The 144,179-nt window shown below is 44.0% G+C and overlaps 2 protein-coding genes and 1 long non-coding RNA gene across 4 annotated transcripts in view; 1 reads left to right on the plus strand and 2 right to left on the minus strand.

The window, feature by feature from the left end:
• The window catches only part of LOC117505095 (peroxisome proliferator-activated receptor gamma coactivator 1-alpha-like), a 10,301-nt gene extending 7,957 nt beyond the window's left edge, over positions 1-2,344 (minus strand). The window contains exon 1 of the mRNA XM_034164624.1: positions 2,076-2,344. Within this exon, the coding sequence (XP_034020515.1) occupies positions 2,076-2,329 (254 nt within the window). The 5' untranslated portion in view covers positions 2,330-2,344. The remainder of the gene's footprint in view (positions 1-2,075) is intronic.
• Positions 1-5,301, plus strand: part of LOC117505096 — an 18,563-nt gene extending 13,262 nt beyond the window's left edge. Inside the window, exon 3 of the long non-coding RNA XR_004559028.1 lies at positions 5,208-5,301. This is a non-coding gene — a long non-coding RNA (uncharacterized LOC117505096). The remainder of the gene's footprint in view (positions 1-5,207) is intronic.
• An 11,559-nt stretch (positions 5,302-16,860) lies between these two features.
• Positions 16,861-71,565, minus strand: ppargc1a (peroxisome proliferator-activated receptor gamma, coactivator 1 alpha). 2 transcript variants are annotated; one of them, XM_034164168.1, is made up of 13 exons: positions 71,493-71,565; positions 69,508-69,686; positions 45,150-45,344; positions 43,675-43,800; positions 42,290-42,632; positions 40,374-40,419; positions 40,106-40,179; positions 35,189-36,440; positions 32,619-32,711; positions 27,319-27,439; positions 24,208-24,329; positions 21,766-21,917; positions 16,861-17,028 (listed from the first exon to the last, which is right to left on the minus strand). In XM_034164168.1, the coding sequence occupies exons 1-13, from the start codon at positions 71,548-71,550 to the stop codon at positions 16,925-16,927; spliced, it is 2,865 nt and encodes a 954-aa protein (XP_034020059.1). In that variant the 5' UTR covers positions 71,551-71,565; the 3' UTR covers positions 16,861-16,924. The 2 variants fall into 2 exon arrangements, with proteins under 2 accessions (XP_034020059.1, XP_034020058.1); XM_034164167.1 differs by lacking the exons at positions 45,150-45,344; positions 69,508-69,686; positions 71,493-71,565 and having other exon boundaries at positions 42,061-42,632.
• Positions 71,566-144,179: the final 72,614 nt, after the last annotated feature.

Here is a 144,179-nt window from a genome sequence, read left to right on the forward strand (position 1 = left end):
GCACCTTTGGCAGCAATTATGGCCTCAAGTCTTCTTGAATATGATGCCACAAGCTTGGTGCATCTATCTTTGGTTAGGTCTGTCCTTCCTCTTGCAGCACCTCTCAAGCTCCATCAGGTTGGATGTGGAGTGTCGGTGCACAGTCATTTTCAGATCGTTCCAGAGATGTTCAATCAGATTCAGGTCTGGGCTCTGGCTGGGCTACTCAAGGACATTCACAGAGTTGACCTAAAGCCACTCATTTGATATCTTGGCTGTCTGCTTTGGGTCACTGTCCTGCTGAAAGATCCAGGATGTCTCTGTACATTGCTGCATTCCTCTTTCCTCAATCCTGACTAGTCTCTCAGTTTCTGCTGCTGAAAAACATCCCCACAGCATGATGCTACCACCACCATGCTTCACTGCAGGGATGGTGCATGGTTCCTCCAAACACGACACCTGGCATTCATGGCAAAATGTTCAACATGTCTCAGCAGACCAGAGAATTTTGTTTATCATGGTCTGAGAGTCCTTCAGGTGGCATCTGGCAAACTCCAGACGGGCTGCCATGTGCCTTTTACTTATGAGTGGCTTCCGTCTGGCCACTCTACCACACAGGCCTGATTGGTGGATGGATGCAGAGATAGTTGTCCTTCTGGAAGGTTCTCATCTCTCCACAGAGGAATGCTGGAGCTCTGACAGAGTGACCATCGAATTCTTGGTCACATCCCTGATGAAGACCCTTCTCCCCCAATTGCTCAGTTTAAACAGGCAGCCAGCTCTAGAAGAGTCCTTGTGGATCCAAACGTCTTCCATTTACAGATGATGGAGCCCACTGTGCTCTTTGGGACCTTCAAAGCAGCAGAAATGTTTCTGTACCCTTCCCCAGATTTGTGCCTCATGACAATCCTGTCTCAGAAGTCTACAGACAATTCCTTTGACTTCATGCTTGGTTTGTACCCTGACATTCACTGTCAACTGTGGGACCTTATATGTAGACAGGTGTGTGCCTTTCCAAATCATATCCAATCAAATGAATTTACCCCAGGTGGACTGCAATTAAGCTGTAGAAACATCTCAAGGATGATCAGTGGAAAAATGTGATGCACCTGAGCTCAGTTTTGAGCTTCATGGCAAAGGCTGGGAATACTTATGTACATGTAATTTATTAGGTTTGTTTATTTTTAATAAATTTGTAAAAACTTCCAAAAAACCTTTTCGCATAGTCATTATGGGGTATTGTGTGTAGACGTCTGAGGAAATAAATGAATTTCATCCATTTTGGAATAAGGCTGTAAAACGTGGAAAAAGTGAAATGCTGTGAATACTTTCCAGATGCACTGTATATAGGGGCAGCTTTAAATGTGGACATTTGGAGATGTGTAGATACAAAAACTAACAAACTGAGAGCAAACAAAAAGTTTTCTTGGGATTGCCAAATTTAACAGATAGGAAAATGTTTCATATTTATCCAGACAATCTGCAGGCTCAAATAAATGTCCAAGGTAAACTATACAGTGCTGAAGGGATCGTGGTGCTGATTTTGGGGAGGTATAGGAGCATGCATTGGTGTTGTGCATTTCTTCCTCCACCATCCTACAAGACTATGTTGGGTTCCAATTCTCAATAACCCAGCCAGTAGAGTGGTCCATCCATGGATCACCTCACCCAGTTGATCCATGTGAATGCCTTTGGCCTTGTCCAGTTGGTAAGGTCCTTACTACTGAGGAGTCTGCACGCTGGATCATGGTCAGTAACATGCACCACATGGCAATGTTGTAACTGATGTCCCCTCAAAATGCAAAAAGTACAGTAGTCCCCTTTATCTGGATCCCCCTATGTAACCAGTCATTTGACCTACAGCCATTACTCAAGTGTTCCCCAGAGAGACCTGCTCCCAAAGACAACCAGTCATTCCCTTAAGTTACTGGTTAGTGTGCAAGTCTCACAACTATATACACACTGTACAAAGACTCTCAACAGTTTGGCAATTATTGCCCTGTGATGTACAAAAAGGGCCAAGCAACGGGGGAAAAAAAAAAATCAGATCCCCTTACTCTAGTATGTAACTATGGTTCGGAGTGGTGCGGTCTTACCCGTCGTCCCTTAAGTTCACTGCACATTCTTCAATCTCGCCAAAGACTTCAAAGCGGCGCTTCAACTCTGTCCGGGTGCAGTCGGACCTCAGTCGCCCCACGTACACCACCCGCCTCTCCTCCTGATTGTTACGAAGAAAAACAGAGCAGGAGAAGTAGATAATAAGCCTGATTTTACTTTCCTCTTCACAGAGGACTAATGAATTACTCTTGATCACTCCTGTGTGACTCAGTGCCCCCGCCCCCCTTTTCATCTTTTGTCCCTCTTATGTTCCTCTGTGATTGGTTCAGTTTGCTTCTTCTTATCTGATAGAGTTTCAGTTTGGAAGTGCCTTCAGTCTACTTTGGCACTACAATTCCTCTTTCTCCCTGTGCCGGCGGCAGAGTGATTTTTATCAAATGATGCCATTTCTTAAGTTGGGGGCTGGTGCTTCTTTTATGGGGTCTAAAAATAAAGTTTGGAGTGACTCAGCTTTGCACACTTAACATTAATGCCTTTTTCTTGTTTTCCCAAACTTAAAAAACAGACAAGGCTGCTATCTGAGTCCTGTTGATTATTTAAAGGTCTTCTTATCTAAGACAGATGGAACGGTAGGAGCAGCTGATCCATAGGGTAAAAAATATAGATTTCCTTGAAGCTTGGAGGATGTGGGGTTATAGCAGAATAACTTCAGAGTAAACTGCACCATGCCGCAACTAATATAACTTTTGTGTCATTTAATTGCCTCTGCTAATCACATTATACAGCAAAAGCCTGGGGCTACACAGAGTACCGTGAGTATTATTTATTTAGTCATTCATTTACTTGCCATTACCGGGGCAAATCCACCGAGACGTGAAACTTTGAAAGGTCTTGAGGGTACAGCTAACACATGTAAATCAGTTGCCTGGTGCCAAACTTGTAGTTCACTTTTGGTTCTTTAACATTTGATTGAATAGTCGAGAAAATACTACAAAGATTAACTACAGACACTGTTATGCTTTTTGGGTTGCCTTTAAATCTTCTGCACTGTTTGCGAGGCAAAAAATATTTGCTGAATTAGGCGTTGACTTGCTGACAACTGATAAATAGGCTGTGTTTTCTTGATGGCACCCCAAGGGCGGCACCAATGCAGATGTGTGAGGGTACGAGGCACCGACAAGGAGCAAAGAGAAACACTCAGACTGAAGGAGACGCTTTCCCATCCCAAACCTTGTTTGACAGCTTTAGCTTCACTGCTCGTAATTGTTTGTCTCGCTAGCTCCAAGAATGTATGCATGCCAAGCTGCGCTTGCATTATTGCATCATTTAATGTGCGCTATCAACAGGAGGTAGCGGCGTTACCCTGCTGGAAACCTGAGTAATTTCACACTGAGACAAGGGGAATCCAAATGGGGGAGAACTGGCATTTCAGATGTAATTATGCCTACAAAACAAGGATTAAAAGGATATGCAACAATAATGACTAAATCATCTGACAAGATAAAGCAATGGTTTGATAGTAGAGAGAGAATAAAGAGAGGGAAATATACTTTCCCCCGTTTCTAGGGTGTACCGTATGTCAGTGTCAAAACCTGTGCTCCAAATAAAAATTCAGAATGTTTCAAATTGAGCTCAGCCGCCTCAATGCAGGTGACATCACAAACTAGAACAGGGCATTGCTGGATGACACAAACACTTGTCTACATCTGCGCTCTGCTCCCTCAGCTGCATAAATAAACCCGAGTTTGACGGGCTGTTTCCAGAGAAGCTGAAGACTTTTCAATGGGGGCGGTAATGTCACTGAAGGTGTATCTGCACCGCAAAATGATGAGGAGCAGGAACAAGGCTGAGCCCCATCTTTTCATCCTAAATCGATTACTTGCAGCTAATGGCTGGCAAGATCACGACAACAGCCACAACAACCCCATTTAAACTTCTGGGGTGATATCTCGTGCAAGATGCTTTGACGGGTTTATCACAGACACGCCAATTAAACCAGGGGCCCCTTTCTTACTTCTCACGTTCACTATTTCAACAGCCAGGAAGCTCAGGACAGTCACAGAGCACCATTAGCCTAATGGAAGGGAGTCCAAGATCGTAGCAAAGAATGATTGCATTATGGAGCCATTTGTTGCAGACTGTACATTGACAGAAATAGCACAAACAAACAATAACTGTCCATGAGTCTGCTTTACTGTGTTGTGATGGCTGGCTGCATGATACATGGGCTCAGGCTTGGGGCTTGTAGAAAGCAAGAGAGTTGTTTCGTGACTGTGTATTGAGTGAGTAGCTGTGCAGGCTAAGTAGCTGGGAACCGGATTTAGAGTCAACTGTAAGAGGCAGAGGGAAACAGAGAGAAAGAGCACTCAGCATTTCTCTTTTTTCCCCCAAGAATGCTTGAATTGAGCCATTGTATGAGACATTTTAAACCTCAAGACAAAAAGTACAGCCCGCATTACATTCATGTCAGCTGGAGACCTGCGCCAATGGTACATTGTTGGACCCGTCATGGGGCCAGATACATAAGGCATGTGTATGAATAATCAGTGATGATGTGCCACTTATGCAAAGGTGGGACATGGTGTAGCTCAAAAAAGCCAATCAAATCAAATTCCAGAAAGTGAAAATTTTTTATTTTCATTTTGATAATTGCAGCCTACAACTAAAAAAAAAAAAAAAGAGGAAAAAAGTATCTTAAATATTAACATATTCACAAGATCAATTAAAAAAAAGATTTATAATACAGACATGTTGAACTCCTCAAAAGTATGTTAATTTATGCACTCCAGTTGATTGGGGTTCCTTTTGCGCAAATCTTTGACATGGAGGTGGTCACCTTCTGGCACTGCTCAGGATGTTTTAGCCCAGCTTTCTTTGATTACAGCCTTCAATTCATCTCTTGTTGTTTTGCTGTCTCTCATCTTAATCTTGAGGACACCTCGTAGATTCTCTTTGGAGTCCAAATCAGGTAACATTGACTGGCCAATCAAGTATGGCAATGTCATGGTCACCAAACCAATTACTAGTAGTTTGGCACTCTGGGCAGGTGCCCAGTCCTGCTGGAAAAGGAAATCAGCATCTTCCTAAAACCTGTGTGCAGATGGAAGCATGAAGTGCTTTACAATCTCCTGGTAGAGGGATGCACTGACTTTGGATTTGATGAAACACAGTGGACCAACACCAGCAGATGTCTGACTGTGGAAACCTCACACCAGACCTCAAGCAACGTGGGTTCTGTGCCTCTCCACTCTTCTTCCAGACTCTGGAACCTTGATTTCAAATGAAATGCAAGATTGACTTTTTGACAACCAACAGCCCATTCTTCATGTTGACTTGAGACATCTCACATCTCACATGATGCTTGTGTCTGGTGAATGTATAGTAGTGTTCACAATAATAGCAGTGCTATGTGACTAAAAAGATTAATGGCGCTTAATTTTGGTTCATGTGTTGTGCATCATATGGACAAAGTGAGGAGTCTTGGAGTACGTTTCGATCCTACATTGTCTTTTGGCCCCCACATTAGAGACATTACGAGGACTGCCTTCTTTCATCTGCGAAATGTGGCAAGGATTCGTCCCATCCTGTCTATGGCTGATACTGAGACTTTGTTAAATGCATTTATTTCTTCCAGACTGGATTATTGTAATGCTTTATTTTCTGGCCTGGCGCAGTCTAGCATTCGAGGACTTCAGTGGGTACAGCATGCTGCTGCCAGAGTTTTGACACAAAGTAGAAGGTTTGACCATATTACTCCCATTCTGGCATCCCTTCATTGGCTACCGGTTTCTGCCAGATCGGATTTTAAAGTTTTATTGTTGGTTTATAAAATTGTTCATAGACTGACACCTTCCTACATGGCGGACTTGGTTAAGCCCTACATACCTGTGAGGCTCTTGCGTTAGCAGGGCACAGGGCTTCTGTGTGTTCTGAGGATGAACAAGAAGTCTGTGGGGTATAGAGCCTTCTCCTACCGTGGTCCAAATCTTTGGAACGATCTACCTGCTGTTATTCGGCAGTCTGACACGGTGGAGACTTTTAAATCAAGACTGAAGACCCACTTTTTTAGACTGTCTTATCATTAATTTAATCTGTTTGTGTTTGCTTTGTTTCTTTTATTCTACTGTGTTTTATCTCTTTATTGTGGTTTCTTGCTTTTAATTTTGATTTTAGATTAATTTGTGTTGTTGTGAATTGTGTGACGCACCCTAGGGCGACTTTGTCGTGAGTTGGCGCTATATAAATTAATAAATTGAAATTAATAAATTAAATTGAATTAATCCAGGTTTTTGAGTATATTTCTTATGTTACATGGGAAAAAGGTACCAGTAGATTCTCACATATCCAACAAGACCAAGCATTTATGATATGCACACTCTTAAGGCTATGAAATTAGGCTATAGTAAAAAAGTAGAAAAGGGGTGTTCACAATAATAGTAGTGTGGCATTCAGTCAATGAGTTCGTCAATTTTGTGGAACAAACTTGTGAATCAGGTGTCCCCTATTTAAGGATGAAGCCAGCACCTGTTGAACATGCTTTTTCTTTGAAAGCCTGAGGAAAATGGGACGTTCAAGACATTGTTCAGAAGAACAGCGTAGTTGGAATAAAAAGTTGATTGGAGAGGGGAAAACGTATACGCAGATGCAAAAAATTATAGGCTGTTCATCTACAATGATCTCCAATGCTTTAAAATGGACAAAAAAAAAACAAAAAAAAACTGAGATGTGTGGAAGAAAACGGAAAACAACCATCAAAATGGATAGAAGAATAACCAGAATGGCAAAGGCTCACCCATTGATCAGCTCCAGGATGATCAAAGACAGTCTGGAGTTACCTGTAAGTGCTGTGACAGTTAGAAGACACCTGTGTGAAGCTAATTTATTTGCACGAATCCCCCGCAAAGTCCCTCTGTTAAATAAAAGACGTGCAGAAGAGGTTACAATTTGCCAAAGAACACATCAACTGGCCTAAAGAGAAATGGAGGAATATTTTGTGAGTAAAATTGTTCTTTTTGGGTCCAAGGGCCGCAGACAGTTTGTGAGACGACCCCCAAACTCTGAATTTAAGCCACAGTTCACAGTGAAGACAGTGAAGCATGGTGGTGCAAGCATCATGATATGGGCATGTTTCTTCTACTATGGTGTTGGGCCTATATATCGCATACCAGGTATCATGGATCAGTTTGGATATGTCAAAATACTTGAATAGGTCATGTTGCCTTATGCTGAAGAGGACATGCCCTTGAAATGGGTGTTTCAACAAGACAATGACCCCAAGCACACTAGTAAACGAGCAAAATCTTGGTTCCAAACCAACAAAATTAATGCCTCGCAGATGTGAAGAAATCATGAAAAACTGTTATACAACTAAATACTAGTTTAGTGATTCACAGGATTGCTAAAAAAGCAGTTTGAACATAATAGTTTTGAGTTGTGGCGTCAACAGCAGATGCTACTATTATTGTGAACACCCCCTTTTCTACTTTTTTTTTTTTACTAATAGCCCAATTTCATAGCCTTAAGAGTGTGCATATCATGAATGCTTCGTCTTGTTGGATTGTGAGAATACTGAATCTACTGGTACCTTGTTTCCCATGTAACAATAAGAAATATACTCAAAACCTGGATTAATCTTTTTAGTCACATAGCACTACTTATTATTCTGAACACTACTGTATGAACGTAAGAATTAATAATGCTTGGACTCAACCAGCCCCTAACCAGGGCCTCAAATGTCTGCCAGAACTTGCCCAAAGGGTCAGGTACTATGGTGTCAAATACCTTTTGCACATTTTCATCTATACACGTACTGCTGACATCTACAAACTGAGAATTTATGGATGCCTTGCATCTCCTATGAATGCTAGCACATCGGTGTACCTACATAGAGGGCCATTTTGGGGTTGGAGTGGTTTGTTTGGTGAATACAGTCATGACACGAAATTGCAATAGATCTTACGCACTATTGTATTGACATAAATCTGCCTCTGGGTGTAAAAATAGTTTGAGTTTGAAGAGGTTTATGCATCGGGCCGGGATGTTTACCACTACAGTTACCCAGAGTCATTTTGTCACTCATGTTTGACTTTTTATTGGCTCTGCTTGATGTACAGCCAGCAACAGACTGTAAATGTCCTACTTACCCAGAGAAAATAAGCATGTTTGATTTGTCATCATTTTAGAAGAAGCCATTCAGTTCTGAAGTCCAGGAAATCACGCTAATTATTACTGATGCTACTCGATGATTGCTAAATAATTAGCGATGATATCCCACTCTTATCGCCACATTTGCATGTTGCTGTCGACATTGGCTAGTTAGCAATGGCGGAGATGCTGGGATACTTTCTGAGCACCTGCCAGCGGTGCCTTGTCACATCGAGTCAGTCCTGCTTCATCTCAACACCCTCGCTTCGCCACTCCTTTTTTCGGTTGCACAGAAAAAGCTTGGACGTCGGCTCCCAGTGCTCTAATGCTCTCTGTCAGCTGGCTGTCTCTGCGGTCACACTGGAGAGTCATCTCTCTGCTGATGCGCGGCGCAGAGTTGCCAGCTCGAACATTCTTAAAGGCCCGTCATGGCCTGGAGGCAGAGGAAGCAGGTAAAGGTAAGGCAAGGTGCAACAAAAGTGCCTCAAAGCAACACTGCTCTGTTCGTAAACGATCAAAAAGGCTGAATATGAGTCGAATGCAAATTAAAACATCTTTAATAACACACACATTAGGGATAGAGACATTTTCAGCTTCCTTGATTTGTTGTTCTAATTAATACGCCACATCTCGGGCACACTCGAGGTAAAACATTGTTTTTCCCAGCAACACACAGCAGATGGTGATTGAAAATAGAGGGATGAGTCGCTCAATCAACCACCATTTGTCTATAGCCATTAATTATCTTGCAAAGAATACATTCAGTCCCCAAAGTTGATAGTTTAGGGGGAAGAAGAATACTGTCCTTCTGTTCCTCATTACTCTTTAAAACAGCAGAAACTGCTGAAACTAGAATGCTGGATAGGGAGATTAGGATTTAATAGCACTGCCATTATCTTTCCCATAAGGAGGGACACAATGGAAGGCTTGTTGGCGGGGGGGCAAGTATGGTGCTAACAAAGTAGTGTTCCAAGAAACATCTTGTGGGCCATTCTGTTTTGAATCTACAAAGACTACTTTGAGAGACAAAATGCATGACGGCGGTGAACATGATGGGTCCAGAAATGGCTACTTCCAAAACCATCAGTAAATCTGACCGTCGCAACCGATGCTATGTGACTTGAGGAACTGTTTGCACGTACAACCCAAATGGCTCTTGATTACAGTTACGCAATCAAGATGATGATCGAACAAGCTTCCTCCGCTTTGGGCGTAATGCTTTTTGATTCACTAAAGCACTCCGCAAGCACCAAGATCTGCCTGGCAACAGATTAATATAACATCTTGAGCTGATGTGAAATCCTCTAAAAATAAAAGGAGGCAGGGGGAGGACAAGAGAGACAAAGAGAGGAGTTTAGGGGATTGAGTCAATAGAAACCTCGAAGAGACACCAGAGGGAAGAACTCTGCAACACATCTTGGCATTATTTCTTTGACGTTGTTGTTGTTGTTGGCAATGGCTTCCAAACCCACCTTCTGGCACACAATGATCTTGTTTTGATTCTATCCACCAGACTTCTCACCAGTGGTAATCAGTATCAAATAACTAATCACCTCTGCCAATGAGGTAGCTAATAAAAAGGCGTATAGTGATATACATGAAGTTAAACACTAAGGAAGGAGAAAAAGACCTATCGATTGGCTAGACGTAGAGACTGCGATGAAGGTGAGGGCGATAAAGGATACAGATGGAAATGTGCTGACAAGCAAGGAGAATGTGTTGAGAAGGTGAAGTAAATGGACAAAAAACTGGGGGAGTGAAGGTTGGACTATGTACTGGATGAGTAAGAAAGTGCAATAAATTAGCAAGAATGACGTGAAGACAGCACCTATGAAGAGGATCAGAAGATATACCAATGGAAGCATGGAGATGTTTAGGTGGCATGGCACCCAGAACGTTTCATGAAATCTTGGAAAGTGAGACTTATTTTCATCAAAGTCTGCACCGTGCCCCTGTATATTCCATCAGTATGGACATCGATAGACAAATGCATGCTCTCAGGAACTGTAGTGTGATTATAGAATTTAGAACAGTAACACATTACATTACTGAAAAACAGACAAATGTAGTGTGATTACAGTCATGTGTTTCACCCAGTTATGTAGAGACGTATGTGAGAGTGGTACAGAATATAGAGAAAGACAGTTTGATAGTGGTGAGATGTGTTGTATGAATGACACATTTAACCTCTAGGAATTACGCAACCCAGACTCACATTTTTTTTTTTTTTTTGTCCTTCCGTCACGAAATTATTCAAATTTTCGTGACAGGGGTTTTTTTTAACTCAATATTACTAACCCTATTGCAGGGGTGGTGGCCAAGTGGTTAATGCGCTTGGTTTCAGTGCAGAAGGTTCCGGGTTCAAATACCACCCCTGCTACATTTCTCCATGTAATGTGGAGTTGCGTCAGGAAGGGCATCCGGCGTAAAACCTATGCCAATTCAACATGCAGATCCACCTTGGATTTGCTGTGGCGACCCCGAGTGCAAACAAGGGAGCAGCCGAAGGGACTTACCTATTACTAACCCTACTCCTTCTCCCAACCCTAACCATAACCACCCCCCCTCCCCATTCATGTTTAATTTCATGTAGCCGTCACGGAATGTATTAGAAAGAATTCGTGCTCCCGTCATGAAAATGTGGCGCTTTTCGTGACAATATCACGAACCAATAGATTAATGTATATTTCATGCTGCTGAATCACGACATGCTGTAAGATATGGTAGGAATTACAAAGCCCTTTCCTGTATGCAATAATGATGGGCAGACTGATAGATGAAGCCAGGCATGCATCAGATGACACTGATCTATAGTGAGAGAGGAGACTAGATTAAGGTGAGCAATGGAGTGGTGAAGGTATGCTCTGAAGAGGGGAATGAAAGTCAGCAGCAGCAAGACAGAATACATGTGTAAATGAGATGGAGCACGGTGGATGTTTAAGTTGCAAAGAGCAGAAGTGGTGAAGGTAGAGGGGTTTATATTCTAGATTCTAGTTCCAGGGATATTTCCAAAAGTGAAATTGAAAGTGTACAGGTCGGGCGTGAGAAAGCAGAGGAGGTTTATGGAGTTAGTGCAGGACATGTGGTTCGAGTAACAGATGAAGATGCACAGGACAGTGTGAGACTATCTGCTCTTGCAACCCCTAACCGGAGCAACTAAGAGTTTTTGCATATGGTTCATACCTCATTTGTTCCACCATGGTGAAGATTCGTGGTCTCAAGGTACCTCTTTTTTAACTTCAAAGTGATGGAATTAGATGTGTTTTGCTTCAGTGTCCGTTGCGCTTCATTAACACAGGAAGGGAATTACACACGTTTTGTCACAAGTTCATGGGGAAAGAAAGAGCTCTTGATATAAATTACCAGTGCTTGCTCATGTTCCACTTCACAAGCTTTAATTAACTAATCCGAGGGAGTCTAATCTTATAGATGCCTCTTATACGGCAATGAGAGACAAGATCATGAAAGAAACATGAGAATATCACAGGAGTTGCATTTTCATGTTGTTCTGCACCATTTCTGCAAAAGTCATGAAATTCTATTTGCCGAAATGTTCTTGCCACATTGCTGAAAATACAGACTCCAAATCCAGATGTCAACTAAAACAGATGTCTGTCCACTAGCGAGCATTTGTCCCACTCAGCCCAACCCCACTGAAGGCCATTATCTCCAAGACTACCACTTACAACCAAGTGGAGCAGAAATAGCTGCTAATCCGCTGGTAAATAATGAAAAATGATGTGCGACCGATATAAAAAAGGGAGGAGGGAGCTGTGGTATTGTGATTGAAAGAAAGAAGTGGGGGGGAGGAGCGACGGAGATTTCCAGGGACTGTTTCATTCTGTTGAGAGGGCAACCAGGAGAAGACCTTCTGCTGTAACGCGGCGGCGGAGCCGAAATGAAAGGCAGCCGCTCTCTTCTCCAGGGCTAAACAGTGGCCTTAATCAAAAAAGACACAATCAGACCCCCAACATGAAAATTTAATGTGCATTCTCCGCTTTTTTTTTTTCGGACAAAGTGGGGGGGACAGCTTCATGAAGAGATCCCAGCCCACCGATGACAGCATGTGGAAGCAGTGAAAGCAATGAAACCTCGCTTAATATCAAGCACGCCATCAACTCACTCTAGCTCGCCATCGTGTTAATGAAAATGTCCCCCCACCCAAGTTTTTAATTAAGCTGTGAGCTCACGGTGCAGAGTGGCATCATGGACACAGACAAAGACTACAGTCTCTTCTCCCAGGTGAGATTAATATCAAGGAGAGAGGTTGCTCTGAATTAAGTTTCTTTATTCGGCGAGAAACTTCAGAGAGAGAGAGACAGATGTGTTCGGGATGCGCCAGGACAGCTTTCAGTCAACACTTTGATGAATAAGCTCAAGAGAAATTAGGAGAAATTTCCACACTTAAAACCAGCGCTTTAACTTTTCAGATCTTCCATTCAAGAAGGAAAAAAAAAAAAAAAAAACACTTCAAGGATGTCTCCTTGATCGCAATCAGAAGGAACACAAATCACAATGATTGCACGGCACGGATGAAAGGACATTCATCAGAGAAACTACTAAAAGAAAAGGTTTTTGTTTTTTTTAAACACATTTCCATTTATTGGCATGGTGAGGCTGATGAGAATTGCACATAAAAAATAAAATTCACAAGAAAGTCGTACAATAGGTAGAACCACAAAGGCATTGGTAAGGACTTGGCAGAAGGCAACGTGGATAGGACACGAACAGGTAACAACCCACAGTGACCCCCGCCCCCCCTTCTCCCCACCCCCATCCCAATCCCACAACACACACACACACACACCCACCAACACACACACCACACACACACACACACACACACACACACACACACACACACACACACACACAGGCTTAAAATCACACGCACACACATTGTCCTTCCAACACAAACATGATTACCGAACAAACGTTTAAGCAGTGGCAAAGTCCTCCATAAGTCACATTATTATTAAAAAGTCCGCCACAAATTTCAACCGTAAGGTGTTATAATATATTGCTACTTTAAGCAATTTACAAAGCATTTTTTTATTACAGTGATTAAAGCCACATCTATCAAATGGGACACGACACCATTACCCAAATGCTTTACAAAGAGGAAAAAATTAAAAACAAGGAGAAAAACAAAAAGCATTAATCAGAGAAGAAAGGTTTCCGGTGGTTACCTTTTTTGTGGGTTTGAAGCATTCCTCTACTACTTTTTAATTATTGATTATAGCTGGGTTTCCGTTACAGAGTTGCACAAAAGGTAAGCAATATTTTCAAAATGTTGACCAAAAGAAAACAAAAAAGACTAAATGATAGCTTCCATTGAGTGATGGAATGTAACTGCTGGGTTTTGTCCTCTGGTGGGAAACGGAATTCCAGCAAGGTCCTTGCGAGAACTGCAATTCCAATAGTCATTGCGAAGGAAGGCAAAGTCCACACCGATCCATCAAAATTCAAAAACAGAATGAAACGGCCGCACAAAATTCACGAGGGCCAGTGAGCTTCAGATTTTTACCCCAGTGGAGCACGATCAAACAAGTTTCAAGATGTAGTCATTACAAACATCCAGTTTACAGAAGTTCAAACATGATAGAAGCTCTTCAGACTACAAATACCTGGAAGTTACCGTGTACTATCAATGATTTTGAGACTCCGAATCAATTGTTTGAACAGGTCAAAAATTTGATGCTTGTGCCAATAATGGCCATAACGACTACGTATACAATGTTTGTTCAGGATTGACAAAGATGGATCAAGAAGTTACTATGATGCCTCAAAATGTGCCCTGGTTTGCTACTCGGGACTAAACCCGAGCCCCAATTAAAATGTCTTTTTTTTTTATTTAATATTGCAATATATATTTGCAAAATATATCTTTTGCTCTGTATCTTTTTCTCTGTCCACAATTCAAATTCCATTGTAATTTTGCAAAATAAGTTTCCAAATCCAGCCTTTTGCGATATTTCATTTCGCTACTTCACAGTGTTGAGGTAATGGAACCCACCTTCTCTTATGCCTTTGTGGTGTGTCTGATTACTGGTGGAACTTATTAAAAAATGCAAATTTTAGTTATTGTTATCCAGGGATAGCAACATCGGTAGTTGACACAGTTTGCATTTACCGCTGTAATGCTACATTCACTTATTGGTGTTGCGCTGTCGACTGTAAACCAGATGATGGAAAGTTCAGCTGCCGTGGCTGTCGCTACTATTCAAGACTGTTACAGTGACAGATTTCTTTTGCTTTTTTCCTAATTGGAATATAATGCCCAGATCTTTTTTTCCCCATCAACACGTTCGTTTTTTTTGTTAGTGTCATCCGCCATTTGTATGAGCATCATTTACGATTTCTTAATGCAGTCTGTTCATATTACGATGCACCACATAAAATTCAAAAAATGTGGGGTATAAACTGCTGTATGCTCCAAACCTGGAAATCTGGGAACTTTCGGAAGACTTTCATCTCTGAGATTTTGCCACTTTCCATCGTAAAAAAATGACCCGTTTGCGGTAAAAATTCCATGAGGGACAGCCTGTAGTCAGCAAAAGTTACAATGTAGACTTTTTCTTCCCCTTCCTCTGGTTTTCTCCATACTCAAAATGGGATATTAATTACAAGAAACCAAAAGGTTAAGTCACACCACTGTGAAATCTACTGGAAAAAAAAAACCCAGATGGCTGATGGGAAACAGTGCGGCATGCGATACGTCAGGAAGTCACTTTTCTCCAGGCTTATCATTTAAATCTGAATGGCGCTGGTATACACTGTACAGATTGTAGCCATGCACGACACGACAAACCACCACGCATTACACACACGGTGGCGCTAGAGTCACTTACACAGGTGTCACGAGGTAATGCATTACAGTTACGTCGACTCGATTACATCTGAAAGGGGATAGCAGATGGAAGCTGAGATTTTCCAAGTGGTTACAACACTCGGTAACGCCACGATGACGGAATGACGTCATTGTAGCTACCAGCGACCTGGGTAATGGGTCAAGTCCGAAAAATCACACAACAATAGGAGCTAAAATACAACTCTGAAAAATAATTTATTGCTTTTTATATAGTTTTTCTTTATTTATATTATCATCATTATTATTAATCATCTTGTGAATAATATTAGTAGTATTTATACATATATATATACATATATATATATATATATATATATATATATAGACATACATTGTACATCAAAACGTCTTTAAAAAATCCAGGAGACAAAAACAAATTGTAAACTTTTGTTTGGCGTTCACATAATCAAGCGCGATCGGAGCGATGACAAGTGTGGTACAACACAACCAAATAGTTTTATTGCTTCATGTTCTTGCGTGTGTGTGTGGAAAGAGAAGCGGGGATGCACCGCGGGTCGGAACGAGCCGCCGTGCTGGAGGCAGAAATCATTAAAATGATGAGCAGCGCGTCTGAAGAGGGGCTGCCTGCTGGAGTGATTAGCTGAATGTTTTGATTGTTTCTGAAAGGCATAGAAGGTAATATTATCCCCACCAAACCTTTTATCGTACACCCTGTCTCGTGATTGTAAGTTAAATAACACAAATCAGAGAACAACATAAATAGCAAATAAAATCAATTTGATACGCCACATGAACTGGAGACCATAAATATTTGATTCAAATATTAAATAAATAAATATGCACGCGTAGTGATTCGAAAGATCTGAATGAAGTAATTTTTTTTTCCCTTCACACCGTGAATAAACCAAAAAGAAAAACTAATAAAGCAATGAAATCAAACCGAGTGTGTAGATACTGATTGCTTCAGAAACCACATAATTAACAATTTAAAAAATGGGGCACCATTTTTTACAATCATGAAAAACACGTTAAAAATGCATTTTACACTGGTTGTATAAGCAAAAACACTGATTGAGAAACTTTATAAACAGAGAAAACTATACATGGTTGACTTTTTTCTACAACAAAAAAACTTAAAAAAGGATGTTTCTTCACATGCTCCCCCAAAATGAGCAATCTTACACTTTTTTTAAACAATCACATCTAGGTGTACAATATGCTTTACAGTATTGTAATCACTACAGATCGACATTCTGAATTAAGAAATTTTTCTCCACTTAATATTTTTGTTAAGAAAAAGGCTGCGTTTTACAGTGCATAGCTGTAACAAATAAAGAACTTTATCAGATATGTACAGAAAATAAAAATATTCCTTTTTATAGTATTGTAAATATGCGGCTACAGTGTTGTCGTAAAACGCAGACAACACATTACGTCAAGAATTTCCACCTTCCTGTAATGTAACCACCAGATCCAAACACCGGATTTAAAAAATAAAGCAGAAAAGTCATCAGCAAAAGAAAACAAGTCGGCTAAAAAGCTTGCATGTTTCCACCCCATAGAATTGTGGGTATTGTAGTGCTGAGAGAATAAAATCATTTAAAGTATTTTTTTTTGTTGTTGTTCTCCTTTCACTGATCCTTGTACAGCAGTGGGGTGCACCAACGTGCACGTGTACTGAGGGTTCACTGGCTTTTCCCCACAAGTCTCTTCCAGCTTTCAGCAGCTATGTTGTGTAAACTTTATTTTGATATATATCATTATATGACATATGTCTAAAGATTTTTTCTTCCTCTATACTCTACAACAGAGTGTAAATGTCTAGTAGTCTCGTTGTCGAGAGCAGCGACAAACAACAGTGAGGTATCAGAAGTTCCTCTTTGTGACAGACAGCAGGCGCCACTGAACTGGTTACCTACTCAGGCTGCGCTGAGCCTCCCTCAGCAAGCTGTCAAAATCCATCGAGTCGTACTTGCTTTTTGTGGAGGCAGGATCGAAGTCATCAGAATGGGAGTCTGAAAAGGGGCGAATATGGTCAGAGTTCAAGAAAGGCAAGAATTATTGAAACATTTAAAAATTTCTTTAGTATTCCCAGTGCACAGAACATCTGGGACCACGCCTTCCACCAATGCAAACTAGCGCACACTGCAGCACAACTGTCCCACAGTTGTCTTTTCCCCACCCAGCACAAGCATTCTTGACATAAGTCCACTCAGGCTCATCTGTGTGCCCATATGTGTGTGTCGGTCTTAAAATGAGGCAGCCGAAAGCGAAAGCACCAGAGACCAACAAGAACCTGGTCTTAAGTCCAGTGCAGTTTGTCTCCTATTAATATGGTGCAATATTCAAATCTACCTTACACCATCGTTCAATCAAACAGCCCATACTTGTCGCGCAAGCCGGCATCTTGGCTGAGGAATGAAATTGAATTGACGTCATTCAATGTAAACAAAGCAACATCATTGTGGTTTATGCCACAAAAATAGCATAAATGTGTATGGAGAAGGATCCTGTATATGAACTGCTGTTGCTGTTTCATATGTGGATCTTTTTTTATGTTAATAGAACAGAATTACATGAACAAAAAATATAATTATTGGAGCTTAACAGCAGCTGGCACAAAGTCAACCTGGTGTCAGTTCTGTCAGTGATAGCACATCTGTGACAGAAAACAATTCTGTTTTTAAATTAGATTAGATGAGATTAGACAGAACTTTACTGATCCCTTGGGAAGACTCCCTCAGGGAAATTGAGGTTCCAGAAGCATTGTAAAGGCTGTCAAAAAATATCATCCAATCTTGGAATGTATTGTTACTAAAATTGTAGAATTGTGTGGATAAAAATGGAAAATGTATATTGATATACCGCTTTCCAACAATATATATCGTGTTTCCCAAAATAAAATGCAATGAGGAGTTTCAAATCTATGCTCGCCACCATCCCCGACTCTGCTTGTCCACTCATTAGCGCAACTACAAAAAAAATAGGTGTACTGAGCAGAACACACAAAAAAGATCAACATTTCAAATGAGCTTTTCAGTAAACGCAACCTGTTGACAGCAAATCATTTAAGACAAGAGTTTCCGCAAAATTCGAGGGTACCACAATCATATATAGAAGCTAGCCTTGACACAATTTCATTTTTATACAATTCTGCTCTACTTGAGTATAACCAGCACCCCCCCAAAACAAACAAACATTAAAATAATTTGTATTCATGTTTCACAATGACTAAAACAGCACAAACATTTCCTTAATGTAGCAAGTAACTTATTATTCAAGTAGATACCTAGCCAAACATCAAGCTAACAACCCTAGCTCAGTTAGTACAATGGCTCACCAAGCTAGTTAGCTGGCTTGAAAATAAGCTTGAGCAAGTTTTTGTTTGTTTTTACACAAATATGTATTCTATTAGCATGTTCATTTCATCACATTTGACTGCTATCCACTTTATGGTTTTGTGAAATAACATATAATTTCAGCTATGGCATTTTGTATCTGACTATTGCCTCACTACTGGTGGGGAGGGTCTACCAGTTCTAGGGTCCATTGGTCCAAGGGTCCACCCATCCTAACCTCTTTATATTATTTGATGGTGTACATTACAACCTCAAACTGATTTTAAAGTTCAATACTTTCAAATAGCTAACAAATCAGATCCAGTTTTGTTCAATTTACAAATATAAAACAATTATTCTGTTGACATAGACCATTAATCACCTTTTATTGTACTACTGTCTATAAATCTGTTGAATTGAAAATCACACAATAATGGTAATTCACCATAACTTTTTTAATTGTCACACTTTTGTAACATTACTTAACCTACTTTAGTGCAACATATAGCGTACCATAAATGTAAGAACAACTACAAAAGGCTCTGCTTAGAACTAGAGTGGACCATAGGGACTAGTGGGAAGTTCCCCTACTGGCAATAGCCCCTCAGGATGAGCAAGAAATCACTGTCACCAAATTTTGCCAATTCTTCAGGTGACTGCTACACTAACTTGAAATTTTATATTGTGCTTAGTACTTGAAAGACAATGAGAAACATAAATATATTTTTAAAAATGGGTAACAGTATGAAAAAATAAGGGGGGAAAAAATAAAATAAAATCACATCTTAGCAAGAATGTCCAAACATGCCAATAGTGAGGGGGTTAAAAAAATGCATGGGGACGGTGGCCATGGATGTGTCTGTCTCCATATCCTATTTTTAGTGATAGATGTGATCGTATCTTATCTCTGACAACAGTCAGATTCACAAATGGCGCTCCCGGAGGGCCCAGCAGCATGCTCCAAAGGCTTTGAGAAATGGAAATGACCACAGCAGCTTGGAGACGCCAGTCATGATCTAATGCAATGGCCGAAGGGTGGATTGTGTCACGTTGCGCACCTTGAGGGATAAAAAATATCTCTGTGTTCCATTTTAAACTAATGGACAGTATCTCCAAAAAAGGAAGAAAAAAAATAAAATAAAAAAGGACTAGAGCCGCACAAGACAGACTAATGAGAAAGATGACTAGCATTGGACAGAATGCTTTTTTTTATAATTGTCTATGCTATACGCTATCAGAATAAGCAAAAGCAAAATAGCTGGTTTCTGACAGAGAGCCAGTCAAATGGAAGACTTTCCATTTCAGTAGACTGATTTGTCAATCTCAGTATAATGTGCATCCTTAAGGCTTTAGTTTTAGCAACTGTTACTCTGTATGCCAATTTCTCATCCTGTCCTCTCTTTCAAACCTGATGGCTTTGAGCATTTCCTTTGAAAACGTATCGTGACTGCTTCATTTATTGAAGAAGGTGCTCTCTTGCTTTCCAGTGACCCTTTGACCCACCTGCATTATACATTGCTGACCTCGCATGCAGCTGCTGGATCCATGTAGGAAGAAAATTCGGTGCAGATACAAAGTCAATACCCATCTTAGTGATTCACCTTCTGAGATTGTGCATAATTTGACATAATAGAGCACTTTCCCTTTAATTTTCTGTATGCCTGCTCAATTATTGCCATTTTCATCACTATGCTATAAATACAGAGGAAGAAAAAATTATTCACCTATCCAAAACAGAGCATCTTTTCACAGGCAGGATGCTGCATTTTACTGACACATTGGATATTAATCAAATGGATCAGCTGACCTATACCTGCATCAGTGACTAAAATGATGCATTCAGGAACTCACTTTCAGTCAATGATTGTGGAACAACTGCCCCAGTTAAACACAAATGTGGAGAATGCTTGTAAATGTGAATATGTTACTCATTTCCACAATATTGAGATGTAGTAACAAACATAGAAGACGCAGTATTTTGCTTTACGACCAGGACAAGCCAGTACAAATCTGCCCCCTAGTGGTTTTGGCAGTGTTGAACATACTTTTGCAGTCTGGATGCTTATTTAAATTTAACAGTTTGATTTAAAGTACGTTTCTGCATATGTTACATGTCACAGAAATGTTCAAAGTACATCCACTAGGGGGCAGATTTGCCCTGACACATACTAGTCCAAAAGAAACAGTCAATAAGAGGCGAAACCTGACTTTCTCCAGTCATCTCCTCCCTAAATTCTTGTCCCAATCATATCTTGACTGGCTGTTTGAGGCTGGCCCCCAAAGGGAGCAGACTGCCATAGAAGCACATGTTAAAATCCCCTGCTTTACAGCCCAAATGAACTTTTTTATAGCCAAGTGTTTAAAAAAAGCTTTTTTGTCACTAGGGTTAGTTTCCCTCTCCATGACAACTGCACAGGGTGATTTTTTTTAAAATAACTCCTTAGTTTAAGACATTTAAGGTTTAAAGTTATGCATAATTAGGGATTGGTCACTTTGACTATTACTGTGTGACGCTGTGAACCAAGGTCACAGTTCTAGTAGCACAGAGGCCGGTATGTGTGGCTCATTATTGTGCAAGGATTCGTCTTTTCTTTCATAACATTTTATTACAAATATCTGTAATAATATGGCTTGTTGTGTGTTTAATTCCCCTAATGGATCATTTGTGCCAGTATTACATAAAGAGAAATGTAAATATTTAATTTTCTATGCTAATAACGCCACTACTTTTAGCAGCTATCAGAAGCTTGATGATGTCGGTTCCAGTTAATCCACAATTACATGAATTTTAATGCCCACACCAAAGCTACGTATTCTGAAAATCATCCACCCAGTCAGCAAAATATGATTTGAGAAACAGCTGAACCAAGGTTAGCCTGTTTGGTGCATTTGGTGACTGAGATGGGAGATGAGTGTTCATGAGTCTTCATTGCCACGCAGGCTTTTGCCAACACTCGACGACTTTATTCATTTATGGGTTAGCAAGGATGCAGGGTAAGAACTGGCAACATGGCAACAACCAGGGCAGCACTTTTTGAGCTTCAAAACGGCTTTTCCAGCTTTCTACAGAAAACCGATGGGAGAGGTGTATATATAATCTGTATATATATAGTCTGTGGTAAAGAAGTCCTTTTTTCAGCATGTTCACAGACTGAACCCTGAACTCTTGTTGCCCTACTGAGCTATGGAAGCCCAGTTGTCACATTCAGGAATTGTTCATATTGTTACCACTGCAGAGATGTTCTATTTTACTCAAAAAGCATCACTCAAGCTATGTTTTATTTATTTATCTATTTATTTTGACATCTTGTTCCCAACCCTCATTCTCCTGTTTTCACTGACAATCCCCCGCTACACAAATACAACATGACCACGGGGGGCTGATAGATTGAACAACAAAAGAGCTGCACTTACCCAAGTCTGTGTAATGTGATTTGCAGAACTGCTTTTGTCCGCCAAAGCACAGCTCGAACTGAGGCTCATTTGATCTCCGTAAGGTGTGTCCGTTCTCAAGGGCGGCAAAGGCATCACAAGGGTACCGGTACATGATGAAGCCAAAATTGTCCCTGGCCAAGAATAGGAAATGATACGTCAGAGTGTTGCTGTGGGGCAACAACAACTACAGTGCATCCAGAATGTTTTCACCGCGCTTCACTCTTTCCACATTTTGTTATGTTACAGCTTTATTCCAAAATGGATGAAATTCATTTTTTTTTCCTCAAAACTGTAATCACAACACCCCATAATGACACACTTTGCTCAGTACTTTGTTGATGCACCTTTGGCAGCAATTATGGCCTCAAGTCTTCTTGAATATGATGCCACAAGCTTGGTGCATCTATCTTTGGTTAGGTCTGTCCTTCCTCTTTGCAGCACCTCTCAAGCTCCATCAGGTTGGATGTGGAGTGTCGGTGCACAGTCATTTTCAGATCGTTCCAGAGATGTTCAATCAGATTCAGGTCTGGGCTCTGGCTGGGCTACTCAAGGACATTCACAGAGTTGACCTAAAGCCACTCATTGATATCTTGGCTGTCTGCTTTGGGTCACTGTCCTGCTGAAAGATCCAGGATGTCTCTGTACATTGCTGCATTCCTCTTTCCCTCAATCCTGACTAGTCTCTCAGTTTCTGCTGCTGAAAAACATCCCCACAGCATGATGCTACCACCACCATGCTTCACTGCAGGGATGGTGCATGGTTCCTCCAAACACGACACCTGGCATTCATGGCAAAATGTTCAACATGTCTCAGCAGACCAGAGAATTTTGTTTATCATGGTCTGAGAGTCCTTCAGGTGGCATCTGGCAAACTCCAGACGGGCTGCCATGTGCCTTTTACTTATGAGTGGCTTCCGTCTGGCCACTCTACCACACAGGCCTGATTGGTGGATGGATGCAGAGATAGTTGTCCTTCTGGAAGGTTCTCATCTCTCCACAGAGGAATGCTGGAGCTCTGACAGAGTGACCATCGAATTCTTGGTCACATCCCTGATGAAGACCCTTCTCCCCCAATTGCTCAGTTTAAACAGGCAGCCAGCTCTAGAAGAGTCCTTGTGGATCCAAACGTCTTCCATTTACAGATGATGGAGCCCACTGTGCTCTTTGGGACCTTCAAAGCAGCAGAAATGTTTCTGTACCCTTCTCCAGATTTGTGCCTCATGACAATCCTGTCTCAGAAGTCTACAGACAATTCCTTTGACTTCATGCTTGGTTTGTACCCTGACATTCACTGTCAACTGTGGGACCTTATATGTAGACAGGTGTGTGCCTTTCCAAATCATATCCAATCAAATGAATTTACCCCAGGTGGACTGCAATTAAGCTGTAGAAACATCTCAAGGATGATCAGTGGAAAAATGTGATGCACCTGAGCTCAGTTTTGAGCTTCATGGCAAAGGCTGGGAATACTTATGTACATGTAATTTATTAGGTTTGTTTATTTTTTAATAAATTTGTAAAAACTTCCAAAAAACCTTTTCGCATAGTCATTATGGGGTATTGTGTGTAGACGTCTGAGGAAATAAATGAATTTCATCCATTTTGGAATAAGGCTGTAAAACGTGGAAAAAGTGAAATGCTGTGAATACTTTCCAGATGCACTGTATATAGGGGCAGCTTTAAATGTGGACATTTGGAGATGTGTAGATACAAAAACTAACAAACTGAGAGCAAACAAAAAGTTTTCTTGGGATTGCCAAATTTAACAGATAGGAAAATGTTTCATATTTATCCAGACAATCTGCAGGCTCAAATAAATGTCCAAGGTAAACTATACAGTGCTGAAGGGATCGTGGTGCTGATTTTGGGGAGGTATAGGAGCATGCATTGGTGTTGTGCATTTCTTCCTCCACCATCCTACAAGACTATGTTGGGTTCCAATTCTCAATAACCCAGCCAGTAGAGTGGTCCATCCATGGATCACCTCACCCAGTTGATCCATGTGAATGCCTTTGGCCTTGTCCAGTTGGTAAGGTCCTTACTACTGAGGAGTCTGCACGCTGGATCATGGTCAGTAACATGCACCACATGGCAATGTTGTAACTGATGTCCCCTCAAAATGCAAAAAGTACAGTAGTCCCCTTTATCTGGATCCCCCTATGTAACCAGTCATTTGACCTACAGCCATTACTCAAGTGTTCCCCAGAGAGACCTGCTCCCAAAGACAACCAGTCATTCCCTTAAGTTACTGGTTAGTGTGCAAGTCTCACAACTATATACACACACTGTACAAAGACTCTCAACAGATTGGCAATTATTGCCCTGTGATGTACAAAAAGGGCCAAGCAATAACGGGGGGAAAAAAAAATCAGATCCCCTTACTCTAGTATGTAACTATGGTTCGGAGTGGTGCGGTCTTACCCGTCGTCCCTTAAGTTCACTGCACATTCTTCAATCTCGCCAAAGACTTCAAAGCGGCGCTTCAACTCTGTCCGGGTGCAGTCGGACCTCAGTCGCCCCACGTACACCACCCGCCTCTCCTCCTGATTGTTACGAAGAAAAACAGAGCAGGAGAAGTAGATAATAAGCCTGATTTTACTTTCCTCTTCACAGAGGACTAATGAATTACTCTTGATCACTCCTGTGTGACTCAGTGCTCCCCCCGCCCCCCCTTTTCATCTTTTGTCCCTCTTATGTTCCTCTGTGATTGGTTCAGTTTGCTTCTTCTTATCTGATAGAGTTTCAGTTTGGAAGTGCCTTCAGTCTACTTTGGCACTACAATTCCTCTTTCTCCCTGTGCCGGCGGCAGAGTGATTTTTATCAAATGATGCCATTTCTTAAGTTGGGGGCTGGTGCTTCTTTTATGGGGTCTAAAAATAAAGTTTGGAGTGACTCAGCTTTGCACACTTAACATTAATGCCTTTTTCTTGTTTTCCCAAACTTAAAAAACAGACAAGGCTGCTATCTGAGTCCTGTTGATTATTTAAAGGTCTTCTTATCTAAGACAGATGGAACGGTAGGAGCAGCTGATCCATAGGGTAAAAAATATAGATTTCCTTGAAGCTTGGAGGATGTGGGGTTATAGCAGAATAACTTCAGAGTAAACTGCACCATGCCGCAACTAATATAACTTTTGTGTCATTTAATTGCCTCTGCTAATCACATTATACAGCAAAAGCCTGGGGCTACACAGAGTACCGTGAGTATTATTTATTTAGTCATTCATTTACTTGCCATTACCGGGGCAAATCCACCGAGACGTGAAACTTTGAAAGGTCTTGAGGGTACAGCTAACACATGTAAATCAGTTGCCTGGTGCCAAACTTGTAGTTCACTTTTGGTTCTTTAACATTTGATTGAATAGTCGAGAAAATACTACAAAGATTAACTACAGACACTGTTATGCTTTTTGGGTTGCCTTTAAATCTTCTGCACTGTTTGCAAGGCAAAAAATATTTGCTGAATTAGGCGTTGACTTGCTGACAACTGATAAATAGGCTGTGTTTTCTTGATGGCACCCCAAGGGCGGCACCAATGCAGATGTGTGAGGGTACGAGGCACCGACAAGGAGCAAGAGAAACACTCAGACTGAAGGAGACGCTTTCCCATCCCAAACCTTGTTTGACAGCTTTAGCTTCACTGCTCGTAATTGTTTGTCTCGCTAGCTCCAAGAATGTATGCATGCCAAGCTGCGCTTGCATTATTGCATCATTTAATGTGCGCTATCAACAGGAGGTAGCGGCGTTACCCTGCTGGAAACCTGAGTAATTTCACACTGAGACAAGGGGAATCCAAATGGGGGAGAAATGTGATATTCACCGCATCAGGCTGAATTCCGAAATAGATACAGATAAAAGGATCAGTGGCCATTTCGTCTTTCCCCAGCGTCCCATCTTGGGCTTATAGTTTCAGTTTGCCACTATTTTAACATTTATCGCCTGTGGCGTGATTAATAAGAGTCAACAGTGTTTCCACATGACGGAGACGTTAAAAATACACAACCCGGAGATAAAGAGAAAGGGCCTGTCGCCTGAATCTTTCAGGAATTCACTTTGCATGCATTCTTCCAGGTGAAACATTGTGGCACGTGCCGCTGGGCAGGAGGCTGCCTCATTCTAAGTCATGTGTATGTGAGAGTTTGTGTGCACGGTGGAAACTGTGCATGTGCAAACAGGATCTGACATAAATTGCTAAAACAAAAATGAAGAAAACGAGAGGCTATCTTGAATCTCCAACACCTGCCTCATGTTCATTCATTCAGTCATTCCTTCATTCTCTTTTATCTGGCTCGGAGTCGCAGTGGCCAAAGATGAACTAGCTCATTCCACTTTTTCCTATCCTCGGCCAGGCCCTCTCTCCTAGGAGATCCCTAGGTGTTCCCAGTCCTGTTGGGAGATGTAATCCCTCCAGCGCGTCCTGGGTCTTCCCCAGGTCCTCCTCCCAGTTGGATGGTTCGACACCAAGTCCCTCCTGGATATGCATACTTCTAGCCTTGTACCTGAGTGTAAGCCCGGATACTCAAGAAAAGAATGTAGGGTATCAAGGATTGCAGTAACCACCCAAAGAACATGGCCACAGGTGAGGATAGGAGCATAAATAAACTGATGACAAACATTTTTTACCCTCCCTTACTCATTAAGCAAAGGACTTCAAACTTGTAAATGGTTGCTTGATAGGTGCCCAAATCAGAAATCCGGGTCGAGACCACACAGTATCAAACTTTTCCCAGTCCTTTTGCTCGATTTGATGTGTTGACAATATGATAATTGCATCCACATGTAAGTGACATTCAACGATTAATGGTTTACTGCCATTTGTTTAAAATTTTAAACTTGCAAAAGCAGGATAACAGCAACAGTTAATTAGTTACAACAATCAGCACTGTCCAAGTGCAGGCAGACAAACAGCAAAGCCTTCAAAAGGTAATATGTCCATTTATCCAGTTAGAAAGGACATTCATAGCTATTCATGCCTTATCATAGTCACCAGTACAAAAGTACACAGTAGAGTGGCAATAAAAGCAAAAAAGATACTCTATTGTTGAAGTGATTATCAGCTGCGCCAAGTAAGAAAAGAGAGTGAAGGTTACTGAGGTTGACCAAATCATTCAGATGGCAAAAACTTGTCAAGTGGGTTCCGGATTATGTTAAAATTTTAATGAAAGAGTGAGATGCTGAGTCGGGAAAGAGTTTGAGCAACTTGGGTGGTGATCCATTGGTGTTTCTTTTTGTCATCAATTTATTTAACATTGTAAGGAATTGCATTCTTGCTTTATGATGTCACAAAGATGTTACAGGGATAACTGATAATATTTCAGTTGGTAGAGGTTGGGCGCACTTTGTAGGATTTTTTTGATTTCACAAGGGTATGTTTGCGTGACCAATGTAATGCCAGTTCTTGGAATACCTTGAGTGAGCTGTCTCACGATGAGAAGCAAAACTCAAGGTTCGCGTTCTCTCAATCACATATAGCCACGCAGAGAAAAGTCGGTGAAAGCATTATCACTGGAGAGACGTAGGCGGTTTCACTTACTACTGCTTTTTGTCTTTGCCTTTCTCTCTGCTCGGCCTTTTCAAACTCCCGCTTCTCGTAGTCCTGCCGGTATTCCTCCCTCTTCAGCCTTTCATGCTGGTACTCCTCGTAGCTGTCATACCTGTGGTGAAAAAGAAGCATGTGACATCAATGTCCTTGCTCGCCTTCTACAGTCGCCCTTTCCGTTGATGCCTATTAAAAACAACAGCCACTAATCACCAAGGAGTTGTCCCCGCCATTTTCTCACCACTGACGGCTGAGAAGGCGAGGTTGCCAAAAGAAATGGACATGTTAATAAGATGCCTCTTCGTCATCGTTATGATTACAGTGCCCGCTGGATAGGCCCGCAGGAGTGCCGGCGAGCAGCGCGGTCGGGGAGCCAGGCAGCTGCAACTGTCAGCACAACTTCACATGTCATTACTTTCTGCTTAGTTAGGGCTTCATCAAGAAGGAAAGTGCAACTTTCTCCCCCACCCCAGACATGTCCGTTAAGTTTTCGACTGATGAGCGACTCTGGCTTGTCGGGTGTCATTAAGCACGTGGGTGCCAAATCAGCTTGGAGCAGTGAAATGGTGTCATTCTCTCTCTCTCTCGGTGGACTGTGCCAGCACTCCTCTGCACCAGCAGCTCAAAGAAACTTCAGAGGCACAATGTTGAATGTCATTCTGCAGCCAAGAGCATCATCAGTAAGCTAAGAATGCGCACCAGCAATTAAACATATCTGCCCTGAATGTCATAGGGCCCTTGACTGACTAAAACAATCTATAAAAAGGCACACATCTATATGTAAAAAAGAAGTTAGAAAAACAATGGTAACGTGGCCATCACTGCATTTCTACAACATCTTCTTTTTGTCAATTTTGATTATTATATATTATTTTTCAGTCAACACCAGGTGATTCAGTACTGTTAACCGTCTTGGGTCATTATATGGCTGGCAACTGCAGGTCATTTTACCATACCTTCAGTATTTCCCCTTTTAAGTTAATTTGCATGTACCTGCCCTTGTGTTGCACATCAACATGTTCAGAACAATCACAGCATTATGAATACAAGGCATATATTTTTCGCAATAATTGTGTCAAAGTTAGAATTTGGCTCCAGTTCTAAAAATATAGAACGTGTTTTTAAAAATTCTTCAAACATTTTCTGAAAATACACCTTCATACATGTGGACAAACCGTTAGAAATGGGTCTTTGGGTCACATACGTCATGTAATACATGAAAAAGACTTTAGATCAATGTATACGAGGTCTCTTAGATAATAAACCGACCCTTTTATTTTTTTTTTAACTATATGGATTTGAATGACATGCGATTACACCAATCATGCTTGAACCCTCGTGCGCATGCGTGAGTTTTTTCACGCATGTCGGTGACGTCATTTCCCTGTGGGCAGGCCTTGAGTGAGATGTGGTCCCGCCCTCTCGGCTGAATTCCTTTGTTTCACATGCTGCTCGAGACGGCGCGCGTTGCTTTATCAAAATTTTTTCTGGACCTGTGAGGAATATCCGAGTGGACACTATTCGAGAAATTAAGCTGGTTTTCTGTGAAAAGTTTAACGGCTGATGAGAGATTATGGGGTGTTTCTGTCGGTGTAAGGACTTCCCACGGAGCGGGACGTCCTGCAGCGCTTCCAGGCGATGTCGTCGGCCTGTTTCGAGCTGAAAACATCCTAATTTAAGGCTTAATTCACCCAGGACATCGTGAGAGAACAGAGAAGATTCAGAAGAGGCTGGCATGAGGAATTTATGCGGACATTCCACTGTTTAAGGACATTTTTTTAATGAAAGACGTGCGCGCAAATTCGCGGAGTCGTTTCCGTGACGACTCGGCAAATCTGTGTGCGCCGCGACAGGAAAAACACCTCCGTGTTGAAAACCATTTGTAAAATTCAGGCGGCTTTTAATGGCTTTCAACAAGTGAGTAACTGAGAAATTGTTTAACAGCTTGGGCATGTTCCAACTTGCCCGTTAAGATTTCCAACGGAGGTGTTTTTCCTGCCGCGACCCCCCGCGGTCGGGTCCAGCACGACATGCGACTCTGCCCGCACGTTCTTTCATTACAAAATGACCGTTAACAATGGAATGTCCGAATAAACTCCTCATGCCGACTTCTTCTGAAAGTTCTCTGTTCTCTGACGACTTACTGCGTCAACAGAGCCTGAAATGTGGAAGTTTTCAACTTGAAACGGCGAGACGCTGCCGCCTTGAAGCGCAGATCGCCGTCAGGCGCTGTGGACCGTCCTTAAAGCGACACTACCAGACCAAAATCTCTCATCAGCCGTTAAAATTTTTACCGAAAACCAGCTGAATTTATTGAATGGTGTCCACTCAGTTGTGCCTTACAGTTTTGAAAAATTTTTTATCAAACAAAGCAACAGTCTCTGAGCCATTCCTAAACAATGAAAAAAATCGACGAGCGGGTGGACGACTCCTCACTCAAAGACTGCCCACAGGTGAATGACGTAACCGACAGGCGTGAAAAAACTCTCGCATGCCCACGAGGGTTCAAGCATGTCTGATGTAATCACACGTGATTCAAATCCATATGGTTTTGGAAAAAATAATAAGGTCGGATACTTTTCTAATAGACCTCGTAATAAATGTCTATAAATAAAATATGTGCTATGCAACACATATTTCTCCCAGTGCCATCCATTGGGAGCTGCATGGCAATCTCACTTACCAGTGTGCTGGATGTCTTGAATTTTCAAATAAATTATCTTATGAATAAAATTCCTCAATAACAGGATCTCTGATGTGCACATTGCTAAAATCCTTTACTGAGAATTCCAGACTGACACAGCCACTGTAAGCACAGGAAGGCAGTGACCATGTGCCATTCTCCGGCTTCTAGGATTGGCTGTGACTGACTGATCAACTGAAGAGAAGACGGAGATTACAGCTAAGAAGTAGATGTTTCTCAAAGTGGCTGAATGAAGTCTCGATGTCATTCAGACACTAATGTATTAATAGAAATGGCGGAAAGTTGATTGGGACATGCCAGTGGACCCCAAAAGGACAATCACATAGCTCTTAATGGGCCTCATGTATCAACGTTGCGTACGCCGATATTTGAGCGTATATGGGGTGTACGCCAAAACGGCTGCGCTACTTGGCATTTATCAATGTGGTCGTTGGCATACGCTGCACTGAAAATATACACCAGGTCGAGATGTGGTGTAAATTATACACCAAAATGAACCAGCGCTGGAATCCACATAAAAATGTAAAAGATCAACATGATAAACAGTGCCATTATACAAATCAATGCATATGTTACATAAATAACACTTTCCTGATTATACTACATAATAATCAATACAAATCCCGCCTTTGCGGGATTGTTATGGAGCACGATCCGTGGTCACAGCGCTGACAGGAAGGAAAGCGCTGCTCACCTTTTTCTCCAGACTTCGAGCCTGGAGCCAGAGCAGCGCTGAGCTTAACTTCATGTGGTGTGATCGTTTTAGACAATGAAACTGATAATAACAACTGTAGTTCCGTCATTCCCTTAATTCGTCCGTGCTGCAGCCAGGTTTTGTCATCTCCATTCGGTTGTCACAATAAAATAAATACAGAAATACATTTAAAAATAAAGAAATCTGACAGATTAGGCATGTCTTATTAATTGAGTGAGCAAATATCCACATGTCAAGAATTATTGACATGTGAAAAGAGAATACAGTGGTCCCTCACTATAACGCCGTTCACCTGTCGTGGCCTCGGAGTCTCGCGGAGTATTTAGTCCAATTTTGCATGCCTTTTTTTTTTTATACAGTGTTCTGTGTTCTGCGTATCTGTTTATAAGAATCTTGTTGCCCAGAAGAGAAAAGAGCGCCAACAATTACTCATAACTGTGTTTGTCACACGGAAACACACACCTGCTGCAGCGAGATGTGAGTGGAAAAAGGCGCAGCGCCAGGACGCAGAGGCCCGATCTGTGACATACTGGTCAGTCACTATTAATAATTTCTTATGTGTCCGACCTTGTTCGTTGATTGTTAAAATTAATTTGTTAGTTCTAAATGCCATCATAATTATTTATAGGAAAACGTTCTATTTTTATTTCTCAAACAAATGTTTGGGCCTGAAAACAGTTTGGTATTATTTTCCTACTAAGGTTTGAACTTTGAGAGTGTTTACACACGAGAGAAAAGTAAGAAAATGTTGCCTGATTGAAAAAGTGTATAAACTGTGTAGTGAGGGGTTTTATAGCCTTAAAACGTCTATAATAATTGTAAAAAATAATGCTGACTACGTCGTGGTTTCGCGTATTTCAGGCTATTTTTTAGAACGTAACTCCAGCGATTAATGAGGGACCACTGTAACACTTTATTGATTATATACTACAAAACAATTGATACGACGGCGGCTTTTGACGCTCTATTGGCACGCGTCGTGATTGGTGGAGTTCTTTTTCATTGCCGTCTTCCCGACTTCCATGTCGTAAAATGAGGGTGTGTCTGAAGCGGAGTCTGAATATTTATGGGCGTGTTTATTATAATTACGATCGTTTCCACCCGCCGCATTTATCAAGATCACGTCAGGCGTACGCCAGAAATGGGCAGGTGCGCACTGCTTGATACGTCATGGTGATTTTGGTGTATTTCACGTTTACGCCGTAAATTTACGCCACAAGTGTGCAACATTGATACATGAGGCCCAATGTGACTGAGGCACAGGTTGAAAAGGGGTTGTATTTAGCCTCTTAATTACTCATGGGTGCACTTTATGTGTAACAGCTATCATTGTCTTTCAGTGTTGGTGCACTAGAAACTGCCACATTTCTGTTAACATGGCAATGTTAACAGGGTTTCTGGCAAGCAAATGGGTCTGTGAGGAAATGTTCACAATGCACAAGCGGCTCCTTTATGATAATAGACAACAAGGCTCCCTGAGTTGAAACAGCTGACTGCCTTATTCCTGCAATGCCTCCTGCACCAGATATTTACTTTTACTTATCTTTAATACACATATTCAAATCAGTTTTGTTGCTGTGTGATGCACTAATGACCAAACAGAAGAACACCACATTCATCCTTAGACCAGGTGTTCAATGGTCTATGGTGTGTTCGTTACACAATAGTGGTTGGTGCCACAATTGAAATTCCCACCATTTAACCGGTTGGAAACTACAGTGGGTGGACAGTGGTGTGGCACTATGAATGCAGCAATGCACAACTGAGCATTGATCCAATCATCAAAAAGACTTTTAAATTTTAGGACAGTAGCTGTGATTAAAGCATTGGGCCAAAATGGCTCTATACTGCGAAACGAAGAGTTGAAATAATCACCTTGGCCTACGGCTCAGAGGAGATCGACACTGAGAGTGGGGGCTCTTGCGAGTCCTGGAACGAAAAGTGCTTGAATCTGTATTGTGACGAGACCTGTAAAGCAAAAAAAAAACAAAACAGGTCAAAGTAAAATATCAGTAGCCTTTTGCATTGACACTCTCAGACCATTTCATTGCATTGCATTATTTTCACCTTGCATTGTTGTTGGTGTGTATCTCCAGAGTCCACTGCAAACTTCCAACACTCAGGAAACTTTGTGTTTGCAAAATAAATCTATACTCAACAAAAATATAAACGCAACACTTTTGGTTTTGCTCCCATTTTGTATGAGATGAACTCCACAATAAAAGGGCACTCTGAAAGGTGCAGTTTTGTTTTATTGGGGGGGGATACCAGTCAGTATCTGGTGGGACCACCATTTGCCTCATGCAGTGCAACACATCTCCTTCGCATCATCCGTGAAGAGAACACCTCTCCAACGTGCCAAACGCCAGCGAATGTGAGCATTTGCCCACTCAAGTCGGTTACGACGACGAACTGGAGTCAGGTCGAGACCCTGATGAGGACGATGAGCATGCAGATGAGCTTCCCTGAGACGGTTTCTGACAGTTTGTGCAGAAATTCTTTGGTTATGCAAACCGATTGTTTCAGCAGCTGTCCGAGTGGCTGGTCTCAGACGATCTTGGAGGTGAACATGCTGGATGTGGAGGTCCTGGGCTGGTGTGGTTACACGTGGTCTGCGGTTGTGAGGCTGGTTGGATGTACTGCCAAATTCTCTGAAACGCCTTTGGAGATGGCTTATGGTAGAGAAATGAACATTCAATACACGAGCAACAGCTCTGGTTGACATTCCTGCTGTCAGCATGCCAATTGCACGCTCCCTCAAATCTTGCGACATCTGTGGCATTGTGCTGTGTGATAAAACTGCACCTTTCAGAGTGGCCTTTTATTGTGGACAGTCTAAGGCACACCCGTGCACTAATCATGGTGTCTAATCAGCATCTTGATATGGCACACCTGTGAGGTGGGATGGATTATCTCAGCAAAGGAGAAGTGCTCACTATCACAGATTTAGACTGGTTTGTGAACAATATTTGAGGGAAATGGTGATATTGTGTATGTGGAAGAAGTTTTAGATCTTTGAGTTCATCTCATACAAAATGGGAGCAAAACCAAAAGTGTTGCATTTATATTTTTGTTGAGTATACTTATTTTACAAAAACCAACCAGTCATAAGAAATTCTATATTTTCAAACCTCGGTGACCACAGAAAGACCCCTTGATACTCGACAAAACGTTTCTTGCACATCTGAGCTGGTATATACAAGCACCTGCTATCCATGTTGCATGAGAAAAGGGTCAATACTGAGAGCAGCAGTGACTTGACTGTGGAGATGCTTAATTATTGAAGTGTTGCTGAAACAGGACAACCTGAATAATGGAAGGAGGAACGTTTGGGCAGCTTGGTGAATCAAAGAGAATGCAGCTTTGGCGAGACTGAGAACCTAATCCTTTGGAAACTGGACCAAAACAGATAGATTCTGATGATTAATTTGCTGAGATTTGATGTATAATTACATGAATGCCTTGTTTGGTCAATCAATCGCAACACAGTACTTTCAGATGGACATCTAGCCACCAGCTGGTATTGAGCAAAGGGTCTGAACAGAATAAAGTGATTCTATTGGGTCTGTTGAGGAAATTGACCTTTCAGTAATCACGCAAACAAACTGACTCCTTCGCTGTGCAGCACTCGCTGAACTACTACCGTCAAACTGATTATACTCACTTCACAGTGCTCCTCAGCAACTATGGCTTGCCTGTGTTCTTTTACCAAAAACCAACCAGAAAACCCCCTTGACTCTGATCAAAGAGAAGCATGGGAAATGTAGTTCTCACACAGCTATGATGATCTGCGTCTCTTTTGAGAGGTGGTTTGAGACTACATTCCCACAGCTTGGATTTGTCTTTCATCTCTGGGGGATGTAAAAGAGGAGGGTTTGCCACTCAGTAAAAACAACAGCTGCTGTTTAAAACAATAGCACCAGCTTCAATGAAAAAATGGGAGCATGCAAGGGAGGGAGTGAGGAGTGGGTGAGCTTTAAGAAGACAGATAAAAGTCCCTGCATAGAGATGAAAACATATACTGCTCGAGTGCCTTTGGCATTCTTTTTTGCTCTTGGGGGTTCTCTCTTTTCTTGTTAACTATATACTGTTTTGGGGTGATCTTGCCATTCAACCAGTCGATTTTCCTGTTTGTCGAATAAGACAGAAGGGGGGAGCTACCTAGTTGGACAGGTATTGTTTGATTCTCAAACATGCACAGACTATTTGGTTTGAAACAACTCCACTGTTCTTTCAAATCCGAAAATCTACATGACTGAAACAAAGCAAGTCGATCCTACATTTCGTCAACAAGGCATTAATGAGTGAGATTCCATGATCTCTTACTTCCCACACAAACGGTGACAATGACAAAGACAACGGTTGTTTATATTAAGCTGGAACTCTCATGAGGTCCAATGTCTGTTTAGACTGCATGACTGTGCATGAGATGATGGAGAGCTCACCAGGAGGAGGGGCATCTGTCGGGAGAGCTGGACAGGGAGCGCCTCCGGTAGTGAGAGGACGAGCTACGGGAGCCAGAGTAGGAACGAGAACGGGAGCGGGACCCACTGCTTGCCCAACAGAAGGGTCTGCTGGGTGAGAGGAGGAGGGAGGACGGCGGGGAAACAGAGCCTCGTGAAGGGGAGCAGCTTGATGGTGGGGAACAAGAGGGAGAGCAAGGTGGACAGTCAAAGTGCAGCTCCAGAGGGGTACCCTCCCATGGATAGAGGAAGCGGCCCTCACGGCCCTCACCCAGCTCTAATTCATCTTGGAAGGGCAGGAACCCTGGGTGCATGTAGCCTGAAACAGTAAGCCTCTGGGAGCTGTAGTCCTCATGCTCTGGTTCCTTAAAGGACTGAGGGGCACCAGTCTTGTTTAGATTGCTGCAGCCTTCCCCTTCTCTCGCCTGGCCAGTCTGGCTATAAAGGGCCTGAAAGGGGTGGCCAAAGTGCCTTTTGAGTTCTGCTCTGATTTCCTGATCACACAGGAGCTTGCGGCTGGTGGCAGAAGGGTGTGGCTGGTCCTTTTCAGAAGTGGCATCTTGTGAAGGATTCTGATTGTTTGGCATGAGGGTCCGCTCCCCAAACACCTGACCCTGCGCTGTTTCTTGGTTGACAGAGGAAAATCTCTGCTGGAACTGCTTAGCCAAAGGACAGGATGGAGCTGATGACAGTGTACAAGAAAATGAAGGTGATGAACAGGACAGTGGCATAGCTGGGTCCTTACATTCTACATGCCTGTCCTCTGCCATGCCTGCAGCAGGCACGGTGGCAACACTGGCACATGTGACCATCATTTCCGCTGCTGCTGTCACAGTTATGGAGGCGTTGGCGGAGGCGTTCTTCTTTGCATTAGCGGATGCCTGGCAATAATCATGGTCACTGTGGCCACAAGGTGCCAACCGCTTATTGTTGCGAGTGCTGCAATGCTCCACAATACTGCCCCCTGCTGTGAGGTGGGTGGCAGAGTAAGGTAGGGTGGTGGATGCTTTGCTCAGCTGGGCATATAGCTCAGTCTGTTCGGGTCCCTTCCTGGTGGGGCCCCCGCCTGAGGCACCTGGGGCCGGAGCCAGAGCGCCGGGGCCCAACTCACTCAACCTGGCTCTTTTGCATGCCAAGGCAGAGGAGGAACATGAAGACAACTTGGTTTTGAGCGATGCTTTAAAAGGATTCTCTTGACTGGCTTTGTGTGGGGGCGTGGTAGGTGGTGTCAGACCTGGAAAAACGGAAGGAGACAAACATCAGTCAAGGGATGGGGCAGAACAGTGTAAATGTAACCATCATGCACATCTCCCCAAGTATCCCGCCATTTTACTGGATCTCCAACATTGATCAATTCTCTGGTCAGTTTATGGACAGTTGATGAATACCTGCCTCTTGAAAGCACTGGCCAAATACTGATCTGTATTTAATTGAAATCTTGACAGATTAATGGAATGCTTGGTCTGATTTAGGAAGAGGAGGGGGTGAGCAAACAAGGCCAACCCATCTGGTGAAACAAATCTCCAGTAGGTGTATCTTGTCCTTCTTCCAAGACCACTGCTCTTTTTTGTTGGATAAAGACTGCAAGAAATTTCACGACTCAACACGTCAACAGTCCTGATGTTACTTTCACATCAAATTAGGGCGGCACGTCTGCTATAAAATAGATGCACTGGGCCCACTGGTGAATGAATAGGTTGTCATTTCTCTGAAATAGCATGTTGCTCTTGCTTTCGCTCCCACCCATTGCAATACACCCCCCCCCACCGGCTCCTACAGATTTACAACCAGACAGATGGTAGTAATATGGGAAGCCGTGAGATGAGCCACTTTATAGCATTGTTAATGCACTCGCACAAACAGCCGCTCCCATTACTCTCTTTCCAACTCCCCCTTTACTCTTGTATTCTCTTTTTTTCCCCCGGATCAATCTACACTTCTCATTTCCCGTCTCTCGGCGTCTTTCAATGTTTCAGTCTTGTGCAGAACAAATGTGCCCACACACTCGTCGCTAACCATCTTTCACTGGAGTCAAACGCAGACACTTTGAAAGACCTACACTCTTTCCCTTTTCTTTGCCTTTCTTATAATGCACATCACTCTCCCCTTGCTGGGGAATTGCACCAAATGACAGCTATTAGTATCAAACCCTGTGTTCGAGTATGCGCAGGGAAGACAGCTTAGCAAAGAGAGTGCAACGTAAATATCTGAGTTTCTCAAACCGCTTGCTGTGTTTGGAATGCCTGATTCAAGAGCTTATCATCCATTTATTACCTGAATACCAGCACTGGGAGCAGTCCCACCCCAAACCCCTTCTTTCTTTCTGTTTTGACAGATATATACATAAAACAAAATGAGTGAGACAATGCCCGGGGAACTTCTGTTTCACCAACGAAGCACCATCTGTCCAACACAATGCACAATGCATGTGTGTGTGTGGTTGGGTGTCATAAAGTAAGAGCCATTAGCTATGAGGGCAAAATAAATCAGAATTAGATAAATATGTGTCTGTTCAGTCAAACATGCTATTGATGGATGAGCGTCAGACCAATAATAGCCACAAGTCAGAAGGAAATGGAACAGGTTTGAGGGGTAAAAAAAAAAAAGTGGAAAGATTTTTATTGAAATTGTTTTTCGTTTTGTAAATTGCGTTAGCCCTCGGAGCAAATAACAACTCTGGGCTTAAAGAGCTGATCCGGTAGTAAGCCATGCAAATAGCAACACACAGACCACCCCAGTGTCATGAGATATAGTAATTAAAGACAACACTGCAGCACAGGGTAAATCTATTAGCTGGGTAGAGATTAGGTCTGAACAGTCAAATCCCAGGGGGCATCATGGCCTGTTGGAGCTTTACTCTACTCTATGAGAATCATCAAAAACACCAACTGCCTAAAGATACTATTATTTGGTATTATGTGGTGTTTTACTCAGTGAAACGACACAGACACAACTGATAACTGAATTTACTTTGGAAAATTCTGTTGATTAGTCATCACTTCATAGTACTACTACATCCCATCATAAAGCCATAAAATAATTTTACTGCCAAGAGATGATGGAAAGTTCCATGAGTGAACTGCCTTGATATGCATGGCAGAACAGCCCACCTGGCTCAGGTTCTTTCAATCTTTAAAGAAAGTGCAATACCAAACAACGCCCCACTTACTTGGATCAATCTCTCTCATGCCGTACAAAACTCAAAGTTAATCCCTAAGTAGAAAAGGGGCTCAGTCACCTAGAGCTTTCTGAACTAATGGCTTTTCTGCTAATATTCAATCCAAACCTTGCATAGGACAGTGAAGTCAGGTGAAGGGCTTCATTCAACTGTGATTGTAAAATGGTTGCGGTGCGACAGAACAAACGGCAAGATTTGGCTACAGGTCACTAGTCTCGCCCGTTTGTAGTAAATCAGAAGAAAACATTAACTGTGTCCGATTGCCCCATTCCTTGTTTCAGTGTCTATAGACTTCACCTTTAACCACACGATCTTATCTTTGCAACAGGTCTAAAGGTCAGATGGTCAGAGGGAGACCCCCATGGGGTCTGCTAAGCCACAAATTCTCCATCCCCCAGTCGATTTAAGCCAAACATGAAAAAGGTATATGCACTTATAACCATTTCCCCAGCTGGTAAATGAATATGCAATATACATGATTAATCTGGGTAAAGAATGGGGGTCATTACTGAAATAATTTCCATCCACATGTGGGCTTTCTGCCAAAACACACACACATATTATCCTTCATATTACAGCTTTTGCTGACGATCTCTTCATATCCGTCCTGAAATTATATTTTGTCCATAGGTTTCTTCTGATATTAACTTCATGCCTTTAATAACTGCAAAAAACAGAATCACTTTTGTCTAAAATAGGTGATTTTGCATATATACGTTCCAATGCTGAAAAACTCTTGAACTGATCTATCTGCATATGGATGAACAGAAACACTGACATTGATCATAGAGGTGAAGCTGCAGTCACGAGAAAAATCAATTAAAATGGAAAAACACTGATTTCGATTTTCCGTTGATGTGTCTGCTAAGTAAGCAGTCGGTCAGAGAACATCAGGATCTGATAGAGGACGATGAACAGCATATTAACTCTAAAGTAAAATAGGAGTGGTGGTGGTGATGGAAGGGAGGGTTCACTAATAAACCGCAAGGAGATTAGAAAACATAATCAATACTCAGACACATAAAAAATGTACTGCTTTGCCTTTGCCTTGAACTCTGAACTGTGATGAAACTGTCAAGATGTTGGATAAATTGGAGTTAACCCAATGCTGGCTGCAAAAGGGATCTGACAATTTAATAGTGATAGTGCAACACGGTTAAATACTAACCGCTCACATTTATGTGTTGCTCAGTGGCAATCTATTCAAAATTAGATGAATAACTAACCAAGGTAGGATGAAAATTAAATCATGGTTTGTACCATCTTCCCACAAATTCTAGATATGGTACGGTTATATACAAATGAAATACAATAGGCAACTGGCATAGTTGGACCAAGTACTCTATGTCAATCAGTGTATTCACTATTTCCAAGGTTGCTGAGTTCTTAGAATGGCACTGCAGATATAACGGGTCAACAGTGTTCGCCCAGATCACCTATAACTACACATCAGAAACACTACCACTGCTACTTCCATGACACAAAAGCCTAAAGGGGTGATAATCAAATCTATGCATAAAGTTTGTACTCAAATGTGACCAACTGTGTTGATCCAGGACATTTGCAAAAAAAAGAACTGTACATCAGTAAATTCCATCAAATTCCATAAAGTTACTGAAACTATGCAAACATATCCTAAGATATCAAAGTGTTGGATTGGAAGTTTGCACACATAAAAAACATAAAAACATGCTTTTAAAATACGACAAAACTGTGCTTACCCGGGGTTCCAGCAATCTCCACACTTAATGTGCGTTCAATGGTTTTGTTCTCAAACGGTGATCCCTTGTGGTCACTGGAAGACAAAAGAAATGCGACTTGTCAATGGAAAGCAACAGTTTCAAGGCTTCTGCGATCTAAGAAATGGAAATGAGAGCCACAAAATTGCCTCAGCTTGGATGCTCGTCTACATAGTTTCCTTTGTCTTTTTTTTGTAGTTTTGTTGTTGCTTGTTGCCTAGAACAATGTGGAAAAACTTCTCGCACTTACTTTGGAGACTCTGGGGTCAAAGGAAGTGGCAAGGTGGTTGGTTTGGCTGCAGAACACAAAGGAGCATGCGTAATTATTAATCTAGATGTGACACTCATGGCAGAAGAGAACAAGTCCACATTCTGCAATCTCAGATTGGTTCATTAAATACAACTACTACTATGTAACACCCATCCCCAGTTAGAAAGTTTTTTTCTACAGGCATTTTTATGTGCAAAGCATGTTTTAAGATTGACCCCATTTTAAAAATTTGCTGTCCCAAGATAGACTGCAGACTCTACGAGGCAGGATGAAGTGATGGCGCGTGTGTCTACACAAAGACGATACCTGCTCAAGACACCAAACAGATCGAAATGGAACAAGGACGTACAAAGACGATGCCACAAACAAGACACATGACAATGGGTGAGTTCCTCCCTGCACAATAAAGTCATAACCGCATGCACCAACAGCACAGGAGGGAGGAAATAAAGAAGGAAGAAAGGAGAGTCAAGGAAGCTTGTGCAGTTGCCCGAGGCTCTGGCCGACCTGTGCTCCAGTTAAGGGACGTGGCTTTAGTAGCACGATCTAAAGAGCAGCACCTGGTCCCTGGCACTAAATGTCAGAATTCAGTACACTCAGCTCAATCAGCTAAAGATGGTTCAAGGCTGGACTTTATGAGTACAAGACAGAGAATAGCAAAACAAGGATTGCCCCTTTCCCACCCGCTCCTTAAAATTTGACTCCTTTCCAATATTTGATAATGCTTCCAGGACAAGCAAAAAGCATTGGCTAGCAGGCTGTCATTGCTGTGTATGCCCTAAGAATGGTTGTTAGATTCAAATTAGAATAGAGGTTAGTTTTGAAATCAAACTTGGAAGTGGTTAGAGTAGGAGAGGGAGGAAAGAGAGCAGAGATAAGGCCAGTGGGGGGGATGCAGTCATGATTACCTAACAACGGGTGGCCCTGGTCGTCGGGGTGCTCGCTGAGTGCCTGCCTGTGTGGGAGCCCTTGCCCTTGTATGATGCAGGGAGGGGCGGGCTCTGCAATTCTAGTATCTGGGAAGAGCGGGTTTAGTGGACCCTGTAAGAGCACTGCTGCAGGGCTGCCCGTGAGAGGGTCATCATCAACATTATCACCATCATCATCATCATCACCATCATCGTCATCATCATGGCCAACATCCTCCCCATTGCCCCCCTGGCTTGTCCACCCCAGCTCTAGTCCACAGTCCATTTCTCTCTTTGTATTGAGATCTGTGTTGCGAGCCCAATTCCCTAGGCCAAGATTTGCCAAAAAGGGCCTTGAATCAGGCTCCTCAGCCTGACTTACTCCCTCAATTTTAAGATCAGTCTTCCATCTGAACTCTTCCACTTCCATCTCTGCAACAGCCTGGATGGGGTTCTGAGACCTTTCACCTGCTAATTTGTTCTGAGTTCTAGGTAAATGCCTTAATACAGATGGGCGCACATGGGAAGATCTTTGATTGGAGGTGAGCAGTTGGCTCAGTAAAGGGTGCCCCGGCTTCTCGTTTCTTTTCCTAATCGTCACTGTGATGTGCTTACGTGGCGCAAGAGCGCCACCACAAATTTTACTGCGGCCTCGCCTACCAAAGCCCTTACTAGCCTGAGTGGCGCCTGCAGCCTCTCGGCAATGCTCACAGCTGTGACTCACCTCTCGGGGAGGGAGGGAATAAGAATGCATATACCTAATAAACCTAGCGGCGGCCAGGCGGCCCACATCGCCTGGCGGCCGTCCTTCTTCACTGGGCGGCCCATACTCCATTTTGTGGCGGGCATGGCCGCAGGTGGAGGTTCTGTGGCAGACAAGGTCAGAAGCACCCTCCGATTCCTCAACCTCATCATCGTGAGCGCAACGCTGCCACGTCCCAGCCCCAACACCAGCCATACTACACTCGCCTGCAGCCCGGCTCTCACCTCGCTGGTGATGCTGCTGCGGCGGGTGGTGCTGTTGAGATGGTACAGCGGACTTCTTCTTTGAGATGGTGGAGGAACAGGAAGAGGACATAGACGAGAGGGAGGAGAACGAGGAGGTGGATGAAGAAGATGGCGAGGAGGAGGAGGAGGAAGAGGTGCCAAGACCCAGGCAACTCTTGTCCCTGTGACCGGCACCACCCCAAGTGGTCTTGGCTTCACTGGCTTTGGTGTGGATGTCATCAGTGGCTGTCAGGTATCTTAGCAGCTCTGTGCAAGGTCGTCTCACCGGCCGGTTCTGTTGACCCGAGCCCCCCCTTGCTTTGCCATTCCAAGGGCTCTCCATCTGTGTCACACAAGAGCAGAGAGGAAAACTTATTCATTCAAACAAGTTCAGGTTTTGTTTAGAGAGTGTGGCTAATCTGCTTGGAAATCTACTTAATTTGGTTCAAATAATATTGGAAGAAATACAACTAAAGAGAGGTTTAAAAAGCAGCTCGGACATTCTGAGCACAGCAGTCGCCCCGCTGTCTGGGAGGCGACAGCGGGAGTACAGTCCTCCCATCATCTTAATTGTGTGGCTTTCCGAGCAGCACCACGGACCTCTGTACGGGCGCCGTGTCCTCTGGGAGCCCTCATCTGCCGTGCTCCAGAAACGAATGACTTAAAGGCACCGGATGAAAATAGACCCTGCAAGGAAGATTGGCAGGCAGCATACGCAAATATATTACACTTAGAACGCTCACAAATGGGGGTACTATGCAATGTTTACCCACCAGTGTGATCATGTACAGATGCAATTCATTTCAGAAGCACAAATTGAGTCATTTATGGTGTATATTACACAAAACACACAATATGTCATGAAAAGAAATGAAAATGAAAATCACATACTTTGCTGATTCATATTCAGAATTTTACGCCGCCTTAATCTTAATCAACTCCATAAAAAAGGGGGGGGGGACTCCTTTGAGAACCATCTAATGAAAACATCAAGTCTGATGTTTTGATCGTCTTAAGGCATCAATCTTTGTGCAAGAGCGCCTGTCGCTGCTGCACCCCCACCACACCACTCTTTTTTTTTTTCCCAACAGGCACCATACCAAGGCGGATAAGTGGTGGAGCTAATGAGACAATGGTGCTGATGCCTCGACTGAAAAGCCCAACAGCAATCAGCCTGTTTTCATTACGAGTTGGCCCCCCGGGATGGCAGACTAGAGCAGTCGTATACCGTCTTCTAAAAGCAGACACCAAAACAAGAACGTGTCACAGGGAAGGAGACCGCGAGAGGAAGCAAGAAAGAGACACAAAATAAACAAACCAAACGAACACAAAATGTGCTCACATGTGAAATAAGCAACAAGGCAGCGCGTGTATGCGTCACCTACCTTGACGATGGCAGGTGGTGGTCTGATCCGGTGGTTGCTGCTGGCTGCATGGTTCTGTGCTTTGCCACCTGTGTATTGATTATAGCTGAGCTGGGAGTTTGCAGGTGCCAGAAGGAGCTTCTTCAGCTGCAAATGGACCCAAACAGAACAAGAGAAGGTGGGAGTGTGTGTATGTGTGTAGGGAGTTGGGGGCATGGGCGTAGGGTACGCTAATTCTCAAATAGAAAACACAAATTAGTACACAATCTACAACTACAATGGCAGGTGATGCTTAATGAGAAAAAAAAAATGAAAACCATATCTCAAGGATCATTTCGTTTGAGACACTTTTAAAGGCATTTATACAGATAATAAAAGGAGACTGCAGGTTTAGTGAATATGTTTTGAAATCAATTATCATGATGAAAATGTCCATACAGATTTTTTAAATATTAACATTTTTTTTAATTTACAGTATTTTTTTGTCGAGCATGTAATTTTACAATAAATTATGAAAATGACATTCCATGAAACATCCAAATTTACAGATGTTATGACCAGTCAGCTTCTCTGTTTACTTGGCGACAACATTAAGATGCGAGTCAGGTAGATATGGTCATCTGGAAGTGGGACCCATGATACACCACGGCCATGAAAAGTTGTTTTTTAAAAAAACAAAGTGGTTGACAAAGATATTGGGTGCATCTGACAGTGATACATTTGAAGACAGCAGTAGTAACATGTTAACAATGTGTGTGAATGTCAACGCTAACCTCAAGGAAGGCCCATTTAATAACACTCAGATTTGAAAAGGAGCTAATCCAAAGACACACGATTTAATGGAAACCTACAACTCTGAGGTTGGGGAGTCTTTGATGTTTTATGCACATGTGCTGTGGAGCTTCCAGATTTTAATTTAGAGTTTGAAATTTTGTCTTTTAGTGGGTCAGATTCAGTGGGATAGGTCAGTAAGAGAGTTTGTTGTTTGTTTTGGAACATAGATTGTGGTCCTGGAGATCCCCTTCCCAGGAGCAGGGATGGTGACCCAAGTCTACATTTTAAGTCATTGTTGGGACCAAGTCTCTTGAAGCTTCCCCAATTAATGGTGGCCTGGACCACTTCTGGGAGAGATGGAGTTCTTTTGGCTTGACTTTGTTTGCATCAGGGCATGTAGAAGTGTGTCAACCATAGTTGGCTCCAGCACAGTGATCATATCATTGAATTTGCAACACAATAGCACTGTTATGTAATTAGCAGTGAACAGTTGTCTCTTGCTGCTCGCTCTTTGCCGTGCGTACAGTGAACACATTGTGGCAAACGTGGCAGAGCGCAGTTTTGGGCAAATACAGCCACTTTTGGTGCCCAGCCTATTTGAACAGTCTCATCTAGTGCCTGCCAAAGAAGCAACACCGCCTGGGAGGTTTGAGGACATGTCTCAGAAAGAACACATGGTGCAGCACTGATCGAAGAATCACAGAAAGGCAGGGACGTCTTACCAAAGATGGCTCCTCTGGCTCTGGGGTGCGTGGCGAGCCGTCAGGAGAGGAGGGACAGCTCCGGTCACTGGCATTGGTCACGTCCCCATCTGCCAGGGCCTCAAAAGAAGGCAATCCGTCCTCATCCACTGGGATGTTGTCCAGGGTTTCTGTGAGCACTGCCAGCAAGTTGGCCTCATTTTCTTCATCTATCTTCTTCGGAGGGGAAAAGGGGGAAAACGGAGACAGAAAAACACACAGATGTGGAAAATAGGACATTCTAGTCAGGTGAAGTTGCATCTTTTTTTCCCCCGTCTTTGGAGGGTGGGAGGTTGCACACGGCCTTTCATTGTTAATAGAAGACTTTCCCCCACCCATCCATCTTTTGCAGCAGAGCTGGCTCTATCTTGGCAGCCTGTTTAAAAACAAAATTCGCTCCCTGTGCATTTGAGTCAAGCCTGTCACTCATATTTTAAGCACGCAGCTTACTGGACCCAAAATAATATCTCCCCGAAAAAACCCATTACCAGGGCTGACAAGTAGAAAGTATCTCAACAAAACAGGAGTAGGCTGGGGTGTGTGCTGTGGTATGAGGGCACAGGAGGGTAAAGGGAAACAATCAGCCGAAGTTGATTCTCCTCAATAAACCAGCGCCCACCCACCAACCCCAATGGAGCTGAGGGACGATCAACGTGCAGACCAAATATTTGAAGGCAAACAGCAAATAAGAATTACTGCCTACGAGACATGGGCCAATAAGTGGCTTCACGGTATACCGAAAAAGCCACGGTATCAAAACCACAAACATTTTCCATTATACTGATCCTACGGTATGAGCGGGTTATGAGAATTCTTGACAGGCAGAGCGGAGGGGGCCACTGCCGCCCTTCCCCCTGGCGTGCACCTCTGTCTCTGTTTACAAACAGGCAGCTAATATCTGCTAGCTCTGCATCATGACTGAAGGAGGTTAAGCCTGCACTGAAGTTTTCCGTCCGTATAAAAAGAACCACGTCGGCTGTATGGGATTACTTTGGCTACTGATTTTTTGTTTTATTTTCCGTGGAATAGCCCTTCAAAGCAAAAATGGTGGCAACAAAGCACCGTAGCTATGGCCTGTGTCGGACTCGGCGCGATTCAAGATACCCGCAAAGCATTACATGGAAGGAGTAAACTTTATCTTGTCTTTGAAACCACTGAGAAGTACAACCAAATTTCTATCACAAACATGTCAAGAAGGACAAATACATCTATTCCAAGTACTTTGTTGGTGAAGCTGGGCCAAGTATTGAGCATCTGAAGTTCCGGACATTATTCCAGCCACGTTTCTCCCAAAGCAAGTAAGTCACATTTCCCACAGGGCAGATGCTACATGTCTAAAAGAGAGACTATCATTTTGGTATTTTCTCTAAAGTTATCAGTGGTATAGTGCTCGTAGCGGTAGACATTGCGTCAATTAGTGCGCCTGAATCACGCGTGCTTCATATGCAAATAGCCATAATGCACCCCGCTGCATTCAGGTGCCAAGTCCTTCTGAGCAAGTACACCACTCGGATAAAGTCAGAAAGAGTCATTTTTACAAGAGCTTGGGGTCCTTCCAGCTATCCTGACCCCACCCACACTTGGCTTGAGATGGCCCAGAGCAAGCTCACTGCAACTCTAGGCAAACTTGAAAAACTTGAAATACACTACACCCTCAACTCTTGATATCTTGGGTTTCCATGCTTGGGGTGAAGCTTGGATGCTGGGCTGCTCCGAGCCTGCATCGGCCCATCTCAAGCCAAGTGTCAGTGGCTCACGCTTTACCAAGTGCCAAAAATGGTTGAGACTATTGAAAACGAACACAAATTTATCCAATGTTTCCTGACTTGTGCCACCGTATGCCAGGCAGCATACCAACCTCTGCTCAGAACCCACACAAACAGCACTCGGGAAAACTCGGCACCCAACTCAGCCAGGTCTAAGAACTGCTTTAGAATTCAAAATATTTCAGCAATCATCCAAGTGGCTTCTTGGGTCAACAGAAACTGTGGTGGGCTAGTTATACCCCAGGAGATTGTTTTAAGGCTGCCTGGATAGTTATGCATCCCCAAGAGGGTTGTCGGGTGGTTTTCTGTTGATGGATGTGTAACATTCCTGGGGAGCGACAAAACTATTGCACTTTACCTTACAAAAATCATAGTTCTAAAACCCAAGGTTGAGGAAAAATTTCAGTCCAATTTGACATATATGTGTTTTTTCCACCCTTCTCAAATCTCTGTATCAGCTCTCTCCAAAACATGCACGACATTATCTCTAAAGGTGTGCCCACAAGGACATCAAATGTGTGAATTTGTGCAATCACAACAGGAACCGGAATTTCCAGGTCCATAAACACCCTGGGGGTTCTAAGACAGTACAGAGATAAACAGTGTCATCTCACTGGGCCATTCTGCAACCAGCCCAACAAAAACAAATCCCTTTATGCACATGACAGGATTAGCATCGCTTGGTAACAGCGTGATGCCATCATTATGCCGAAAGGGACACTGGCACCACACCTCTAAGAATCTGAAATGCACAAAGTGTACCCACCTGACTAATTTGACATACCTACCGTGGTGTGACGATAGTCATAGGTGAGGCAAACATCTGAGCTAGCCAACGGTATGTAAACCATTCATCTGATGTCTAGTGGCTACATTTTCTCCAAACAGCATGAGCACTTAGTCATTATAAAAAAAAAATGATAAAAGGGACATATTTCAGAGAGATAACACGATGTAGACTGGGGCCATGCTGCAGCGGCAAGAGAATGCTTTGCAGGAAATTGCTCTGTATGAGGTGACATGCTGTTTAATTACTTGCACAAAATCCACTGTGCTATCAAAATGAAGCATTTCTAACATTCTGAGTTTACACCTGAGCAATAATCAGGTGCGGGCATTAACGTGATGAAGTCAGAACCATTTCTTAGCACAAACATCCCCCCCCCCTTACTTGTGAAATTTAAAGCAGGATCATTTCAGATTATCACAAATGAGTGTTTAATCGCACGGCCATCTGTTTAGGCCCAACCTTACCACCTATGTAAACCATACTGAATTCGATTGGGACTGTATTCACCCAACTAACTTAAGTTCAAGCCAATGCACTTGGTAAAATTTGGACTCCCATCTACTGTATGCCACTGTGGTGCATTAAAATTCAAAAGGGCTGTGCAAGTTTCATTATGTCATGGTTTGGAAAGGATTGGAGGATTTCTGAAGCTGTGGAAGGCTCAAATGTAATGATTTCAATCCTGTTTCAAAAACCTCCACCAATTGGCAAGCTCGCCACAGGCACTGTGTATCCCTGAAGATAACCCAGAAAGGACTCTCGTATTCTGAATGAGACACTTGTAAAACCCTGAGTCGTGACGTTCAAGCTGCAGTCACTGCTACAGCTCCAGCGGAGACACTCATGGGCCAAGTGGGGATTTGAGAATCTAGGGTAGAGAACAAATCTCAGTCATAGTTTCTACCCTAGAGACAGGATGATCTAATACTCCTGTCCGGAAGGGCAACCTTTTCCATGGAATTGCAAGGACCACACTTTGCGGAGTGTTGATCTGCTACCTCTGCCCTTTGCACATTTTTAACAAAGTCTCCACATGGGAAGACTTTGGGAACTACGGCACCCAACGGAGAGTGAAGTCGAGCCAACCTGGGAGACTGCTGTAGACCGTGTCTGCCTATATTGATTACTATAGCCGCTAAGAGGAAAGGAGAGCAGGAAGAACAAAGAGGAGAGAAAAATTGTCTCAGCGGGAGCACTTTCTTGCCCATTCCGCTTAATGGACCTCACCGAATTAAAGAGATCTTAACAATCCTGGGGTAATTGTGGGATCACAATATATTAACCCTGCTTCAATTCTAAAGGGTGCCATTTTGTGGCTGTTTTAATCCAAATGCTTCAATTAGCCATAAAACATGTTGGCAAGTGCTGGCAGATCTTCTACCCAACACCCCCGCCCACCCCTGACCCCCACTTCTCCACGTCAAGGAAAAAAAAAGCCAACTCCAGTTGTTCATTATTAGGTGAGGTCCTTTTGTTATCAGGCAGGCTGTCTTTGAGACTGTCCTTGCCTTTAACTCTTTTATTGAGCTCCGCACCACAGCATTGTGTTCCAAGAGATAGTATTTACAAAGCTGATAATGGAAGGCGAAGGTACCGTTTTGAACAAACATTTGCTTGTGGACGTTGGGACAAGTAGCCAAATTAAATCTGCTAACTACTTCTTCAGGATTGCAAGTGACTGAACATATTTGCCAAGGATCAATTTTTAACAAGCTTTTCGGGGGAACTACTTGATTTTCATACTGAAAATGTCTTTTGGAATGAGAGACGAGAAGTTTTATCATCAAACACTGAATATGAGAAGATGGGGGAAAAAAATTAACACTAAACAGGTATTCTGGTATTTAATTCTCATGCTCCATTTGGTCAGTTTCCCTCTTGCATTAAAGTAAGCAGTGCAATAGCAAAAAAACTGGGTTCAGACTTTAAAATGTGGTAAACTAAAAAGTCACCCCAGCACATATTCCAACCTGTCCTACCTACATTGTATATACATAATCATCAGGATGCATAAAAACTGCTTACAGACATTAGAACTCTACATATGGACCAAATTGTTCCTCTCCATTAATTTTTTTTTTTCCGAGAAAAATCGTCAAAAATGTGGTATCCACCAACGTTGACAAAATAGTCAAGAGACCAGTATATTTATGGCTTCTTTCTTGGCCCAATCCCCACCCAATTTTGAGTAATTCTGCCAACAATCTAAACAGTCAGTTGATATAAAACATAACCTTCTTGGTGAAGGTGTTTGACCCGAAATTACACAAGAATTTCAAAGTGCATCTTCACAAATTTAATTGTGCCAACTCAGTCATTTCTTTATTTTTTTTTTTTTCCAGTTGTGTGAGTATGCTGCTGTGCTGTGCTGGTAATTTCATGTAGAGAGGCAAAGCAACCTCAAGCCTTTCCCCGATTTGCCTTCACAAATGACAGCTAACACTTGTGCCTACGTATCCCGAGTGTCTCAGCCTTAAACCTTTGGCAGAGTAACAACTGATATCGTGTCATTAAATCATTAAGTCAGCTGCTAAAAGCAATAAAGGAATATTGGCAAAAATGACAAGAAAATACAACACTTTCAAGTTTTTGTTCTTCCTTACAGATGTGTTTAGCGGGATAAGAGTTGGCCTACCAATAAGTAGACCTGGATTTGATTCCAGGTCACGCAACCTGGACAAGACACTTCATCTACACTCCCCAGTCCATCCAGCTCAGTACCAGCCTTGGATGGGGGACGTGGCCTGCGTCAGACTGACGTCCCACCAAGAGGGAGTCACAGACTCTCATCAGTTTCTTGATACAGAATCCGGAGATACCTAAGTACTGGCACCAGTGGGCCTCAGGGTTTATGCCAGACTTACTTTCAAGTGCTCATTGGTTCATAATTAATTAGGTAAATAATTTAGCATCAGTTCTGAGACTTCTCAATGCAACTCTTTCCAATCAGTTTTTTTTTCTTGGGTTAGCCATTTATGCTGGACAAATCCCTATAGGATTCCAAAGAAACCCAGAAGAGGTGTTTTGAAGCTCACAAAGTGCGGCTCTGAGTGTCGCCATGTGAGCAGTGCTTACTCTTGGGTTCTGGCCAATCCATAAATGGGTAAAGAAGTGGAGTGTGAATGAGACCATGCGTGAAGTGGGCGGGAACGAATGAAGCCAAAACAGCCCCATCTCAGAGTTACTAAGGAACAGCTAACAGGCTAACCTTGATTTGAGTGTTTTATTACATCATATTTTTGGGGTCTGGACAGTAGTTTTTGTAAGAGATGGCTTGGGTGTGGGTATGAAAAATTGTGACCTATTTATTTCCCCAGTAATCATTAATGAACTGAATAGCTGCTGAAAGTACTAATGCTACTAGCATGCATAATTAAAAAACATGAAAATTTAACTTGACACAAATACTGTAGCACAGTCATTCTTAGACGATCCGTTAGGACAATCAAGCACAAGACAATAAGCAGCTAGTGCGAACGGTCTCTGTGCTGACGTGAGCTCTCTGACTCAGCTCAGCACCACACTATAGCGGTCAGTCAAAGCAACCACACGCCTAATTATCCCTAAATTAATGGATTAAATATATTCAACTATTAAGCTAAAAAAAAAAAAAAAAAAAAATCACCCCGATACAGCTGTCATGGACACCTTTTTTGTGCCAGTCTTGAAATATGTACAGTTTTCCTCTGAAGCTGAACATTTTAACATGGGCTTCTATGGACTCAGCTTCAAGCGGCTTCTCAAAAAACTGCAGCTTTTCCTCCTCTTCCGGATGGCTTCAGTTTTGACAGGCAGAGTTTGGGGCTTGCTGTTAACTAAATGTTTTGCACATATTTAGCTCTCGGACTGTTTGTCTGATTTACTTTCATGGCATCGTCATCCAAACATATCCAAATCATATTCAATCCAGTCAGTTTAAGTATTTAATAAAAGAGTGAACAAAATGGATAAAATTGCCTTGTGGGTGTTAGCGCACAAGTACATCCAGTCACAGTACCAACAGAAACTGTGTGTTGGGGTGAATATTTGTGCAGCTCGATGACAGTGGTTTCAAGTCATCATATCTTGGCTCAAAAAGTAAAAAAAAAAAAAAAAGAAGCAGTCTTGGATTTGATAAACAAATAATGTCATTCTGTGTTATTATCCCTGGTCCCCAGATTTCAGAGGAAATAAATCAAAGTCACTCTTGCCGTTTAGGTGTTATCGGTGCCTAAAACATCAACCAGTCACATCTGGCGGGAGAAAAGGAGGCAGGGAGAGTTCGGTACGACACCGTGCACGGCGAAGAGACAAATCATGGCAGCCGCTAGAGACTTCTGGTCATTTAGTATGACCTTACTGAGACAGCGAGAGTGTGATTACAGTCTACATAGTGCGAGGAAACCGAACACAACACTGCTAAACCCCTCTGTGAGCGTCTCCATGCACAGGGCGGCGGTTACAGTGCGACAATGCTCCAAATCAATCATCAATATAAATGTTAAATCCAGACTCTGTTGCACTTCAGGTTCTATGTCTTCCTTATGGCGACTTAGAGCTAATCACACTATAGATGTAGTTTTTGCAACTTCTGGGCACAAAAACCACAAAAAGTGCAAATTATGTCAAAGATGACTCAGTCCATACAACGGGGTTGATATAGAAATCTTATGCTTCATTTCACTCCTGAGCACGCGGGCTGATTAAACACCCGACGTTACGCTGTTTGTGTATCAGTGAGGAAAAGGTCTGGCCCGTCGATGAGGACCAGGGTGCACGTGCGGAGACGATGCACCTCCTGGGAACCATTTGAGGCAGTTAGAGCCCGATCAGATGAGCTGATGGGTGAGAAAAGATGTGTGTGTGTGTGTCAGAGGAGAGAGGGAGAGAGAAAATAAGCCAGAAAGAGATAGAGAACTGTTGTTACACGTCCTGACACCGGCCAGATCGGATTGAGGCAGCGACCTGAGGGATGCGAGCAGTTCTCCATATCTCTCTCTCTCTCTCTCTCTCTCTGCAGAACAGCACTTTGGCCATCGTTGCTTTTTGGCATTAACCCGTTTATGCCCAGATTTATTTTATAAGTGGAAAAAGTTGCATTAGTACCTTTGAGATTTTTTACTGTGAGTAGAAAATGACAGTGATACACTTTGGCAACAATTGTTGCCAGTGGGGCAAAACAGGTTAAAAACAACAACCATCTGATCTTATGCAAGATCAACTGGGGTTGTCACACGCCTTCATATCATTGGATCATTTTTTATCTAATTCAGAGTCAAAGATCCTCCATTTGCTTGACTGCTTCACCAAAAATCAAGGGCAACGTGCAGTCCTGCAGAAATTAGCAACGGCGCCAACCAATGAGCAAGAACAATCCGAGGTCTCAGATCGTAGCCGGTTCCGAATTAGTTTCAGGCTTGCCAAATTGTGACTGTCACAATAACTCGTTGAGTGCGATACCTAAAATGTGGCCAATTTCAGCAAGACATTGCTGTTCTACCAAAGCATGTCCCAAAATGTTGTCACTATCACAAAGAATAATGCACCAAACAATCCAAAAACGGAATATGCTTATCTACTTGCCAGGGAGTACCTATAGTGAAAGTATCAAGTGTTTACCCTGTCATGTTAAGAATTTAGCATATCATATCATGCATCTTCCATGTTTCTGAGTTATGTTCACAAAAAAAACATGCTCTTAATATACAAATAAACTCAACAACAACCCCAAAATCAGCTGATATACTCCTCAGTAAGTACTGATGGTGTAAGGTATCAAGAAGTATCATAGAAGAGACACTTCACCTTCATTACCACGCAAGCTGGTGCACCAAACAACCACGCAATGTAATCATTTGATATACAGAGCTCTGGGGGAAGTACCTATAGTGTAATATTCAGGTGTGTTCAGAGGAGCAATCACGCCTTGTGATGCTCATAAAAGACTTCATTCTCATTAATAAGAAAATATGTGCAACACACCTATGTGGTTGGTGTAAGTGTCAAGTGTCTAATGTGTGTTGTTTGTCATCCTCACAAAAAAAAAACACACACACATACACACACACACATCCATCCTCACTATATGCAAACTAGTGTACCAAGTTACTCTAACGTTTCATAGTTTGAAATACCCCTGCAGAAGTACACATGGTATAAGTATCAAGTGCTTATGTACTGTAAAAAATTCTTGTTCCCACATGCATTTGTATGCTTGTCCATGCATAGCACAAAAAAATGTGCAGGTCACAACACAGACCTTTAAACAACGATCCAAACAAGCGATCGCGGTTAGCTTTGGTAAAGTCCTGGACGAGCATCAACACGGACATTCCTGCACCAAGCCGTGGCCGTTTTCTTACACCAGGCGTCCAACAGACACACACACACACACTTGTAGTGATTGGACACTCATCCTTTTGTTTTGGCAGTCTCTTCCCAATCGGCTTGGCTAAAGAAAACACTGATTGCCGTGATTGCTCCGACTGACAGTTGCGGCAGGAGGAGGGAGGGAAAAACTGAGATCTGGCGCTTCGGATAAAGAATATTCTGCTTGATGCAGAAATGGGAGAACAAATGGTGCTTCCCTCAGGCTTTTTTTTTTTTTTGCCTAATGGTATGCAAATAGCTATTTGCTTAAGTCGGCAGCTCTGAATGTGCACTACTAAGCAAAGGGCCTTTGAACATACTGTTACTCTGTTGATAATGGGTTGGAGGGAAACTGAGCAAGCATAGAGACAAACAGAAGAAAAGCAGCGGGGCTTTGACAACGTCCGCCGCACAACGGACGGTTCCACATTGCCCATATGGAATGCAGGTCGGGACGTGGCATCAGCAGTCAAGCACAGATAACCAAAAAGAAACAATTGGTGGTCACTCTGGCTTTGACATTTGCATGCATTTGCAAAGGGGAGCAAAACGCACCGCAACGTCTTGCTTTTCCTCCATGTCATTATCCGTTATAACAAACAAACACACACACACGTATACCTGAGCACGAGTGCACCTGCTGACCTTTCAGGCCTTGCCAAGCTCATCAAGGTTTGGTGGCGTTTCATTTGTCACCGTAATGTCTCTCTAGGAAAGATGCCAGCGCGAAGTGAGCCAGGATACAGCGGGACGACAGTGATTCAAACAAACAATAGGTGCGCCTCTGGGTCATTGAGCTTGTCTGCATCCTCACGCCACACTGCACATACGACAGGGGAATCAGAAATCGCACATTTATGGAAATTGAAATGGCAGAATCTTTTGGGGGAGAAAATGCTGTCAGTTCCCTTCTATGGCAAGAAAGGTCACACCATTCAGTTTGCACTCAGTGGCATAAGTGAGGTGACAGGAAAACACCTGAAAGCAAACGATCTTATCGAGGTTTCGCCGCTTAACCCCTGTGCAAAAGCTATTTGCTGATTACTAAATAAACGCATTATCTTTTACCTTGACTTCTGGACGTAAATGCCTTGTCACTGCTGGATCCAGGTAGCGCGCTGCCACCGTGGCGTGTCTGCCTCTTATCCACGCTGTGACTTTGCAAACCTGCTATCGGAGCAGCTGTGTACTTCCACACAACATGACTCAAGTAACAGTCGTCTGAAATACTTCACTTTACTTGCAGTAATTCCGGCCACGAGGCCCACTGGTGTCGGTTCTTATCTCCTGATTCCACAGTGTTAAGCGGATGAGAGTCCATGATTTTTCCCTGGATGGGATTCCATTCTGACAGAGGCTGCTTCCCCAGCCATGGATGGGCTAAGACAGTGGACATGAAGTGTCTTGTCCAATGACACAGACAGATACCATGACCAGGAATCTAATTATGAGTAGCCCGACTCCTACCTGCTCTACAAGTTGGCCGAAGTACCTTTCTGAACTTGTGGTGAGATGGAAAAACCAACAATTATGCATTTAAGTTCATAAAACAGGCATTTTATTTTTGTTTGTGGTTGCTAGAGCAGATCCATCATGTTGATTTGTTCTCCATTTTCCTGATGCAAGTCCAGATGTTGAACATGGCATGGGTGGTTTTGAACCGTGAACCTTCCATTTTGGAAACAAGTGCACTAACCACTTGTAGACCAATGCACAAGTTGATACAACTGACGTACTGACATCATGTCTTGTGTCAAAGTAAATTACACTGCATTTCTATAGCGTTTTTCCATCTGCATCAGACACTCAAAGCCTCACATTCACCCCAATGTCAGGGTGCTGCCATATAAGGCACTCACTACACCAGGAGCAATAGGGGATTAAAGACCTTGCCCAAGGGCCCTAAGTGATTTTCCAGTCAGGCTGGGATTTGAACCGAGGAACTTCTGGTCTCAAGCCCAATGCCTTAACCAGTAGACCATGACCTCCCCTGTCAATACCTGATAGACAAAGTGTTCATACTTTGTCTATCAGGTATTGACAACATGCATTCAATTAATGTGACTGCTCCACGCGCACCAGTGCAAAGCTAACAGGAATTTCATCATGTGAGTGGCGTAAGTAGCTGAAGGGTTCCGCTGACAAGAATACGCATTCAGACTTTTACAGTGTTTTAGTCATGGCTTCTAAACACACATCGTATGTTACTTTTCTCCAAATACATTGATCATATTGCAGTTTTTGTAAATGATAAACAATGGTATCTGTACAAATACAATAAGACAACAAACTCAACACAACAAAATGTTTGGAGACCCTGTCTACTGAGCTATACGTCATTATTACTGTTTGCTTAACCAAAGGTAAACTATACCCCTTTGTTAACTACAAGTAATAGCAGTAATTTTACTTAACAAGCAGCAGCAACCCAAGTGGGCACCAGACTGAGGCTTAATTCGAGTTACTGCTAGCAATACGAATAATTTTAATGAAAAACAAGAGTAGTCCGAGATTTCTGACGTCCGCCAAGGGTTGACGAGGACTCAAAACAACAGATATGTAATTCACTTTGTGATCCTGACTTTTCTTCCTGATCTTGGTTTTACATTGTGATGTCGTATCCATGAAGTAGTTTTGACGTAATCCTTAAAAGTCTACAAAGTGAAATCCTAATCCAGAATCCGGATCTGGATCAAGCTCACCTACAAAATTTAATCTTCCGAGTCTTCCAAGGCCTAACACCAACATGTGGTAAAAATTTGGTGAAAATTTGTTAAGTAGTTATGACGTAATCTTTAAAAGTGTGCAGAGTGAAATCCTAATCCAGAATCCAGATCCGGATCCAGATCACCCCCAAAATTAAATCTTCTGAGTCTTCCAAGGCCTAACACCAATGTGTGGTAAACATTTTGTGAAAATCTGTTAAGTAGTTATGACATAATCCTTAAAAGTCTGCAAAGTGAAATCCTAATCCAGATCACCCCCAAAATTAAATCTTCTGAGTCTTCCAAGGCCTAACACCAATGTGTGGTAAAAATTTAGTGAAATGTGTTTAGTTATGATGTAATCCTTTAAAGTCTGCAAAGTGAAATCCTAATCCAGAATTTGGATCTGGATCCAGATCACCCCAAAAATTAAATCTTCTGAGTCTTCCAAGGCCTAACACCAATGTGTGGTAAAAATGTGGTGAAAATCTGTTAAGTAGTTATGACGTAATCCTTAAAAGTCTGCAAAGTGAAATCCTAATCCAGAATCCAGATATGGATCCAGCTCACCCCCAAAATTAAATCTTCTGAGTCTTCCAAGGCCTAACACCAATGTGTGGTAAAAATTTGGTGAAAATCTGTTAAGTTGTTTTGACGTAATCCTCAAAATCAGACAAAATGAACCATACAAATTGAAATCCTGATCCAGAATCCAAATCACCTCCAAAAATTAACGGAGTCTTCCACGGCCAATAATATCTACAGTAGTGTTCAGAATAATAGTAGTGCTATGTGACTAAAAAGATTAATACAGGTTTTGAGTATATTTCTTATGTTACATGGGAAACAAGGTACCAGTAGATTCAGTAGATTCTCACAAATCCAACAAGACCAAGCATTCATGATATGCACACTCTTAAGGCTATGAAATTGGGCTATTAGTAAAAAAAAAAAAAAAAAAAGTAGAAAAGGGGGTGTTCACAATAATGGTAGCATCTGCTGTTGACGCTACAAACTCAAAACTATTATGTTCAAACTGCTTTTTTAGCAATCCTGTGAATCACTAAACTAGTATTTAGTTGTATAACCACAGTTTTTCATGATTTCTTCACATCTGCTAGGCATTAATTTTGTTGGTTTGGAACCAAGATTTTGCTTGGTTACTAGTGTGCTTGGGGTCATTGTCTTGTTGAAACACCCATGTCAAGGGCATGTCCTCTTCAGCATAAGGCAACATGACCTCTTCAAGTATTTTGACATATCCAAACTGATCCATGATACCTGGTATGCGATATATAGGTCCAACACCATAGTAGGAGAAACATACCCATATCATGATGCTTGCACCACCATGCTTCACTGTCTTCACTGTGAACTGTGGCTTAAATTCAGAGTTTGGGGGTCGTCTCACAAACTGTCTGCAGCCCTTGGTCCCAAAAAGAACAATTTTACTCTCATCAGTCCACAAAATATTCCTCCATTTTGTCTTTAGGCCAGTTGATGTGTTCTTTGGCAAATTGTAACCTCTTCTGCACGTCTTTTATTTAACAGAGGGACTTTGCGGGAGATTCTTGCAAATAAATTAGCTTCACACAGGTGTCTTCTAACTGTCACAGCACTTACAGGTAACTCCAGACTGTCTTTGATCATCCTGGAGCTGATCAATAGGTGAGCCTTTGCCATTCTGGTTATTTTTCTATCCATTCTGATGGTTGTTTTCTGTTTTCTTCCACGCGTCTCTGGTTTTTTTGTCCATTTTAAAGCATTGGAGATCATTGTAGATGAACAGCCTATAATTTTTTTGCACCTGCGTATAAGTTTTCCTCTCTCCAATCAACTTTTTAATCAAACTACGCTGTTCTTCTGAACAATGTCTTGAACGTCCCATTTTCCTCAGGCTTTCAAAGAGGAAAAGCATGTTCAACAGGTGCTGGCTTCATCCTTAAATAGGGGACACCTGATTCACACCTGTTTGTTCCACAAAATTGATGAACTCACTGACTGAATGCCACACTACTATTATTGTGAACACCCCCTTTTCTACTTTTTTTTTTTTTTTTACTAATAGCCCAATTTCATAGCCTTAAGAGTGTGCATATCATGAATGCTTGGTCTTGTTGGATTTGTGAGAATCTACTGGTACCTTGTTTCCCATGTAACAATAAGAAATATACTCAAAACCTGGATTAATCTTTTTAGTCACATAGCACTACTATTATTCTGAACACTACTGTATCTGTGGTGAAAATTTCGTCAAAATCCATGCAGTAGTTTTGACGTAATCCTGCTAAGAGACGGACAGACAAATAAATAAACGCCGATGATTTTATTACGTCCTTGGCGGATGTAAAAAGAAAAATTTTAAAAAGCAACAACAGAACTTTACTATAAAACTGGAAATGTGTCACTACATCAAAGCATTGCATTGTAAAGCTTCAACCAAAAATACATTGTTTAACATCGTTTTAACAGCAAGTCAGTGTGAAACACTGCAGATCAGAAAGAGAGTACATATGACAAAACCTGATTAATGCACACAAGGAGGCCTACTGGACATGCAAAATAAATAAATAAATAAGATTTAGCGTTACAGGCTATTTCTTAAAGCACTGTGTGATTTAGCAGGTCTGTTTTTAAAGGGAGACATGCACATTAAAAACTTTTACAGTTTAATTGTTGAGCTGTATTTTATTTTAATCTGGGATTTATTCTCTCTCTGGAATTTTGATGACACCGCCTTTTGCTCTGGATAGCCGTCAATGCTTACCGTATTAAACACACCTGCAGCCGGCGCTACACTTTGAAATGTCTGCCAAATGCAGAACGATCAATGTCCATTGACCACTTGATGACAAGTATCTTGCAATCAAAATCCCTTCCCAACCCGCCCATCAAGTTACGCAATCCAACTGATCGTCAAGAGGTTCAGCCAGGCAGAAAAATGGTTTTCAGGAAGAGACGGTTAACATGCAAGCTGAGCAAATTGATTTTTAATTTAAATTGCACTTTTCATTACAAGGTATTCAATATGGCTTAAGTTAAAATATAACAAACAAGTCATCAGTATAGACCAAAAAAGTGACCGTTTTGAGGTCCAGATATGTCAGTTACATGCAACAGTTTTATTCAGGATGTGATGATTCATGATTTTTTTTTTAAATATGATGTTTCTTACAATTTTTCAGTTTAAATTTATGTATTTATTACTTTTACATCTGAAATGCTGCAAATAAAGAGCAAAAATATTTTTGTGTGCTCATCAAAATTTTATATACACACACAATAGGGCTGTTCGTGTTATATAATGGAAAAAATAAAAGTTGCGAGAGACTTCGGGCCACATGTTGTTTTTGTTCCACTTGGAGTTTTATAGGTGCAGACCAAATTTGAACTCAATCAGATAAGATTGAGAGGTCCACCAGAGTGAGACATTTTCCTGTCCCTCGGCTGGCAAGGCAACGTCACCCTAACGGGAGGAGACTCTGATGCCGTTGTTTTTCTTGTACGGGTATGTGATGGCTTCTAATCACAAAAAAGTGGTGGTTGATTGGTCACCCGGAGGAGAACATGACTGGAATTACTGGATTACTACATTGATTGTTTGGGGAAAATTGTTGCCCCTAAACAATGTCCGATTACAATAAAATTTGGCACAGATCTTTTGTTTTATTAGTGGAACAAAAACAACATGTGGCCCAAAAGATTTTGTAACATTCGACATTTTGAACAGGTCTAACACACACACACACACACATATATATATATATATATATATATATATATATATATATACATAATTTTAAAGGGGTCATAACTTGCAAACTCAATTATATCTCCCCTCACAGTTCATGGGTTCAAGTTAAACATCATCAATATCTCACCATTTTATGGTTGCATATATAAAAACTTTGCTCATACATGTGAAATCTAGGTCTAAAAGGGCTGAATGTTGACTTACGTGACATATGTCACAAAAATCTATTAGTGACTCCTGCTTGCACTGACAGACACACCCACTGAGCAGGACCTGTCCTGCATTTGTTTTCTCATCTACCTGCTTTACTCACACTTTATTATTTGATTCTCGTGTTTTCCAAGCTCCTCATTGGCTGAACACACCTGTCGGAATAATTAGCCTTGGTAGAGTGAAAATAAAAGCAGGGCATGAGTCCTCCAAGAGCAGATTTGGGCAGCCAATAGAACTTGGGGAACAAAACCTCCTGAGCAAAAATAATTTATTTTATTTGTCTCCCAGTTTTATTTTAATGACTGTTGTGTTTGTTACTATAGATATGTAAGTTTTGTCCTGGAAGCGTACTGAAATGGGAATGTTTTCTGAAATTACCAAATGTCTACTAATAAAAATATGTATCAGAATTTATATTTAAAAAAAAAAGCCAAGCATTTGCTTTTACTGGTTCAAGATCTCCTGATTGGCCAGTGAGTGAATCACACAAGCAACAGTGAGTCGCTTATGCATCAGCAGAGCCTCTTGAACTTTTTGACAGCTGTGCTGATTTAAAATGCTTCACTGTGGCTGTGAGCATGCAATGCACATCAGAAAACTGAGTTAGAATGGAAAGATTTTTTTTCTGCATGGATGACAAAGTGCTCATAAATAGATCCTCATGTGGAGAAAAGTAGAGTTTTTTTTAGAAGTGCATTACAGAACTGCAGCAAATAAAACACTTAAATGAACAGATTTCATGATGATTGTCACCTGTGATCATTTTCTACCCAACTCATCATTCACCAACAAAAAAATCCTTAGATTTCATTTAGTGTCTCCAAATCCTATTTATTTTAAATAACAATAAAGAAACAAACAAACAAAAAACCTTAAATTTGTTCCACACACAGTCAAAAATTCTGTTAATGTAACATTATCTTTTTAAATAATGGTATATTGAACAGAAAGAAAAAAAATGAGCCAGTTATTGTTAGAACACATTAATCTCTGCCTTGCTCATCCATCTTGTCTGCCATATTTTTATTATTTTGTTTTAAATGTTTTATATTGTGCTTTAATAGAGATCTCACATTTAAATATAGCTAAAGTTTCAACAGTGTGCATATTGAAACACTCCTGCTCTAGACTTAATGTAGTCTAGAAAGGGCTCGTTTTAGACTTATGTGACATATGTCACAGGATTGCAGAATAGCCGGCACTCATGGCTTTTCATCATTTTCCGCGTTGCACTCTCCAGCTCTGTCTGCACCATCACATTGATCTGTAACACCTCACGGCTGTCTATACCGCGATACATTTATTCCGCTTAGCTAACAGGCTTAGCATTATTAGCCATGTCATTAGCATTACAACATTAGCTTTATTTAACATGACTTTTAAACTAAATGCCTTGTTAGCTTATCTTTAAAGATGACATTTCCCCACGTGTTCATTTTGAAGAAGATAAAACACTGTTGCCGTTTTTTGAATGCCATGTTTTGCCATTACCCATAATGCAATGTAGCACAGTGCAACAAAGCATGTATACAAAATCACTGGAAGAGCTCCAGTTTGCCGAACAGCAATGCAATTTTCAACTTTTATTCAGTTGCATTTTTGTTGGAATAACTCAAAAATGACATAACACAAAACAAAGAGTACAGAACTCCTCCAAGACATTTTGCGCACGGGCACTGTTGCATAGTGACGTGCTCCATTATGGATAATTCACATCATTAGCAATAGCTCCTCCTGCATCGTCCGACTCAACACTCACTCGCTGTGCGTATAATGACCCGCAAATGAAGTTCAGCAAATTTGAACCTTTGGCGCGGTACATCGCCACAGCGCGCTTTGCAACACACACCCAAAACAAAAACATGCAAAATCTTTACTCTCTCATATGTCTTCCGCTGTCAGTCTTTCATGCTCCGTCTCTCTTCCGTGCACTGGGGGAAACGGTGTAAAAGCATTCCAGGATTCCACTGCCTATAAGTGTACACAACTAAATAATACAAAGGAAGCTGGTTTATCGCGCAGCATTGCAGTAACATGCTGTTGTGTGTGTGTGTGTGGGGGGGGGGGGGGGGGGGGGGGGGGGGGCAGCTGGATTATTGGCTTAGTGTTTTGGTCAGGTTAAAGTGAAACAGCCCTGAAAGGCTCTTAGCAGAGATTACCCTCTGTGATAAAATAGTCATTCCAACCCCGCACACAAACGTCTCCGACAACCGGAGAAGCGATGAAGTGTTGTGTCTCGCCAGGAAAAGGGGCCGCTATCTGATCGTTGTGTAGGTTACACAAACGGGTATCCACTGGGGACAGGGGATCAGCTGGGCAGGGACACAAACTGTAGCTCAATCAGCAGCAGCAGCCCACTGGGAATGCGCGGTTGTGTTTGTGCATCCACACCAAAAGATGTTCCCCTGCTCTTTTTCCAAACATTCCCTGGTGGGGACTGTTGCTGTCTTGGCTGCATCATGCCTCCACTGCTCCCTGCATCCCCCCCCTCCACATCCCGTTTTCCTCACCAGAAGGGACAGTCTAGAGGCCCGATATATTTGTTTAGGTGCCGCAGCTTCCAAATTCCCATCAGCCAGCAACAAATGCTCTGGAACAAGAGATGCGAGGCAGGAAAGACGGGAGGAGGCATGGCACAGAGTGGGGTTAGCTGGAATGAGGAGTCTTGTTCTGGAGTGGATCTGACAAGACGGCTCCGAGACGACATGAGTTTTGGACAATCTGCTTCTGTGTACATCTGTGCCAACTTCTCATTTGTGTATTTTCAAACATCGCCTCAGTTCCCGCACGCGCGCCTAAGCCCCCAGTTTGACGTGATGGAGGACATCTTCCATCAGATGGCACAAATAAAACTGAAGACAAAGGCAGCGCAGTGCACTCTAATGAGACTCACTTGAGGAGGAAATCAGTGGGATATGATAATCCATACACTCGTTGCCAGAGCGGTGAACTGGTGCGGGTTGCGCAACGCTTGAATGTCAGCATAAATTTGCAAAACCAACGTGCCAGCATTAGGCGGAGTGTAGGAACGCTGACAATAAGGGCCACAGCTGCACACTCAGAAGGAAAAGTACAAGAACGGACCTAAAAGCATACAAATGCTTCGTTTGCTCCCGCTTGTACTCTGGGTAAGGAATCATACCCCTATTCCTCTGCATATAGGGGCGCCTGCCACGTGTTTTGCACGCTAGACTGTTGATATTTCATCTCGGAGGAGGTTTTGAGGGACCTGTCAGCATCAAGCACGTTTGGATAATCTATGCTTACATGTTGTGCTGTCTTTGTCTGCTCTCTCCCCCCCTCCCCTCCTGTGTCTTCCAGGCGCCACGTCATGGAGGGTGATTGAGCTCACCTGTTCCTCATCAGCAGCACCTGTATTACACCCTGGCTTTTCCACTGATCAAACGCCAGAGAGTCAGTTTACCTGCAGGGTACCTGGCGTCCTTTCCGTTTTCTTCGGTTCCTTCGACTCCTAGACTGGACTATCTGTTCTACTGTCTTTCCTCAGATCACCTGCTGACTGTCAGCTCCGTGGTGGCTGCCTGGACCAGTCTAACCGTTCATGGTTCCTTGTTACAATCTCTCTGGCTCTCGCTACGACCTGGACTTGCAATCCAGCTCTGAGCTCCTGTTGTGCTTCTGCTCTCCAGTGCTTGTTTCAGCGACTACCACCCACTGCACAATTCATTATTTACCAATAAATTGTTATTCCTTTTATCACAGTCTGTTCTTTGCAATTAGGGTCCTAATTCAGACGCTTTGGGTTTTCAACCGCAACACTTACATATGTACATAGAGAAACGAAGAGGCTCCATTGTGCAAAACATTTTATCACAGCATGCTCAACATGTTTCCTCAAAGCCTTCTAAAGATCACACAATCAATCTAATCCGCCGTTATTTATGGGTAATCACCGGAGCATCTGTCTCGGAAAAAAAAAAACTCCCAACAAGCAAGGCAAAAGTGGTGCGGTGCCTTTTTTTCAAAGTCTGATGCCATTACTTCCTGCTAGCATGGGCACTCCCACGCAGCATTTCCCAACACAATACTGGAGTAATGCCTTAAGCCTTACCATAATATTTTACTACCCGAAAAGCCCCCCCAACCTTTTACTTTAAATCCACAGGCTATGATTTGGTCTGGCTCAAGTCCAAGCTGCTCCCATCCTATATTTTTGTTTCACTACCCATCTGTCTCAATGTCTGACTTGGCCTTGTCATCTGTTAGCCTTTGCTATACATCTCCATGCCTCCTTTTGTTTCACTTTCTCTCAATTGTCTTTCCGTCCTTGTCTCTCTGTCCCATCTGTCGATCTATCACTGGCGTATCTGTAGATAGGTGCAGCAGCAATAACGTTTCAGGAGGTAGACTGTGCCAATTTCTTGCATAATCACATAGACTGACTCAACTCACAACAAGTGTTAGCGTCTTAGGGGAGCTTGTGCCAGCATTGCGGTGGCCAATTTTCTGAGTGGATTTTAAATCATTTCAGTGCAAGTTTCTACAAACAGTGAATTCTATATTTGTTTGAATAACTGGTGCACATGTTACACTGAATTCAGGTTTGGTTAAGTGTTAGCATACACAGATGAGCTTGACACCCAATCATGCCGATGCCAGCTTGCCACACAATCAAAATTCATAAAATCACCACACAGAATGTAAAATAACCCAAAACCAAAAAAGTTTATAATCAAATTTTATGAGTGTATAAATACATTCCCTTCAAGAAAATGTTAGCTTGCTGTCTGTGTAGCAGCTATCTCAAGAGCTGAAATGCTTCCACAAGCTACTTTACTTAGCTACTTGCCATGTTACTACAAAATGAGAGTTTGCCAGCACATAATGTTAAGTATCTGAGTAGCAATCAACCTGTAGTGTCCGACCAAGCCAAATTGTTGACATGTAACTCATTGCCTATTATCAGAATAAATGAATACATTCAGATGTGTAACGCTCAATCCAGCTAGTCTAATGGCTACAATGGCTTTTCTAGTTATCTTAGCAAGCTAACAAGTCGATGGTAGAAAGGGGGATAGACTTGAGCAAGGGATTTTTAAAAGCAAAAAAATGTATTCAGATTTCTAAGTAATGATTAAATTATAAACACCCCAGTGTGCATAGTACTTTTCTAAGCCAGTTACCTTGGCTGAGTAACTTTTTTTTTTTTTTTTTGCTTGAAACTGAGCTAGTACTTGAGCAAAAATGTATTCAAATATGCACATAGTCTTGATTATCCAGCCCTACTTTCTGCCACTATAAACAGGGTCTGGATCCAAGCTCGGGTTTCGATTGTGAAATGTGAGGATGCCACCTTGATCCGAACAGGACAGACATCGATTGGCTAAGAATCCTACAGTAAGTACGTCATCATTGAGTCTGAGTCGCATCATTTTAAGCATGCACATAAGATTATTTGTCCGTGTAGATCTGGATTGTACTAGGAAGGGTATAAACATATACAAAATCCACATGGGTCTGCTCTGGTGACCTTGAACAAATGGGACCAGCCAAAAAAAAAAAAAAAAAGAAACATTATAGTACCAAATAATTATTCACACTGACAACATTACACTGGTACAATTCCTGTGTGATGATTCCGCCTTATATGTGCTGTAACCATGCAGCATCGTAATGTTACTGCCACAATGGAATCTGCAAATGCCAAAACCAGTGAAACAAGTTTGAATCAACTGACCGACGCGAGACACGAAATTCGATCCTCGACTTTGCAGTTGAAGGCACTGGGTCACACTTCTGTGCCATTATCTTTGGCAGTACATTGGGAAATTATTTGGAGTAACCACCCCTTAACAACTGCAGCCAAAAATAGAATGGGAGCATTCACGGTCGGGCCGTTTTTGAAGAGGGGTGTCCAAACACTGCGCCAGAAGCGATAGCTGCCATACACGTGTGTTTGTGTGTCTATGTTTCTACAGTCAAGCAGCGAGGAGATCATTCTCCCACATTCATGTCAGGGACACTTTGGACAGTGGCAGAGAATAGAGCAAAAGGCCAGTTGGGGACAGAAAGCTTGTGATCTAAGACCTTGTGCTACTTGGGGACTTAGAACAACCCTTAGACATGACTTGTTTATTGACATTCGCTTACGTAATCGGTAAACGATTTTGTTTTGCACTGTACCCTAAGGCTCATAAACGTACATGTAGCTTTTGCACTTTCTGAAACATGAAAACAGTTTCCGACTGCGGCTGAATTACTGTGCGCTTCATCAAGGTCAACAGGTGTGTTTGAAATTATTTTTTACCTAAAAATATCAATGAATAGTGCAGGAATGCAATCTTAACATTTTCAGTTCTATTTGTGTGACGTCACTTTAAATGGGAAGGATCTGCCACTCAACCACAAAGGACAGTGGAAGCAAATATTGGACTTTCTGTGACATGCATCACAAATCTAAACACAAGCAATTTTCCAGTTAAACTGGGATGATAAGTGGAGGAGTGTTTACATGCACAGTCACAGAATATTATTGGTGGAAGGTCGATAAAAACAAGTTTTTTTTTTTCTTGTGCTTGTAACAGCATAAGGCTTTAACAGAAAAAAAATCCAGATGAGTGATTGAGTGAGTTAGTTCACCTTTGAGTGGACGATAACTCCAAAACAACAAATGCAATCATCATGTAACCCACCAAGTGAAAAGAACATACAAGAACAAACAACACTGCATCTGGGAGAAAAAAGTCTGGTGCCACAGATTGATCGAAAATACAACTTTGTTTTGCGAATGTCATATCCTATAGATGTGTCTGCCACCTGGTGGACAATGGATAATTGCAGAAAATTGTGAACATCCGAGGCTTAACTCGCATGATGTTTTGCCTGCATCCTAAACCGTGGGCATGCACTCTGATCAGCTAACAATTTAAGTTAGCAACCACGGGGAGAAATGTGATGCCATCTACATCAGCAATACGGAAGAAATACTCAATTGAATAGGAAAATAAAACTGGAATTAAAGAAAGGATAGAATGTGAGATTGTGGATGACACCAACTTATCGTCTGTACCTGCAAATTAGTGGCTACCTCAAAACACTTTTCTGAAACATTTTTGAAACCTTTGCCAAAGCTACATTTTGAAACATTATTCAATATCAAAATGGATCAATGGAGACTCAACACAAACAAATGACGTAAAAACATTTTGCTATGTTTCAGTTGATGTGCGCCCTCTGGTGTACAGTCAGTGCAGAGCCTATAGGTGCACCAGCATATATGTTGCTTTTGCATTACTTAAGCCCTTGATTTAAAATCCTGTTTCTTACTTTCCTTCTCTAAAGGTGAACTTATGATTGCTTGTCTGGCTTATGCAGAGGCCAATCAAGGGCTGCAAGAAGTACAGCTGCAGTCCCCAGTTTTCTGATCTTTGCTGAGCAGCAAGCTTTCCCCCATCAGATTAAGTTGGATTAGCTGGGTCCTGCCATATGATGAACTGAGCAGTGCATATGGTGACTTGAAACTTTCCAAAGATGGAGAGGAGAGAGAGAGAGAGAGGAGCGAGGGGAGCCGGAGAGGGAAGAGAGAGAGAGAGAGATGAGAAATCCCTCATCACGGAATGTATTACAGCTTCATTAGAAGACTTTGCACGTCCTCAGAATAACACAATCGCTGCTGTGTTTGTCAGGTATCGAAAAACATCACCCGCTTTCACTGGAAGATCGACTTCTTGCTTGGAGCTCAATCCCATCGCCAGGGTGCTGAGTTCCATTGTGTATAAAAAAAAAAAAAGGGAACAAAAAAAAAAAACACATCCTGCTTGGTATTTTTATCTGCCCCCAGAGTCACCCAATGGCTGCCGGCCATATCAGTCTCAGACGACAGAGGAGCCACGGTCACACCAGCCGACACTTAAGGCCTCCCTTCACGTGTGTTTGAGCTAAGGGGGAGGGGAGGTGGGGGTTCCACAGTGGTCGGTCTATGACACTGAAAGAGGTGGAAACGGTGGGTGTGTAGGGTTGCGGGGTACGGGTGGTCAACTGTGGAAAGAATTCTGGCCTCTTATTCAACTGCTGCCTGCATATACCCACTAAGGACGTCACACCCCCCACCGCCACAGCAGAGCGCTGGAAAACTGGAGTACATGACACGGCTGTAGGCAGCACACAAACCGCCATCACACACTGATGTGACCCAAAACATCCGATATCTGCCTTTCTCGTCTATCTGTGGCATTCACAATGCCTTGTATTGATCAACGATGCCATGGCCCTGGACAGATCTTCACCCTCTGTGGATTTTATCACTTTCAGAACACAAAAAATAGGATTGAAAATGATGGATAGGAGGTGATAGAGGAGTCTGGGAAGGATATGGAGGGTTTACACGCCAACCTTTGAGAAGTATTGTGTAATACTGCTACCAAGTCCAGAGTTTATTGCTGTTACATATGTGCTATACTGCTTGAATCTCAGCTGGGGTATACAACACAGCATGTCCACTGCCATGGCCAGGATCCAAATGAGGGGACAAAGGTCCACCTGGGCTTATCATGAGTTATGTTCTCAAATTTCGTACGTAGGAACAAAGTTAAACTATGTTTGTAAACTGGTGGCGGTTGGACAGTTTGTTTGGTTTGCTTTCAAGATTGTGATAGCAGTTTGGTAGGGCGTGTTTTACTCCTGACCAATAGAGGAGGAGCCAAACCCATTACAAAATACATCCAAAGATGCCCTCGACCAGCAGAATTCCAAGTCACAAGTCATAAATACTGCAATTAAGAATAAACCAAAGCGCTTTTTTTACCTCAAATACATTCGATGCCTCATTGCCATACTGCGTAGAAATGATCTCCGATTGGTCGCTGTACCATTTGAGGCCACCGAGAAAGCTGTCGGCATCAAGGTCGCTGACGTCCAGTTCTGAGAGGTCAAGTTCAGGGAGGTCTGGGCAGAGGGGCTGGTCTTCACCGACCAGGCAGCACACTGGAGGACAAAATAAAACAAAGATGGTCACAAGAAAATCAGTGAAGTGCAGACCATGGAAAGAAACCTGTATAACTGGTTTGCTCCCTCTTTATTACACTCTTCTGGTTACCAACACAATCTTTGAGTGCTTTACAACCTGTTACCTCCCCTGCATGGGTCCAACTTTCTGTACATTGTGTCCTCTCACCATCACTCCCTGAGCACTGCTGCTACAAAGTTACAGCTTCTGACACACTGTTCTTCACTCCTAGCCCACGCTGTGTTGTCCAGAACAAGCCTTGACCTTAGCTTAGGATGCAGCTGAAGGGCATGTACTGGAACTCACGCTTCCCGATAATGTGAAAAGGTGTCAGGAAGTTAATGTGCAGATTAGCAACCTTATTTAGCAAAATCAGCATTTAAACTGGAGAAATCATCTCCCTGCAAGCACAAACCAGGCAAATGCAAATGAACAACTTGGATGAGCTGTCCAGCCAAAATCAACTCAGGAGTCTATGCCTGTCCACATGCCTACATGCCAGTCCAAGTTTCAGTATCATCGTTAAACATCTGCTTGCTTGCTGTCTAACAGCATGGAAGCTCCTAATTTTGTTGACAACACTTCAAGATAAGATCCTCTGGCAAAGCCTTGAGCTATTTGGCCCCAGGTCGAGGAATGAGACTCCGGTTCCATGGGGCAAAGCTGGGAGAAGGGTGCTTTGCCAAGTAGGAGAAGGCACTCAGACACTAGTGTCACAGTTCATCTGTCTTTGATCATCTGAATTTCAAAACTGGGATCTACTGAGTGCTCATCTTGAAGACTTCTTGGTCATTCCTGGAACAGCGCCACCAGGCAGATACTCAGGGAGCACCACTGATTTAGGCACTGTTTAGTTTTGGGTGCAAAACTGCATGCGTGTTTAGGATATTTTCGGGAGAAAAACGCATCATGATTGGCACTGCTATCCCATCCAAATGCATCCTCTGAATCCTGCATTTTAAAATCCATATCAGCGCATCTGAATTCAGACAATCCCTTTAATGTGTCGGGAGTAACGGATGCTGACTTTATTTTTAACTAGGGGAGCTTTCGTTCGATCAAGCGCTCATTACGCAGCAGGAAAACGCAGCGAGACTGCAGTCAGATCGGCTTGGATAAGCGCTACACAGACACATCCAGGTGGAACTAAACGCGCACACGGGATGAATATCTATGAAGTGTGTTTTTATTGCAAAATAAGACACAAAAGTCCAATCGATTAACGCGCACAAGGCGGGAAAATGGTGCAGACGCGTAACGATCAAGTTGCCTGGATGCGTTATTGCTCCTCGCCGGGATGTTGGCACGCGAACGTGCCCCAGTGCTTTTATGATGCTCCAGCACAACGCACACAAGCATGGGAAAACATGCGCAGCGCAGCAGAGAGATAGTAATCAGACAAAATACCTGACTTTGAGACATTTTTGGCGTGAAACCTTCTGGGCACCAGAGCGCGCTGGAAAGATATCCGGCAGTTTGACTCAAACAAAAAAGGAACAAATAGTCCAGATTACGACAAACACATCGTTAAATGGAGTGAAGAAAAAAAGGGGAGATTCCGCTCAGTCCCTCCGTGTGACACATATTCCCGTGTGGAAAATCCACCGCATCCTCAAACGCGTCCAGACGCGCGCGCCATACAGCAGCAGCAGCAAAAATGAGAGAAGAGACAAAACTGTGTGGGATAATCAGCGCTGTCCATCGCTCCAAGGAGAAGCAGGAGGGGTGGGGGGAGGAAAGACAGTCCACGGGAGTGGAAAGATGATAAAGAAGTCAGTATTTACGCGCGCTCACCTCTAATTCTGTCCACACCGCGTCCTGGTTACACCTGTCCCACGCCATCCAGGCACAGTCCCCAAAAAAACTAAAAAAAAAAAAGAAAAAGAAAAAAAAAGAGGAAAAAAAAGCAAAACTAAAAAAAGATGAGGGTACAAAAGAAAAAAAAAAGCAAAAAAAAAAAAAAAAAAAAAAAGAAATCCACACGCTCTTCCCACTCGCGCTCGCTCAGGCGACTGCTGCCCCTCGCCGAGAATGAACCGAGGGCACCTGTCTTACAACTGCTTTCCATCACATGACAAAGCTATTAAAAGTAGGCAGGGAGTGACTCCGCGTCCACACTACTCTGCCAGTGACGCGCAGGAGGCAGGCGGGGTCTGGATGCGCACATAGTGAAGTGCAAAAAAAAAAAAAAAAAGGTCCGTCTGAGAGTCCTGTCTGGATATACCATGTCATCATAAAATGAGCAAAAATCAACCTGCAGGACGTAAGTGCTGCTTTTTCCAACATATCTGTTCATTGCGCACACACACAAAAGCCAAATAATACTGTAAAAGAAATACATTTAAAAAAGTCAATACTTTGCAGAGCAACCTGCAACTTTACGATACAAAGCTCTTGTAATGTACAAATCATTTACATTTAAAGATGTACAGCCTCTTGGATTTTTAAGATTTAAGTCTTTTTTTTTTTGGCATTACTATAGATTATTCCTTAGCATTTAAATAAGAGATTCCATAATAGGATGCGCCAATGCGCTCAAACTTTGTTCAGTCTGCAAACAATTTAGAATTTTGACCCCTGATGGGTAGAAATTCATGCAATAACGTGCTACATTTGATAGTGACATTATACATCACATGGAGGCTTTCCCCGATCTGTGTGAAGGATGTTGGGAATGGTATGGTGACTGCCATTTAGAGTAAAGAAAGGCAGTGTGATGTCAGCTGGCTGCTTGCTTGAACAAATAAACCAAGATGGCCGAAAACTGTCTGAAAGATCTTATTTCTGTATAAATGTAATATGTTACAATGACCCCATGAAAAAACGGGGAAGAGGAAACGTGACCCAGCCCAGAGGAAGCCTGGGGCCTCTGCCTGGAGCCAGGCTTGGAAGGAAGGCTCATCCACGAGCACGTGGTGGCCGGGCTTGCCACGGAGCCCGGTCAGGCACAGCCCTAACAGGCAACGTGGACTTTCCATCTCCACCCAGTAGGCTCACCATCCACAGGGGGAACCGCTGGATGTGGGTGCACTGTCCAATGGGTGACGGTGAAAGACGAGGGCCTCGATAGACCAAACCCAGATGGCAGAGGCTAGTTCTGGAGGGTGTGAAACGTCACCTCGCTGTGTGGGAAGGAGCCAGAGCTTGTGCTTGAGGTGGATCGCTACAGTTAGATCTGCTGGACCTCGCCTCCACTCTCCTTGATAGTAGTTGGACCTTATTCTTCTCTGGAGTTGCCTGGGGTGTGAGGCACAGGGCGGGCGTGGGGATACTCACGAGCCCTGGCTAAGCACCGCGACATTGGAGTTTAACCCGGGAGAGGAGAGGGTCACCTCCCTGTGCCTTCTGGTGGCGGGGGAGGGGGGGACTCTGACTGTTGTTTGTGCACATGCACCAAACAGCAGTTTGGAGTGTTCCTGAATGGAGTCCTGTATGGGTCTCCATGGGCTCCATTGTTCTGCTGGGGAACTTCAGCGTACATGTGGGCAATGACAGACACCTAGAGAGGTGAGATTGGGAGGAAAGGTTCCCTGATCTAAACCCGAGCAGTCGTTTGTTGTTGGACTTCTGTGCTAGTCATGGACTGTCCATAACAAACATCATGTACGAACATAAGGATGCTCATAAGTGTACATGGTACCAGAGCACCCTATGCTGAAGGTCGATGATTGATTTTGTGATCGTATCGTCTGATCTGAGGCGGTATGTTATGGACACTCGGGTGAAGAGAGGGGGCAGAGCTCTCAACTGATCACCATCTGGTGGAGAGTTGGATCAGAGGGTGGAGGAGGACTTTGGACAAAGCTGGTAAGCCAAAACGGATACTGCGGGTGAACTGGGAACATCTGGAGGAGGCCACTGTCCAACAGGTCTTCAACTAAGACCTCCGTGGAGCTTTTTTGGAGTCCTTGTGGAGGTGGAGGCATTGATTCAGAATGGGCAATGGTCAAAGCTTCCATTGCTGAAGCCACAGAAGGGACCCGTGGCCTGAAGGTCTTAGGTGCCTCAAGGGATGGCACCCCTCGAACACCGTGGTGGACACCGGTGGTCAGGGAAGCCGTCCAACTAAGAAAGGAGTACTTCCGGGATATGTTATCTCGGAGGACTCTGGAGGCAGCTGCAAGGTACCAACAGGCCTGTTGTGTCTTGCCTTCCTTCTGCTGTGAGGAAGGCAAAACGGCAGGTGTGGGAGGAGTTCGGAGTAACCATGGAGAAGGACTTTCGGTCAGCACCAATGGTGGTATAGAGGAGGATTTTCTCTCACCAAAACATCAAATCAAGGCTTGCATTTAAGATGTACCTTCTCGCAAATAGTAGCTGAACTTTCAGGTCTTCTTTTAGTAAACCCTCCTCTATACCTCTTCATCATGAAGCTGTATAACTGGAGATACAAAATTCAAAACATGCACTATGCACAATTTCTCCAATTACAGCCAGAGAAGCCTGTAACTCTTCTGGGTTGTCCTGGGTGTCTGGGTGGCTTTCCTCATTCTTCTCTTTCTTGCACAGTTATTCAGTTTTTGTAGAACTGCCTACTCCATGCAGATTTACCACACTGTTTGTATGTGGGCCTGTCCATAAATTAACGGTCCTTTTTATTTTTTTTTAAAACTATATGATTTCATTCATAGTGTTTTTACGTCAGACATGCTTGAACCCTCGTGCGCATGCGTGAGTTTTTCTCCACGCCTGTCGGTGACGTCATTCGCCTGTGAGCACGCCTTGTGGAAGGAGTGGTCCCGCCCCCATCGTTGGATTTTCATTGTCTGGAAATGGCGGAATGAAAAGGACTTTTTTTCCATCAGAATTTTTTCAGAAGCTGTTAGAGATTGGCACCTAGAGGACAAGTCCAGCTCTCCACAAGTTCTTTTATACTCACTCGACTGGTAAGCACTGAAAGCCGAGATAGACATGTCCCAACTTGTCCTCTAACACTCCGAAACGGAGGTGTTCCTTTGTCTCGATTCATCAGCGAATCGGTCGTGATGCGCGAAGCCTCCGCGCGGCTTTCCATGACAAAATCTCTTGTTAAAAGTGAAATCTGCCAGAAAATGGCTGATGTCCGGTCTTGTGATAACCAGAGAAAGAGCACACGACGGTCTCGTATCCACAGAGCCATCAGCTTAGAAATGATCCAGTGGTTTGTGCCGCATCGTCGCAGCTCGCGGCGCACCGACCGTCCTTAAAGGGGTCCTTAAAGCTGTAGTTAAAGTCCTTATTCTCTGTGAAGCCCGTAAAATTTTCACTGAAAGTCAGATCAATTTTGCGAATGGGTTCTAGGTGCCAGTCTTTAACAGCTTCTGAAAAAATTCTGATGGAAAAAAAGTCCTTTTCATTCCGCCATTTCCAGACAATGAAAATCCGACGAGGGGGCGGGACCACTCCTTCCACAAGGCGTGCTCACAGGCGAATGACGTCACCGACAGGCGTGGAAAAACTCACGCATGCGCACGAGGGTTCAAGCATGTCTGACGTAAAAACATATGAACGAAATCCATATAGTTTAAAAAAAAATAAAAAGGTACGATACTTTATGGACAGACCTCGTATGTCTTCATAATTGATGTAAATAAAATCCAAGACATATTCATTGACTTGAAAATGCTCATGTATCCATCCCCTGACATGTCTGAAGAAAACTGGCAATAAAACTGATTATTTACAGGCATTATACCAAAGACTTCCATTACTTATGCAACCCATCATCTTGGCTTTTATATTTTTAATTAATTTATATCAAGTTGTAGAGATTTGCTTTCAGTTTGAGGTTAAGGAAGATAATCTTAAAAATTTGGATTTTTTTGTATTTGAAATGGAATAAACAAATAAAAATGTGTGAAATACCAAGTATTCCTGTTGTGTGGGTCGCCCGAAGAGGAGGTACTGCTGGCCGACACCAGAGGGCGCCCTGCCTGTAGACGGGCTTCAGGCACCAGAGGGTGCAGTTCGCCGCCAGGAGCTTCAGGAACCCTGACAGCTGTCACTCATCATCTCATCATGCCATCCATAAAAGCCTGGAGAAGACACCACACCCCTGCCGAGAAATCATCTGAAGTATTCAGGTAAACTCTCAGCCGTCTTTGTGTTTTGATCAGCTAAGCTTACTGTCGCAATGTATTTTGCTTCTAAGCTCGAAAAGCTGTTAATCTGTGTTCTGAGTTTGTAGATATATCCTTTGTACCCTCGCAGCTTGAGGATGAGTTTGTGGCAGTCGAGAGGAGTTGGCGTTCCCGCTCCTCACTACTACATTAATTAGTGTGACATTGGATTCTGCACGAACACTGAGTTGAGAAACAGGAGGTGGAGGTGTTTTCTCCCCTTTATCAGAACTCTGCTGACTGTTTACTGGGTGTGTGCTCACACACCCACTCTTGACTGTTTCTGCTTCCTGCCAGCAGTACCCGATCTGACAGATGGAGACGGTGGCCACCTGATGACTCGGGACTTGGCGGCTCCGGTGTGTTCCAGATCCGTTGGCAGTGGAAATCGTGTGGGTCTCGACTCCTATCTGGACAGGCGTCTCCTATCCTCGAGCCTGCTCACACGACACCAACTGTATAACTGACTGTAGTGTTGAATTGTATCTGTATCCGTTGTGCACATTTCACAACATTAAAAGTGTTACTTTTTATTTCCATTGACCGTTCATTTGTGCCCCAGTGTTCGCTTGTCTTTTCACAGCGTCCGGTCATGTACGCGTCTGATGCTAGCAGGGTGGCTTATGTGGTAAACCTGCTTCGAGGAGAGGCACGCGCGTGGGCTACGGCACTTTGGGAGCAGAACTCACGGCTCCTTACTACATACACTGGGTTTGTGCGGGAGTTCAAACAAGTGTTTGATCACTCCAACAGAGGCGAGACCGCTTTGAACGTGCTGCTGTCGATGAGACAGGGCGTCGGAGCGCAGCCGAATATGCAGTCGACTTCCACATCGCGGCAGCGAGGTCCGGCTGGAATAATGTTGTGCTCCGCGCCGCCTTCGTAAGCGGACTGTCTCCAGTCCTGAAGGAGCATTTGCTGGCGAAGGATGAGCCACGGGATTTAGACGGGCTTGTCGATCTAGTTATACGGCTAGACAAACGACTAGAAGAACATCGCCGGGAGCGAGGCGAAGGGCGTGGCCGGGCACGAGCCGTCCCTCTTCCTTCCGGGTCCGAACGGATGTCGTCGTCCCCCCGCTCCACTGCCAAAGCCCTCTGTGAGGTGACAGCTCCTCCTGCTGACGAAGCTATGGACACGAGCAGGGCTAAACTTGCAAACTTCTATCGGAGGTTCATTAAGGGCTACAGTCAGGTTGTTAGCCCCCTGACAGCCCTGACCTCCACTAAAGTCTCCTTCACCTGGTCGGATCGGTGCGAAGCTGCATTTAAGGAGTTGAAACGTCGGTTCTCGACTGCACCAGTTCTGGTGCAGCCTAACCCTGATCGCCAGTTTATTGTCGAAGTGGATGCCTCTGACTCAGGGATAGGAGCCGTGCTGTCCCAGAGTGGGGAGTCCGATAAGGTACTTCATCCTTGTGCCTACTATTCCCGCAGGTTGACCCTGGCTGAGAGGAACTATGACGTCGGCAATCGGGAACTTCTGGCAGTGAAAGAGGCTCTTGAGTAGTGGAGACACCTTCTGGAGGGAGCCACGGTTCCCTTCACAGTTTTCATGGACCATCGGAACCTGGAATACATCCGGACCGCCAAGTGTCTGAACTCCAGGCAAGCCCGTTGGTCACTGTTCTTTGGTCAGTTTGACTTCCAGATCACGTATCGCCCCGGGACTAAAAACCAACAGTCCGATGCACTGTTCCGGGTGCATGAAGAGGAAGTCAGGCGAGAGCTGTCGGATCCACCGGACACCATCATCCCCGAGTCCACTGTCGTCGCCACCCTCACCTGGGACGTGGAGAAGACCGTCCGGAAGGCCCTGACACGACACGCGGACCCCGGAGATGGACCTGAGAACCGGCTGTATATCCCACCAGAGGCCAGGGCTGTGGTCTTGGACTTCTGTCATGGTTCAAAGCTCTCCTGTCACCCAGGGGTGCGTAGAACCATGGCAGTGGTCCAGCAGCGCTTCTGGTGGGCGACGATGGAGACCGACGTCCGGGAGTACGTCCAGGCCTGCACCACCTGTGCCAGGGGCAAGGCTGATCATAAGAAGGCCCAAGGACTCCTCCAGCTGCTGCCGGTGCCTCGTCGCCCCTGGTCCCACATAGGCCTGGACTTCGTCATGGGTCTCCCTACGTCCCAGGGTATGATGACCATCCTGACGATAGTGGACCGGTTCTCCAAGGCGGCCCACTTCGTGGCCCTCCCGAAGCTCCCGACGGCCCAGGACACTGCAGACCTCCTGGTCCACCACGTCGTGCGTCTGCATGGTATCCCCACGAACATTGTCTCGGATCGTGGTCCCCAGTTCTCCTCGCAAGTCTGGAGCAGTTTCTGTAGGGAGCTGGGGGCCACCGTGAGCCTCTCATCCGGGTACCACCCTCAGACCAATGGATAGGCAGAGCGGACGAACCAAGACCTGGAGCAGGCCCTGCGGTGTGTCACCTCCGCACACCCGATGGCCTGGAGTCAACACCTGGCCTGGATCGAATACGCCCATAACAGTCAGGTCACGTCTGCCACCGGCCTCTCCCCCTTTGAGGCGTGTTTGGGGTACCAGCCCCCATTGTTTCCAGCCGTGGGGGGAGAGGTTGAGGTCCCCTCGGTCCAGGCCCACCTCAGGAGATGCCGTCGGGTGTGGCGCACTGTCCGCTCTGCCCTTCTGAAGGCCCGGACGAGGGCTAAGGACCATGCAGACCGCCGGCATTCCCCGGCCGGCCCCTGCATACCAGCCCGGGCAGGAGGTTTGGCTGTCAACTAAGAACATCCCTCTGCAGGTGGACTCCCACAAACTGAAGGACAGATACATCGGACCTTTCCCTATCATCAAAGTCCTCAGTCCAGCCGCAGTGAAGCTGAGGCTGCCAGCTTCACTGCGGACACATCCAGTCTTTCACGTGTCCCGGATAAAACCATGTCACTCCTCCAACCTCTGCACTCCCGGACCAGCGCTGCCTCCTGCCCGGATCATCGATGGAGAGCCTGCATGGACCGTCCGCAGGCTTCTGGACGTCCGTCGACAGGGCCGGGGGTTCCAATATCTGGTGGACTGGGAGGGGTACGGACCCGAGGAATGCTCCTGGGTGAAGCGGAGCTTCATTCTGGACCCGGCCCTCCTGGCCGACTTCTACACCCGAAACCCCAACAAGCCTGGTCGGGCGCCAGGAGGCGCCCATTGAGGGGGGATCCTGTTGTGTGGGTCGCCCGAAGAGGAGGTACTGCTGGCTAACACCAGAGGGCGCCCTGCCTGTAGACGGGCTTCAGGCACCAGAGGGCGCAGTTCGCCGCCAGGAGCTTCAGGAACCCTGACAGCTGTCACTCATCATCTCATCATGCCATCCATAAAAGCCTGGTGAAGACACCACACCCCTGCCGAGAAATCATCTGAAGTATTCAGGTAAACTCTCAGCCGTCTTTGTGTTTTGATCAGCTAAGCTTATTGTCGCAATGTATTTTGCTTCTAAGCTCGAAAAGCTGTTAATCTGTGTTCTGAGATTGTAGATATATCCTTTGTACACTCGCAGCTTGAGGCTGAGTTTGTGGCAGTCGAGAGGAGTTGGCGTTCCCGCTCCTCACTACTACATTAATTAGTGTGACATTGGATTCTGCACGAACACTGAGTTGAGAAACAGGAGGTGGAGGTGTTTTCTCCCCTTTATCAGAACTCTGCTGACTGTTTGCTGGGTGTGTGCTCACACACCCACTCTTGACTGTTTCTGCTTCCTGCCAGCAGTACCCAATCTGACAGATGGAGACGGTGGCCACCTGATGACTCGGGACTTGGTGGCTCCGGTGTGTTCCAGATCCATTGGCGGTGGAAATCGTGTGGGTCCCGACTCCTATCTGGACAGGCGTCTCCTATCCTCAAGCCTGCCCACACGACACCAACTGTATAATTGACTGTAGTATTGAATTGTATCTGTATCCGTTGTGCACATTTCACAACATTAAAAGTGTTACTTTTTATTTCCATTGACCATTCATTTGCGCTCCCTGTTGTGGGTCTGTGTCATTACACTTTTGCACAACATATTCCAATACTTTTGGAGGGCACTGTATAGTGAACAGCATATGGTAAAAAAACCTGCTTGAACTGGAACTAATTCATAACTCCACAATATGAAATGTCACAGGTGCAAGTTCAGATGTTTTACGTGACAAATTTATATAAATATATATATTTTTTTAATCACACAGCATCTGACCACCAGTTCTGGAAGGGCGCTGCACATTTCTGGTATCAGAATGGGTCTCTAAACACAACAGACTTGCACATTATTTTAATCAGAAATGCTTTGGGTTATGGTTAGGGTTTAATTTCTGTTAAATACATTAAAAAAGTACTTCTGCTTCTGGTTCATAGCGTTTCCAAGCAGAAATCCAAAGTGGTCCTGGTCCAGTTGTGGAATGTTTCCAATTTGATAAATGCCTGGAAGATAGACAGAGTCATATTACAAGTTTTTTTTTTTTTGGACAAAACAAGCCAACTTTGACATTTGCTTAATTTGTGAGAGATCTGGGTTTTTTTGTGTGTTGGGAAGTAAGTATTTACAGTCAACATGGCAGTCATCCCGTGGTTTACAAAAATCCACAGCATGCTAGAAAACAGCATCAATGTAATGCCAGCAACCTTCTTTATAATGTTTGTTCGTGAAATGACTAGTGAAGTGTACTTTTATAACATACTAGTTTTTAAAATCAACCCTGTGCTAGCCTCAGAAGCTAGCTGCGGCCAGTTTTTGTTTACCACTGTTGTCATGCATGGATATCATTGTGGATGTATACCCACATTATACAGGGTAAAATATAGGAATATCACACAATATCAGACATGATAAGCAATTTTTAGTGTCTAAAACAAGAAAATTTGAATCATTTTAGCATAGCAACATGTTAGATTTAAATAAAAACACAGACAGATCAGGAAAATTACATTTTCAAACTTGACATGTTATCTACCCACATGTTATTACTATAACAGTTTTTAAAAAGTTGCTTTTTGGGGGGGCTATTCAGCATATAACATCAAAATTTAGTTGCTGCCAAGCAAGTGGCCATGATGACACCAGCCATATAGTCAAGAGGCTTTAAATGTATGGGCAGTTGGCAACAAAGGATAATAATGTGGAGTTAAAAAAAAAAAAATTGTTTAGACAACTGGTGACTAACGTTAGTTTGGTAAAAATACTACTCTTAATATAATTAAAAGTTGGCCAACAAAATTGAAAATATTGTGCTTGTTGTCATGGCAAACTACATTGGCCATACTCGTTCCTACATTTGTGAGTGTGAACAACTCATTAATTTGTCATGTTTTTTAAAAAAAAATTCTTTACCAAGTCCACTTTGCACATCTGCCCCAGAAAGCGCTTATTTCATTCTGAAACAACTGATGTATTGCGTTGAAGTTAATGCAAGCCATAATTAGTATTCACATATATGTTCACCAGTTAGCGGTTACCATTAGCATATGCCGTCAAACATGCTACTGTATTTGGTAACACCTACTACTGTTTGTATTTTCTTAAACATGGCTTGTCATGAGGCAAATACACCATGCTAGCATAAAAATATCAAGTATAAATCTTGATTTGTGCACGGCAAGAAACACTAACTCTCAAACACTTTCATCTGTTTAAAAAGAAAGACGTTGTTTGCCATGCCACCTCGTGTATATTAAATATTGTGGGGAGTTTCATCTTGAACTGTATTAAAGTCGGTAACAACTGATTTTGCACAACACAAACCTTTTTAATAAGCTATTACCAGCCAGGTTTGAGCCCAGCCAAAGGAATAAACATCAAACACGGACGAAAACACAGTTATAATTTCAACAAACTCTGTTCGGGCAGCAGTTTATAGTGCTAAGATAGTCAGTGTAATTATTGGTTTGTGACTGCAGTGACATCACAGTTTTTTTAATTACAGTTTCTCCTTGACATAAAAATAAGGAATTGTTTTGCGTTTTTTGCATTAGATCCAGACAGGAATGCAAAGTGAAGTCTGTGTGTTTTTAAAAATGCTAATCCAGGCTTTTGTAAAGTATTTCTTTGTCCATCTAGAGGCAATAAAAGGACAGGTGACAGTATCACTCATGTATACAGTGTTAACAAGACGTGTATAGGCAACACTACGTCAATCAAATAACAACAAACGCTTTGTGGACATTTGAAACAAAATGCGTCTTCTGTTAGATTGTGTGGATGCAGACAGAAGGAAGACTGTTAATGACAGATTGTCATTTATGCCACGTTTAAAACAACTATGTCTGAAAAGTTTAACAATTAATAGTCAAAAAGGTGATATCTAAAAGTATATCTCTATTTTTTACAATATTTCCAGGAAATAACCAAGTTAATGTTTTACAATGCATTCCTGTAATAGAGACGTCACCCCGTGGAATATGCCAACCCCAATCCAATTTTTAGTTTTGTAAGCCTATTATGTCCACCTGAGCATGGAAAGAAAGTAGCAATTGTCTTCCTAACTTAGTGAACCGCACACAGTGAGTCTCATTAAACACACAATTGCACAGAAACCTGTAAAAACTTTGATTTGAATCTGTACACATTGTTGTGGGTGCACCCGATGTGTACGCTAAGACATTAATTTGTGTGCTTATGGGTATCTGTGGACATTTGTGCCGCTAAATCTATACATCTGCCTCTCCATGTGTGTGCCCAGAAATGCTACCCAGAAGCCATGGCGAAACCGGATCGGAGCAGGTGGCGTGTGCACTGACCTCAAAGAGCCCAGATGGACCGGTACTGCACAGACCGTGATATAGAGGCAACATGGGAGTGACGCGGAGCTCACCGGGAGCTGCGGCAGAAATAAAACACTCAAACAACAGGTTTTTACAAGTGTCCTCGCACCCATTCCATGTTCAGTCACAGTCTAACATATGCAGGCTATTGCATGTCTTTACAATTGTAAATTCAGCTGTGTAATAAAATGCAATCTTGCCACAAAAGGAAAAAAATAAGGGGGAAAAAACACCTTGGCATAAGATTTGCTGGTAAATTCTATTTCTCGCTCTCCTGAAGTGGCGTGCGATTCCGTGCCTCATCTGATTGTACTCTTCATGCCAATTAAGATGAAGGAAGCTAAACACAGATATAAGGTTGTGATTTTCTTTCCTGAATGGCCTTTGATTCTTCTCTGTAAACAGGTTTTTGCTAGGGGCTGGATATTTGTGCATGTAGAGATAAAGATTTACAGATATACGAATCATTTCAAAAGCAAGAGCGGTTCTACAGCGCATCTGAAATACAAGCAATCTTTGAAATGCTGCAGCTTTTGTTTCAGAGAGAAGATAATGAATGGGGAGATGAAGCAGAACCAGGACTGTCGCTGCAGAGCAACATTGAACTTGTACAATAGCTGTTGCTGTGACTCCACAAAAAAAAAAAAAAAAGCAACTTCGTCTCTTCTGCTTTGACATGTATTTACCAGTTTTTGTGTCATGTGTGAAAATATTTTTGCAAAAATACAATTTCTTCATATAAATATTATAAAAACCACACTAAAGTTACTTTTGCACAACAACAGTAACCTTAAAATGTTCATAACTGAACCTTGGTGTTCAACTTCGGTTGTCAGAAATCCCTTTAAAAATTTGTTTCAAATTTTCATGTTTAAAACTGAAACAAAAATAAGTTAGCAACCTCATTTGTAATCATCTCTGTGTTCATGAGAGAACAGAAATATGGCCAATTTCCAGAATGCCGATCTGGAAATCTTGATCTCTACGTGCACAAATGTCCAGCCGCTCGCATGATTGGTTCACTCCAGTCATTGCTTTATTGTTGATCCGTGGGTGTTGATCCATGGGTGTTACATGGGTGTTTCTTTCAGAGTAATTTTTTGTTTCATTTTTTTTTTGTTAACCTTACGAACAAAACATTGAACACACAGTGTAACAAACAGACTAAAACCCAAATCTGGCACTATAAAGAACAGAGGTACGGAATATACGATATGTTGCAAGTCTCTCTGGGAAGCCCGACAAAGTACAAGCTGCATTTGCTTATTCTTAGCTGAACAAACTGACTTCATAGGACAATGAACAACAAAGGCAGAAACTGAGTCTTCAGTGGAACTTTATAGTGTGCTTTAGTACCACCAGTGTAGTCCCTCTAGACGTTCTACAACACCAGCAATGTATGTTCTCAGTAATATATGCTAGACCATGTTAATAACATCAATATACAGTTTTAAAGTTGAGAAAAAAAAAAAGGTTTGATTATGTTCAACCGGTTCCACAACAACTACACAAAAACATAAGGGCCCATAAAGATTTGGACCTTCATTCTCCTGCCAAGATACAGACACTGCCAAACACCTCTGCCCACGAACCACATGACTCCAGAAGGTCTTGGCCATATCTCAACCCAGAGAGATGAATGTGACTGTCAAGATAAGTGAATGGCTCTAAGAGTTTGACACTTTCACCAGTCCAGGAAGTCACTTTAAACTTGGCTCTTGACCCAGGACCCCTGAAAACACAGATAGGCCAACTCCTCAATCACCTTCTCAAGTGCAGGAATCAGGGTATCCATTGATTCTGCAAAGATCCCAACATTGTCCGTGAAGTCATGGCCAGTAAGCTCTTCATTGCCAACAAACATGCCTTAGTTGCAGAATTCCACCAAGACGAAGGGATTGTAAACTCTTACATACATTGTACATAATCTCTGTACAGAGGGTGCTAGCTTCCATATATTAGCATTGCTGTTCACATTGCTTACTTCTTATGTTCTGCCTTATTTACAAAATGCAGTTGCTCATTTTGGATTCTTTTGGAGAGGTTGTTATTTTGAGCATGATTTTAGCAACACTGGCTAGCCACTTATGGATTCATATGCTAGCACAGCATGGTATCAAGCGATGGAGAAGTTGTTCAAAACAGTATATCATGCTCTGAATATTACAAATAGAGCAGAACCAGGATTCATTAAACATCCAGAATAGTTAAAAGCAACTGTTAGTTAACCACTAAATGGCTAAAGTGATAACGTTGTGGTATCTGCACAGTGGAAAACGCAGAGCTCCCCAAGCAGGCAAACTATAATCAGACTTCCTTTCACTGAGGTTGTGCTGCTGGCATTGACAGAAAGGGGAGAGTCTCAACGATTAAACAATTTCTCCTGAGAGCCAGCTCTCAAAGCCAAAACGGGGCTAATCCACCGATAATTATCTTTGTTTGAATATTAAACATTGCCTGACTCATGCTCCAGAATCTCCCATTTGCACTACATCTGAAACCAGATTCAATTTTCTCGTGAAGTTCCTGCTAAATTTCTCTCACGGCCAGACAAAGTGCCAATATTGTGGAAACAATAGTTACAGACTTCGTCGACACTGTGTTTTTGACAGTCTGTCTATTCCATCCATGTCTTGTTTTCCTTTTTCCATAAATTGTGTCACCGGCCCTCTGAGAGTGTGCTGCTGCACAGCGTGTTGGGGGGATGATTCATATCACTTTGTTGCCTGTCATTGCTCCCAAAAGAATCTATCCGTGCATCTGGCTGTTCTGATACACGGCGTCTGAATTCATATGCATTAATTGAGGGTTCAGGTATAACTAAGTACTACAGCGAGTCATGCACTGTTCCAAACCATCATGCAAGTGCCTTCATCTATCTGGTGCCTTGGTCATTTCTTTTTTTTCACTTGATAAGTCATATTGTGTTCTTATTCGGGGACAGTGGAGGAAGTACTCATATTTCACAGTGCTCAAGTGCCAAACTATAAGTAATACCATACAAAACCGGCTACAGGAAATGTAAATCAATACAGGACAAATATGGGCTCCTGAAGTGGTGTCAAGTGATGGCACTGAACTTTTCACAGTTCAGCTGATTTTATCTACCATTTATAAACACTTTGCATTTCTACATTGATAGAATTTACAGCCATAATGTGAATATTTTTAACTTAAACTCTGACTACAAGGCAACCATGCCAGTGGTAAGTAGAGAAATTTGTCACATAAGGTCCACACATCTGTTTGTGTACTATAGGCTATTGCAAAACATATACTTCTTTAAAACCATAGAAGAAGTGGGGGAGGGGGTATAGCAATGCCCTGCATATTTTCTCTATGTAATCTAAATACACTGGATGTAGCAAATAAAAATATCCAAATTGATGTCTCTAAGCAGTTTGATTGGCAAATCACTCATCCGCTGTTGGTAAAGCAGGGTGAATGCTACACATGAACAGCACTAATCCTTCGCAATAGTTTGGAAACAAGAGTTGCGTTGCAATGCTGTACTTCAACAACAGAGCTGAGTAACAAGCGTTAAGGTACTTATTAAACAAGAGGGTTTAAGGCAACTACAACCCTAATTCCAGTGAAGTTGGGACATTGTGTGAAATGTAAACAAGAACAGAATACAATGATTTGCAAATCCTCTTCAACCTCCATTCAACTGAATACACCACAAAGACAACATATTTAATGTTCAAACTGATTAACTTTATTGTTTTGTGCAAATATTTGCTCATTTTGAAATGGATGCCTGCAACACATTTCAAAAAAGCAGGGACAGTGATATCACCTTTCCTTCTAACAACACTCAATAAGCATTTGGGAACCGAGTGCACTCATGATTGGGTATAAAAGGAGCATCCCCAAAAGGCTCAGCCGTTCACAAGCAAAGATGGGGTGAGGATTACCACTTTGTGAACAACTGCGTGAAAAAATAGTCCAACAGTTTAAGAACAATGTTTCTCAATATTCAATTGCAAGGAATTTCGGGATTCCATTATCAACAGTCCATAATATAATCAGAAGATTCAGAGAATCTGGAGAACTTTCACGTAAGCGGCAAGGCCAAAAGCCAACATTAAATGCCTGTGACCTTCGATCTCTCAGGCAGCACTGCATTAAAAACCATCATTGTGTAAAGGATCTTATCGCGTGGGCTCAGGAACACTTCAAAAAGCCATTGTCAGTTGACACAGTTTGTCACTACATCTACAAGTGCAAGTTAAAACTGTACCATGCAAAGCGAAAGCCATACATCAACAACATCCAGAAATGCTGCTGCCTTCTCTGGGCCCTGAGCTCATTTGAAATGGACAGATGCAAAGTGGAAATGTGTGCTGTGGTCTGATGAGTCCACATTTTAAATTGTTTTTGGAAATCATGGATGTTGTGGCCTCCGTACAAAAGAGGAAAAAGACTATCCAGATTGTTACCAGCGCAAAGTTCAAAAGCCAGCATCTGTGATGGTATGGGGGTGTGTTAGTGCCCATGGCATGGACAACTTGCACATCTGTGATGGCACCATCAGTGCTGAAAGGTACATCCAGGTTTTGGAGCAACACATGCTGCCATCCAAGGACGTCCCTGCTTATTTCAGCAAGACAATACCAAGCCACATTCTGCAAGTGTTACAACAGTGTGGCTTCGTAGTAAAAGAGTGATGGTACTAAAATACGACAACGGAGACCCCGGACTGTTGAACAACTGAAATCATATACATTAAACAAGAATGGGAAAGAATTCCACCTACAAAGCTTCAACAATTAGTGTCCTCAGTTCCCAAACACTTATTGAGTGTTGTTAGAAGGAAAGGTGATGTAACACAGTGGTAAACATACCACTGTCCCAGCTTTTTTGAAATGTGTTGCAGGCATCCATTTCAAAATGAGCAAATATTTGCACGAAAGCAATCAAGTTTATCAGTTTGAACATTAAATATCTTGTCTTTGTGGTGTATCCGGTTGAATAGGTTGAATAGGTTGAAGAGGATTTGCAAGTCATTGTATTCTGTTTTTATTTACATTTTACACAGCGTCCCAACTTCATTGGAATTGGGGTTGTAGGTACTTCAACTACAAAGTTTAGGAAGTTTTGAGATACACAAAGACAGCTAAAGAGTTTCAGACCAAGAGGTTTTCAGCTGTATAATTTAACCACAGAGTCTGGGATCAAGAGCTTTAAAGGCAAATATATACTTCAACTACAGACTCTGGGACCAAAAGATTTAAGGTAACTGTATACTTCAAAAGATAACAAATGTTGTAGGCCAGAAAGTGTGGAGATTAGTCTTATTTCAGCACACCGGGGCCCAGTTTCATGAGACAATCTAATCTTTCAGTCTACTAAAATTACTGAGTCGACTACAGTTCATCATCCAACATTATCCATCTAATCACCGATTCACATCGATGGCTAAACTTGTAGATTGTCCGGCCTTTATGGAGATGGTGATGAGTTGACTGAGTGACAGCTGGTGCTGATGAAGAGTGACAGCTGTCACTCCCAGTGGCTCCGGCACCCTCTCGGGCTTGAAGCCCGCACTCCAAGCAGGGCGCCATCTGGTGGTGGTGGGCCAGCAGTACCTCCTCTTCAGCGGCCCACACAACAGGACCCCCCCCTCAACGGGCGCCTCCTGGTGCCCGACCAGGCTTGTCCGGGTGCCGCCGGTAGAAGTCAGCCAGGAGGGCCGGGTCCAGGATGAAGCTCCTCTTCACCCAGGAGCGTTCTTCGGGTCCATACCCCTCCCAGTCCACCAAATACTGGAACCCCCGGCCCTTTCGACGGACATCCAGGAGCCTGCGCACGGTCCAGGCAGGCTCTCCATCTATGATCCAGGCAGGAGGCGGCGCCGGTCCAGGGGTGCAGAGAGTCGACGTGTGGTAGGGTTTGATCCTTGAGATATGGAACACTGGATGAATCCGCAGTGAAGCTGAAGCTACCAGCTTCACTGCGGCCGGACTGAGGACTTTGGTTATGGCAAAAGGTCCTATGTACCTGTCCTTGAGCTTCTGGGATTCCACCTGCAGGGGGATGTCCTTTGTGGATAGCCAAACCTCCTGCCCGGGATGGTATGCAGGGGCCGGGGAACACCGGCGGTCTGCATGGGCCTTAGCCCTCGTCCGGGCTCTGAGCAGGGCAGAGCGGGCAGTACGCCACACCCGACGGCACTTCCTCAGATGGGCCTGGACCGAGGGCACCCCGACCTCTCCCTCCACTAGCGGAAACAATGGGGGCTGGTACCCCAAACACACCTCAAACGGGGAGAGGCCGGTGGCAGATGAAACTTGGCTATTATGAGCGTACTCGATCCAGGCCAGATGGTCACTCCAGGCCGTCGGGTGCGCGGAGGTCACGCAGCGGAGGGCCTGCCCCAGTTCCTGGTTCGTCCGCTCTGCCTGCCCGTTCGTCTGGGGGTGGTACCCATACGAGAGACTGACGGTGGCCCCCAGTTCCCTGCAGAAACTCCTCCAGACCTGGGAGGAGAACTGAGGACCACGATCCGAGACAATGTCCGATGGAATCCCATGCAGACGCACGACATGGTGGACCAGGAGGTCTGCAGTCTCCTGGGCCGTCGGGAGCTTCGGGAGGGCCACGAAGTGGGCCGCCTTGGAGAACCGGTCCACTATCGTGAGGATGGTAGTCATGCCCTGGGACGGCGGGAGGCCCGTGACAAAGTCCAGGCCGATGTGAGACCAGGGGCGATGAGGCACGGGCAGAGGCTGGAGGAGGCCTTGGGCCTTGTGGTGGTCGGCTTTGCCCCTGGCACAGGTGGTGCAGGCCTGGACATACTCCCGGACGTCGGCTTCCATAGATGCCCACCAGAAGTGCTGCCGGACCACTGCCACGGTCCTTCGCACCCCTGGATGACAGGAGAGCTTGGAACCGTGACAGAAGTCAAGGACCGCAGCCCTGGCCTCTGGTGGGACGTACAATTTGTCCTTCTGACCTGTCCCCGGGTCCGGGCTCCGTGTCAGGGTCTCCCGGACGGTCTTCTCCACGTCCCAGGTGAGGGTGGCCACGACAGTGGACTCTGGGATGATGGTTTCAGGGGGGTCTGACAGCTCGGTCTTGACCTCCTCTTCATGCACCCGGGACAGGGCGTCAGATCGTTGTTTTTTCGTCCCGGGGCGGTAGGTGATCCGGAAGTCAAAACGCCCGAAGAACACCGACCAGCGGGCTTGCCTGGGGTTCAGACGCCTGGCGGTCCGAATGTACTCCAGGTTCCGATGGTCCGTGAAAACTGTAAATGGTACCGATGCTCCCTCCAACAGGTGTCTCCACTCCTCAAGAGCCTCCTTCACCGCAAGAAGTTCCCGATTGCCGACGTCATAGTTCCTTTCAGCCGGGGTCAACCTGCGGGAAAAGTAGGCACATGGATGGAGAACCTTGTCGGACTCCCCGCTCTGGGATAGCACGGCTCCTATCCCTGAGTCAGAGGCATCCACTTCAACTACAAACTGGCGATTGGGATCGGGCTGCACCAGAACCGGTGCAGTCGAGAACCGGCGTTTCAACTCCCTAAACGCGGCCTCGCACCGATCCGACCAGGTGAAGGGGACCTTAGTGGAGGTCAGGGCTGTCAGGGGGCTAACTACCTGACTGTAGCCCTTGATGAACCTCCGGTAAAAATTTGCAAAACCGAGGAACTGTTGCAGTTTCCTACAGTTTGTTGGTTGGGGCCAATCTCTCACCGCCGCAACCTTGGCCGGATCAGGGGCGACGGAGTTGGAGGAGATTATGAACCCCAGGAAGGACAAAGAAGTGCGGTGGAACTCGCACTTCTCGCCCTTCACAAATAGCCGGTTCTCCAACAACCGCTGTAGGACCTGACGTACATGCTTGACATGGGTCTCAGGATCCAGAGAAAAGATGAGTATATCGTCTAGATATACGAAGACAAACCGATGCAGGAAGTCCCGCAAGACGTCATTAACCAACGCTTGGAACGTCGCGGGCGCACTGGTGAGGCCAAACGGCATGACCAGGTACTCAAAGTGACCTAATGGGGTGTTAAATGCCGTCTTCCACTCGTCTCCCTCTCGGATCCGAACCAGGTGATAAGCATTCCTAAGATCCAATTTTGTGAAAACTTGGGCTCCATGCAAGGGCGTGAACACTGAATCCAACAGAGGCAGCGGGTATCGGTTGCGAACCGTGATCTCGTTCAGCCCTCTGTAATCAATGCATGGACAGAGTCCACCGTCCTTCTTGCCCACAAAAAAGAAACCAGCACCCATCGGGGAGGTGGAGTTCCGGATCAACCCGGCAGCTAACGATGTCCCGGATGTAGGTCTCCATTGATTCGCGTTCCGAATGTGAGAGGTTGTACAGCTTGCTGGACGGGTACTCAGCGCCCGGTATCAAATCAATGGCACAATCGTACGGACGGTGTGGGGGCAGCGTGAGTGCCAGATCCTTGCTGAAGACGTCAGCAAGGTCATGGTACTCGGCTGGCACCGCCGCCAGATTGGGGGGGACTAATGCCTTCTCCTTAGCTGTCACACCGGGTGGAACCGAGGATCTTAAACACTCCCGGTGGCAGGTTTCGCTCCACTGAACCACAACCCCAGACGGCCAATCAATCCGGGGATTGTGTTTTAACACCCATGGAAAACCCAAAATCACTCGGGAGGTAGAAGGTGTTACATAAAACACAATCTCCTCCCTGTGATTCCCAGACACCACCAATGTCACTGGCTGTGTCTGGTGTGTGATTAGTGGAAGAAGGGTGCCATCTAGTGCCCGCACCGACAATGGTGATGGTAAGGCCACTAGAGGGAGCCCAACCTCCTTTGCCCATCTGCTATCCAGCAGATTCCCCTCCGACCCCGTGTCCACCAGTGCTGCAGCGTGAAGGGTTAGATCCCCACTCAGGATCGTGACTGGGATTCGTGCAGATCTTCGGGGTTTCCCCGCGTGGGTGTTGTGACCCACCCTTAGCCCAGTCTCTAAGGACGAGTGCTGCTGTTTTGACCGTTTGGGGCATTCTCTCTGTGTGTGCTCGGTTGAGCTGCAGAGAAAACACTCTCCACGGATCAGCCTCCTTTGTCTCTGATCTGATCGTTTCTTGGCCCTGCTCGTTTCCATAGCAACGTCAGCAGGGGGAGCTGTCGTCACGTGAAGAGCCCTGGCTGTGGAGCGTGGGGAAGTCGACTCCCTTTCGGACCCGGGAGGAAGAGGGACGGCTTGTGCCTGACCACGCCCTTCGTCTCGCTCCCGTCGGTGTTCTGTTAATCGGTTGTCTAACCGTATAACCAGGTCGATAAGCCCGTCTAAATCCCGCGGCTCGTCCTTCGCCACCAGGTGCTCCTTAAGGACCAGAGACAGTCCGTTTATAAAGGCGGCGCGGAGCGCAACAGCATTCCAGCCGGCTCGCGCTGCCGCGATGCGGAAGTCGACTGCATACTTCGCTGCGCTCCGACGCCCCTGTCGTATCGACAGCAGCACGCTTGAAGCGGTCTCGCCTCTATGAGGGTGGTCCAACACCTGTCGGAACTCCCTCACAAACTCAGTGTAAATTGTTAGGAGCCGTGAATTCTGCTCCCAGAGCGCCGTAGCCCAGGCGCGTGCCTCTCCTCGAAGCAGATTTAAAACGTAAGCCACCCGGCTAGCGTCTGATGCGTACATGACGGGACGCTGTGAAAAGACGAGCGAGCACTGCATCAAGAAGTCCGCGCACATCTCCACACAGCCTCCGTACGGCTCCGGAGGGCTTATGTATGCTTCAGGGGAAGGTGGGGGGGTTCGTTGAACGACCAGTGGAATGTCTGTCTCTGGCATTCGGTCAGCAGCAGGAGGTGCTGCAGCCGCGCCCTGAGCATGCGCTTCCACCTGGGCGGTGACAGCCTCCATCCTACGATTGAGAACAATGCTCTGCTCGGTGACTAAGTCCAACCGAGCAGTAAAAGCGGTTAAGATGTGCTGCAGCTCACCTAACACGCCTCCTGCTGGCGCCTGTGCACCTCGCTCTTCCATTGGCTGTTCAAGCGATGGTCGCCCCTCGGAATCCATGACGCTGGCTGAGAAATCCTGTTGTGAAAGTGTCGTGACACAGGGGACGGTAATGAACGGACAATGGATAAGCCAAAAAGTAGCAATTTAATGTTGTGAATCGCACAACGAAGTACAGACAATAACAATATGGTGGAATGTCAATTATACACAAGGTGATGTGTGGGCAGGCTCGACGATAGAAGACGTCTGGCGAGAGAAGAGCCGGATCCCACACAGCTTCCACCACCAACGGACCTGAAGAACACCGGAGCCGCCAAGCCCCGCGCCCCAGGTGGCCACTGTCTTCAGCAGTGAGACCCGGTACTGCTGGCAGAGAACAGAAACAGTATTGATGAGTGCGAGTTCGCACACTCAGTAATCCCACAGTCTGTGTTTAGTTAGGAGGGAGCACCTCCACCTCCAATCACACACTCGTGCAGCTCCTGTTTAACCACTTATCTGGTTTGGGGTGTGAGGCGAAGCCGTCGCAGTCCACACCAAACGCCAATCCCACAGATAAGGACACCGTCACAGGAAAACGGCTGCAAATGAGATCAGACTATTACACAAGGTCTTCAGATTCAGCAGAGAAGTTACCTGAATGGTAGTTGATTTCTCTGCGAGGAGGTGGAGTCGCAGTCCGGCCTTTATGGAGATGGTGATGAGTTGACTGAGTGACAGCTGGTGCTGATGAAGAGTGACAGCTGTCACTCCCAGTGGCTCCGGCGCCCTCTCATGCTTGAAGCCCGCACTCCAAGCAGGGCGCCATCTGGTGGTGGTGGGCCAGCAGTACCTCCTCTTCAGCGGCCCACACAACACACACAACACTGCTCAGCGTAACAGCGATGCCCGGTGGCATCATGACAGTCATCATCTGCTACAACCATGCCCAAAAGCGGAGGAAGTGACCCACTTTGGAGGAATACGAGTGACATAGGGGTGCTCTTGAGTGTTCCATCAAGTGTTGGTACATGATAACTGCCATTTTTTGAAGTGAGACCCTGACGTTTTTGTTGACTAAAATAAGATTGGCCTCCTCTGTACCAGGCTAAAAACTTTAGTTGGGTAACACGAAACTTTGTGAAAAGACTAATGTAAAAAAATTAGTCAACTAAATGGGTTTACTCAACCAAACAAGATTAGACTGCTCTATGAAACTGAGCCCAGGGCAGCAAGCACACCTTTGTGTTTTATATTTTCTCCTTCTGGTCAATCCTCCACTACAGCAAGATCATATCACTGGTCACATCACCATAAAAATGGCAGGCTGGATTTCATTAACTACTTCTGCTGCTATGGGATTCACATGCTCTTTGCAGTGGTCTACAGTCATTGTCCATTACCTTGCATTAACATATTCCTGTGAAATGACACGTGCGTGCCCTCATGCTGTTTTAACTAATGATTTTGCAGTGGCTGGAGTGCAAATCCCCTCTTAACTTTTTGTGTTCTGTAATTTGAAATGAGAAGAACAGTTCTGTACTAGCATTGCTGCCTCAAAGCAAGGTGGACATGAGTTTAAATTCAACCAGACATGGCTTTCCTTTGTGCACTGCATGACACTCCCCCCGCCACTGTACAATAGGATAGACCAGAACATGGCATCATGGCTTGTGACAGGCTTGGAGGGGAGGGGGGTTTGCATGATTGGTTTCTTTTTCAATACACTTTGTCCTTTCAACAAGATAAACAGTGTCACACCTTGAATTATCCCATCGTTCACCCTTGGACATACAGTAAGCCTGTACATTCTTCCACGCGAGGAGTTTACATTGCTTCTCTTTGTAGTGCCTTTCAGAGAACAGTCACTTTCCCCGCCTCCTCCCTCCTACTGTGAAATCCTGTTCATCAGTAAACTCTACTGTATCATTTTGACATTCGCAGGATGGAGACGACTTTCCAGCCCACATGATTAAGCGTCCAGCCACAACGATTAAGGAAAATGACATGAAGAGACTCTACCCGGTTCACTATGACTTACATTTTGAATTGGAAATCACATCAGTCCCACGGCGGCGCTGATAAACACAAAAGAAAACCTGCGGCGAAAACTCTCCTCCCTGCCCGGGAAGGCAGTAATCTTACACCTCGTCCCACGAATAATATCACGGTGACGCGGAAATGTGAGTTGAAGGTGCCTGCTGAAACGTCGCGTTGCAGCAGCTGTTACTAGGTTCGTTTAAAACCACCACCAAGTCATGTAAGATGCATGTGGAAAGTGGTGGCAAAGGGAGGGCGAGTTAGGAGTGTAGAGATGGTGGGTTGTGTGTCCTGGTGGAGAACTGAGCTAAACGCATGCTCTGTGCATATGTGAAGCACTTTGTGTTTCGCAGTCACTGGGTTTCTTAAAATTTATAGACCATGAGAGTTTGGGTTGCACATCCATGCACAAACAAGAACTTGCATCCTCTCGAGCTTAAATTGCCACAACCACAATCTCGAAATTTCCTGTAGAATTCCAACAGTTGCCACATGCCTGGGAATGCAACTCCAGGAAGTGAGATGTTTGTGCAGAAAAGATGCACTTGTATGTTTTTCTACAGGAAGAATATATTAAAATGATGCTTGCTAAAGTCCAAAATGGATCTCGTATGAAGCAAGAAGAGAAATCAACAGAATGTGGAGCACATATGGATAAGCTGGCATTGCTGGGTGCAAGCATATTTAGGTGGAGCTTTCTGCAAACTGCACAAACCTCTTGTGAGTCATGAGGAAGCCTGAAGCATCACAGATGTTGCTTGATTTCTGCAAAAAAAAATAGAGAGGCAGTGCTGAATACCTTGACAGTGCAGTCCTTCTGTACTCTTAGTACTGGATCCGTTCCAGGGGAGAATTAGGTCAGCTGAACTGTATTATGCCTTGCGGAACATTAAAACAGCACCAGGGGAGGCGGCACGAGGGGGTGGTGACGCACAGGTAGAAATTTCTGGAGCAGTACAAGTCCCCTCTGTTTTACTCTTGTATTATGGAAACGTGAGCAGAAACGTTACACCCCTGAGTCCAGACTGCAGTATAATTATTTGGAGCAAAGCGATGGAAAAAGGGGAATGCATGCGAACTGCAGTTCTTTCATACAGCCTGCATGCAGGGTGTGCAACCACAAGCTTGAAGAAAAAAAAAAAAATCCCCTCACAGCACAATAAAAACTGATTGTATCATCACCTTTTTTCCCCTTACAGGGTGCACTTCTACTACTCTTCACAACAGAATCTGTCCTAGAATCAAAAAGAAGCATGTACTGCAGGAATGCACAGTTATGGGAAAAAGGAAACAAGTCAACGCCCATTTTTGCCAAGGCATCTATGCAAGAGAGAGAGCAAAGAGACAAAAGGAGCAGGTGGATGGAGATGGAGCTTTTGCTAAAAGAAGGTGACAGTGAGTAACAAAAGCAAGAGGGAGAGAACTGCTATGAGTGATTTAAAGAGTTGGACAAAGAGGGGGCATAAATTATAGACCTGTATGGAAGGAGGGCAGGGTTGGAGATGTTGCGATATTTCTATGACAGTAATAATGGACAAGATTATGAATGAACATATCAGAAGACCAGCACACGCACGAAGATTTGGAAACAAAGTCTAAGAGGTGAGATTGAGATGGTTTTGGCATCTGTACATGTATATATACGGAGATGGATGATGTGGATGAAGCCACCAGGCAGGAGGAGGAGAAGGAGGCCAAAGAGGAGGTTTATGGATGGGGAGAGTGAGGACATGACACATACTGGTGTGACAGAGGAAGATACAGAAGACAGGGTGAGATGGAGAAGAACGATCTACTGGGAGCAGCCAAACGACAAAGAAGATGGACAGAGAAAGTCTGTATGAATGAGTGATTGGGTACTGCAAGTATGAGCTTGAGAAACCTTTCAGATCTGGGCTTCTTCTTTTTCCACAAACCTATTCCATCTCTCATCTAAAGATAAATTGCAACACCATCTAAATTGGTGGAACCGAGCCCGACTTCCTGCCGATCTCCCAGTGCAGGTCCAACCATGTTGAGTATCTTGCTGTACATCTAAATCGCACCTTGTTGCCAACTACCCCTCCCAGAACATTCAGAAACCTTTCTGCTTGCAGTGGGTATCGAATGTGTCACGTATTCATTTACAGGAAGGTCTAGATTTTCACAAACTCTTTCCGTTGTTGGCATGACTTCACCATCCCGTCCCCTTTGTTAGGAACATTAAACTGGAAGGAATTACTCAGATTGTCAGGTTTTTAACTGGACACTGGCCGCTGTATCACAATTTGTGCTGAGCAATTCTATTCGTCGTCTCTGTGTAAGAAGAAGCCGCAGTATTTTTGGCAACGAAAGCTTTTCTCCCACAAACACACACACAGTTTCCCTCAAGCCATTTCCATCATCTTGAACAGAACTGATTCCCATCACTTATTTTAAAGATAGTCATCTGATCACTGGTGACAGCAATTTAGAGCACGATCGACTGACAGGCCATCACTCAATTCATCAACCCACACCCCGGCTGTCCTGTTTCTGCAGCCGTTTTCAAGTCCCTCCCATAAGCCCTCGTTGTGCGTTTTGTTGTGGCGCTCCACGTCCACAGAGACCATCATCCCCGCCACAATAAACAGGATTAATCAACACTGGCATTGGGCACTTTGGTCCAGATGACGCGTGTAATTAAGGAGTAATTGGAACGTCATCTATACACGAGGAAATATGACTTTGCATGGGGCAGATGTACTTTGTGGGCCGCCCCCGCAACCAGCGGTGCTTGAACAAATGTGTCCTCAAAGGCTTTTGTCGAGAGATAACTTTAATTTGCGCTGCTGACAATTTGGGTTTCTTAACGTCTTTATTCATCTTGCAAACTCCCGCGCATTGTAATCCAATCACTTTATTTGCATGCTAATGCACTTAAGCAATAATTTGCTAACTTATTTGTTTATTTACGCGCTAACCTACTTACTGATGCTTGCATTCAGCAACTTATTCATTTATCCACGTATGAGGGATGACACAGTTACTTACGCGGTTGTTCATTTATGCCTATGGGAAGTCATTCTCACTTGTTTAATTAAGAAGACCCCCCTCTTTTTATTTCACACACAGAATGTGTGAATTCATGCAGCTAAATATACACTGTGGTTGCACACAATGGAAGATGGCCAAGATGCCCTTTTATGTTTCGGGTCATGCCGGCTGCTACAATAGGTCTAATCTACCCTTATCTCTTCTTGTAAACGCCATACCGGGACAAGCCTGATTTTATAGCCCACGAGGAAGATGTTCTGGTTAACATAACAGAGAGGAGTTTATTTATTTGCCAGTGCACTTTTCATTTACCCCACCGCTGTCTGCAATAATAAAAGACTTCATCACCAGGCATTACGAGGATCCTCTCCAATTGTGAAAGTTGGAACAAGTAGTCTAGTTCATGCTGGAATATTACAAGTATGCCGAAACTAATTAACATTAGGGTTGATTTATGTTCCTGTTTGATTTACTAAACAAAAGGGGACCAATTCAATTCCTTTTTTTTTTTTTTTTTTTTGCACAACGACAAATCACAGCAAAAGTCACAATGCAGCAGTATACATAAGGAAAGTTTAAACCTTACCCACCCCATGAGCAAACACACTAGTGACAATGGCAAAGAAAACCCCCTCAGATATATATATATATATATATATTTTAATCATAGGAAAAAACCTCAAGCAGACCAGACTCAGTGTAGTGACCATCTGCTTTGGCTATACAAGCACTCACCAATCCAACTGTCTCATTTACTTCTTCAACATTTTGTTCTCTTGATCTCTTCTCAACAATTCTTAGATTCTGATTGCCAACTTCACTCCTGATCTTTGATTATGATCACTCATCTTTGATCCTGATCATCAAACCTGTGCATTGATCCTGATTGCCGCTCCCCGAGCCTGACAACTTCTCTCTGAACTTGAACCTCACTAAATTTATGCTGTCATGGTTGTTTGTCCATCTTGCTAAGTTAACTGACCAGGATCAAAGATAATGATCCACCCTTTGATCCTGACTGCTAAACTCATTAGTAATCCTGACTACAGGATAAAATGAATCAGAGACAAAATATTACAGCAGGATCAGGATATTTTCAAATATCCTGCTGACAGACAGACAGATGATGACTGAACTACAGCCTCCTTAGTGGAGGTAATGCAGTTTAGTTGAAGCAAAATTGGGCTCAAGCTTATTGTGCCTGGACCAGCATACAAAAGGGGCAAGGTTGGCAGGCAGCGAGGTTGGTGATGCACTTGGCTGGCAACTTCAGATAACTGCTGGTTAATTTGCAGTGCGCCTCCAATCGCAAGAGAAAGCCCAGAGCCATGCTGGGAGAAGACAGGGTGGCCGAAACGGCAAAAGCAAATGGCTCATAGAGATATCCCAGTTGTTTTTCATCACATCAATTTCACGCCTGTGCCACCCGTTTTTCAGAAATATGACAACATGGAGACGGTAGTGGGATAAAAAAAAAAACAGCGCATGGGAGAATGTGATTAGCAAGACAGTAGGAATGAAGAGAGGAAGAGAACAACAGGCTCCAAGCTGCGCTACGCGGAATTTTTAATCTCACGGCCTGTTCCTGATGCGAGTGATTGCCGTCTTGGCCGTCTTGTGAACAAGCAAATGAAAATATCTCTCAAGCTTATATCATCACAGACAATATTGCTCACCAGATTAGCAATACACTGATGCAACATTGAAGTCATTCCAGCAATATGTTTACTCTTTCTGAAATTATTGCAGAAACTTGTGGGAAGTAATTTGTTGTTGGTGCAATACGGTTTTGGAATCGGCACGTGGAACGTGCATGGTGCGCATCGTTACAACGTGGCTTCCCAAAGGCACAGGCCGTGTTTATTCCATGTGAAAGTGTTGTATATTACATATAAATTTAGTTTTGCATGCACCATAATTATTTTAGCAAATTAACACTTCTGCTTTGGAAAAGTACCAAATGGATAGAAAACTTTCCACCTACATCAAAAAGGTGCTGCAGGGTTTTTAATCTATGGTACAAACCTATGTGTTTACACAGGCTGAGATAGCAGATATTTAACCTAACAATTGCTTTATGGTTTCTTGGCCAAACACTTTTTTATAATAGTTTGCACAAGTCCCGTCTTTCAACACATCCAAGCTGTGTGGGTCATGTGAGCTTCAATGGCCATTTAATCACAGGCGTATCTGAGCTCTCTCAGTGTGCACCTCTTTTGTAAATTTTACTATTGTGGTAAATAAAGAGCATCGTTTCCCCAAGAACTGGGGTTCTGCAAGTCGTCATATAACCAGTTCATTATGTAGTCTTCCTCAAATTAAATTAAAAATTAAACAGCAAAACTGTATCTCTAATGTAACTCCAATTGCTAAAGATTAATGTTATCAGTGACGCAAGTAATCAAATCCATCCCTGGCATGCTGTATTTTTTAAAAAATGTGTTATTATACAATGTTCCAGAGACAACATTGTCAAGTTAGCTAAGCTGTTATGACTAGCAAAATCAGGTATCTTGGATTTTGAATGAAAAAAAGTTCATATCTTGTCCTAAATGTAATAGTTTCAGCAATTTATTCATTTATCCACGTATGAGGGATGACACAGTTACTTACGCGGTTGTTCATTTATGCCTATGGGAAGGTATAAATGAACAACCGCGAACTTATGCCTAACTTATGAAAAGTTCAACTACAAGACAGTCAAAGGTCTCTTCGGGTGTTTATTTACATGTCAGTTCCCCATCAGAAAAGGCCAATGGATCCTTATTCATGGATTCTATAGAATGTTAAAGGCCTAATTAATTTTTCTAAATCAATTCAGCAGTTTATTTATGTTCCGACCCTCATCCATAGTCATGAATGTTGGGTATTCACCTCTCGAATGAGGTCATAGCTCCAACTATTAAAAAAAATATGTTTCTTTCAGGTGGTTAGACTCACTCTGAGAAACAAGGAAAGTTTTGCTCCTGTGTGTTAAAAGGAGGCAACCAAATTGGTTTAAACATTATAATAGAACACCCCTTACTGGATACTTTCATCGTCCAGAATTGTTACTTGGGAGAAGATTCTGAAGTACACCTGAACATTCTGGATGAATTATGTATCCCATCCAGTCTGGAAATGCCTGAGGATCCTGTAGGAGGAATTTGAGGATGTGGCTGGGAAAGGGGTCATTGGGGATGCCATACCTGGCCCTGGATTTGTGATGGATGGCTGGATGGAGGGACTAACTGGTTCCAGAATAAATCCAACCTTCAACCCAACCCATAGTTTCATCTTAATTGCTTCAATGGTTTTCAGTAATATTAACAACCAAGACAAACCACATACCTCCTTGGCGCCGACTACCATGCAGAAAAAGTACAAGTTGAAGATTGATGACAATGCCCACCTCTTCTCACCAAGGTCCTGATGGAACTTTTACTTTGAAAATCAGTACTAGACAACATTCCAATTCATTGGACAGCCATCCAACCAACGTAATTAATGGCGGTGCATCTTTAATTACCCCTGCATGGCAGTAGGTGCTGCAGCTTTTGTTTATCGAGTCCCACTGATACCCATATTAACAAAGTTAGGTTAATGATAGAGGTATTTTACCTAATAGCATTTTTATTACTCCCGCTAAGAATGAGGCAATTAATTAACAATGGGCAAATTAAGTTCCTCTCCTGTAATAGCATACCAACACAAGACATCATTACCGATACTGAAAATAATTCATAAAGTAAGGAGTTAGGTGGCACAATGGCAGTGGGATACATGAATATTCCCTGGCATACATTTGATTTTTCATTTTAGAATGGAATAAATTATGGATACACTGTCAGCCAACATGTCGGTGGTACTGCATGCACAGTAAGATGCCGGATCAAAGATTCATTGCATTAAGTTCCAGATTTGACAAAAAAAAAGAGAGAAAGTTTTGATGCACGATATCAGCAGGGTGAAGCTGAGTGTGTGTCATATCTGCAGAGATAAAGCGGTGAATTAAAGCTGCACAGTGAACACCTAAATGAGATGGTTGGATGGTGAGCTGGGTGAGGACTGAATCTTCCAAGAAATGAAATCAAATAACGGACCTCAAAGACATATATGAAAGCGCATAATCTCTTAAGCTCGCATTGGAAGGTAATCTTCCATTAACAAATAACTTACGATTTCTTTGTGAAGGAGTAATGCAAAGACAGCTGGGGGACTATTGCTGTGACTTTCAATTGAGAAAAGACAAAGAAATGGGGAGGTGGGGAAAAAAAACGAAGGTACAATTTCACAAGCACTGGACTTCTGCAGGGAAACTCTTCCATTCCAAAAGATAGACTAAAACAGTGGCTGCTGAGAAATATAATCCCCAACCCCCCCCCCACCTCCCCAACATCCCTGCACCCAGCACACAAACACACACTGAGCCCAAGTACACATACAACAAAGCGGGGGAGATTAAAGCATTAATTCAGTGAGAGGGAATCGGATCCCGGCATAAATTTAGAGTGAATGTTTGGGGTTATCGTCTTCGCCGAATGCCGTTTCCACTCCCTGTGTTCCGCTGCACTCCGCATGCAAATGTAAATCAGGGTCACACCCTGTAACCTGTAATATATCAGGCTGTAAATGCTCATTTCCCTTTGATGACTTCTGCATACGTGTGTGCATGTGTGCGCCACACCGACAGGTAAACATTGAAAAAATACCAAACCAGCCAAGTGCACAATATCCTTTGGGAATGTGGGCGTGCCTCTCCAAACATGCCGTATACAACTCAGAGCTTTTTTTTCTTTTTCTGGCTGCACATTGGATACCAGCTGGTGGCAACCTGGGTGGTGCAACATTGTACACCAGTGTCAAAACTGAAGTCGAAGTGCACGTCTCTGTATAGAAAAGCAGCATGGCAGCCTCCAGCACTCATTAAAAATGCACTAATGCTGAACACTCCCATTAATCTGGCAAGGGTAGTCTTGTGTACAGTCTATAAAACACAGCAATTAAGGCAGGTACCAGGCATCATCAAGACCCAGCCGAGCATAATGGGCCAAAAATGAGAACAATTCCTCGACTCTGATAGATACCAAATTGGAAGGAGACATGGCTTCCTCTTGCTCATCCCCGCAAAAAATGGAAAAGAAATCTGTTTTACAGAGTTGGAGATAATCATCTCAGAAGCGCCCATTCTTATTTCAGACCATCACTCAGTCCGATTAGAAAATGATGCATAATAATATTATGACTGAGATATACATTTCCCATAACCTTAACATGATACAAGAGAGCTGCCAATGGCACAGCAATACTGAAAAAAAAAATCATGCTCATATATAATCCCATGTCACACGTTACGTCCATGTAAATTTGGATATTAAAGGTTTTATATCATTAGTTCAAAGAATAAATGAATATGAATTTGCAGTGCTGACATTGACAGTTCAGCATTTTTTTTAAAGCCATATCTTTACGATTCATGGTGCATGGTCGAAAACATGCCATTTGTGGTGTGTACTTATATTTTCAAACACAAATTTTTAGGACAAACTAAAGCTACAGTGTACAAAGTGGTATGAGTCATTTTAAATTTGTCATGGGTGTGTTCTGGGCATGAGTAAAAGCAATCAGAGTGTCATCCGTCATTCCCTTTAAAGGGCATATCTCACTCCAGCCAACACTATCTTAAAAAATGATGTACCAGATTATAAATCCTTGCTTCCAACTCTTTAACTTGTGTGAGTCCTGATAAAGCTGATAAAAGTAAAATAAGCCAGAGTGTGTCTGAAAATGCACAACAGATTGACGGCCATACTGATTTATAATCATGATGCAACGTCAGTCACAGACGGTTTCCTGTCTGAAAGTCACTCCACCTGTGTCCACAAATGGAAAAAATAGAATCTGTGGTTAGATCCGTGTTTTGAAGACCATTCTCACACTGTGCTGGACTCCTGCAGTCTGTCCCAGAGGCACTCAAAAAAGAAAAAAAGAAAATAAAATTCTCCCACTTTCCTCCTCAAAATATTATCTTGGGAAAGTCTGTCCACCTAATAATCATCACTGGTCATGTGACTACATCCTCCTAAAACACACATTTTGACCATTTTTACATAATTTTCACCATCAAAGTCCACAAAAAACACTGATTTCTCACAGTAAAAAATTCAGGATTTCCCATTCATTTCAATAAAGGGCCTCGGGGGGCGTTACCCTACATGATGTCATCAAAGCCCACATTCCTCACAGCTTCATGTTTCTGAGAGTTTATCAGTAGCGGGTGAAATCAGGTTAAATTCCCCATGTTTTAGACCTAATTTCTCAGGGTACATGTCACCAAAAATAAAATACAACACATCAACATTTACATAATTCTTTGTTTTTATTAAGAATAGTCAGCTCATTTGACATTTTATTTACTAGCGATATGCAATTTAAGTACTGTAGATCACCAGGTGCAGAGCGCATTACTGTTTAGAAGGTGGACCCAAGTTGTTGTGTGGGCCGCTGAAGAGGAGGTACTGCTGGCCCACCACCACCAGAGGGCGCCCTGTCTGGAGTGCGGGCTCCAGGCACCAGAGGGCGCTGCTGCCTCACAGGAGCAGCCAGGGTGACAGCTGTCACCCATCACCTGAGACGAGACAGCTGATATCAATCAACAGGGAGGTATATCAGCAGGACGTCATCTCCACCTCATTGCCGAGATATCGCTCTACCAAGGAGGTAACGTATCCAGCCAAACAGATCATCTTTTGACCATTAAATACTTTTTGCCTTTACACAGAAAGAGAAAAGACAGCAGGAGACTGTATTTTGGATAAGTACTCACATTCCTGCACTCACCTGTATTTTCCTGACAAGAGGTGGAGGTGGTGTTTCCACCCTGTGTGTTGCTGGGTGCAGCCGCACCCACACCTGACTGTTTCTGTTCCTTGCCAGCAGTACCGGATCCGACGAGCGGAGGCAGTGGCCACCTGGGGTTCGGGACTTGGCGGCTCCAGTATCCCCGGGGTTCGGTGGCAGAGGAGATAGGGTGGTTCCGGTTCGACTCGGACAGATGTCTCCTATCGTCGAGACTGCCCACACGACACCTTTGGAATTCGGTTACTGCTGTATTTGTAATCTGTTGTGTTTGTTGTGTGAATTCACAACAGTAAAACTTTGTGATTTGACTTTCTCCATTGTCCGTTCATTTGCGCCCCCTGTTGTGGGTCCGTGTTCCTACACTTTCCCAACACCAAGTGATGGGTTTTCAGAAATTAATGGATCTGTACTAACCTGTCAGAGTGTGTTGGCGTGCAGTGGCCACCAAAGCTCCCTGAGGTGAAGCAATGAAGCAGTAAGGGGAAGTTTTATATCATTCCATGTGTGTTTACTGTTATTTTATTTGATGGTTGTTTTCAGTTTATAGTAATTTGTGTAAGGAGCATCTGTAGAATGATGTAGAAAGCAACAGATACACTGCACTTGACTTTTGACAAGGTTGTCGATAGGCTTTGGCACAATTCCTTGCTGCTTCCACATGATACTGCATAACAACTATGCAAACATGGGCACTGGGCATGAAAACCTCAACTGCACTGGGTAGATACTATGATTAACACTTGTGCTGTGCTGTGTGCTATGGCTATGGTCTATGATAGGGCTGCTCGGGTATTTTTAGGGTAACGTGCTTTGTGAAAATCTCTTAATGATTTATTTATATGATCTCCAAGGGATATATAACACTTGAAATCAACTCTAGACCTTTGCATTGCTGATCAGACAATGAAGTGCTGAGAGCACAAACTGGCTCAGTATCTTTCTGCCAAATTACCTTCAGTTCCTTAAAATTCTGAAGCACAGAGGAAAAACTGACTGATAACATTTAAATGTAATTCCAAAAAAAAATAAAAAATTGTTGTCTAAATATATATGGACCAAACTGTATGTGTGACATACTGGAGGTATTAGTAAGTCACATAGTTGTCAGTGCAGTACAACGTGGGGGACATTTGATAGGTGCATTTGTTATGACATCATTCCTTTCTTCTTATTGTAGTGGGTTCAAGGAGAAGCGCTTAGGTGTGAGCCAGTGAAACATGTGCCACGTGCAACCCGAGTAGGTTAGAACACGATGCACTAACGTGCACACTCTTTACGACTGATCGCTGCTCAAAGGCCTGGACAGAATAGCTCACATCATCTCTTCTCACAGCAACAACCTTTTAACTCTCTCATATGTAAAGTCGGTGCCACCGGTTGATGCCGTGGCAAAGAACATCCTGCTTTTATTTTATAAGGGTGTGCATTTCTCTCTTTAAAATAATACGTATCTAGATACAATGGCAACTATCCTACTCAGGAAGGATACTTTTATTTTGGAACAATTTGAAATCAGCTGAACACAATGGAATTAATACAATTCCATTGTGGTACACGTTCATTTTTCATGATAAATTAGAATCAGCCTCAAGTGGTATTGCTTACCTTGAAACACATATTTCATGGAAAACCAAGAACCGACGTCAGGTTTTTACTACTGTGGTGCAGCACAATGGTGCGGCATCTGCTTGCCTTTTGTTCATTTCCGAGGGGCAGCACCATATATATACCACATATAGTCGCAAAAAAAGTGCACCACAAAAAGGGGAGGTGACAGTCTAGTGCTTAAGGTGTTGGGCTTGAGACCAGAAGATCATCAGTTCAAATCCCCGCCTGACTGGAAAATCACTAAGGGCCCTTGGGCAAGGTCCTTAATCCCCTATTGCTCCCGGTGTGTAGTGAGCGCCTTGTATGGCAGCACCTTGACATCGAGGTGAATGTGAGGCATTATTGTAAAGTGCTTTGAGCATCTGATGCAAATGGAAAAGCGCTATATAAATGCAGTCCATTTAATATTCACCATTATCATGTTTGGGCTCATTTTGGTCAGCTTTCCACATGGATTCATATGTGAAGATTTGTTGAAAAATAGGTTCTCAAACATCACAAATACAACTTCCAGGGCACTTGAACTGCAATTTTAAAGGTTAAAGCTGCTCACGGGTACAGGATGGACATCGAGCAGTACTGAAAATTTGTACTGCAAAGGATTACAACTTCAAAATCACACTGCATTGTTACATAACAATATAAAGCATTTTTTTTGTGTTTTTTGCATGTTTTTTTACTTAAGATTTTATCTTCTAGTTCGAGTTATTCTTTAAATACTAAGCAAGTTCACATCTTTCCATGTCAAATTTGAATCCCAACGGTGTGCAGATTGATAAGAGTCAACAATGGCAGATTGTTGTCTTCGCCTGCAACAGTACTGACATTGGAATAGTTTCTAAGCAATTCATTTTTTTTTTCCACGTGCATGCCAACTCATGAAGGATAACAGCATTATCCACATAAATGGATAATGAGGTCACGCTAATAATGAAAGGATATACCACCTACAGGGGAGCTGACAAAGAGAAGCAAGAACAGATGCATCAGGAAGATGGAGCCCGCAAAGTGAAATCGCTCCCGAGACTTAAATAGAAGTCAGTCCCAGGTGTGACTTGGACAAATAAGACAACTGGGACGAGACAGTACGCAAAACTGTCCACATTTCAAATCATACAACTACTACTAATAATAATTACCTGCAATTTACCCTATGCCCCAAAGGCAGCTGAAGTAAACAGGCCAAGGATATGACCAGCTTCAAGGAAACGTGTGATTTCATTTCAGGAGGTGGCCACATGGTAAGAAAGATAAATCATTTTCTGTGAGAACTACTGTGCTGCCAAGTGAAAGATAAGAAGCCACACTGAGTCCACTGTTTACAAGGTTCCTTTTTATGGGTTTTATTTATTGCGGATCATGACCTTGAATAAGATTCGTGAGTCAATAACATGAAATTCACTAAGTTGCATTCTCTGATAAGAACACACTGCAAAATTGTTTCATCATATTGGAGGGATAATGAAAGTGGACTGTGATTATGTTCAACAGTGAAACTGCAAAGTCTAACTACTATATAATGACTAATAGTGACTGCCGACTGACTGATTTCCTTTTTCTGCTTTAATAGAAATATGAGTGCATGATAGCACTGTGGGATAATTTAAGTGGCCAATTATCACAAGTGTGAGAAGTTTTTGAAGCGATGCAGCCCATATTGTAGTGTATGTTGTGGTTCAACATTTGCAGTTTCGGTTTCAGACTAAATAAAATACAACTGCATTTAAAGGTCAAGTCCAAAGGAGCGTAATGCATTCACCACCAAACACCATGATGGCGGAGGTTGTGGAAATTACACACACAAACTGGTCTGCACCAGATCAGATTAGATTGAGGAGCACATGCTCAGTTGTATGTTGCCACATCCCAGCTGGTATAACACCTTTGCACCAGACCTGCATTTTTCAACTGGGTGGATGATTTACAGTGACAACAGTGCAAATCCTGCAAGCAACACCTATTGGGAGATTGAATGTAGCGTGCATGCTTTGATGGTAGGAGAACTGAAAAACATGAATTAAATATTAAATAATTCTGGAAACAAACTGAAACTAGATCACCGCGCTCGTAGATCACAAATCTCCGCCAACACTAGTTTCCAATTTCGCAAATTTTTACCTTGGGCAAAATTTTCAAGATCAAAGTCCTGTTCGGAGTGGCTTCTTATATGCTAAAATATAATACAAATTATAGATCAAAGGGCTTTTCAATGTTAAAATCAAATATCCGCTAAATCCACAATATAGATCACATGCAGATCAAACTTCATCTATTCACTGAGAGTGCCAGTTTGCACCTCATTGTCACAAGTAAGAGTGATTGAGGCACTTTTGATTGAGATATAATAAAAAATGTACACCAAACGGGCTTTTCAATGTTAAATTCAAAATTAAAGTCTTAAATCTTAAAGTCAAAATCCACAATCTGGATCAGATCTGGATCAGACTTTGTCAGGTGATAGGGAGTGCCAGTCTGCACCTCACTTTGAAATAATGAGTGTGCTTGGGGCATGCTTGATTAAAACATAATGTAAACTATACATTAAATGGGGTTTTCAATGTGAAATTTAAATGACCACAAAATCTGTAATCCAGATCTGATCCAGATCAAACTTGGTCAGTTGATAAAGGACACCATCCTACATAACACTGTCAAATATGAAAGAATTCCTTGACTTTCTTGACACTTATGAATATTTGAAAATTTGTTCCATGTTAAAGGATAGGGAGTTTTGCAAATTTCCAAGATTTTTCCTGACTTTGAACTTTGACTTATGACTCCCCTGCAAAAAAATTTATAATGATATATAGAAAATTGTGGGTTACAGGCTGTTCACAAACAAACACGGGTGAAAACATAACCTCTGCCCAACTTCGTTGGCATCGGTAATGAATTGACCGAAGGTGGCTGTGATTGTGTTTGTCTGTCTATATTTGGCCTTGTGATGGGTTAGCATCTTGTCCAGGGTGTACCCTACCTCTTGCGTTATGACTGCTGGGATAGGCTCCAGTTCCCCCAGGACCCTTGATTGGAGTAAGTGGGTATAGACGACATGGCGACAGGTTGCCATGTAATCCCTATGGAAGGACGCATTGTGGCACCACAAAAGTTCAAGCCAGTCAATGTGATGCGATGGACGTGAATCAAGTGATTTTGAGCGATTGGCACGTTTGTGGTGCGATATCGCGTTGCATCACATTGCGTCGCCCTCTTCCCCAAGTTGAAAAAATCTTAACTTTTTCGTCTTGTTGCGCCGTGATGACCAATCAGGGACTGGATATGTAGTGACGTGGAGCTGTCTGGAGTTTATACTTGATGTGGATTGTCCTGTCTCTGGCAATCAGCCTGTGAGCAGGACTTATGTCCCTTTTGTCCTTCATTTATTTAACACAATTATGGCAGAGTTGGAGAGGAGAGTGATGAACTGCAGCAGCAGCAGCCAGTCTTTTTTTCACATGTGCGTTTGCGAACAAATCGTCCGTGAAGATAATTTTATTAACTACACAGATGTATAATAAAACAAATGCTGACTGACTTATAATACAATTATGACAGAGTTGGAGAGAAGAGCGAGCAGCAGCACCGCAGCAGCCACTTTTTTTTTCTTTGTTTACATGTGCACGTGCGAACGAATCCTCCGTGAAGATAATTTTGTTAACTACACAGACGTATAATAAAACAAATGGTGACTGGTTTATAACACAATTATGACAGAGTTGGATAGGAGAGTGAGGAACTGCAGCAGCAGCAGCCAGTTTTTTTTCTTTGTTCACATGTGCGTGCGCGAACGGGACAGGAGGTCCTCAAACTGGGTCCTGGAGAGGCGGAGGCGGCCGTCATCCAGATGCAACTCCTGCAGCAAATGATGAATTTGTGGCGTTGCATGGCATCCGGTGTGAACGCGGCTCAAGCAGAGCAACACACTGGGCGATGGTGGCGCGTCCATCGCCAGGCGAGGTATGCAAATTTGTGGCGTCGCGTGGCATCCGGTGCAAACGTGGCATAAGTCTATGCTACAGGTTGTGAATGTTGGAATGGAAGTCTGCCATCGTTTGTGAAGGTGTGAGAAAGACAACACTTTTCACTGTTATGGGTTCTAACACTACATCTCCTTTGGGACTGCCAAGCGCAAACCAAATGTTCTTTTAACAATTTCACATTCAGTTGGCCCAGACCGGAGCAAGGCAATTTGGCTCACAGGCCGTCTATACAGTGCCTTGTCTGGGAATGGATTTAGTGATTCTGGTCTCTCTCTCTCTCTCTTTTGTGCCTATGCTCTTTGTTTCCATTGTGAAGATTCTGAGACAGAAAGAGAGAGGAAAAAGCAGGAACAAAAACAAGTTTGACCGAAGCCCAGTCAATTATCTCCCAGGTGTTTGACTGAAGTGATTGTAAGCGATCGCTGCGGTTCCCACGAGTCCTGGACTGAGATGGGCTGGAATTAACCAGGAACAAAACTCAATTCAGCAGAAGTGAAGAAACAGCAGTTTTGAATAAACCAAGGTAGAGAATGCAAAAGAAAAGACTCCCTGCTGGAGATAAAGTCAAATCTTGGTTCTTCTTTTTTTTTTTGTCAGCCCCCCGCCTATCATATGGCTTCGTCTTTGAAACAAACTGTGGGGCCGGAACGGTGTCTGTGGTGCTTCCAATATCTTATTGTGTAGAGCTTAATTACTGGCAGGCCATGAGAAAATTACATTCTTAAAATAAAGTATTATGATTGGCTATTCCACTGGCTATATTAAGTTCTGGATCGTCTTCACACAAGGTGGATAGGAAACCAGATTTTTAGACTTGTTCGACATCAAGTAACCTTGCTTCTATCCTCTATTATAAAGTGAGTATTTTGATTTCCCAGGTTCCAAACATTTGTTCTCTGACAAAGACAAAGCTATAGCCGATACTTCACTAATCACATTTATAACACAAGGCATTTTTTTATTGATAGCACCGAATATTGTTGGGTTTTTTCAAAATCTCTGAGAGATTTGGTGATGCTTCACGGCAACATTTCTGTGTTGGGGTTAATTGCAGACCTAACTGACCCGACTTGCTCCTGCACAAGTCAGTTCTTAACCACCAAGGAACCGTTAACTGAGCAAGCCTCAGTGCATTCTATCCAACTTGGTTTTGCATGAATCTCAAGAAGGGAGGCCCCATTTCCCCAAGCAATGATTGTGCTTGTTCCTCCCTGCTGGAATCTCATTTACTCTCGCCTTACATAGGAGACGGCTGCGTCAAGCATGGTTTGCATCCGCTGGGTTTGTGCTTGGCTGCTCGTGTCACATGCCAGCTCACCCACATCAGAGCTAATAAATATGAAGCTTGGCAAAACCTACTTTGCTTGGCACGCACAAGACTGTAGGTGTCTGCCGAACTGGCAACCCAGAGTCAAAAAGCACATCACATGCTAAGCCAAGGCTGCTTTGACGATGATGAGCGCAAGCAATTGCCAACTGAGAAGTGTCTCTGCTGGTTTCGAGGCATTGAGCATGTACAAATCACCAGCCATCTTCCCTAACAAATATACATGTATTTGTACGCCCCATGCACCCACCCAAAACATGTCAGCTGGATGTTCTCCTTAAATAATAGATCAGCAAGCATTGTTTCAGCTCTATTTGTTAAGCATGAAAGAAGTCACAAAAGGCTAAGAAACCAAATGACAGCTGAGATATATTTTTTTAAATGTGTCATAATTTGTTGTCCTTGTTAGTGTGCGAGACTGTTGCAAAGCCAAGATGCAACAAGAGCAAAAGCTTGAAATGTTACAGACATCTGTATCTTTGAGATCCTGAGGCTTCTCTCATTAGTCAGAGGATACAAGTTTCTTAAATACATATATGCCTTGTGTGTCATATATATATATATATATATATATATATATATATACACACACACACACACACACACACACACACATAAAGGGCTACGTCTGTCTGTCTGTCTTATGTTTCGGACGCGGTCGGAGCACCGACCCAGCGTTTGAAAGGACCCAGCATAAAATAAGCAGAGCATGGTTCAAAAGATAACAGAATTTAATAAACATAACAGTGTGCAGTGCTAAACAACCAAAAAGTCCGCGGTCTGGTGAGGTGGAAACACGGCGCGCTCTCAACAGCGCAAACGGTCCGGAGCCACAGCAGTTCGGACCCAGAGACCCCGCCGACACCCCCCAGGTGGCCGCGACAAACCAAGTCTGTGAAGAAAGAAAACATGAGGTGAGTCCAACTCCACACAGAGAGACACAACTCAAAGGTGCACGCAATCAGCAAACACTTCCTGGCTTAAATCTATACATCAGCTTCTTACCCTGCAGGCACGGAACAACTCAGTTCAAATCTCCACTGCAGCAGAAGCTGATTAGACAATTAGCATAACGTGATAGCTCACTAACACAAGGTGTGAGGGACACCAAATCCACATCCATTACTTCACAAAAGTCACCAAAAACCGAATTACCTCAGGAAGTGTGCTGAAGAGCGTGAGACCTCACCCAATCCTCCTTCACAGACTGTGGCATCAAACCTGGAGCGGTCTCTGCGTCCGTGATGGTGAGATTGTTCTCCTGACGTCGATCTCACACGTCTGCTCACAAGGTCGAGTCTCTGGCAATCACACACTGTGCATTCAAGGTTTAAATGCAGCAATCTCTGATTAAGACAAAATACACCACAGCTGTGAGTCCTGATGACCTGCATGTGAAAACAAGCCTCAGGTGTTCAGGGTGAGGTCCTAATGCTCAGCCACTCAGTCCTGAATGCATACCACCTGGTGGGAGAAACAGAAAACAAAACCCAAGCCAGCCAAACACCCCAGCCCACAACAGTCTGTCTGGCATAAACTCCCAAACTATAATATGTAGCCCTAAAAGCTATATATCATCTGAATCCTCGTGACATGGGGAACAAACTGGTTCCAGTTTTTTTTAAAGTTGAACTGAAAATTACCCCCAAAATAGCCATTTATGTAAGACGATACAGTGTTGTAACATGTGCTTTTCATGCTGCCACTTCTCTCTGTTTTTCTTTCTGTCCGAGATAAACTCCCAAACTATATATAATATGTAGCCCTAAAAACTATATATATTCTGAATCCTCATGACATGGGGAGCAAACTGGTACCATTTTTTTAAAAGTTGAACTCAAAATTACCCCCAAAATAGCCGGCTGTGTGTATGACCAGGCAGATTCAAATTTCCAGCCCTGTATATGTGTTGGCCATCTCTGTTTATTTAATCCCTTTCTACAACATACTCAGCACAGCACAGCCACAGCACACTCAGCAAAACAACATGCTTAGGCTGAGGCTGTGGGTATGACCAGGCAGATTGAAATTTCCAGCCCTGTATATGTGTTGGCCATCTCTGTTTATTTAATTCCTTCCTTCAGCTATTTTATGTTCTCAACTTTTAAGCACCTGACTGTCCTGTACCAGTTTGCTTTCCTGTCTGAATACATTCATTTTATGTTTGTAAAATTGCAATATAAAAACTGTGAAATACACCACTACCTCAATTTTGATTCAGTGACACTTACATTTACTGTTACCTGCCTTTTGCATGTAATTTAGTTATAAATTTGATTGCAAAACAAAGTCTGCATGAAGGACTTCAAATGTGTCTTTCTTTTAACCAAGTATTTCCATCCACTTAGTTTGGAGAGTCCACCTCTTATAGTTCTGCTGGACAAACTTTAGCCCATTAACTATTATATTTATAAGACATCAGCATTACAAAAAAAAAAAAAAAAAAGTTGGGCAATTGTTTTGATTAAAATGATTGCCATTTGGCTTATGTCTAAAACATATATAAAATCATCAGAATAATTGAGTATTTCAATGGATAGGAGATAGCCTATGCATCAAAGGAAAATTATATCAAACTGACAAATGTGACCTGGAGAATGATGTGTACAAAGAGAATATGAGTAGACCAAGAAGTCATCCTTGTGGTACACCACATCAATGAAAATCATGACAAAACATATTAAAACAGACACACTTAAGCGACTGAATTAAACAAAGCAAAGGAGAGGCTATAGCTCAATCTGGAGAGCAAATTGCCCACTAATGTGGGGTTTCTACTTTGTGTTGTCAAGATCTACAACCCAAACTGCCATGAACTGAAGTTTGTGATACATCTTGGCCATTTGTTTTGAAAAGTTGCTCATCACCTATGGAGTCACATACCCCTAAAATGGCAAGAAACCACCACGACCTCGAGCTAGACATGACAAAACATTGTCAAGAATCACCGCGAAATGTCACAACCTCAATATAAACAACAAGAATAAGTAACAATGCCAATACGACATTCCACAGTGTGCATAGTTGGGCAAATGCAACAAAAAATTCTATAACTATAGAGTGTATTAAATATTTTATCATTGATGAAGCTGAAGTTGAAAAACATCTGTCATAATGTGACCTTGATGTTTTGGTAGTTTTGGCTGGGGCAATGTGCGGTGGGTTTCGTGTTGCGTTCGTGATAGCATCTTGAGTACTGCTGATAATACATGATGAAAATAACTGTGTTGGGAAGGTGTCGTAACACGGACCCACAACAGGGGGCGCTAATGAACGGACAATGGATAAGGGAAGGAGTAACAATTTAATGTTGCACAAGAACACAACGTAAAATAAACAAAGGTACTGCCAATCACACACAAGAGGATTGCGGGCAGGCTCGAAGATAGGAGACCTCAGATGAACGAAGAGCCGGGACCCACACCGCTTCTACCACCAACGGCCTGAAGAACACCGAAGCCGCCAAGCCCCGAGTCCCCAGGTGGTCTCTGTCCTCCGTTGTCGGCCCTGGTACTGCTGGCAGAAAAAACAGAAGGTAGTGAGTGTGAATCCTCACACCCAGCAACCTTGATTATTGATTCTTGTGGAGGGAGAGCCTCCACCTCCAATCATACACACGTGCAGCTCCGAAAATCCAGTCAAGGTAATACCACCAGGAAAAAACAGCTGCAAAACAGATCAGATTATTATTTGACGTATAAGTCAGCAGAGAGATTACCTTGTATCGTAGGAGATTTCTCGGCGAGGAGGTGGAGTCGCCACCCGGCCTTTATGGTGATGGTGAGATGATGAGTGACAGCTGGTGTTGAGGATGATTGACGGCTGTCACTCCCAGTGGTTCTGGCGCCCTCTTGTGCTTGAAGCCCGCACTCCAAGCAGGGCGCCATCCGGTGGTGGTGAGCCAGCAGTACCTCCTCTTCAGCGGCCCACACAACAGGACCCCCCCCTCAACGGGCGCCTCCTGGCGCCCGACCAGGCTTGTCTGGGTGTCGGTGGTAGAAATCGACCAAAAGGGCCGGGTCCAGGATGAAGCTCCTCTTCACCCAGGAGCGTTCCTCGGGTCCGTAACCCTCCCAGTCCACCAAGTACTGAAAGCCCCGACCCATCCGACGGACGTCCAGGAGCCGACGAACGGTCCATGCCGGCTCCCCGTCGATGATCCGGGCAGGAGGTGGGTCGGGTCCGGGGGAGCAGAGTGGTGAGGTGTGGTATGGCTTGAGTTTGGAAACATGAAAAACCGGATGGATCCGCAGTGAAGCCGGGAGAGTTAGCTTCACTGCGGCCGGACTGAGGATCTTGGCGATGGGGAACGGCCCAATGAAGCGGTCCTTGAGTTTGTGGGAGGTTACCTGGAGCGGGATATCTTTGGTGGATAGCCACACCTCCTGCCCTGGTTGGTATGTAGGGGCCGGGGAACGCCGGCGGTCTGCATGGGCCTTGGCCCTCGTCCGGGCCTGCAACAGGGCAGAGCGGGCGGCCCGCCACACCCGGCGGCACCTCCGCAGGTGGGCCTGGACCGAGGGTACCCCGACCTCTCCCTCCACAAGTGGGAACAACGGGGGCTGGTAGCCCAGACACGCTTCAAAGGGGGAGAGGCCGGTGGCAGAGGATACTTGGCTGTTGTGAGCGTACTCGATCCAGGCCAGATGGTTACTCCAGGCCGCCGGGTGAGCGGAGGTGACACAACGAAGAGCCTGTTCAAGTTCCTGGTTCGCCCGCTCTGCCTGGCCGTTCGTCTGTGGGTGGTACCCGGACGAGAGACGCACGGTGGCCCCCAGTTCCTTACAAAAACTCCTCCAGACCTGCGAGGAAAACTGGGGACCACGATCCGAGACGATGTCCGACGGTATCCCATGCAGACGCACGACGTGGTGAACCAGGAGGTCTGCCGTCTCCTGGGCCGTTGGGAGCTTCGGGAGGGCCACGAAGTGGGCCGCCTTGGAGAACCGGTCCACTATCGTCAGTATGGCGGTGTTGCCCTGGGACGGCGGGAGGCCCGTGACGAAGTCCAGACCGATGTGGGACCAGGGGCGATGAGGCACAGGCAGGGGTTGGAGGAGACCCCTGGTCTTGCGATGGTCCGCCTTGCCCCTGGCACAGGTGGTGCAGGCCTGGACGTAGTCCCGGACGTCGGCTTCCAGTGACGCCCACCAGAAGCGCTGCTGGACTACTGCCACGGTCCTACGCACTCCAGGATGACAGGAGAGCTTGGATCCGTGGCAGAAGTCCAAGACGGCAGCCCTAGCCTCTGGTGGAACGTAGAGTCTATTCTTCGGACCGTTTCCCGGGTCCGGGTTCTTAGTCTGGGCCTCCCGGACGATCTCCTCCACGTCCCAGGTGAGGGTAGCCACGACAGTGGACTCGGGAAGGATGGTGTCGATGGGGTCCGACAACCCGACCTTGGCTTCCTCTTCGTGCACCCGGGACAGTGCATCAGATCGTTGATTTTGGTCCCGGGGCGGTAGGTGATCCGGAAGTCAAAGCGTGCGAAGAACAGGGACCAGCGGGCTTGCCTGGGGTTCAGCCGCTTGGCGGTCCGGATGTACTCCAGGTTCCGGTGGTCCGTAAAAACCGTGAAAGGCCCCGTAGCCCCCTCCAACAGGTGTCTCCACTCTTCTAGAGCCTCCTTCACCGCGAGGAGTTCTCGATTGCCCACGTCATAGTTCCGTTCAGCGGGGGTCAACCTGCGGGAAAAGTAGGCACAAGGATGGAGAACCTTATCGGACTCCCCGCTCTGGGACAGCACGGCTCCTATTCCTGAGTCTGAGGCGTCCACCTCTACTACAAACTGGCGAGTAGGATCAGGCTGCACCAGAACTGGAGCAGATGAAAACCGGCGTTTCAACTCCCTAAACGCGGCCTCGCACCGGTCCGACCAGGTGAAGGGGACTTTGGTGGAGGTCAGGGCGGTCAGGGGGCTAACGACCTGACTGTAACCCTTAATGAACCTCCTGTAGAAGTTTGCGAAGCCGAGGAACTGTTGCAGCTTCCTACGGCTCGTTGGTTGGGGCCAATCCCTCACCGCCGCAACCTTGGCCGGATCCGGGGCGACGGAGTTGGAGGAGATGATAAACCCCAAGAAGGACAGAGAAGTGCGGTGAAACTCACACTTCTCGCCCTTCACAAACAGCCGGTTTTCTAACAACCGCTGTAGGACCTGACGTACATGCCGGACATGGGTCTCAGGATCCGGGGAAAAGATGAGTATATCATCCAGATACACGAAGACAAACCGGTGCAGGAAGTCCCGCAGGACGTCATTAACCAAGGCTTGGAACGTCGCGGGGGCGTTAGTGAGACCGAACGGCATGACCAGGTACTCAAAATGACCCAACGGGGTGTTAAATGCCGTCTTCCATTCATCTCCCTTCCGGATCCGAACTAGATGGTACGCATTCCTAAGATCGAGTTTGGTGAATATTTTGGCTCCATGCAGGGGTGTGAACACCGAATCCAAGAGGGGCAATGGGTATCGATTGCGAACCGTGATCTCGTTCAATCCCCTGTAATCGATGCATGGACGAAGTCCGCCGTCTTTCTTGCCCACAAAAAAGAAACCAGCACCCATCGGGGAGGTGGAGTTCCGGATCAACCCGGCGGCCAAGGAGTCCCGGATGTAGGTTTCCATTGATTCGCGTTCCGGACGTGAGAGATTGTACAGCCTACTGGACGGGAACTCACTGCCCGGAACCAAATCGATGGCACAATCGTACGGTCGGTGTGGTGGAAGGGCGAGCGCCAGATCTTTGCTGAAGACGTCAGCCAGATCATGGTACTCCCCTGGCACCGCCGTCAGATTGGGAGGGGTTTTAACCTCCTCCTTAGCCGTCATTCCGGGGGGAACCGAGGATCCTAAACACTCCCGGTGGCAGGTTTCGCTCCACTGCACCACGACCCCAGACGGCCAATCGATCCGGGGATTGTGCTTCACCATCCAAGGAAAACCCAAAATCACTCGGGAGGTAGAAGATGTCACGTAAAACACTATCTCCTCCCGGTGATTCCCAGACACAACCAAGGTCACAGGCTGGGTCCGGTGTGTGATTAGCGGGAGTAGAGTGCCATCTAGTGCCCGTACCTTCAAGGGCGAAGGCAGAGCCACTAGGGGGAGCCCCACTTCCTTTGCCCATCTGCTATCCAACAGATTCCCTTCGGACCCCGTGTCCACCAGTGCTGGGGCGTGAAGGGTTAAATCCCCACTCAGGATTACCACTGGGATTCGTGCTGATTTGCGGGAACTTCCCGTGCACATGTTATGGCCCACCCTTAGCCCAGTGTCTAAGGACGGGCGTTGGTGTTTGACCGTTTGGGGCAGTCTTTTAACAGGTGCTCACATGAGCCACAGTAAAAACATTCCCCGCGGGCCAGTCTCCTTTGTTTAATATCTGATCTCACTTTAGCCCTGCTCGTGTCCATAGCTTCGTCAGCAGGGGGAGCTGTTGCCACACGGAGCCCACCGGCAATGGAGCGTGAGGACGACGTCACCCCGTCAGACCCGGAAGAGAGAGGGACGGCTTGTGCCCGGCCACGCCCCCCGGCCTGCTCCCGACGGTGTTCATTCAAACGGTTGTCTAAGCGTATAACCAGAGTGACAAGCCCGTCGAAAGTCTGCGGTTCGTCCTTAGCCAGTAAATGCTCCTTCAGTACTGGAGACAGTCCGCTTATGAAGGCGGCGCGGAGCGCGACGTCATTCCAACCCGACCTCGCAGCCGCGATGCGGAAGTCGACAGCGTAATCGGCCGCGCTCCGACGCCCCTGTCTCAGTGACAGCAGCACGGTCGAGGCGGTCTCGCCTCTGTTGGGATGATCAAACACCTGTTTGAACTCCCGTATAAACCCAGCGTATGACGTCAGAAGCCATGACTGCTGTTCCCAGAGCGCTGTAGCCCAAGCGCGTGCCTCACCTCGAAGCAGATTAATTACATAAGCCACCCGGGTGGCGTCTGCCGCGTACATGACTGGACGCTGTGCAAAAACGAGCGAACACTGCATCAAGAAGTCTGCGCACGTCTCCACACAGCCTCCGTACGGTTCAGGAGGACTTATGTAAGCTTCAGGGGACGGTGGGGGGGGTAGTTGAACGGCCAGTGGAACATCTACATTAGGCCCCGGACCAGCAGGAGGAGACACTGCAGCGACGCTTGACTCGCGTGCTTCCACTCTGGCGGTGAGAGCCTCCATCCTCTGATTGAGGCTTGCATTTTGCTCAGTTACCAGCTGTAACTGAGCAGTGAAAGCGGTAAGGATTTGCTGCAGATCACTTACCACGCCTCCTGCTGACGCCTGCGCTCCCTGTTCTCCCATTGGCTGTTCAAGCTGTGGTTGACGCCCCTCGGGATCCATGACGAATGGCCGAGAAATCCTGTTGGGAAGGTGTCGTAACACGGACCCACAACAGGGGGCGCTAATGAACGGACAATGGATAAGGGAAGGAGTAACAATTTAATGTTGCACAAGAACACAACGTAAAATAAACAAAGGTACTGCCAATCACACACAAGAGGATTGCGGGCAGGCTCGAAGATAGGAGACCTCAGATGAACGAAGAGCCGGGACCCACACCGCTTCTACCACCAACGGCCTGAAGAACACCGAAGCCGCCAAGCCCCGAGTCCCCAGGTGGTCTCTGTCCTCCGTTGTCGGCCCTGGTACTGCTGGCAGAAAAAAACAGAAGGTAGTGAGTGTGAATCCTCACACCCAGCAACCTTGATTATTGATTCTTGTGGAGGGAGAGCCTCCACCTCCAATCATACACACGTGCAGCTCCGAAAATCCAGTCAAGGTAATACCACCAGGAAAAAACAGCTGCAAAACAGATCAGATTATTATTTGACGTATAAGTCAGCAGAGAGATTACCTTGTATCGTAGGAGATTTCTCGGCGAGGAGGTGGAGTCGCCACCCGGCCTTTATGGTGATGGTGAGATGATGAGTGACAGCTGGTGTTGAGGATGATTGACGGCTGTCACTCCCAGTGGTTCTGGCGCCCTCTTGTGCTTGAAGCCCGCACTCCAAGCAGGGCGCCATCCGGTGGTGGTGAGCCAGCAGTACCTCCTCTTCAGCGGCCCACACAACAAACTGCCACAGTTATTTTGTGCATCTTGTCAGTTCATTCACAAGATGCACCTCAAGATGATGGATGATTTTTTAATATCAAAAAAAGTCACAAGAGAGGGCTCATGATGACATATAATGGCCCACCACAAAACAAAATCAAGACATCTGGAGGACGCACAAATGCTTAGATTGGCTGATAGTTCAACGTGCATCTGGTTGAACTTCATGAATGTGGAAACCATCTTTATACTGAAACACTGGATGGTTTGATTCCACTTGTGGCCTAATGCAGAAATGTTCTTGACAAGACACACAACTCTTCAAATTCTCAACATCTGGGTATAATAACGGTGAGAAAGACCGCAAATCTACCAACGCTTGTGAAATATGATTAGCAGTATTTGAATTACATTACAATTGAAAATGCAAACATCAAGGTGAGAAAGAACCTGGGATGCGCCATCCTGTAAGTAACACTGCTTGACAAAGACTTTGTCAAATGAAGCCCAGTGTTTCCTAGCAATAACCAAAACCTGTTTGAAACATCATGCTCCTTGTATGCACCCAGGGGCCGCTTCCATTGCTCTGAGAAAGCTGTAGTCACGTGAACCCCGACAGCTGGCAAACCCCTCTAATCTGACGGCTCATACTTGACCCCACACTTTGGGGATTGGGGATAAAAGACCTTTCGCCCTTCTCGACTTGTCTTTCCCCCCTCTTGCCGCCATCTATTCAACCACCTGTTTTAACAACTGCCTGCCGCCATCACTCACTCTTTTCTGTTCCTCCTCTTGCACTTTCTTTCCTCCCCACCTTTCGCTTCATCTTTTCTTCCCTGCCACGAGCTGCTCAATGCAGCCGAGGCTTTTGTGTGCAGACTGCCTCTTTATTGAGTGTCACGCTGGCCGATAATCGCTGTTTAGCGGTTATCGCCTTCTCCACTCCAGGCCCATTAATTAGGCTTAACAGTCAAAGAAACAACCTTTAAGGATGCAACTTTACAGCAATAAGACTACGGTTATGAGCAGACACTTGTTTGCATGTCCTATCTGAATGTGCTTCTTTGTTTTTTGTGCTTGTGTACATGTTCGGGCTTTATTTGAGTGTTTGTTAACTTGGCTAATTAAGGGGAGCCAATTGCAACAGACATGGTTTTATCTCGCCGATGATGTGGCGAGTGAACAATAGCGTCAGAAACAATGAACAGAGGAGCGGTGTCAACCGGGATTAAAGGCATCTCAGGAAGCGGCAGGAGCCTTCTCAGGCATGTCATATCACCATATTGTCGGGCTAATGAGATGGTGACATCCTGTACACAAAGGTGTTGTAAAATGCTCTTCCTGTAACGATGGATTCACTTGCTGTGACATTTTACCAAGGGTCACATTGAGTTGATGCATAAAGATGCGGTTTGCTACATTTACTTGCCTCGTTGAGAATATAAAACAGGATTATCTTTTGATGCAAATGCTGCAAATTCATTTTTTGATTGTTATTCCGAGCTAAAAAAAAAACATTAGTTGGGTGACAACACGTCAGTTTCTTCGCCAGTTCGAACCAGTATAATCGAAGCATAAACATGTCAGTTTAACAACATGCACAAGTAATGTGATCTTTTAAATTTCCACGCTCATTAAAAGCCACGGGCTCATTTTTTATGAGAAGCCCGAGTGAAATAAACATCAAATATTTGTGGATGGCATCAAAAGGGGCTTTCATCGTAGACAGCACATCCTCAAACAAATATTGGCGAAAATGTTGGGGAGGGATTTTGTTAATTGATGCTGTCCTCTTCCCCTTTTAATCACATAAGCCCTGGATGAATCTTAGTTTAATTCGCTGATAGAATGCCTCGTTTTTTTTTTTCCAGCTCTCCTCCAGCTAGTGCTGAAAGCTGCAGGATCAGGTCTAATCCAAACATCCCCCTCAACAGTGCCTCTCCAACATCCCATGGACAGTCAAGTCCGGGTTGGGAAAACAGGAAAATTGGCATCCAGAGATGGGGGACTGTTTGTCGGACCTGGTTATTCCGCTTCGTGGATCCCGTCAGGCGAGTCATGACATGCCTTTGCCAATGCTCGTCCCACCTGAGAGCTGTGCGAGGGGTTGGACCCGGTGAAGAGGAAGAGTGAGTGGTCACATTTAGTTTGTGTCCCTTGACTGGCTTGTTTCATACCATCTACGCTAAAGCCTTGCTTTGTAAGTGGCCAATGTGCCTCTGCAATATGTTATCAAATGGTCTTTTTGTTTGCTTCAACTGTTAAATTAAAATTGTTGAGACAGAGATAAGCTTATCACTTCAATGCCTTACGGCTGCGGCTCAATTTCCTGTATTCATCATATTTCCATATTTTCTCATCCTCACTCAGTGTTCATTTTTACCTCTCTGGCTCTCCACTTAATAAACTGTACATTTTCAATTCAGAAGCACAAAATGTCTTTATAGACTGAAATATTAACACATAAACTTAAATATAGCCATTTTCGGGACGTCCACTATTTTGGGACATTTCTTCAATTTCACCAAAGTGATGAAACTGGCTGGCTCTGTCCTGGCGGTTGAGCTGGAGTCTGTGGTGGAGGTGTCAGAGAGGAGGATGTTGAGGAAACTGCGCAGCATCCTGGACAGCACGTCCCAAACCCTGCATGCTACACTGACGTCCTGTCAGAGCACCTTTTGTGATACAGAATGCCACAGGAGGTCTTTCCTACCTGTGCCAATCAGACTGTATATGTATATTGTGATTTCAAGAAAACACATCAAATCTCGACTGGAAAAGGTGCTTTGCCCTCTCCAGGTCGGTGGAGTGTCCTTGCCTCAAGTGGAGGAGTTTAAGTATCTCGGGGTCTTGTTCACGAGTGAGGGATGGATGGAGCGTGAGATCGACAGACGGATCGGTGCAGCATCTGCAGTGATGCAGTCGCTGTATCGGACCGTCGTGGTGAAGAGAGAGCTGAGCAGGGGGCAAAGCTCTCGATTTACCAATCGATCTACGTTCTGATCCTCACCTATGGTCATGAGATTTGGCTCATGACCGAAAGAACAAGATTGCGAGTACAAGTGGCCGAGATGAGTTTCCTCCACAGGGTGGCTGGGCGCTCCCTTAGAGATAGGGTGAGGAGCTGGGTCACTCGGGAGGAGCTTGGAGTCGAGCCGCTGCTCCTCCACGTCGAAAGGAGTCAGTTGAGGTGGCTCGGGCATCTTTTCCGGATGCCCCCTGGATGCCTCGCTGGAGAGGTGTTCCGGGCACGTCCCATCGGGAGGAGGCCTCAGGGAAGACCCAGGACACATTGGAGGGACTACATCTCTCGGCTGGCTTGGGAACACCTTGGGGTTCCCCTGGAGGAGCTGGGGGAGGTGTATGTGGATCTGGAGGTCTGGGCGGGTTTGCTTGAACTGCTGCCCCCGCGACCCGACTCCGGATAAAGCAGAAGAAAATGGATGGATGGATGGACATAAACTCTCGGCAACAGCCTCCCAAAATGTCACATTTTCGTTTTAATAAAATCCCTCTCTATTCCAATCCCCCATGCTGTGACTCATGATATGACAGAGGACAATGCCAGACACCAAACCCCAGAACTTCAGTGTTGTTTGATTAGTTTTAGTGGATTCCTTCTGTCTTCTGGGAATATAGTGGCCACCAAGTTCACAGATACTTGTGACTATATTATATCTCCATAAAGGGTAGCCTCAATAAATAAACTCAAATGGTGACTTTCCTTCTTATTTCCAACAAAGAAATAAACCAAACTAAAATAACTTTGATCAAATTGTGTTCCTTTTATTCTTGACTTGACATTTGAATTTGTTTACACACCTTTTTCCCTTCCAGAGTTTTTCCTTTGATCTTGCTTGTGCACATGAATGATACAGAGAGCTTCAGAGATTTTGAAGTGAAAGGTTAATTCATCTTTCAACACTGCCCATTGATCCTGACTGTTCATCTTTGATACTTAACACTGATCTCTGAACACAATCGCTGACCTTTGATCCTGCTTGCGACAATTTGATTGCACTTGCTGAACTTAGAAGATAAACACTGATTTCTGATCCCGATCAATGAACTTTGAATTTCCTTACAGATGTTTGAGTGTAATTACTAAACTTTGATCATGACAACTGATCTTTGATCCTGCTAGACGAAATTTGATCCTGCTTGCTGATTTTTGATGCTGATAACTACATTTTGATCTTACTTGCTGATTTTTGATGCTGATCATTGAGTTGTGATCATGACTGCTGAGCTTTGATGCTCAATTCTGATGTTTCATCCAAAATGCTGAACGTTGATCATCATAACGATCCCAATCACTGACCATGCTTGTTGCTTTTTTATGCTGATCACTGACCACTAAACAACTGATGCCAATTGCTGAACTTTAATGCTTAACATTGGTCTTTGATCCTAACTGCTAAACTTTGATCATGATTGCTGAGCTTTGATCCTGACTGCTGATCATCAATCCCAATCACTAAGCACAATTGATTTTTATGCTGATTACTCACTGTTGATGCTGATTACGGAGCTGTGATGCTCAGCACAAATGTTTGATCGTAAATGCTGATAATTTATCTTGGCCACAAGCTTTGATCCCCATTACTGACCTTTGATGCACAGAAATGATCATCGATTGCAATCACACACCACGACTGCTGGTTTTTATGCTGATTACAACTGCTGAGCTCTGATGCATATCAACGGGCTTTGATATACCCGTGCACTAAAATTAAATGGGACCACATCCCACCAAGTTTCACTGAAATTGCGTCATGACTGTTTGAACAACACTGCTGTCATACAAACCAGTGTGGATGAAAACACAGCCTCCTTAGCAAAGAACATTATCTGATTTTGGGAGAAAAAAAAAGGGTTTTGGAAAAAATATTTGATAACCTTCACTGTGGACAAACCATTTTTTCCTTGGAGATGTATTTTTAAGCACAACGTAGTTTTCTTTCACGGGATGTACTTTTATGATTTGATCTTAAAGCATGGATTATGGGATAGTGTTGGCAGTGTAGAGGACAAACCGACAGGGCTGAATAAACTGCAGGAAAGGACATCAAAAGGTGTAGTTGTAAGTCACAACTCTGGATGGAGAAAAATAATGTGCGCATGTGCAACAGATCAACGTTACACTCCCAGTAAGCACTCATGCTTTGTTTAACGATATGTGCATGTAATTTAACAATCTGTGCAAGTGTCAGGAGACAGATATTGTGTTTTACAGCCTCAAGTCTGCTCAGTTTGCCCCATAAACAAAACTGAAGCGCGACAATTGGAACATGTGGATTACTTATTTAAAGGGTGTTTGAGGTTGTCCGCAAGAATATGTGACAACACAAAGCATGCAAAATCAGAAACTGCAGATGTCATCATGCGAGCGTGAGACATAGAGGTGGAAGAGAACAAGAGGTCAGGGACAAAGTGGAGAAGAGGGAAGAGGTCTAAATCTGTGAGAAAGACCATTTAATCCCTGGATGCTGAACCTTCGGACATCCTGAAAACAGATTAGGAACTTCACTGACCCAACCGCTTTTAATAAGGAGGCCCGTTTGGCTCCAAAGTCATGGCACGGCACTTGCATAATGTGCAGAACCGCCACTTCTTATAATTATCATTTCACACATTTGGAAAATGATTCAATAAACAGTGATCCGCGCCACGGCATAGTGACAAGACGCAAATGGAACACACGGAGGCCCGGGTGGATGTGCGTTGCCCCCCTCGGTTGGGCCACTAATGCAAATACAGGAGGAGGGTGAGGGGTCTGCGAACTGAATGAAGGCTGACCGTAGATGGGAGAATCTGTGTGCAGTTTCTGTCGCATTGGGTGGCCACTCAGCCGCGGAGGCTCCTGATACATTTAGAAAAGTCCGCCATCAGATAAAAGAAAGTTGCAACACGACTCCTGACGTTATCTGCTTTCACACATCAGCAAACTTCAGCCTCCTTTTCTTTTCCCCTTTTGGCATTCTCCACCGCTGCCGCCACCCTCGCTGATATCTTTTTTCGAATGAGCAAGCTCTGTGTGCGAGGAAGGAAATAAGTCATCTTCATCTATTTGCTCACAATGGAATAGCATTTTCCCTCTTCAATGACTCTCGTGTATGTATGAGGCATTTCTCCTCCTCAGCAGGGAGGCTCAAAGGTGCAGCAACATAAGGATTTGATCACCAGTTCTCAAATACAAGCCGCAAATTCTCTGATTATGAAGTTTAATATTAAATAAGACGGGAGTCCTTACTCTTGCATATTGTGAGACATTCTGTCAGGTTCAATACTTTTCATCTCCACCACTGTTGATGTGGCAGCTATTTCAAAGCCTTCATTGACATATGAAGATTAAGAAATATATATCTTTCAAGTGTTTGGCATTCATATTTACATCGATACCTCTTTGTTTCACTTTGCAGAAAGAAAAGCATCATGGACGCTACTTTACATTATATTTGTTGGGCTCTAAGAGCAAATTTTGCTCCAAATATGAGTGCTTTTGTTGGAAATACATCTCCAAAAAAAGGGGTTGCCTTCCATTCTGCATGTGGACTTTTACGTACAGTGTATTCAGAAAGTATTCACAGCGTTTCACTTTTTCCACATTGTTATTCCAAAAATTCTACACACAACACCCAATATTGACTGTAATAAAAGGGGGGTTGAGATTTTTGCAAATTTTTAAAAAATAAAACTAAGAAATTACAGGCACATACCCCATAGTGGCAATGTGAAAAAAGATTTGTTTTTGTTTTTTCATTGTTGCTGTTTGTTTTTTTTTGCAATTTTTGCAAATTTATCAAAAATAAAACAACTAAGAAATCACATGTACATAAGTATTTATAGCCTTTTCCATGAAGCTCAAAATTGAGCTCATGTGCATCCTGTTTCCACTGATCACCCTTGAGATGTTTACACAGCTTAACTGGAGTCCACCAGGTAAATTCAGTTGATTGGACATGATTTGCAAAGACACACACCTGTCTACACACAAGGTCCCACAGTTGATAGTGTATGTCAGAGTACAAACCAAGCATGAAGCCAAAGGAAATTGTAGACATCTGAGACAAGATTGTCTTGAGGCAGAAATCTGGGGAAGGGTACAGAAACATTTCTGCTGCTTTGCAGGTCCCAGTGAGCACAATGGCCTCCGTCATCCATAAATAGAAGAAGTTTGGATCCACCAGGACCCTTCTTAGAGCTGGCCGCCCATCTAAACTGAGCGATCCGGGGAGAAGGATCTTAGACAGGGAGGTGACCAAGAAACCGATGGTCACTCTCTCAGAGCTCCAGCATTCCTCTGTGGAGAGAGGAGAACCTTCCAGAAGGACAACTATCGCCGCAGCAATCCACCAATCAGGCCTTTATCGTGCACCAAGCTTGTGGCATCATATTCAAGAAGACTTGAGGCTGTAATTGCTGCCAAAGGTGCATCAACAAAGTACTGAGCAACAGGTGTGAATACTTATGTACGTGCGATTTCTAAGTTTTTTTTATTTTTAATACATTTGGAAAAAATAATTAAAAAACGTTTTTCATGTCATATGGGGTGTTGTGAGGAGAATTTTGAGGGAAAAACTGAATTTACTCCATTTTGGAATAAGGGCTGTAACATAACAAAATGTGGAAAAAGTGCAGCGCTGTGAATACTTTCTGGATGCACTGAATCGAATACATTCACAGCAGCTGGTGATAATATACCTCTCAAACAAGTGTGCCTCCCAGGACTAAAACAACATGCCCCTCAGCTTACACTCCTGCATGACAGAAAGAGAGAGTGACCATTGTGTAACGATAGCACCTCAACAGTTAGGTCAGTTCACCAGCAACTGAAGAGACGTTATGATGTAAACATGAAGCTCATAGTGATAAATGCAGCACAGTCAAACAATTCTCAAGCAGCCAAGAAATGGAGTGTGCCACACTGCATTCTTAGAAAATGGCATGCTCAAAACGACAACTCTAAAATGCTAATAATCAGAAAAGTTTACCATGGTCCAAGAAGAAGTCACTTCCAATAGCATATTCGGAGTAAAAAAAAAGCTTTCATCTTCAGGAGCGCTTTTTGCAAAAATATGTCTGGAAAAGGGGGGTTGTCTTATAAGCATGGTTGTCATGTTTCTCAAATGAACACAGAAACTCATACTTGTGACACGAGCCATGTCTCCACTGGTGCTCATCTCACTTACTCATCTTCAACCGCTTCTCTGGAACCAGGTCGTGGGGGCAACAGCTCCAGCAGAGGACCCCAAACTTCCCTTTCCCGGGCCACATTAATCACCTCTGACTGGGGGATATCAAGGCATTGCCAGGCCAGTGTAGAGATACAATCTCTCCACCTAGTCCTGGGTCTTCCTTAGGGTCTCCTCCCAGTTGGACGTGCCTGTAACACCTCCGTAGGGAGGTGGCCAGGGGGCATCCCACTGTTCTTCATAATATCATCAAAAGGCACACATTTAGAATATGCCAAAATATGGTACCACTGCACAGGATGTCAGCTTAGTAACACTGGCAGTCATTTTTAAAAAAGATATTTCTGTATTCCAAACAAATGTCAAAGCAGCTAGCAACTTGATTTCATGTTTTCAACTATCAGTGTAGCATAGCTTTATAACATTTCTCTTTCATGGGCACTTTCAAAAAACAGAGTTATGTTTTTTTGGTTTTGGTCATGTGCAGTTCTTTTTCAGAACTGACATGGTGAAAGACATGAAGGTGCTGAAAACTACCCAGTGTGGTTTTGAGGGCTTCCTGTGTGACCGCTTTACCACGGTGCAAGAGGCCAAGGACAGGATTAACAGATCCAAACCACAGGGGGCCGGACTGATCCTGAGTTGCAGGGCCTGAGGCGGGTGCTGCGGTCTGCATTTGAGGGTGGCCCTGTCACAGGAACAGGCCCACTGACGGTGTGATTTATGCCCGATGACCCCTGCCTGCAGTGCAAATGGCTGCGTGGATTTCTCATCTTCTTTATATTATTACGTTGATTGATGTTCTATTTTCTGTTTCTTCAGCTTTGTAAAACTTTGCAAAACCTTGTAATTGCAAGAATAGCCTAAGAAGAGGGTCACCCCTTTGGGTCTGGTCTGCTTGAGGTTTCTTCCTCAATATCATCAGGGGGAGTTTTTCCTTACCATTGTCATCTGTGTACTTGCTCTAGGGGTTGGTATGGTTAGACCTTACATGTGTGAAGCGCCTTGAGGCAGCTTTGTTGCGACTGGGTGCTGTATAAATTAAATAAATTGAAACTGAATTGAGAATTATTGTCAGCCCTGAATTTTCATAACAAAGTTTAAAATATGTTCAGAAATAGATGCAAATTAACTCATTTTGTATAATCACAATATTCAATCACAACATGCATACTAAATCGCAATGCATGTGGTCTCAGCTGATGTTGTAACTGCATACAATACAGGAACAGTGCATCATTCCTTTGTGCACAAGAGCATCAACTGTAAAAGTCTCAGTCGGAGAAAAGGAGACTGTCAACCACAAATGGATCCAAAGACGCTTGTCTCACTTAAGCTTTCCGTTACTACCAAGTCATTCTGATCTATTGACACATCCAAAGCACCAGTGGACAAGGCAATGCTTCCACAATGAACATGTCCAAATGACAAACATTAGCTCTCCTTTCCCTCAGTCAATTAAGAAAATGAGTCAGTGAGGAGTTATTGATAAGAAGATCCAACATCCAGGAACCTTTAAGGCAAGAGATTTAGTTCCAGCATAAATAACTCCCCCTGGAGCGACCAGCTGGCCATATCACAGCACTGTGTTCCTGGCTACCCCCAGCCAGAGAAAGCCACAGGCTGCCACGGACAGGGGGACTAGGGCTGGGGAGGATATAAAACAGCAAGAGGAAACAGAGACAGAAAGCCAAGGATCGAATGAAACCAGCTCAACAGTTGGATGTTACCCAGCAGACAAATCAAAAGTCCAGTTATTTGTTGTGTTTTCATGCTTTTTCTCAACAGTACAGTCCTGTGAAGATGTCAAATTTGACAGCCATGAGTCATATCGGGTCCAAAATCATTGTTCTCTTTCCAACTTTGCCTGCCCCATGGTAATGTCTGTGCCCCAAGTCAAGTTTTGTTGTGGTGCAACCATCTTTCTGAAAGAGTTGAAAGCAATTCGAGATCAGTCAGGAATCTGGGGCAGAGGTACAGCTGGAATACAATCTGTCAACCTGATCAAAGTCAGCTAGGTCACAACTCATTGAACGATCGCTCAGTTATTGCTTAAACATAGTGAGGTTGGGATTGTTGCGTATGAACATTTTGAACTTGAGTGTTTTCATCTTATTGCATCGTGTGAGGTGTACCCAGTAGTACGCAAATTTTATAGCGACACTGATGCTGCAACATATGCTTCACATGAGGTATCTACTGTATGTGGTTAAGAAGGATTTTCCATTGCCATGTGAGATATCGCTAGAACTGCAAAATTATCAGCCATCATTACTAAGCTCATGCCATGGGTCACTTTTTGCATTTAGTTCTGACATTCTTCTCTGAACATTGTTGCTGGTTACAGTGTTCTCTAGTTTATTCTGTTACACTTTTAATAACCTCTGGTGTTTTGAATTTGACATTTCTTCAGTGTTCATTTTTGGATCGCTTCACATCCCATTTCTGGCCTTCTGGGCTCATCCCCCATGATGAGCCACAATAGCAAAATGCATGAAAAGCAGTCCTCTTAGCACTCCTGAAACAACATTAAATCTGGCAGCATGATGGAACAACACCTCGGACACCCTCAACCATCCTTACCCGTCCTCATTGAAAAGAAAAATAAATGGTAAACCTAAGATATTCTTTCACTTTCTGTGTGAAACTGTCCAGAAAATGCTTTTCTCACCCACACCCAAATACGAGTGCCATAACACTTGGGTAGTGTACTGCTGTAGGGTGCAATTTTCCATAGACTTGCTGAAAGAGTTGGCTCAAAATGGTATACAGCAGCTGTCGCTTGAATATTACTGCAGAAATAATCATAGTGGGACATTTGGTTTCCGTGTCACAAGGGTAGTACATGTATGCCTTCAATTCTCACACATCTACAGAAACCTTTAAAGAGTACATTTCTCCATATCGAAAATGACAATGACAAGACAGGAAAGACAATGAGCTGATTAGCATGTGATTACCAAAAAAAGGTCACCAGCCAAATGTTATTTAAATCCAGAGATCGTGCTGAATGCAGGAGTATTGGTATTGGGATGTACACTGGATATCCTTCCAGATTACAGGAGACTCTAGGTACTTATACAATTTCATTTGAATATGTCTTCAAGTCATTTTATGAAAGCTAAATCACACAGATGCTGTGAATGCTGCAACGAGAAGAGGCTGGAATGTTTCTCACAATCTCTGAAATTATACAGTATGTATATACACTCAACTAAAATATAAACGCAACACTTTTGGTTTTGCTCCCATTTTGTATGAGATGAACTCAAAGATCTAAAACTTTTTCCACATACACAATATCACCATTTCTGTTGTGAAAGTGTAGGAACATGGACCCACAACAGGGGGCTTAAAATGAACGGGCAATGGATGAGCCAAACAGTAACAATTTAATGTTGTGAACTGCACAACGGAATACAGACAAATACAGTTTTGGTAGTGCAGACAATTATATGTTGAGTGACGTGTGGGCAGGCTTGAGGATAGGAGACATCCGTCCAGAACCGAGCCGGATCCCACACGGCCCTCACCGCCAACGGACCTGAAGAACACCGGAGCCGCCAAGTCCTGGATCCCCAGGCGGCCACCGTCTCCAGCTGTCAGACCTGGTACTGCTGGCAGAGAACAGAAACAGTATAGATGAGTGTGAGTTCGCACACTCAGTAATTCCACAGTCTGTGTTCCTTTGGGAGGGAGCACCTCCACCTCCAATCACACACTCGTGCAGCTCCTGTCTAACCACTTATCTAGTTGGGGTGTGAAGCGAAGCTGTCACTGATCACACCAAATGCCAATCCCACAGATAAGGCAACACCACAGGAAAACGGCTGCAAAGAAGTTCAGACTATAAGTCAGTGTTAAGTTCAGCAGAGAAATTACCTCTTCTGGTAACTGATTTCTCAGCAAGGAGGTGGAGTTGCAGTCCGGCCTTTATGGTGATGGTGAAGAGTTAGATGAGTGACAGCTGGTGCTGATGATAAGTGACAGCTGTCACTCCCAGTGGCTCCGACGCCCTCTCGTGCTTGAAGCCCGCACTTCAAGCAGGGCGCCATCTGGTGGTGGTGGGCCAGCAGTACCTCCTCTTCAGCGGCCCACACAACAGGCCCCCCCCCTCAATGGGCGCCTCCTGGCACCCGACCAGGCTTGTCCGGGTGCCGGGTGTAGAAGTCGGCCAGGAGGGCCGGGTCCAGGATGAAGCTCCTCTTCACCCAGGAGCGTTCTTCGGGTCCGTATCCCTCCCAGTCCACTAAGTACTGGAACCCCCGGCCCTTCCGACGGACATCCAGGAGCCGGCGCACAGTCCAAGCCGGCTCCCCGTCAATGATCCGGGCAGGTGGCGGCGCTGGTCCAGGGGCACAGAGTGGAGAGGTATGGCAGGGTTTGAGGCGTGACACATGAAAGACCAGATGAATCCGCAGTGAAGCTGAAGCTGCCAGCTTCACTGCGGCTGGAATAAGGACTTTAAGGATGGTGAAAGGTCCTATGAATCTGTCCTTGAGTTTTTGGGATTCCACTTGCAGGGGGATGTCCTTTGTAGATAGCCAAACCGTCTGCCCGGGCTGATACGTAGGGGCCAGGGCATGCCGGCGGTCTGCATGGGCCTTAGCCCTCGTCCGGGCTTTGAGCAGGGCAGAGCGGGCGGTACGCCACACCCGACGGCACCTCCTCAGATGGGCCTGGACCGAGGGCACCCCGACCTCTCCCTCCACTAGCGGAAACAATGGGGGCTGGTACCCCAAACATACCTCAAACGGGGAGAGGCCGGTGGCAGATGACACTTGGCTATTATGAGCATACTCGATCCAGGCTATATGGTTACTCGGAGGTCACGCAGCGGAGGGCCTGCTCCAGTTCCTGGTTCGTCCGCTCTGCCTGCCCGTTCGTCTGGGGGTGGTACCCGGATGAGAGACTTACGGTGGCCCCCAGTTCCCTGCAGAAACTCCTCCAAACCTGGGAGGAGAACTGAGGACTACGATCTGAGACAATGTCCGATGGAATCCCATGCAGACGCACGACGTGGTGGACCAGGAGGTCTGCAGTCTCCTGGGCCGTCGGGAGCTTCGGGAGGGCCACGAAGTGGGCTGCCTTGGAGAACCGGTTCACTATCGTGAGGATGGCAGTCATGCCCTGGGACGGCGGGAGGCCCGTGATGAAGTCCAGGCCGATGTGAGACCAGGGGCGATGAGGCACGGGCAGAGGCTGGAGGAGGCCTTGGGTCTTGTGGTGGTCGGCTTTGCCCCTGGCACAGGTGGTGCAGGCCTGGACGTACTCCCGGACGTCGGCTTCCAGAGACACCCACCAGAAGCGCTGCCGGACCACTACCACGGTTCTTCGCACCCCTGGGTGGCAGGAGAGCTTGGAACCGTGACAGAAGTCTAGGACTGCAGCCCTGGCCTCTGGTGGGACGTACATCTTGTTCTTCGGTCCAGTCCCCGGGTCCGGGTTCCATGTCAGAGCCTCCTGGACGGTCTTCTCCACGTCCCAGGTGAGGGTGGCCATGACAGTGGACTCGGGGATGATGGTTTCTGTTGGGTCTGAGAGCTTGCTCGTGACTTCCTCCTTATGCACCCGGGACAGGGCGTTAGACCGTTCGTTCTTCGTCTCGGGGCGGTATGTGATCTGAAAGTCAAAACGCCCGAAGAACAGTGACCAGCGGGCTTGCCTGGGGTTCAGACGCTTGGCGGTCCGAATGTACTCCAGGTTCCGATGGTCTGTGAAAACTGTGAATGGTACCGAAGCTCCCTCCAACAGGTGTCTCCACTCCTCCAGAGCCTCCTTCACCGCAAGAAGTTCCCGATTGCCAACGTCATAATTCCTTTCAGCCGGGGTCAACCTGCGGGAAAAGTAGGCACATGGGTGGAGAACCTTGTCGGACTCCCTGCTCTGGGATAGCACGGCTCCTATCCCTGAGTCAGAGGCGTCCACTTCAGCTATAAACTGGCGATTTGGATCGGGCTGCACCATGACTGGTGCAGTCGAGAACCGGCGTTTCAACTCCCTAAACGTGGCTTCGCACCGATCCGACCAGGTGAAGGGGACTTTTGTGGAAGTCAGGGCTGTCAGGGGGTAAACTACCTGACTGTAGCCTTTGATGAACCTCCGGTAAAAATGAGCAAAACCGAGGAACTGCTGTAGTTTCCTATGGTTTGTTGGTTTGGGCCAATCTCTCACTGCCGCAACCTTGGCCGGATCAGGGGCGACGGAGTTGGAGGAGATTATAAACCCCAGGAAGGACAAAGAAGTACGGTGGAACTCGCACTTCTCGCCCTTCACAAACAGCCGGTTCTCCAACAACTGCTGCAGGACCTGCAGGCAGATGGCAGACAGCGTGTGTGGCGTCGTGTGGGTGAGCGGTTTTCTGATGTCAATGTTGTGGATCGAGTGGCCCATGGTGGCGGTGGGGTTATGGTATGGGCAGGCGTCTGTTATGGACGAAGAACACAGGTGCATTTTATTGATGGCATTTTGAATGCACAGAGATACCGTGACGAGATCCTCAGGCCCATTGTTGTGCCATACATCCAAGAACATTACCTCATGTTGCAGCAGGATAATGCACGGCCCCATGTTGCAAGGATCTGTACACAATTCTTGGAAGCTGACAATGTCCCAGTTCTTGCATGGCCAGCATACTCACCGGACATGTCACCCATTGAGCATGTTTGGGATGCTCTGGACCGGCGTACACGACAGCGTGTACCAGTTCCTGCCAATATCCAGCAACTTCGCACAGCCATTGAAGAGGAGTGGACCAACATTCCACAGGCCACAATTGACAACCTGATCAACTGCGAAGGAGATGTGTTGCACTGCATGAGGCAAATGGTGGTCACACCAGATACTGACTGGTATCCCCCCCCCCCAATAAAACAAAACTGCACCTTTCAGAGTGGCCTTTTATTGTGGACAGTCTAAGGCACACCTGTGCACTAATCATGGTGTCTAATCAGCATCTTGATATGGCACACCTGTGAGGTGGGATGGATTATCTCAGCAAAGGAGAAGTGCTCACTATCACAGATTTAGACTGGTTTGTGAACAATATTTGAGGGAAATGGTGATATTGTGTATGTGGAAAAAGTTTTAGATCTTTGAGTTCATCTCATAAAATGGGAGCAAAACCAAAAGTGTTGCGTTTATATTTTTGTTGAGTGTACATGCATGGGTGGATGGATGGATTACAAAAATTGCAGTCCAAATCTATCGACACAGCTCCAGTTGCTTTTCCTCTTCCCAAGTGCAGGACCAACAGACTGAAAAACTCCTTTGTCCCTCAGGCCATCACCTGTACAATTCCTCACTCGGAGGAGGAGGAGTGACAGGAAGACAGGGGACGGGAAGGAGAGGAACAGTAGTAGCCAGTAAACCAGTAGCGAGCAGTATTTCTGGTATTTATATTTCTGTATTTATATTTGCAAACTGTTTTTTACTGCCACTTTTAGTGCTCTGTGTGCTTTTTATCCTGTGTGCTGCCATACAATGCTGTTGGAACCTCAATTTCCCTGAGGGAGTCTTCCCAAGGGATTAATTAAGTTCTATCTAATCTAATGTAAACTATTTTGAGGTGAGAGTCTTTCCCTTGTGGTGTAAATTTCACTTTTGCTACAAAAATGCTTAATATGTCAATAAGCATGTAACAGATGTGGCCCATTCCAGCCAAAGTGGTCCTAGGTGAGAAAAATACAATGTTGAATTCTGTCCAATGGGATACATTTTTTTTTTTAAACTTAGACATCAAAACCAGTAGGAAATTATAACTAGTTTTATTTGTCAATTAACACGACTGTGCCTCATCATAAAATATAAGCCACTTTCAAGATCAGAAAAAAAAGGTAAAACAATGATACGTTTTCTCACTTTATTATCATTTCCAACACAAAAAAATACATTCGCACAGCTTAGAGTAGAGACATTAATCAATGACAATCACTCAATATCTGACTTGTTAACGATTTTTGAAAAAGATTCTGTTAAATATTTACAGTTGTGCTCAAACGTTTGAATACCCTGGCAGAATTTTTGCTTTTTTGGCCATTTTTAAGAGAATAAGAATGACAACACAAAAACTTTTTTTCTCACTCATGGTTAATGGTTTTTGTGAAGCCATTTATTGTCAAACAACTGTGTTTCCTCTTTTTAAATCAAAATGACAAGAGAACTACCCAAATGACCCTGATCCAAAGTTTACATACCCCTGTTCTTAATACTGTGTATTGCCCCCTTTAACATCAATGACAGCTTGGAGTCTTTTGTGGTAGTTGTGGACGAGGCTCTCTGATGGTAAAGCTGCCACAGAATATGTTTCGGACTTTATTTACATTAATTACAAAGAAATACAAACAGTATTGCAGTTTATGGTAAATCTGCATGGAGTAGACAGTTCTCAAAAACTGAGTGACTGTGCAAGGAGTAGAGTGAGGAAAGCCACCAAGACACCCAGAGAACCCAGGAGAAGTTATGGGTTTATGTGGCTGTGATTGGAGAAATTGTGCACAGTGCAAGCTTTGCATTTTGTATCACCATTTGTATCTGTCAGAGGTGGTTAACGTGGCCCAGGAAAGGGAAGTCTGGGGTCCCCTGCTGGACCTATTGCCCCCGTGACCCAATCCCAGAAAAGCGGATGAAGATGAGTGAGTGATGTGTGTCCTCACTGTAATGCTGTAATGTAGAAAGACCCATATGTTGTTTGTTGGACCACTGAATGCAAAGCTCATGAAAGTACAATGTACAAAAAAAAAAAAACTGGGATGATAACTGATATGGTTTGCTCCAGCAAAAATCATGGTGCAAAGGACGTTGCATTGAAAACTACAGCCATTAAATATTTTTCTTCACAGAACGTGAAATAAGATCTGTAAACAGTCAGAATCACGCTTCGGTCTGATGATGCATAACTGCCTAACAATAACCATTACAGTGGAAGGTGATTTAAACAAACAACAACAATTGCAGTGCATGTGCAAAAAAAAAAAACAACAACAAAACAATACATGACAAATACAACCAATGTGTAAATTATTTATCAAGCTGCAAAGTTAAACTTTCATGATCTGGTGGGCTGTAATGTTGCACAAATTATGCACAAAGCAAAACAATAAAATACTACCAAAATATGCGTATACAAAGCATGTTTGAGTTTAAAGAGATTCCATTTGGGGGTGTGTGTGTGTTACGATAGTTACTGTAAAACATGTTTTGCTTCAGGGTTTGAATTTATTGGAATCATTTTGAGCATGAACAGCAGGAAGACAGTCATTTCACATTAAAAGTGAAATGTGAAAAAAGTTATCATGCAAACATTTTGAATTTCTGATAAATCTTCCCTTTTTGCTTATTTCTAATTTTGTAATTTATTAGTTTATTGGTTGTGCTTTTACGATGGCTTAATTCAATTGAATAGGATTTGGATTCAGCTGCCAGCTTTTCAATCAGTTGTTTGTTGAGAATAATTCATATTTTGTTTCATACGCACATACACACACCAATTTTATAAAAGCTACTTCCTGAGGTTGCGGTGAGCTATCCATTATGACACACACCATCCCCGCCTTACGTTTCGCCATTGGCCTGTCATAAAGGACAAACAGCAGTGAACATGTTGCTTCATGCAGTTTTCACACCCACTGCAAGTTCCAGTTGACCAATATACTAACATCCTCTCCCCGTTATGTATTGTACATCTTGAGCCCCTTATGGTTCAACACCATTCAGAACACGAACAGTATGACAAACAGTGGCATGAAACAAAATGATAATCAATACACAGTCTTTCTTAATCATGAAGTTCCAAAAATAAATGACTCATGAATCCATTTTTGGTTGTATTCAACATATTCAGTTGCGTCACTGCCGGTGAAGCAATAATACCTGGTAGTATTTCCTTGAGTACAAAACATTGTGTTCTACTTTTGTTTCTTAAGGTCACTTGTGTAGATGTTTGACTGTATGTAACTGCATGTAAATATTCACTTGGTTCTTGAACAAATCACTTGGTTCAACTAATTTATTTTTCGACAGTTTTTATGGAAGGATGGACTATGAATGCGCAAGGGTTGTTTTTCAGCCTGTTGTGTGGAAAACACAACACGTGTGTACTTTTCTTAGAAATACAATAAGCTAAACACAGAAGGGAATAAGATTCACCATGTTTGCAAATGAATTATCAAAGTATACGAAAGTTGCCGATGTGAGACCAAGCACAAGTAATCCGATATTACTTTATGACTCCTGGAGTTTTTATCGGTGAAGGTTAGGGACGGGAGCGAATGCCGAGGTCACTGGGGTGACCCTAAATGTTTTCACCTGGAGGGAGCGCGGCCATTTATTGATTGAAGAGTGTTCGTTGGACTATATCAGTCAATGATTGACTGCACGCTAATTCCGCCCATGTGTGCAGTTGAGTAGCTTCATTTTACCCTTCGCCGCTTTCTGGCGGTGATCATTTATGCTTCATTTCTGACAAGACATTTTCTATGTGAGAAAATAAGCGCACAAAAAAAAATGGGTGAGAAAAACCTATTTACTGCACTTTAAATCATGAGGATTAAATGTGTAAGTGAGACAGCGGGAGCGAGAGCACCCACTACTCTTCCAATCACAAGCGCCAAATACACTGAACAAATAAGACACAGCAATTTATTCCAAAACAACACAAATCTTGTTCCTTTTTGTTCAAATGAGCATTGTGGTTTTCAGGCTCATAAAACAGACTACAGAACAAACACTGTTAGACGACAAGGAGCCAACGCCAACATCTCTAATTATATGCTATTCATGTTCCCTCTCATCACTTTGCAAGAAAACGAGAGCTGATGTTGCCGTTTTGTGGACAGCTAATTGTGTGAGCAACGGCGTTGCTTGCCAGTGCGTGAGTAACTCTCACATGCCTTTGCTGCTTGTTGAAAATGATAAAAATGGAATAAAATGCAGATGACAAGCCTGGAAAACATTGAGCACAAGTGCGCCTGCATGTAAGGGGGCTATGAAGATGGAATTTATTCTTACACATGCTGCTTCATAAGTTGTGGACCACAAACACCCACAGAACCATTGTGTGATTTTTTTTTTTCGTGTTATCAACAAAACACAAATCAGGTCACAAATCTCACTCACAAATCAGGTCAGGTCTGAGAACATCCGCTGGTGCTGCAACCACCACATCATAGAGCCTACTTGGGTATGAGATGGCAGCCACCCAAGCAGACAACCAGTCCATCTCCAGTTTTCAGAAGTCAACATCTATCTGCCACAGCCATGCGAAATACTAGTATCTTCTCGATCTGCTACAGTCGTTGGGGTGCTCTAGACCAGGGGTGGGCAACCATTCACCTCACCAGGGTTGCTGATGAGCTTCTCACCTGACCATCAATGTAATCGCCTGCTGAGGTGACTGGTAGAACGAAACCTGGAGTGTCTTGGCCCTTCATGGCACATGATTGCCCACCCCTGCTCAAGACTGACAGACCTGTACGATGGGTCAATCCCAGAGACACACATCACAAGGCCAACATGTTGTAGCCAACGTTCCCTCACAATGCAAGTGATGTTCTTCATCTTACTGTCTTTAAGTGTGTTGTCACTTCAGCTGCTCCCGTTTTTTTGGGGGGTGGGGGGGTTGGGGTCGCCACAACGGATACAACCAGATCCGCATTGGTATTTGGCACAAGTTTTATGCTGGATGCCTTTCTTGACGCAACTCCAGTTTTACCCGCAGTAACACACACAGCCACTGGCGTTCTCAAGAGGTCTTCCATCCAAGTACTAACCAGATGTTGCACTGCTTAGCTTCTGAGATCTGATCAGGCTGACACAGAGCAGAGCGGCTGCATTATCTTACTGTCTTTAAGTAATCGTTCCTTTAACACAAAGTCACCCCAGTGGTACCTAAGGATCCTCCAAGGAGACCTAGTATTAGGTCACTGGTTAGTGTCCAAGTCTCACAAACAGGTAGCACCAGGAACTTTGTTCTCCTGCAAAGATACTGGTCACACCAAATGCATACAGTCAACAATCTCATGACACCATAAAATTGACATGAATGTCACTGCTGAGACCAGTGAACATCTCTACATGTTCGCAAGTTCATCCATTCATTTTCTGTACCTGCTTACCATGCAAACTCCACAGAGAAAGGATCAGGTGGGAAGTGATCCCAAGACCTTCTTACTGTGAAGCAACAGTGCTGTTGTCTGTACAAGTTCTGATGGCCAAATCCAGGAAGTCCGTGAAAGCGCCTAAGTCTTGAGCCGGAACAACAGTGAACCCAGATACTCTGATTCCTTACTCAGCTTGCAATCAGGGTATCCATTAATTCCACAAAGATCACACAATCACCAGTAAAGTCATGGTCAATAAACCTTTCGTTTTCAACAAAGGCACCTAAGTCGCTGCTTTTCATAATGATACTTTTTCCAACTGCCGTTTTTTTAGTTTTTTTGGGGGGGGGTTTTGCATTCTTGGTTCTGTAAAATACAAGTTATCATAGACAAAAACACTCCCAATAGAGATATTGTGAAAGGTTCAAATTGGCCAACCGTTAGAATCCAACAAAGAATTGTGGTTTGCAACGCCCTGCACACCTGTACCTCTGACACATTTATTTGGTAGGATTTCCAAAGCATTATGCATGTACTGTAAGGGAAAATGAATGTGAGAATGTATGTGAGAGCATGAATGAATTCTGGGTTGCACTGCCCTTTACACTGCTAAAGCATTTTCTGTGCAGCACTTCAGAAGTGACACTATATGCACATTTACTGCTTTTTGTTTCCCTTTAAAGGGCAGTGGTCACACGAACCTGCCTTTTATACTTGCACCGGTAATGGAGGCTATTTAGACCGTAGTTGTTTAGACCAAACAACCAGCTGGTTAATCCAGCCACATGCTCAGGTGAAGAAGATAAAGGTTCAGGTTCAGCCATATGGAAAGTACAACTTGGACAAAAAGATATAAAAGCTAATTTCAAGTTCTTTTCTTCACCTTGTCCAGTTTTACTTTTTCTTCACCAGTGTCGAAAGAATGTCCCAGAATGCCAAGCCCTCTCTCTGAAACCAGGCTCTCTCCCTGTCCGTGTAGTGCAAAGGGGCACCGGGTCCCAATCCCAGCCCAAGACTGCCAGAGCTTTTAAGTGGCTTTGAGATAGCAGAAGTGAAAGAGGCTAAGCCCTTAATAGCCATTTCTCTGTAATCTTTCCTATGAAAGGCTAAACTATAAGAGTATTGATTGTTTGAAGAAAGGGGTGGGGGGCAGGGTGGAGGTGAGAAAAGTACCCCATCAGGACGGGGCATCTTGAAATGTGACAGCAGCCAAGGAGATAAGATCAGATTAAGTCCACTTTATCAGTCCACTTTACTCCAACAGACCAAAACAAAGACAAACTCATTAAATCCACGTTGAAGTCCTTCGTCTTCTGTCCAGTCGCTGTGGAACATAACAGAAATAGCCGGATCAAAGGTTTTTTTGCCTCTACTGCTTTGGCCGAAACCTCTGGTCAGGCGTTCCGTTCAAACGGCGCAATCACTGTTGCTAAACCTCCACTAAAACTCAATCATAGCTCTGTTTATTCTGCTGTTATTTTGGTGAGTGCTTTTCAAATGACTCGAAGCAGTGCTTCATGCTATATCTCAGTGCACACACCACCACACATCTTCCCAATAGATCCAGCCCTGAAGGATATGATAATTGAGCTATTATTAGATATAACCACGATAGAATTGTTCTCTTTGGAGTCCCAAAGAATGCATATTTCTCTGTTTGATGTATTAAAGGATGCACGGCGTACCCCATTGAATGGGCATGGTGAATGATTTAAGAATAGTGTAATCCCATTATCTACGGTTTATACACTTGAACTTTTGAGGGCAGAGTTTCACATCAGCATCACACAGATGATGCTGCAAATGCTAGGAGGAGGCTGCTAAAGAACCAGTTACCTGAGCACACGAGAAACATTTCATCTAGCGCCTCAGGGAAGGCAGGTGGTCTTGTTTCTGGGTTACATGTTGACGTTCACCTGGTCTACCATCCCCGCCGCAACTAAACTGTTCCCGATAACAACAACAGCCTTGTCAGTTCATGCCAAAACATACACACTTTAAACCACACCAATACCACAACTGAGACAGATGTTCTTTAAACTACAGCTCTTTGCAACAGAGTGACAGTTTGTGTGTTTTCATCTTTGCACAGTCGAGATTTTTATTGGTATGCAGTCCAGAAAATATAGTCCAATGTTTTTGCTTCAGCTCACTCTAAATTTGCCTTATGTTCCATTGGCTTTGTATACAATTAACTTTCCATTTAGTCAGTTTCAGATTTCGTTAGTTTCCAGTTTGTTTTATATTTAGCCAGTTTTAATTTATTAAGCTTCTAGGTCAGGTCAGATCTGAAAGTATGCAATGGTGCAACATGCCACCACCTTCAGGACATTACAGAACTTCCCTGGTTCCTGGTTAGCAAAGCCCCAGATAACCAGTTCATCCCCACCTCTCTTGTAACTAGCCATCTATCCACTGCAGCCAGGTGATACATGGGTGTCCCTTTAGGTTTTGTCAGTTGTTCGGGTCATTCGATCCCCTGCAACGACCCATCACGAAAGACATCTGGTCATCACCTTAATTAATTGGTTAGCATTCAAGTCTCACAACAATACAGTAAGACCAGAAGCACATCTAGCGTCTATCTTAAAGACTTGGACCTTTGTTCTCCTGCAAAAATATCAGAAAAACAACAAGACTCCATCAGGTCTGCACAGGCATTCTGCGATGTCAAAGGTTTTAGAGCTAAAGACATGAATGCCACATTTTTCAACTTTGACTTCCCTGCATCAGTCTTGTCAATAAATTTCCAAGATCCCTCAGATTAATATAAGTATATAAGTTACCAGTGTACTTTGATTATGAATGTAATGTTTGTGGGGTCTGGAGCAACCTACAGAGCTTCCATGAAAGGACCCAAGACAGAAACCAATTGAACTTTGAAAAAAAATTGAAAAAAATTAAACCAATTTTAAAATAATTTCAAGAAACCTCTCTTTAATTGCAGTGTAGTTTTTATTCAAGCAAAAAGCTGATGCAAACAGTGAAATCTCAAAGATCAACAGCAGAATAATGTCTTAAAATAATGAAATAAACAGTGTAATAGTGAAAATTAATAAAAAAAATCCTTTCCTCCATTTTCTCTTTTCTTCACTTTAAACTGTTGTTCTCGCATATTCTTTAGTTGAAAAAAAAAAATCCTAAATGGTTCAAGGAAAAACAATAATTCCATTAAGATGTAAGAATATCTAAAAATACTGATTTCGCAAATATGATTAAAACAATTGCAGTTTGGTGGATTAGACCCATTACCCATACTGATATTCTGAAGAGTCTTCCTGGAAGGAAGCAGCTTCTCCCTCAGTCGAGTTCACGGGGTAACAAAGGGTCAACCAGCAACAACTGGCTTCATAATCCCAAATCTCTCTTCATTCGGTCTTCTTTAACTCTTCCTGGGCAAATTCGAACAAAGATGGACCCTTTTGGTTCCAAAGAGATGATGTCTAACCAGTCACTAATGTACCTTTAAATCATTAGTGTACATCTTCTCCAAGTCTGGATTTGT

Source organism: Thalassophryne amazonica, chromosome 23, assembly GCF_902500255.1.
Source record: "Thalassophryne amazonica chromosome 23, fThaAma1.1, whole genome shotgun sequence".
Lineage (NCBI taxonomy): Eukaryota > Metazoa > Chordata > Actinopteri > Batrachoidiformes > Batrachoididae > Thalassophryne > Thalassophryne amazonica.

Bases quoted from the DNA above. Each gene is read 5' to 3' on its own strand.
- ppargc1a (XM_034164168.1), bottom strand. From the start codon at position 71,550: ATGGCGTGGGACAGGTGTAACCAGGACGCGGTGTGGACAGAATTAGAG. The intron at 69,687-71,492 runs GTAAATACTGAC...TTTGTCCTCCAG, and splicing joins AGAATTAGAGGTGAGCGCGC to TGTGCTGCCTGGTCGGTGAA. The intron at 45,345-69,507 runs GTAAAAAAAGCG...TCCCCTCCGAAG, and splicing joins AGGCATCGAATGTATTTGAG to AAGATAGATGAAGAAAATGA.